We start from the raw sequence: 142,660 nt of genomic DNA on the forward strand, positions 1-142,660 counted from the left end.
TATATAGGTAAAAAAGGGACTTAGGTCCCTGAGGAAAGCAGCTGCTCAATATTCTAAGGGCTAGGTTCCCATACACAGGTCCTTTAAAACTAGGCTACATAGACTCTGTCCTGTCTGCTCTTGTGTACAAAGCAGCCTGTATGTTGGGGGTGGGGAAGGGAAGGAGGTGGGGTTAGTGGTTCTCTCTCCATCACACACAGAGAAGCACTGTGATATAATGGAAAAAAACCCTGAAGAGGGCATTAAGAAGCCTAGTTTGGGATTAGAAACAATGGGTGAATGTTTCAGTTGTAGATTTCAAATTTATATAAGGAAAACATCCCTAAATTTAGAGCTGTGCAAAAATGAAACTAACTGCTTTAAAAGGTGCCTTCTCTGGAGTTCTTGGGGAGACTAGAACAAGGGTTCATGGCACTTGTGTTAAAATATTTTTATAATTATTTCAATATAAATTGGTCTCTTTGAATCCTAAGCACTGTATTTTAGATATTTAAAAATATTTTTCTGTGAAGGCAGACTGCCAAAGAGTAATCTGACACCAAAAAAAAGGTTTAGAATCCCTCTTTTGGAGGATTCTTTTCCAGAAGTGGATTGGACAAAAATGATCTCTTCAAGTCTCTTTTAACTTATAATTTGTTGGGTTTTTTTAAAATTTATTTTAGAATTTGGTTTTTAAAACTGTGAATCTTTTCTCTGCCAAGGGTGACTTGTGTGACCTTGGACATCCAAAGTTGTTGGAGGAAGTGAGTAAATCATATAAGTTAATGGTTATGAGAAGTTTTTATAAATGTAAGGAATTCTTTTCATTATACAATTCTACGACTTCTTATGGTTAGCTTTGGAGCTACATTTCCCCCTGGTCCAGGTCAGAGTTTCAGTTTCTAGCTTGTCCCATCTTCTTTGCCATTTTCTCTCCCAACAATCCCCTCTCTTAGCCTTAAGCTAAATATCCCTCCCTCCCTTTACTGAATCTAACCCTTCTTATTATCTAAACATGCATAGCCAAGCTATGTACTCCTTGGTTTAGTTAAGTCAGGTTCCCCTCTTTGAACAAAAATGCACACACACTATCTGGTTTCTCATCACACATTTATTTATTGTACATTTTCACAATCTGGATTTGCCACAGAATTGGGGGCACTGAAGGGGAGAGTAGGGATAGGGAATGGGGGGGGTCTAGACAAAGCCCCACCCCCACATCTCCACCACCCCCAACCCAGTAGGCAGCTCTCTTTCTCCTCAACCTCCCAGAATGTGGAACAGGGGAACACAGAGATCTAGTGGCAAGTAAAAGGACTATATCCTTCCCTCCATGTTCCCCTCAAATTGTGCCTTTTAAAGAGACTATTTGACCCTCCTTCAACCACCAACTCCCCTCAGCCTAGAGGACCTCACAGGAACCATTCCCTTCTTCCCTTGGGAAGGGGAAGAGATAAAATATCTCCTCCTCCCCAGCAACACATTCTGGCAGTGACTGTTTCCCCCTTCCTTGAATTCAGGGGGGCATCCAAGGGAGGTGGGCAATGACAGGACTTTGCAAACCCTCCCTGGAACTTCAGAGTGGGCTATCAGTTCTGTTCCCCACAAGGAGGTGGCTCAGAGGGGAGGAGGTCCATGGAGGACTTGTGAGGTGTTCCTCAGCCCCCTTACCAGACTCCCCACGGCAGTGACAGCCCCTATTGGCTGGTGACCTCCCCTCCTAGATAAGAATCGGAATGTAGCAGGGTTCCCCAATTCATCCCAGCTGGGGTGGGAGGGGCAGGTGAGGGGGACCCGTTTGAGAATGTCAGTGAGCCCCCCTACCAAATATGGGGAGTAGGAATGTGGAGACCCCCAAGTGGCAGAATTATTGGTCCATCAAAACATTTAACTTAAGACACTTACATACCAGCTGTGGGGTTGAGAGTTGGGGAGGCATTTGTGGAAAGGAGAAATTGGGAAAGTATGATGACAGACAGAGTTAAAAGGAAATGGATGGTAAAAAAAAATGGAATGGGGGAGGCCACAAGCCTCCAAGTATTAAAAGCAAAGAACCCCTCACTTATGTAAATGTCGTGCAAATAAGGGTAAAATTGGAGGAATCATAAGTGTGTTTAGTAGGTAAAAGGAGACCCAATACAGGTCAGGAGGCAGGGAGGACTGAAAAGCAAACAAAAAGGGTGTGGTTATGTAAATGACATGCTAATTTAAATGCTCAAAGCTCCCAGGAGACACTGGGGAGGGAAAGTTGGCTTAGGGAATCTTTATCACAGTCCATAATGATTGGATAGTCCATAAATATAAGGGGGAGCCCCAGGCTCCTGGGAGGAAAGACATGGGTGGGAGAGAGATGAACAGCTAAATCCAGGCAGAAAGGAAGATGGAAGGAGAATAGAGAATGTTGCATAGCAAATGCAGATGAGGGGATTGTGGGTCAAAAGAAAAATAAAGGAATGAAGAGTTAGGGGAAAGAAATGGATGATGGGCAGGGGAGAGAAGTTAAGAACAACCAGAAAAAATCTTCTAGTAATAAAACTACAAACAGACCAAATATATATAATATTATATATGTATAAATAACAGCTGGCTATTTACAAGGGGGGACACACACGCAGACACACTGGAGGTGGGACAGGAGAAGGGGCTGGAAGATATGGCTGAGAGAGGGAGAGCCATGGAGGGGAGGGGGCCCTCTCCCGGGCAGGGGCAGCTCCTGCTGTGGGCTTAGGTGCTGAAATAAACTGTGGAGAGACCCAAAGAGTGTTAGGGTCAGGTTTGGTTCATATATCCCCAGCTCCGGGAATCTCTCACCTACACACTTAGCCCTCCTCCATTCTGCCCAGCCCCGCCCCGCCCCCCCAGATCGAGTTTCATTAGCTTTGGTCAGGAGGATAAGCTCTTGGGATGCTGGTGGGACCAATGATCCTACAAGGGTCTGATGAAAAGATTATTTTTTTTCCCTCCTAGACCATATTATCTAAACCTCCTCCCTCAACTCCCCACTCACCAATGATGAGGATGAGGATGATGGCGCATATCACTCCAAGGATGATCATCATCTGGGAGGGAGGAGAGAGTGATAAAAAGGAAGGGAGGAGAGAAGGGAGGAAAAAAGGTGAGATGAGGAGATGGAGAGAGAATGAGGAAAAGAAGAAAAGGGGAAAGGAAGCAGAAAGAGATGAAAGGGAGAGGAAGTAGAAAAGGAAAAAGGAAGAAGGATTGGGGAGGGTAATAAGTTAGTAGGAGGAAAGATCAGGGCTCTGCCCACTTTCTATCCTCCAAGCCATTTCCTGAAAGAACTAGCTATACCAAGAAACTCTGTGTGTGTGTGTGTGTGTGTGTGTGTGTGTGTGTGTGTGTGTGTGTGTGTGTTGGGGGGGGAGAATCTTAGTGATCACCTAACAATAGCCCCTTAATTTTAGAGACAAAAAACTGAAACCCAGAAAGAAGTGACTTACCCAAGGTCACACAATTTTGATTTCATGTTGATTGGGCCTAGAAAACACTTTACCCCATTCCCTTAGTCTCCTCTCCTGTAGGACCTCCCTCATGCGCTCCTCAAGTCCCTTACTTTGAGGTTTTTCCACCAGTATTTACGCTTGAGCTTAGCAGCACTTGTCTCAAACTGGGAAGCCCCAGCCTGGAGGGCATCTGCACGGTCATCTAGTTCTGATAACTTCTGGTCCCGCTCTAGGACCTTGTCCACATTCACCCGCATGATATCCACTACCTAGACAATAGAGGGGAGAGGGTCGAGATGTTTAACCTCGTGCCATAGATTCACACAAGCAACATACCAAAGAGATGTCACAGACTATGCCAGGCTAAAGCTTCAAGCATCACACAAATAGGACAACCCCCCAAGGACGTACATCTGATATATGGTGGGACACAAATCATGGGTTCACTGTGACCTTATATGCAGGAACTCAAACACACACACACACACACACACACACACACACACACACAGTAATACCAGGGACACATGCTTGAGGCATAATATATATATATATAGATATATATATGCACAGAACCCATCAGGGACATAGAGCAAGGGCATGCCAGCAGTTGATCCAGGTACATATCTTGGACATGCTAGCAGAACTGAATGACACATTGGGTGTAGGTCAAAAACCTGCCCTTTACACAAAAAGGCATAAAATAATGAGACACCCACTACCTACAAATCTCCGACATGCCTAGTGTACAACAGCCCAACACACTAGGCCCAGACCTCGAAGGATAAAGCAAAGGAGCAACACCAACTAACTTACCAGGTGGCCAGGGGCAAGACAACAGTGACACAGGTCGCTGTCCAACACTGCTGACACGAAACATTTATGCCTCTTACTCTAACCTCCCTCCCACCCCAAATGCTAAAGCTGCAAGCACTGGGCAGTGAGCTGTCCCTGGTACTGATCACAAGGCAGGCAGTCCTTCATCCCCACCTTCCCTTTCTTTCACTTCTCTCCTTCCTCTAGGCTCACCTCATCCACCTGGGCCTGGGTTTGCTGCAGCCTCCTGTTGCTAGTGAGATTTGGGGGGGCAGCGGGAGGACCCCCTTCTCCTGCTGGGGCAGCAGGGGGCATGGCAGGAGCAGGAGCAGACCTGAGGGTGCAAGTGGCAAAAGTGTCTTGACACAAGGACATCCAGCCCTTCACAGCAGACTTTGCCGCGCCAACCCTCTCCCGGGTCCCCAACTCTCTCCCCAAAGAGAAGACCTCAGGCGAGCCTTTCCAGACTCATTCTGAGGTCGAGTCTCCTCTCTGGGCCTCAGTTTCCCCCCGAAGAAAGAGGGATTGGACTGGAGCACTGAGTTAGCGAGACCCCTCAGCTCCTCCTCTCGGGGCGCCTGACAGCCTGGGGACTAAGGCAGGCCCCTAAAACTCGGGCAGGGGCCGGAGGGTGCATAGGTGGAAGGTACCAGCACCAGGGCACCTTTCCGGGCCTCTCCGGGGCGGCCGCGGTGGTGACAGGAACTCTCCAGGGGCGGGTCAGGGTGGCCTGAGCTGGGCGCGTGGGCCCGGGGCCCCTAGGCCGGCCCGGGCCCCGGTATTCTGAGCCCCGCGGCCCCCTCCTCCGGAGCCTCAGCCCCGGCCCAGGCCCTCCTTAATAAGCACAAGCGCCGCCCCCGCAGCCCGCAGCGCCGGGGCCCGGGCCGGACCCGCAGGGACGCCGGGGCCCGGGCCGGACCCGCAGGGACGCCGGGGCCCGGGCCGGACCCGCAGGGACGCCGGGGCCCGGGCCGGACCCGCAGGGACGCCGGGGCCCGGGACGGACCCGCAGGGACGCCGGGGCCCGGGCCGGACCCGCAGGGACGCCGGGGCCGGCCGGGCCCGGAGGCCGCGGCGCTGGGCTCCGCCGGGCCCCGAGCGGGCCCAGCTCCCGGAAGGCGCCCGGGCGACGAGGGTGGGGACGGGCGGAGAAGGAAGGAGGACGAGGACGGCACGGAGGAGGAAGGCGCGCCTGCGGGAGGGCGGCTCCGGGCGGTGCACGGGGGTCCGCGGTAGCCCCGGGCCGGCGCCGGGCGGTGCAGACTCACATGGCGGGGGCGGGCGGGCGCGCGGGCGGGCGGGGACAGCGGCGGCGGCGGCTCCGGCTCGCGCTGGCTCCGAATGGTGCTGCCGAGCCTGGGGACGGGAAGATGGCGGCCGCGCGTCACCCACATCCGGGCACCCGCGGGCCGGGCCGGGCGGGGGAGTGGGGAGGGGGAGCTGGGAGCAGGGGTTGAGGTGCGGCCATGTTGGCCGCCCTGCTCCCTCGCCGCCCTCCCCCTGCCTGAGACCCTGACCTGGAAGGAACTCGCGACTCTCCAAAACCTCTCCCCCAGACGCCCAGACACCTGCCTCCAACCCCTACATTTCTTGTACCCCAGATCTCCAACCAAATCCCCCAAGTCCAACATTCCAGCCTCCCAAATTTTGCAATTCCACCCTTCTTCCCAACACTCCAATCCCCAAATCTACAAAACTCCCACACTGCATATCAACACCCCAGCCCCTAAACTACAAAATATCAACAATGCAACCCCTACGATTTTCTCAAGTCTCAAATCTAAGACTCGAATTCCTAACCCTCAGCTTTGATTTCTAACCCTAAAACTCGGATCCCCAGCCTTTCATACTCCTTCAAACTCTTGATATTCCATTACTTCAAACACCAACAGTCCAAAACCAAGACTCTAACATCCCTGATCTTACAAACTTCCAACAACATCCAATATGACCAATCTTTTTAGGTTTTTGCAAGGCAAATGGGGTTAAGTGACTGGCCCAAGGCCACACAGCCAGGTGATTATTAAGTGTCTGAGACCAGATTTGAACCCAGGTACTGCTGACTCCAGGGCCGGTGCTCTATCCACTGTGCCACCTGGCCACTCCCACTATGATCAATCTCAACCCTACCCCCACACTTTAAGCACCTAAACCTGCAATATTCCAACTCAATGTCACCTGAAATATTAACACACTTCCAATATGTCAGGGTTCAGCACCCTAACACATCCAAAACTTCAAACCCTCAGCACTCCAACTCTCTAAAAACCCAATCTTTCATTCCCTTAAACTTCCATACTCAAACTTCAACTCTGACATGTCTAATGTCACTCTAGTGCCAAATAGATAACACCTAAAACCCTGATCTTAACACTAAAACCCTAATATTCCAACTCTCCTAGAATGACAACAGAACTCAACTCCCCAGCTCCTACCTCTGATATTCTCACTATGCACCCTAACTTCAGCATCCCAATTCCAATGTTTATTTCCATATCATTACTCAAATATTACAATTTTCCAAATTAGAGCACTTCTGACCTCTGACCTCCCTAATGCTCCATCCTAGCCACCCAGACATAACATACCCTAACCACACACAGGCCATTCTTCAAAACCCTAACTTTGAACTTTCCTAGATTACAACTCCAACATTCCAACCCCTCCCCACCCCCATCTCCCAGACCTAACATCTAAAACACCACCTTTTTTTGCACAAAGAGGTAGATTGTCTTTAAGGGGGTACAAAAGGAAAAATAAAGCCCAGTTTATCCCTAAATCTGACCACCAAATCACTGTATCCCTTGTGATTGTGACATTGGTCACAAGAGGATATAGAGTTAGAAAAGATTTCAGAGATCATCTCAGAGTGACTACAAGAAATTCATTCATTTTACAGATAAGGAAAAGTGACTTGTCTGAGATTACACCTCTGGCAGCTTCAGGTTTTAGATACATACTTCTGATTCATATACCTAGTCATATAGAAGCCCCAGGAAACTCAGATGAGAAAAGGAAAGGCAGGGGTGGGGGAGAAGATTATTAGAAATGAATGTTTGAGTTTCTTACTGGCCAAAGTATTGAATCAAGGCTGAACTCACAATCACAAGTCTTTAAATGCCATATTGCTGAGAAGAGCAAAGTCTGTCATAGTTGATCATTGCACAATGTTGCTGTTCAAAGTGTTCTGGTTCTGCTCATTTCACTCAGCATCAGTTCATGTCTCAGATTAATGTTTTTAGGCATACAAAATAAAATACATAGATTATAAAAGAAATCATATTGAAATAACTATCAAAATAAGATAAGATAACTATGCATTGACTCCTTGGGAGGTGTGTGTGTGTGTGTGTGTGTGTGTGTGTGTGTGTGTGTGTGTCTATGAACCCCATGTAAAAGAATCCCTAATCAGTCCTACTCAGTCAACTTTACTGATTCATCATATCATGCATGATAAAGGTACCTATTACCTTCAAATCTATTAAAATCTCCCCCATTCTTAAACCTTCCCTAGACTCTATCATCCTCTCTAGCTATCATCTTTTATCTTATCTTCCCTCCTTTACTCAGCAAACTCCTTGAAAAATCTGACTATAAAGAGCACCAGTCCTAGAATCAGAAGAACCTGAGTTCAAACTTGATCTATAACATTTAAAAAAAAATTACCTAGCTGTGTGACCTTGGGCAAGTCACTTAACCCTTGCAAAAATAAACCAAAAAAAAAAAGAAAAGAAAAACCTGACTATACTAGCAGTCTTTAATTCCTCTCAGTTAACTCATTTCTAGACCCTTCACATTCTGGCTTCCAACTTCATCACTGGACTGAAATTATTTTTTAACTATTTTTCCAATTACATGTAAAGATAATTTTCAACATTTTTTTTGACAAGGAAATGGGGTTGTAACTTGCCTAAGGTCACATAGATAAGTAATTATTAGGTGTCTGAGGCAGGATATGAACTCTGGTCCTCCTGAGTCCAGGTCCAGTACTCTATCCACTGTGCCACCTCCTAACATTTATTTTTGTAAAGTTTTCTCCCTCCCACCCTTCCTTTCCTTTCCCTTCCCCCAGACTAGGAAAGCAAGTAATCAGATATAGGTTTTACATGTACAATCATATTACACATATTTCTATATTAGTCATGCTGTGAAAGTATCAAAACAAAAAGGGAAAAGCCACAAGAAGAAAAAAATTTTAAAAAGTGAAAATACGGGGCAGCTAGGTGGCGCAGTGGATAAAGCACCAGCCCTGGAGTCAGGAGTACCTGCGTTCAAATCCGATCTCAGACACTTGATAATTACCTAGCTGGGTAGCCTTGGGCAAGCCACTTAACCCCATTTGCCTTGCAAAAAAAAAAAAAAAACAAAAAAAAGTGAAAATAGTATACCTGATCTATATTGATTCCATAGTTCTTTCTCTGAACATAGGTGGCATTTTCCAGTCCAGGCCTTTTAGTATTTGTTGTATTGTTGAGAAGAGCTATTCCATAATATATCACAACTTGTTCAGCCATTCCCCAATGTATAAACAACTCCTCAATTTCCAATTCTTTGCCATCACAAAAAGAGTTGCTATGAATATTCTCATACATGTGGGTCTTTTCCTCTTTTTTGTGATCTCTTTGGGATAGGGACTTAATAGTGGTATTGCTGGATCAAAGGGTATGCATAATTTTATTGCCCTTTGGGTATGGTTCCAAATTGTTCTCCAGAAAGGTTTTATCAGTGAAACCATTCATTACAAATTACCAATAATATTTTTGTCAAGTATAAGTCTTTTTTCAGTCCTCAAACCTTCTCAACTGATCTGCTCCATTTGACTACCCTCTCTCCTCAATAATCCCTCCTCTTGTGGTTTTTGTGGTATTATCTTCTTTTTCTCTTCCTCTTTAACAAGGCAATTTTACTTTTTTTTGTTCCATGGACTCCTTTGATAGTTTGTGAAGCCTATGCACTCCTAAAATTAATGTTTTTAGGCATACAAAATAAAACACATAGATTACAAAAACAATCATATTGCAATAAGTATCAAAACAAGATAATTTGATATGTATCCATTGACTGCTGGGGGAGGTGTGTGTGTGTCTATGGACCCCATGTAAAAGACTCCCTAATCCATCCTACTCAGTCAACTTTACTAATTCATCATATCATGATAAAGGTACCTATTACCTTCCTGCTCAGTCAGTTTTACTGATTCATCATATTGTGCTAAAAATAATAGCTAACATTCATAAAGAGTTTATTATGTGCCAGGCACTGTGTTAAGCACTTTACAATTATTATCTAATGTGTTCATCACAATAGCCCTAGAAGGTAGATGATATCCCCATTTTACAGCTGAAGAAACTGAGATAAAGATTAAGTGACTTGCCCAGGATTATACCTATAAATATTTGAAGTCAGATGTGATCTCAGGTCTTCTTGATTCCAGATCTGGTGATCTATCCCCATGGTTTGTTCTCAGTTTCTAGTCCTAGGTCCCTTACTCCTTTCTTTACATTCCTGTTCTTAGAGATGTCATCAGTTTCTGTGGGCTTATTTATCTCTGTGCTGATGATTCATAGATTCCCAGTTTCTGCCCTGAGCTACACTTCTATATCACCACTTGAATATTGGACATTTCACCTTGGGTGTGAAATAAAAATCTACATATCAAATCCAATCTATTCAAAACAGAATTCATTATCTTTCTCCCCAAACCCAATCCTCTTCCAAACTTTCCCATTTCTGGGATTGTTCCAGTTTCCAGTAATTTAGCATTAGTGTTATTCTTGATTCCTCATAATTCTTTACCCAATATATGCAAACAATAGTGAAATTTTAGCATTTTTATGTTCCTGAAATCTTTCCTATTTTAAGATTTGTTCTCACAAAGCTACCATCATAGATCAGATCCTCAAAATTGCTCACCTAGAATTAAACAGATTTTATTTTTAGCTTTAATTTTTATATCTCCTAGATTAATCCCATCCTTTCTTCTCCTTTCTTCTACTTCCCAGGGGCCTATCCCTTATAACAATATTTTTTAAAATAAAGAATAATTTTTAAAAAAGAAGTGGAGGGGCAGCTAGGTGGTACAGTGGATAGAGCACCAGCCCTGGAGTCAGGAGTACCCGAGTTGAAATCTGATCTCAGATACTTAATAATTACCTAGCTGTGTGGCCTTGGGCAAGTCATTCAACCCCCATTGCCTTGCAAAAACTAAAAACATAAAAATAAAAAAAATAAGTGGAAGAGAAAAAAATTCAGTAAAACCAATTCACACTTAAGAAAACAAAACAAACCAATAAACCAAAAGAAAAAGTAACCCCAAAACCCTAGCATTATAGGCAATGTTCCATATCTATGGACCAGGAATAGATAGAAGTGTTTCCTCATCATTCTTTTTTTGGACAAACTTGTACGTTTTAATTTCACGTTTATTTTCTATTGTTTTGTAGTTATTGTACATTGTTATGCTCTCTGTGTGTGTGTATATATATATATATATATATATATCAGATATATATATATGTATATATATATATAAGGGAACAAAGGGGAAAATTGTCTGTGCCTTCAAGAAATTTGAATTCTATTGGAAGCAGCAACATGCAAATAACTAGGCACATTAAGAAAAATAAGAATAGATATAAATTGATCTGGGCTGGTAATGTATGAAAATCTAGGTATCTTGGAGACATCTAGTGGGTACTAGGAAAGGTCCCACTGCAGAAGGTGGGATTTATGATGAGTTAAAAAAAAAGAGTAGGGAAAATAAAAAGGAGACAAGGAATAAGATTCAGTAAGTAGGTTCTCCTTGAAAACTCCAAGAGGCCCAAGCAACTTCCAACTTATTCTTCATAGTGGAAAGAAAAGGTCAAATTATACATCAAGGTAAAATAAAGATACATACTTTAAATCTATGATATTTTTATTCGACAAAGAGCAATAATTAATCCCTTTGGCCTAATGTGATGAATAGTGCTGAACTAGGAGTTAGGAAGACCTGGTTTCAAATTCCATCTTACTAGCTATATGACTCTAGGCAAATCAATCTTTTTTTAAGGCAATGGGGTTAAGTGACTTGCTCAAGGCCACACAGCCAGACAATTATTAAGTGTCTGAGGTTGGATTTGAACTCAAATCCTCCTGACATCAGGGCCGGTGCTCTATCCACTGTACCACCTAGCTACCCTCAAATCATTAAACTTCTCTTGGTCCTCATCCACTGTGCCACTCAGTAACCCAGGAGCTAGCATACATATATTAAGATTTGTAAAGCTCTTACATATGTTAGTTTAATTCGATTCTCACAATAAAGCTGAGAGGTAGGTGCTATTATTTACTTCATTTTACAGATGAAGAAACAGAATGACAAAGTTCAAGTGACTTGCACAAAGTCATATAGTGTGTGCTTGAGGTAGAATTCATATTCATCTTCCTAAAACCAAGTCTATAACTCTTATCCACTATGCTACCTAGATGCCTACATTAAGACAAAAATTGTTACCCAAGGCTAAAATTTAATTTTCTGACTGCCAAATTGACTCTTCCTATGATGGTATAGTAGATGTTTTAAGGTTTTCTGTGTTGGGTCATCACCAAGAAATTCGGATTTGTCATCCTATAATCTGAGAGTTGAAGGGATTCAAAGATCCTCCTCTTAAACTGGTTACATTAAACTGTCTGACATTTCTGGCAAATGGTCATCCATTCTCCACTGAGCAGCCTCAGATGATGGGACACTGGACACAGTCTTACTTCTTACTGATGGGAAGTTCTTCTGAGTTGAAGTCACTAGTTTGTATATACATGATTCCTAAATCTTTTATCATATCCCTGTCCTCTTTCCTAATCTTTAGTTTGAAATTCCCAATTATATGTGGGACATAACGACTTGGACATCAGTTTTGTATCTTCCCATCAAAAATTAGATCGTTTGGGGGCATCTAGGTGGTGCAGTGGATAACAGCACTGGGCCTGGAGTCAAGAGTACCTGAGTTTAAATTCGGCCTCAGACAAGAATTACCTAGCTGTGTGGCCTTGGGCAAGCCACTTAACTCCATTTGCCTTGCAAAAAAAGTTAAAAAAAATTAATGGTCTTCATGACATCCCTATTTCTGTTAATATCAGTAATTTTTCTCCTACCTAGGCTAGAAATATTATTGTCCTCTTTCAATTACATGTAACAGTATTAAGTGTCTATGATGTACAAGGTATTATGATAGTTCCTGGGGGATGACAATTATAAGATTATGGGATACTGGAGTTGGAATTGCCTTAGAAATCATTTAATCCAATCCCTTCTTGGGGAAACTATAGGAAACTAATGCCCAGAGAGGCTGTCATTTGCTTAAGAACCCACAAATAGTAACAGGACCAGGATTTTGTTCAGATCTTTTGTTTAAATCCAGTGAAGCTCACATTACCTTAAGCATATATTCAAATAAGGCTAAGAAAAAGGCACACATTCAAATATATTACTTGCCTTGGGTACCTTTCTATGTACTCTGTATATTCCTAATTGCTTACATATTACCTCCCATTAGTCTTTGAATTTCTTGAGGGTTTTTGCCTATCTTTGTATATCCAGGGTTGGCATAGGGCCTTGAATAAAGTCCTGAAGACTCATTGACTTGATTCAAGAATGTAAATGGTACAGTTTCTTATCTGACTCCTGATTCCCAAGTGTTCTACCACAAAGCTTAAATAACTTGTAAGATGAGCAGAAATCAAATGATTGAGACATTATAGAAAACAATTTTTTGGGGGGGTAAAATAACTTAGGTCTTTTGGAGTAGCAAATAGTTTTGACTTGAAGAGGAAAAATTTAATGAGTCTTGATTAGACATCTACTAGCTGAATCACTCTGGATCTCTCATTTCTGAAACAGTCTAATAGCAACATTTCACAGGGTTGTCTTGAGGAGCAAATGAATAATGTGCAGAGAAGTGCTATGTAGACACAAGGACATTAAGATTATAGAAACAATTAGAATAGGATTGCTATATTAATCTTAGAATTTTTATCAGAATTCCTACTCTGCCACATAGTAGACTTCTAATGCTTATCGATGACTATCAGCAAGTTTTTATTACTGTTTTAACATTATTTATATATCCCTCCCTGCTCCACTTTTAGACAGGACTCTAAGGAATGACTGATGTTTGTTCTTCATTCTTGAAGACCATGACATCAAGAGTGATGCCCTAACAAGCACATGAATTGGATCAGAATGAGGGTGGTGCTGTGCTAAGTCATCAACCTCACTTTTTCCTAAAAGTGGAATAGCCTTCCTAATGGCCAGATAAGGAATGACTATTCCTTTTAACAAAGGGGAGGGTTAAAAAGATCAGCAGAAAAAGTTCCAAACTCATAGTTCCCAAGCTCTTTTTGCCTTTATTTTAAAAGATATCTGTAACGTTCAGGGATAGAATGGTGCCATGTTTTAACTTTCTTCATATTTATTCTCATTTCAAACCAAGATTCAACAATTTAAAACTGTTAAGTAACCTTAGACTCAACTATGCCAATGCCTTCCTTCTGCAAATCAGGAAACTATGACCATGGTACTAAGATGATTTATCCCAAATCCAGATGGTAACACAGAACACACACAAATTCAGACTTCTGATGTTTCTTGGATATCTCTTATTGGCTCAAGGTGCTAAATTCCTTCCCATCTTTTTTTCAGTCACTATTAACACGCAAAGTGTCACTCTTACCTTTAAAGTGGTATGTCTCACTCCAATCCAGTTCAAAAGAGTGAAGATTTGGTGTATACTATAAAAATGAACTCTTGACTCAACTCCCTGGTGGAGACAGGATACCATTTGCCCATTTCCTCACAATAACTTCCTTTTACAGATAAGGAGACTGAGGCTGAAAAAAAGGTTTAAGTGATTTTTCCAAGGGCTCACCTCTAAGTTAAAGTGTTCAAGAGTCCCTGGTTTGTCCACCATGACACAGTACTCTGGTGGCATTAAATATTGCCCATTTTACAGAAGGAAAAAAGTTACATTCACTTAAGAAAGACTTTATTAACAACAACAAAAAAATTTTCCGGGAGCCAAATTTAGGACAGCCTCACCCTGATCTACCTGTTGGGGTGATACTCTTTACTGCCTTTCCCTAAAGCCAGCCCCCAAATAATGAAAGGCTGTTCAATCCATTTTCAACAAACAGAATCTAAAGAAACCAGTCTTAGCTTCTTTATTTAGAGTTCCAAAGGGTAAGAAACCTCAAGATCCTTATTTGCATATTGTCCCCTAGGTAATGTTGCCATTTGTATAAATAAGCCCTGCCCCTTCTTGGGATTTGGACTGAAATCATTAAAAAATAAGGCAATCAGTGACTTTAAAGTTCTGTAGTAGATGGGAAAGCATCAGGCCTGCTCTTCCAGCATACTCTGCTCTCCAAGTTCTTCACTTTTCTTGTGCATGGCCAATGCCCAGTGTTCCCTGTACCTGGTTTCACCAGCTGTAATTATGGTACAAAAGTTGGGTTTTATTACAAAGTACTATATACAATATTGTGACAAAATTCGGAGGAATAAGAACACTGACAATTGTCCCCCAAACCCATCGAGGGCAAGTCTTCCCATTTCTCCCGAGCGTCAACTACAAAATCTTCCGGGGTCTTTTGATCCACATTTATGGAAAGAGGTTCAGAAAGATTTTTTCTTTAACACGAAGACATCGATGAACATTATTACTTCAGTGCAAGCCGGAAGGACACTGCGAAAGGAAGGAGGCGTCATCAAGGACTTCTTGAACCAAAGATTTCCCCAATCCCAAACCCACAGCCCACTTAAATTGGGAGATGGGGAAAGCCTTGTCCCTGCTGGGGCAGCCTCTAGGGAACCTGCGGTAGGAGCCACACCTGCAGAAAGTGAAGATGTACCAGTAGGTGAAGCACTCCCAGGCCTCGAAGACGAAGAAGGCCAGAGTCACGGCCGCGCAGCAGTGGGCCGCGATAGCTTAGCCGGAGTCAGGGAAAAAAACACTTGGACTACATTTCCCAGCATGCTCGGCGGAGGTGAGCCGTGACGAAGCCGCACCTGGGCCGGCGGGCAGGGAAGAGAACCTGGCTTTCCCTGCAAGCAAATTAACCCACGTTAGGGTACAGGGATGCTAAGGTCTCTTTCCTTACGTCACCACCATCTTAGAAAGGGCTCCATCTTGGGCCACGTCCCGGTTAAACTACCGAGATCCGTACCGTGCCCCGCCACCCCTAGATGTAGTGAGCCACGCTACGGGCTACCTGGCGGGAAAAGTAGGCCGAAAGGATACAGAAAAGGCTCTGGGTGCTGTTGAACATGGACACGCCTGAAAAGAAACCCGCCAGTTCTACCAGGAAGAGGCCCAGTGTGACGGAGAGGGCGGTGACCAGCCTAGTGGAGATAGCGGTCCTGAGAGCAGACCCTCCCCAGCCAGGGGCCCGCCCCGTCCTCCAGGGTCTTCCTCCCGGACTGTGGGCCCCCCCACCCCGCGCCCGCCGGGGGCCGCGGCCTTCCCCACCGGCCCGCCCCTCCACGCTGGGTGGCTCACTTCAAGTCCTCACTATCATAATCCTCGCGGGAGTAGTAGCGGGGCAGGCTGGCCAAAACGTTGTCCTCCTGGGGAGGGAACAACAACAACAGCAATCAAACACCACTTTTAAGCCACTCAGCCACGCGGTGCCCTTGCGAAAGCCGAGCTCGTCGGCGGGGGGCGAAGCCGCGGGAGCCAGACAACGTCAATGCTAAACCCCGAAGCCGGGTGCCCTGGCTTCCCGGGGCGCCTCCTCCGAACCGCGCTTGGGCAGGGCACAGAGAGCAACAAGTGAAAGCGGCGAGGGGTGGGGGAGGCGGCTAAGGGCTGCAGGCGCAGGCGCACAAGCTGCGGGGTGGGACTGGCGCAGGCGCAGGCGCAGGGCCCGGGAGATGGGGCGGCTTCTCCACCCGCTCAAACTCTGGGCGAGAGAACGGGGGCGGGACGGAGTGGGGTGGCCCCGAAAAAGTGAACGGAAAGGTCTGTGAGAGGGGTTATGTTACCCGCGTCCAGAAGATGATGACGACGATCACAAGATGAGCTAGCAACGTCAGAAAACGAGAGGGCACTAACCCAGAAATCCGCCCCATTCTTTCCGGGTCGGACTCAGTGGATCGACTGTTTCTGCTCCTCGAAGCCTCCCGGTTGCCCAGGGTAACTGCGGGATTTCCCCCCCCCCCCCCCCCCCGCCTTTCCGTTGGCCAAACTACCCGAGAGATCTCGCGAGAAGTAGCAGTAGCTGCGAGACAGTGAATTCCCGAGGGCCCTTCTGTAGTCCGCAGCAATCCGATCCTGGCTTTAAGAAGAGAAGGACCCCCGCCACATCTTCCTTTTAGAATTTACCCTGGTCTCTATAAATCAGCCCAGTTCTATGGCGGCCACCTAGAATTCCTCAGAATCAACCCCTGGCACCGCTGAGTCCTTTTCGAGCCCGTCTGGCCAAGCTTCTCCCGCTCTTTCTCCTTTTACACCCTTATTACTGATTCATTTACAAGTCTGGTGCTGTCACCTTCCCAGCTGCACGAAGTTCCCGCAGCACTAGCGATACACACACACACACACACACACACACACGGATTAATTTAATAACTGCCGAACGAATGACTACTAACCTTTCTTCAATAAGCAATATGGGAATGTGAAATCAAAACACTCGACCCCCCCCCCCTTAAAAGAATTTGCATTCTCATGGGGGACGACATTCCGTTTTGAATGTATGAAAGAAAAAACCCTAAATGCTAAAAGTGCGAAACGCTGACTGGCAAAGATGATAATCCCAGATCTTGAGTTTACAATTTTTTAAAAATTGCTTTTTTTATTTTTCAAAAACTATCTCTGTTGTTCTTTTATTAATCCCACTACTTCCCACTTGAGCAACTTTAAAAAATCATTCCATCGTTTCAAAAAACAAATCGCTCAATATATATCTCTACATGATATAGCAAAACAAATTTCCCCATTGATCACGCCTTAAAATGTATTTTCTATAATGTCATTTTATGTTCATCATCTTGTTTTAATCTTCATTTTTTTGGTCCAGTTGTTTATCCTGTGCTGTTCAGAGTTCTAAAGTTTTTCAATATTATTTTCCCTTAATGGCGTTAGCAATGTATAAATTGTTCTCTAGTTCTTCTCACTTCACTCTTCATCTGTTTTGAAAGGTCTTCCTGCTTGATCCGAAATTGTTTACTTCACTATTTCTTATAACACAATAATATTCCAAACATTTTCCCATACATATCATAATTTGTCTGGCCACTTCTCAATAGGAGGACCTTGCAGGTTCAAATTTTTATTTTCCATAATAAACTGCTACAAATATGTTTGCATATATAGATCCTTCTTCGTTGTTTTCCTTGGAATAGTCTAGTATTTATATGTGTGTCAAAAGTAATGCACAGTTTGATAGCTTTCTGACTAGAATTCCCAATTTTCAGAATGATGGATAAATTTACTCTTCCATCAGTCTTACTTTAGTGTGCTTATTTTCCCTGAAACTTTTTCAACATTTTTCATTTTCCCTTTTTGGGAATTTTTGTCAGTTTCATTAGATAAGAGGTTGAACCTCAAAATTGCTTTGTCATTTCTCTAAAAATTAGTAATTTAAGGCATTTTTATAATGATTGTTGATAGCTTGGATTTCTTCCTTTTAAACCTGTCTTTTCATATCCTTTGGTCATTTATTTTTAGGAAATAGCTTTTACTCAAAATTTAAATCAGTTCCATATATGTCTGGAAAATGAAGCCTTTATCAAAGAAACTTGTTGCAAAGATTTCCCCCAGATACCTGATTGCCCTCTAATATTACTCTTGTTAACATAATTATAACATAATGTTAAATAATCTATGTTAAATTTGTGCAAAGTTTTAATTTTATGTAAAAAATTGTCCATTTTATCTCACTTGATCTTCTCTATCACTTGTTTAATCATGAACTCTTCCCCATCCATAGATCTGAAAATTTATTTCTTCTTTACACCTCTTATTTATTATGTGACTTTTTAATGTCTATGCCATGTATCCATTTGTAACTTGGCTTATGTGTGAAGCGTTAAAATTTCTGATAAACTGTTGTCCAGTTTTCCCAAGAATTTTTATTAAATAATGAGTTCTTCACCAGTACCTGGGGTGTTTGAGTTTATCAAAGACTGCTTCTGTGTTTGTTTGCTTCAATATGTTGTTTATCTATTCTATTGATCTCTCTCTTCCACCCCATTCCTTCCCATTTTTTTCAAAATTATCCTTATAATTTTGTTATAATTTTTTGTCTTTTTTCCTTCAAAAGAATGTTATTTTCTCTAATTCTAAAGAAACAAAGTACCCTGAGAATGTGGAAGCATTTGCCAGGCAAACCAAAACATCACCACAAACCTTTATTATAATAATCCCCTCATTCTTCTGTGAAGATAGCCTAGAACTCCTGCCCCAAGAAGGTCCTTGGGAATAGCAGTACCCCCAAACTACCTGACCTGGTTCCAGTATAGCCACCATCCCAGAGGAGAGAAATCATGTAGAGAAGGTGCTTACCTGCTTTATCACTAAAACAACTGTTGGTAACAGGTAAACTAGGGAGTAGTAGCAACTAACAGACCAGTCCCATATTCCATCAGAGATATGTATGTATTATTGCTCATTGTATGGATATTGATGGCTCTTCAGTGAACCCTGACCTGGGATAATCTGTGACTCCGGAGGTGGTTGTAAAAGGCTCTTCTGATAGAGAAGTAAGCAGATTTCTAAAAACAAAGATTGTAAATTTAACCAGGAAATTGTGAAACTGGTTTTCCTTTAACTGGTAATTCCTGAGATAAGTTTTTGTTATAAAAAAGTCTGAGTTTCCAAAAATAAATTTAGTAGATTATTGCATCACAATCTTGCTTGTGTGAGTACGTTTCTAATTGACCTGACTCTCCTTTAATGTCCAGACCCACTTCAGAGTTAGCACTGACGGTAATAGTGTGATTACTGGTTGAAATAGCCATTTTAGGCTATTGAGAATTTTTCTATACTCCTACACTTGATTTTTCTCTAGCCTCCCATTTAACACTGCCCATCTGAAAGATCTGCCCAACTCCATTGGTGCTGAAGAACTATTTATCACCTCTCTGTACTGCCCCCCAACTTCTGAGGGTAGTTGTCACTCTTTGCCAATTCCTTCTCTTCAGCATACCCCACTTCTATAGTCATTGCCTTAGTCTCCATCTCTCAGGAGGAATCTCCTTAAACCTCCTTCTGAAAATATGACAGTAGGAAAAAGATATGCTGGAGGTCAACAAAGCACTTATTTCTGAGAGAAAGCATTCAGCTCCCAAGTACGGAGCCAATCCTTCATACACAATACTAAATTTAATACTAGGTCCTTTATAACCTCTTTGGCTTTGTGATCTGGAGTCAGAATATGTATGCATTGTACATTTACATCATAATTTGTTCAGTCATTCCCTAACTGCTGGCCACCCCCTTAGCTTTCAATTCTTTGCCACCACAAAAAAAATGTGATACATATTTTTGATTATATGAGTCCCTTCTATTTTATTTAGTATTGATATTTGTTTATTTAGTATAAAAGTTTTGTGAGCACTGTAACAAATACAGTTTTTACAAATCCATTTTGAAAAATATGTGCTGGCTGTTTATTTTGATTTCACACTATCAATTACTTCATCAGTTTCTTTGCTTCTTTGTGTCTTGTAATTGCCCAACTCATACAGTCTTGAAGTTTAGCTCCAGTTAGCCCACTTCCACCTGGTTTGTGCAGACAACACAGCTTGCCTTCCTCATCCATTACAACAGTTAAAGTTCCTGTTGCCAGCTATTCCTCTTCTGCAGTAGGGTCAACTATGAGTAAAGTGTCATCAAATATAGCAAATGATGTGGCGATCGGATGTGTCCTAATATTCAAATGACTCTTCTTTTTAAAATTAACTTCAGCTAGGCCAGTTTCTTCATTTATAGTAACTATTGGCAATTGGACATTTTTTAAGGCTGCTAACAAAACAAATGTGCAGGCATCCAAGAGGTCCCTGTCATAGTCAAGGCAAATGAGATTACAATATAGAACCCATGCAAGCTTTCCATGAGAAATGCACAAATCTTCCTTCTGTATTATCTGTGAATTTTCAATCACATCTGCAATGAACTGACTAGCCACTTGGGCCTCTTCTCCAGGAGGTCCAGAACGAAATCTTGATGAACACAGAGGTGGTAGATCCACATTTGGAACAATATAACCTTTATTGAGCGAATCTACTGGGGGTACTGCAAACTCCGCTTTAACTCCACAAATTACTGTTGTATTTCCCAACTTCACTAAAGCAGAACCTTCTGCAGTAGTAATTGAACCTATGTTAACAGTAGTGGTCCTGTATTCCCCAAGCTCCCTCCCATCTGGACGGCAGTTCTCTTTCAAAAATCTCCTGTAATACTCCAATGGTTCCACTGTCTTGAATCCAGCCGCCATGTTCAACGTGCGAGTCCCTTCTATTTTAGTTTAATCTTTTTAGGATATAAATCTAGAGGTACTGCTGGTCAAAAGATAGTCACCTCTTGGTAACTTTTAGGGACATAGTTCCAAATTAGACCCCAGTGATCACTTAATTGCCAAATTTCATGGTCTTTTAAAAATTCTCATCCTTCTAGACCTTTGCATCATTTAACATTAGTGACTCTTCCCCCCATGCCCCCTTTTCTTCTGGATACTTAATATCTCTTTGTTACATGAAGATTCTATATATTGCCTATAAAAGCTTTCCTATCTGTATACTTTAAAAACTCAAAATCAGAATTTTCTTAACCTGATTAAAAATCTTTCTGATAGAAATGAAACTTCTTAAATACATATTTATTAGTACAGGAATCTACTATTTGTATATTATGTACATTATGTACATTTGTACATCAACCTAAATAAGTAAATATATAAGTATTCTACCTAATTTTAACTGATAGCAGTTTGAGATCAAAAGTTTGTTGATCATTGCTTGATAGGATTGCCCTTCTAAATCACCAAATCCAGTTTTTTTTTCAGTCTTGATTTCATCCCTTCCTGTCACCTTCAGCAGATATCCCTGTCAACACTTTTCTCTAATCTTCAGGCACTCCCTATCTAATTGTTCCTCACTGCTGTCAAGAGAGTTATGATTTTCATATTGATTGATATGATATGATATATACATATATATGTATATGTATAACTTAATAATAATATTTAGTTTCTAGAAATCCTTTTCAAAAGCCCACTCTGGTTCTGGGAACCAGTGAGAACAAGGCAGTTCAAGTCATTTGTTTTAATCTTGACAAATCCTGCAATCTTTTGCCTTTGTTAAATGAAGTGAATCAGAGAATTGTGTACTATACTCAAGCAAAAATGATATGTTCCCTCAAGGTTATACAATCAACTTAACCATTCCCACAGGATTCAAGGACACCTATATTGTCCTACATCTCTATCATGGCTCTTTAGACTTAGAATTTTTTGTATTGTCCTGCACCTTGTGAGCTTGTCCTAGGAAGGTCACTCAAGCCCCCAAACCAATTGTTCTATGATCCATGGTCCCTTCCTGATTATTATTACATAAGTATGATTATGTATATAATATCTGCCTGAACTACAGCAAGGTGGAGTTCCAATAAGGAGAAATTCCATGATTTGCAAATTGATTTCTTACAATGATTAATTAATTAGTTACTTGATTACTGGCCATTGGTCTCTGTCCTGTTCTTTCACAACTAGTTTAGAGACTGGCTTCGTAAAAATTTGTTACAATAATAATAATAACAATAACTAGCATTTATATTGCACTTATGTGCCAGACACTGTTCTGAGTACTTTACAATTTTCATCTCATTTGATTCTCATAATAACCCAGGCAATTCATGGAAGTTATTTTTATCCCCATGTTACAGATCAAGAAACTGAAGCAAACAGAGGTTAATTGACTTATCCAGGATCACACAGCTAGCTAAGTGTTTCATGTCAAATTGGAATTCAGGGGTGGCTAGGTGGCATAGTGAATAAAGCACCACCAGGAGTACCTAGGTTCAAATCCGACCTCAGACACTTAATAATTACCTCGCTGTTGTTGCCTTGGGCAAGCCACTTAACCCCATTGCCTTGAAAAATCTAAAAAAAAAAAAATTGGAATTCAGATTCTTGATTCTATGCCTGACATCCAATTCACAAAACCCCCTAGCTGTCTGCCACCATTGTAAATTCTTTTTTTTTTTTTTGCAAGGCTATGGGGTTAAGTGACTTGCCCAAGGTCACACAGCCAAGCAATTATTAAGTGTCTGAGGTTGAATTTGAACTCAGGTACTCCTGAGTCCAGGGCCAGTGCTCTATCCACTGTGCCACCTAGCCACCTCTATGTAAAGTGCTTCTGATGTTATCTCCTTAAGTGGAGATACTGGGAAACCTGTTTATGGCAGAATTATGACATGGAATGAAAGGATCAGAGAGAGTCTATGGAACATTTGTAGTTACCCTATTACTGGTTCTGGCCTATTAACCAAATAGTTGAGAAGAAACTTATTGTATAGCTAAAACTGGTGGCATCTTCAAAAGGACTTGAGTCAACTTTGCCCTAGTCTAGAGAGGAATTAGGGCCTCTTTCCATTGAGGTCATATGCCTTGGCCTAATAATGCCTAATAAATTATTGATTTGACCAAATGTTAATTTCATTCTCCAAAAGATGGAAGAACCAACAAAAGAAATTTACGTTCTTGATTTGATTTTCACTAACAATGAGAAGGGGTTGCTATGGGGGTGGAAATGATGGGGAATCTTGCAAGAAACTATCTGACTGGAAAAATCAAGCATAGCTCATGAAAAGATATGCATAGCTATGAATCCTAGATTTGGGGAGGACATATTTTAAAGAGTTCAGAGGAAAGTTAAATCCTAATGGGAAAATCAACCCTGAAGAGATAGGTAAGAAACTCAAGAAAGCAAAACTGAAACATTTCTGCTGAAGAAGAAAACCTAAGTTGTTACAAATCTAGATGTTGATGAATTGAAGACTCAACAACCCACCCAGATTAGTATATATATGTATCTCCACAGGATGGAAACAAGGGCAGATGAAATAAATACAAAATTGTATCATGCCCAGTAAAAGTGTCAAGCTGGGCCAATGTCCTGAAAAAAAGCTAAGAATCATAAAAAGGAGTTTTTAAAAACTTATTTGGGGTTCTTTTTGTAGTAGCTAAGAACTGGTAACAAAGTACATGACAATTGAAAAATAACCAAGCAATTTGTGCTGCATGAGTGCAATGGAATGTTATTGTGCTTTAAGAAACAGTATGATGAGGCATAGGAACTGATGTGAAATGAAGTGAGTCAAACCGAGAAAACAATATAACAATGTCAGTGTAAAACTATCACATTTGAAAGTTATGAAATTGTGATAACTAAACTTGGTCCCAAAGAAGAAATACAAGAAATCACCTCCCCATGTTCTTTGCAGAGGTAGAGGACTGTGGGTTTGGAACACTACATGTCATGTTGGACTTTTCTGATATGTTGATTGTTTTTTCTTCAATTGTACCTCCCCCTTTTTTTATTCTTCCTTATTATTGTTGAGTCTAGGAAGGAAAGGGAAAAGAGACCTATTAGAATCATATATAGGTGGTTTAAAAATAAATCAGAAAAATATGGTTTTTTTAAAGCTATAGTAACAAAAACTATACAGTTAAAAAACTTCAGAAAGCTTTAAGTGGTTATATGATTAATACCATGACCATTCATAATTCTAGAAAATCAATGATATATCTCACTTGTCCATTCATCATTTATCTACCACCACAGTATTTGTCTTTGTACTGGCAGAAGTATTAAAAGCATAGGTATAGAAATATTTTTCCTTAAAATGATGAGAAATATCTAAAACTCTCAGCATGTATTATTTGTGTTACAAATATAAACTAGAAGCCTTCCCAATATGATCTAGAGTAAAACAAGTGTGCCTATTATCACCAGTATCATTCAGTTTTGTCTTAGAAATGCTGGCAATAGCCATAGAAGAAGAAAAAGAAATCAAAGGAGTAAGAATGGCAATGTGGTTATAATACTTTCTTTTGTTTTGCAGACAATATGATGTACTTGGAAAATCCTAGAGATTCAATTGAAAATAATTTAGCAAAGGTTTAGTAATTCAGTAAGAAATCATGAGCATGCAGATTTAAAAAAAAAAACTGTATAGGCTTACATGAATTGATGATAAAGTAAAGTGAGCAGAACCAGAACATTGTACTCATTAACAGTAATGTTAGGAATGTTAGCAGTATGATGATTAACTATGATAGACTTTGTTGGGAGCCAGCTGTTTGACACAGTCTGGGCAAGAAGACTCAAGGCGGCCACACCACCTGATGGAACAACATTTCCTTCTTCAATATATATAGGGATTCCATGGATACCCATATTTATAGGTCTATTATTGATTGCAAAACTTACTCATCCTAATAGCCAACTACATTTAGACACAACCCCATCATTTTACTGTTTGTCTTTGAAGCTGTTATGATCTAATATTGACAATAAACCTGGTTTTTTTTGTTTGATAAACAATCTATTTTAGATAACCCAACCATAGCATCTATGTTGTCACATAAGAGGTGATTAATAAATCTTTGTTTCTTGATTTTTGATGAGAGAGGACCACTAAGGATGAACTTTTGAGCAATGCACTTAACATCTCTAGTTTTTGTTTTCCTCAACTGTAAAAGGAGGAATTTGAATTAGGTCCTTTCCAGAATATTATTTATTTAAATCTAATTTATGATCCAGCCTTCTAGGGGGACAGTGTTTATTCAACTGATACATGGATTAGATAATATTATGTAACTCTCTAGGGAAAATTATTTGTCACACATTCTGGAAAGTAAAAAAGATCGAAGAAACTTTCTCCATTTTAACTGACTCAATATCTCTGTTCCTTCTCCCCATCCCCCACCCCAACCAACCCCAGAAGAGAAGAGACAAGAGAGAACTATTCAGGATTTGCTGTATCTTCTCCAGTGTCGACCTTTTAACCAGTTTCAGAGGAGCTCAGTGCACAATGAAATGCTCTCCATAGACTCATTTCCATACATGAGCAGCCATGTTAAAGAAAAATTACAAAAAATTCGAGGTTAAGTTGGGGCTTTTTTCTTAGGGGGCGGGGCTGACTAGAAGTGAATTAGTACCATCAACCTGCAGGATTATGTTACTATGAATCTCCTAAGGATTACACAGACAATAATTGATGTGCATTCAGTGGAAAGAGAGATCAAAGTGGGCCTGAGTGGTCAGGGAAATCTTCCATAATTCTGTCTCCTTTTCCATCTATCTACATCTACACAAAAATTAATTTAGAATCATGTAGTCACATTTTGTTCACGGTTCTGGGATCTCAATTTTGGTAAAATCTGTGACAGGGGTTCCTATTTTACAGTCCCTGTATATTCTTTTTTTATTTCTTTCTCTATCACTATTTCTGTACTTAAAATCATTCGACATCCCCCTTTCCTATCCCTTCTTTCCTAGGCTCCAATCTCTAAAGAAGAGGTGGTCCTTGTTGTAAATGCCAATTTTTGGCGTGGCTCCTCGCCTGGATCCCTTGCTCTAAGCTTCCTTCCATTTCCCCCTACTCCCCACCCCCCATCTTTCTATTTTTCAATCTCTATCCATGGATTCCTTTCCTAAATTAAGGTGATTTAAAGTACAGAACTGGGGAGGGCGGGGCGGCAGATGGGCCACAAACCTTGGAATAAGGACCCTGCAGGTCAGGGAGCGAGAGAAAGAAGAGCTTCCTCCCTCCTAGCAAATTCCTCCAAGATCTCTTTTTGAGGACCTCGCAGCCCCTCTTTTAAAACACACTGTCCTAGCGTTCTTTGTTATTACCAGGCCGATCTAAACTGTTAGATGGGAAGAGACAGACATTATCTCCTGGGAACCCACTCTAAGTTCTGTGGACGAGTAAATGTAGATGAAGGGTAGATAAAACCACCAGATTGATTAGAAGAACAGCTGGAGGGAGGGGTGTGTGTGTGTGTGTGTGTGTGTGTGTGTGTGTGTGTGTGTGTGTGTGTGTGTCCGCGCGCGCGCCCCGGATTATTTATCAGTGCTTCCACATCTACTTGATCCACCAATCTCAATCTCCCTCCTCTTCCTCTATTTACATCTCAGAGAACCAAACCAGTCTGTCCGCGTAGTCCTCATAAACTGACACTACGAGAGAAATATTCGGACGACCTCGTGGCGCAACGGTAGCGCGTCTGACTCCAGATCAGAAGGTTGCGTGTTCAAATCACGTCGGGGTCACGCTGTAATGGAGTACTTAGTACTTTTTCCTCACTCGCCTTCATACGTATCTCCACAGATAATCCTTTTTTTCAAGTTACTGAAGGGATAGAAAGGGGAGGAGGGTCTCTGAATTCTTGGGATCTTCAAGGACTGACAGATTGGTCGGCACTGAAATGACTCACAAGCAAAAAGAAGTCCCAATACTGGTTCTGGAGTCAGACTTTAGGGTGAAATACAACTTTGTGATCTTGAACAAATCGTTTCATCTGTAAACCTCAGTTTCCTCATTTGTAAAACGGGTCGAGGGGCGGCTAGGTGGTGCAGTGGATAGAGCCCCAGCCCTGGAGTCAGGAGTACCTGAGTTCAAATTCGGCCTCAGACACTTAATATAATTAACCTTTAGCTGTGTGGCCTTGGGCAAGCCACTTAACCTCATTACCTTGCAAAAAGACGAAAATAAAATGGGTTGAACTAGATGGCCTCTGAGGTCTCTTTCAGTTCCAGTTTCTGATCCTCTGACTGGCATAGGAGAGGAAAAGGGGAAATGTGATATTTTTATGCACTTTATCTTCTGAAGAGTACAGACTAGGAAAAGTTAATGGATCAAAAGAATTGCTCCCTCGATGAATCATTCCCACCCCTGAACCTTCCTACCTTAATGGGAGCTAGTCTAAGAATTACCATTCCCACTTAACTCCTTTTTTTGCGGGCACACCGTCTTCAGAGAAGCTTTGAAATTATAAAAAGAAAAACATCTCTCTCGTTCCTTTTTCTAGATAGGACTTTTCAGGCTCCAGAGAGCAAAAATTGCTTCTCAGACTTAAGGACGAGGTGGCCGAGTGGTTAAGGCGATGGACTGCTAATCCATTGTGCTATGCACGCGTGGGTTCGAATCCCATCCTCGTCGGTAGTGGTGGGAAGTGGAGTGTATTTTTAGAAAGGCGAGTAATTGCAAGCACTAGTTTTCACACCTATTTCAAGCATCCGGGCTATGTAGCCTATCATTCCTCTTTGTGACCCGCTACTATCAAACAAGCCTTGTTTCTTGACTAGACAAATATCTTGTCACCCCACTTAATAGTCACGATGTTCTAGATCCAAGAAGGGTCACAAAACTTTTATTCTAACCAGTGGCGCCGTGGCTTAGTTGGTTAAAGCGCCTGTCTAGTAAACAGGAGATCCTGGGTTCGACTCCCAGCGGTGCCTCAAGGGCTTCTTTTCCTTTCTTTAAGTTTTACCCTCATTTCTTTTTCCTAGGGGAGAAAAGAACCCAGGTGTCTAAACTCCCATCCCCTCCACCCTGCTGTTAACTCCTGGTCATTCTCTCGGGGGGTCGAAAAAGTCGAAAAAGCACAGGAGATTCGAGGGAAAGCAGAAAGGGAGAAGGTTTGGGAACCTGAAAGGGATAGCCGGAAATTAGGAGAAAGAATTATCTTCTCCCTCTAGACTAGCGGGCATCGGGGTTCCCAGCCCCATTCTGTCTGTTTAGTCATTCCCTAAATTCCTGTAATCTGATCCTCCCAACCTGGGCCTTCCGCCCCAGCTTTCATTTTCTTCTAGAATCTGAGTCCCACCCTTTTTAGGAGGCTCATGAAGCCCAATTTTACTACTTTAAAAAATCCAGGAGGATTTCAATACTCCCAAATTTTCTGTAAACTGATATAGTTGATTAGTGCATGGTTTAAAATTTATGACTCATTAGGTCTGGTTCCAAGAATTGGGAAGTTTCTGGCTTTAAATATTGTCACCTTACTTAAATATTCCCCACTTTTTGTTGGGATCCATCCTTTATCTTCATTCAAGGATATGTATTCACATCAAGGATCCAAGCCCCTTGGATCAGTTTAGCTCCTTTCGGAGGATAGCAATGTTTCCCAGCTTCCTCCCAGGAGTAAGTGGAGAGCCCAGAATTCCTCCAGGTGCTCTATCATAGGTTAAGGATTTACATGATTGAGGGGAATTAAGATACCTATCAGAAAGTAGATGACGCTGCTTTTGACTAGAAAATCGTGGAAAACTGAGCCTAGGTGTAATGCCTCCTTTACTGCCCTTCTCACATGAGGTCCAGATATCCAGTCCTCCCACTACTTGCTTCTCTAGAGTCCAGTGGTTCAATTCCCCCATCCCCAAACTAAAGCGATTCCTTCCCTTTTGCTCCTGGCGGGTGTACTTATTTCTAATTTTCTCTTGTTCTATTATCCCCCATCACAGAAATCCACATTTTACTCTCCCACAACACCCTAAAGAGATACAGTTTCATTGTTAATAGCAGCAGCATTTTAATTCCACACAACTCAAGGTCAAAAATGTTGGCTCATAGGCCAAGATAGAGAACTCAATAACAGGTTCAAAACTATCAACAATTTTCATATGAATCCTAGAAAGGAATGAATCTAGCTCTTACTCCCTTCAAGAACCCAAATATGGAGGACTTATTATGTGATAAGCTTCTTCTCTCTTCACCCTTGTTGAAAGTACACCTTAAATAGTGAAGATAAAGCTTGGGGGAACAGTGGAAAGACCAATACAAGTTCATTTGAAGATACTAGTTTCACCAGCTGTCAGTCTGTCCCGAAGCAGTTGCCACAATATGGTAGTCACAGCTGAAGATGAAATCCCTTTTTTGTTCCCTTTCTTAAGACCATAGCTTTTTACCTTCAAACCTCGACCCCAAGAACTCTAGGTAGACGGTGCCTCAACCAGAGATTCAGTAGGAGCAGCACTCAGTTACAGGACCCGGCAGGGCAGAGCTGACCTATCACTCTTAAAGGACTTGGGTCTCATATGGAAGGTATTTCTTCCCCAACATACAAGAAAGCTTCCTGTGCATATCTGTAAGAGGCTCTTATCTGAACCAAGAAATCTCTGGATAATGTGAGAAGGAATGCTTTCTCTCCTTTTCCGGGCAATCGTCATCTAAGTATTTGAGACTGCGGGTAGTCTCAGCCCCTCATCATACACCCCTTCCCCGAGTGTGGGGGTGCGCCCAGCCCCCTCCAGTCTGTCATTTGCAGAGAGCCTCCAGCACTTCTAGGGTGCGGCGGATGTCCCGGACCTGGCGGGCCAGTCCCTGCACGGGCTGCAGGGCCCGCTCCAGCTCCTCGCACCGAGCCAGCAGCGTGTACATGCCCTTGATGCTCATGTCCACCGCCTCTCCCAGAGAGTCCACGGCGTCCCGATAGGTCTGGATGCAGCCCACGCTCAGCGCGGTCAGCTCCTGCACTGCGCCGCCGAGTCCGCGAAGCAGCCGTTCCACGCGGGCACCCAGCTCCCGGCTCAGCCGCTCCAGGTCCCGCAGCACCTCTGGGTCTATGGGCGGGATGGACGGGGCCGGGGCCGGGGCCGGCCGGGCCGTGGGAGGCGGCGGGGGCTGCGGATTCCCGCTCAGGCGGATCTTGAGCTGCAGGTTGTTAGCCACGAAGTGGGTGAGATCTCCGTGTCGGCTGACCGTACCCTCCAGTTCCAGGGCGCTGGAGATGGTGGCCCGGCGGCCCCCGCCAGCCCCCTGCTCTGGGCCACCGAGCAGGGCCGCCCCGCCGCCGCACGCTCCGCTCAGCCCGTCCAAGCTTCGGCTGTCTTGGAGGCGCCCCGCGAACGGGCGGGCCCCTTTCTCGGGTTCGCGCTCCTCCTCCTCCTCCTCCTCCTCCTCCTCCTCCCCCTCCCCCTCCCCCTCCCCCCTCCTCTTCCTCCTCCTGCTCCTCCGGGTTCATCCCACGGTTGTTTCCCGAGGAGCCGCGGGGGGCGATGCCTCCCGGCATCTGCTTCGTTCCTAGGGGACCAGAGGCTGGTGGAGCCCAGGTCCGAGGGCCCGGACAGGCTGGTCCACAAGGGCTCCAGCCCACAACCCCGGCGGCGGGTGGAGCTCCACAGGCTCCGGGTGTTGCATAGGCTGGCGGGCTCGAAGCCCTCCGGGGGCCGCTCACTCCGGGTTCCCCCTCTGGTTCACACTGGATGCCAGGCCCGGGGAGGAAGAGGAGGCTGCTTTCCGGGTCTGGAGCCGGGAGGACAGTTCCGGGAGCACCCGGAAAATGGAACTCCGGCCTCCACCCCAGGTTGCCCAGGGGGCGGGGCTACTGGCCACAGAGCCAATGAAATTGTCCTTCCGGCGGGCAGGAGCTAAGGCAACCCGAGCCTTTTAGAGGGAGCTGGGAGGTGCCTATTGGTAAGGGACGACATTGATTGGATGCGGGGAAAGAGACTCCACGAGGAGGCGGCTTTGATTGGGCAGCGCCGTGCACGTGGACGCCGTAGGCGAAGGAGACGCGCAGGAGCGGGCCGGGCTGGGCGACAGGCCGCAAGGATCGCGTTTCTGCTGTGATTTCGGCTGAAAGCCAAGGTTTTTAGAGCTCGCCAGCCCTACACCCCTGAACTACAGCTTCCCCCCCGCTTCTGTGCCGTGTCCTCTCAGGAACCCTAGCTTCCGGATCCTCCTCTGCTTTTCCGTGCTGACCTAGGCGTTTCGCAGGCAACTTGTGACATTGCAGAATGTGACGGCAGAATTTCAGCTCGGGGGTGCGGGGTGGTGGGGGAGATACAGAAAGCGCGCACTTTCTGCAGAAAGGCGAAAGGACTTTGGAAACAAAGTCAGAAATTTACCACACGATGACGATTGTACCATTTATAACCTCTTTTATGACTTGTTTAGCCTAGGTTCCTCAAGAATGCCTTTCCAGCTTCAACATTTGTTGGGCAAGAAGTTTTAGTGTGCATCCAGGGGATGAAGGGTGACTGCTGCCAGGGTGCCTCTAGCACCTCCCTTATCTCTTTCCTACTGCTTGATTATTTGTCCCGACCATCCTATTTCACTTTGCCTCTGACAATGTTTGTCTGGCATTACCCTTTCTGTCTTCTTGCAAATCAAATAAATGGTTTTTTAAAAAAAGCCTCTTCTAGCTCTACATTTTATAATAACGTTATCCTTGTTTCCAATGAAACTCCAATAGAGGCTGTAGAAACTTACTCTAAGATCTAAGGATAGAAAGAAAAACTGTTTTGAATTCACAGGATTTAAAGTCAGTTGAGAAAAATGGATTGATATGGTGTATACATGTGGATTCAGAAAGAAGATATGTTCTTTCATCTTCCAGATCCATGAGGATCTATGAAAAGCAGTTTTGAATTTACAGTTTTTAAAAGTCATTTGAGAAAAGAGTTTGATCTGAAGTATAGTCAAGGAGATGCACGTGTTATACTTCTGATCCAAAGAATCTATGAAGAAGATCAAAAGTCTTCTTGGGGGAACAATTTTAATTGTGATAGAAACACAAATAAAAACTTTATAAAACAAATTCTATGTAGAGTCTGGGGAATTTATGTACAGTAAATTTTGGAAAGATTATTTCCTGTGAGGAGTGAAGAGAAGACAAAGATAAAGGCCTATTTTTTCAAAGAAATATAAATATGTTTTAAGAAACTTTAATCATTATCTGAAATCTTATGAATGAATTGAGGCTGCTTTCCCAGACACAGAAAGTCAGTTATTGATATTTTGAGGTTTGTGACAGTGGTAACTACCAAAATAGTATAAATATTCTTTAAGCATGCTAATTTTATTACTGATTCTGTATGTTTATACATGCAGTAATTTTTAAAAAGAATTTTCATGCAATAATTTTTAATGTTTATTGAATTTTTTAAAAATGAGTATTATTGAGAAATGAAACTTTTCTAGTTCATTAAATAGTTAAGATTTGATAAAGTAAAGGTTATTTTATAATAATTCTAAGACTTTTTCCCCTAAGATATTAATTCTTAGTCTTTTTTCACTCTCATTCTTTTAGTAGTATACAGTAGATTTTTCTAATGACTACATTATATGTGAATTAAAGCTATGACTGCAAATATAAAGACTGAGTTAACATCTTGTTTGCAGAATTGTCCTTTTGCTTTACAAATGATCCATTCTATAGACTGTTAGAACTTACTGTTTTGCTCATATTTTTCTGGTATCAGCAATGATTGAAGATCTTTTAGGCTTGGCAATAAACACAAATAGTGTTGAAATATCCCAAATCTTGAATAACTTTTTTGATGGTCATTGTCCATCCCTGAATGACTATATTGATATATGCAACTGTGGGGCAAAAGCAATTTGCAATTTATGTTAACAGTTAATGTGATTATTAATTTTTAAGTGAATCGAAAACTTTTAAAATTTATTGGTTTTAATTTCTAATATGATATTGACATATAACACATAAACAAATGCTCTTTAAGGTCTTCAATAATTTTTAAATGTATAAAATAAAAAATTGAGAACCACTGTCCCAGATCAATGTTAGAACTCTGGAGAAGAAATGTAACTATGTAGCAACTAGTCAATGGCAGGCTAAGGATTGGGTGACCTATAAGTGAGTGTGACTAGAGCCTAAAACCTTGCTATATATGTTTGGATCTTCTTTCCAACTTTTTCCATTTAAGGATGCATTCTTTTCTTTTAACCTTATAATAAATAATCATTACTGATAATTGTTTGATGTTTATAAAGTCAAACATATATTTTATACATGAAATGCCTATTTCTTTTTATTTTTTTTGACAATTTTTAAGTTCCAAGCTGTCACCCTCCAATCCTCCCCACACTATTATTACAGAAAATCACCATTTGACATAGATATATATATATATAATATATATATATATATAAAATACATAAATTCACAAATATGTGTATATCTATATGTGAAACTATATTATGCATCTTTCTATCAGTTCTTTTTTGGGGGTGGATAGCATTTTTCTTCATAGATCTTTTGTAGATGATTTAAGTATTTATATAATTCAAAGAATAGCTTAGTCATTCAGTTTCTTCAAACAGCATTGCTGTAACTGCATACAAGTTCTCTTGATTTTGCTTTTTTGCTCTTCATTATTTCATGCATATCTTTACACGTTTTTCTAAAACCAATTGGCTCATCATTTTTTACAGCAGACTAGTATTCCCAGGGTAATTAGGAAGTGCAGAAAGAACACTGGTCTTGGAGTCAGAAGGACCCAAGTTCAAATCTAGTGTCAGACAATAATTATCTAGCTGTGTGACTTTGGGCAAGTCATTTAGCCCCATTGCCTTGCAAAAAGTAAGAAAAAAATAGTATTCCATCACATTCTTGTTTAGCCATTCCCCAATTGCTGATCAATTTCCAGTTTTTTTTTTGCCACCAAAAAGAGAACTGCTAAAAATATTTTAAACAAATAGATTCTTTTCCTTTTTCTCTCATCATTTTAGGAAACAGACCTAATAATAGTATGCACAGTTTTGTAAACTCTCCAAAGATGCTGGATTGGTTCATTCTTCTACCAACAGTATATTAGTGTCCCAAATTTTCCACATCACCTCCAACCTTTGTAATTTCTCTTCTCTCATTTTTGCCAGTATGATGGGTGTGAAGTGATATCTCAAAGTTATTTTAATTTATATTTCTCTAATCAATAATGATTGAGAGCAATATATATTATATATATATATATATATAGAGAGAGAGAGAGAGAGAGAGAGAGAGAGAGAGAGCTTTGATTTATTTATCCCAAAACTGTCTGTTCATATCATTTGACCAGTTGGGGAATGATTCATGTTCTCATATATTTGACAAAATTCTCTACAAATTTGAAATATAAGACCTTTATCTGAGAAAATCTATACAATTTTCCCCCAAATTTTCTGCTCTTCTAATCTTGACTATATTGGTTTTATTTGTTCAAAACTTTTTAATTTAATGTAATCAAAATTATTTTTTTTTACATTTTACAATTTACATTTTACAACTCAATGCTCTCTATCTCTTGTTTCTTTATAAATTTTTCTATCCATAAGTCTAGGTTATATGTTTCATGTTCTAATTTACTCATCTATCTCCCTTTATATCTGTCATGTATCCATTTTGACCTTATCTTGGTAAATGGTTTAAGAGGGTATTCTATACCAAATTTCTGCTAAACTGTTTTCCAGTTTTGCAATAATTTTTTTTATGAATTCTTATTCAAAAAAGCCTAAATCTTTACACTGTGAAGCACTGACTTATATATATATATATATATATATATATATATATATATATGTCAGTAATACCTGTTTGAGAAACCTTTCCTATAGGAGATATAGGGACTGTTACTTTTTCTTTAGGAACACAAACACCAAGAATTATTATACCAGTCAGCATTACATGAGATTCTTGATCCAACCATTCTGGAGAGCAATATGGAACTATGCCAAAAGAACAATAAAACTGATCATACCCTTTGCTCCAGCAATACCAATACTAGGCCCATATCCAGAAGAAATCATAAAAACTGGAAAAAATCCCGCATGTTCCAAAATATTCATAGTAGCTCTTTTAGAAGTGACAAAGAATTAGAAATTGAGGGATGGCATCAATTGGGGAAAGGCTGAACAAGTTAGGGTATATGAATGTACTATTGTTCTATAAGAAACCATGAATGATCAAACTCTAAAGAACCAGGGAACAAATTACAGAAATTGATGCTGAGTGAAGGGAGCAGAACCAAGAGAGCATTGTACACATTAACAACAACATTGTAAGTTGGTCAACCTTGATAAATGCATTTCCTCTCAGCATTTGGAGAGCTGGGACCACCTTAGGAGATGGGCTATGGACAAATGCTATCCCCATCTAGAGGAAGAAAAACAAAGCAAAACAAAAAAACCTACAGAATATGAATGAATACTACATTTACTTTTTTAAAAAAATTCTCTTCTGTATTTCTTTCCTATCTCATGGTTTTCTTTCTTTTTCCTTAATCCTAATCCCTCATACAGAAAATGACTAATTTGTAAACATGTTAAACACAAATGTGTATGTACAATATTCACCAGATTGTGTGTCACTGAGGGGAGGGGGGTGGGAAGAGTGGGGAAGGAAATTATATAACGTAAAAATATGCATATGCATGTGGATATATATTGAAAAATTTTCATAACATGTAATTAGAAAAATAAAATATCAATTGGAAAGAAAAAAGATGTAAGTTCTTCTAGAAGAGGTCCAGTGTGTTTCTATTGTTGGTCTGTGAGGATCTATGAGATTAAACTATGGAGAAGATAGAAAATAGAAAGTTAAGTGAAATTTCTCTTCTGTCAGAACTGTCTTAATTGTGTAGTAAAGTTTAGAAACTTGACCACAATTACTTCTGGGTCACCCCTTGGCCTTCTCCTTGATTTATTTCCATATTTATTCTTTATCAACTGTATTCTAGGGCAATTGGGGAGTATTTCTCTTCTTATTTAATACAAAATTGCAACTTCAACCAGAGTTTCAACATCAGTTTAATAAACTAAGAAATTTCCCTTCCCTAAAAGCAATTACTTATCTCTCTATGTTAGATCCCTTAATTTTAAAGCTAGGTGATACACTATATAGGGAACTGGACCTGTAAATCAGAAGAACCTGATTCTAATCCAGCTGTAGACATTTACTAACTATATGACCCTGGGGAAATCACTTAACCTTTATCTTCTTCAATTTCTTCTTCCCCCTTCTTATGATTATGATTATGATTGTGGTAGGTGCTGGTGCAGTGGATAAAGCACTAATGGTGGAGTCAGCAGGACAGGAGTTCAAGTCCAGCCTCAGACAATTGACACTAGCTGTGTGACCTTGAGCAAGTCACTTTACTCTGATTGCCTCTTCTCCAGAGCATCTCCATTTTCCCCAATTCCTATCTGGCCAATAGATCCACACATCTCTGGGGGGAAAAGTGAGGCTGATGACTTAGATTTGTCATGGCATCACCTCCCTGAGATTATGGTCTTTGAGAATGAAGGACAAACATCATCATCAGTATTATTATCACGGTCCTAGTAAAATGAGAGTAATAATAATAATAACAATAATAATAATAATAATAATAATAACAATAGCAGCTATCCCAGGGTTGTAAGGATGAGTTAAGATTTGTAAAGCATGTTGCATATATAAAGCAAATTAATATACAAAGATTATTATTGATTATTAAATCAATATTAAAATGCCAGACATGCAGTTTATTAATAAATGAAATATAGAATATACATACATAATTATTTATAATATTTAAGCTGTGAGAAAATCACAGCAACACCTTAAACTTTCACTGTAATAACAGATAACTTCCTTTCCCTTGTGTTCAGGAAACATATGCCATTAATATACTGTTTACAAATGTTTCAAAAATTTTCTTCATATTTCTTCTTTACAAGTTTCTGGGGGGAAACAGTTGATAGCTCGCTCTCTCTTTTTTAGTTTTTTTGCAAGACAATGGGGTTAAGTGACTTGCCCAAGATCACATAGCTAGGTAATTAGTAAGTGTCTGAGGCAGGATTTGAACTCAGGTCCTCCAGACTTCAGGGTGGGTGTGCTACTCATTTCCCACCTAGCTGCCCTCAGTTGATAGTTCCTAAATGAAAAAAAACACTTCCATAATTTATCTAATAGGTCTTCATAGAGCCAAATAAATCTTCCTGATTCCATTATATGAAACACTCATTAAGTGATATTTTCAAATGTAAACCCCAAACTGCCTTTTCCCTAGACATTCCATTTGCTTCTTAGAGCTAAATAACTATTGGGACAAAAACTTGTTCAGTGATTAATTTATACATACTTTTGTCAATTATACAATCAAGAGTGCAGGAATCCATGAACTAAACAATCAGTGAGCCCAGAACTTTGATTACAGCAAACTTTACATGGGTTTTGATTTCATAAGTAGGATAGGTACAATGGAATTTTAAGGAAAGTAATGACTTGCATATCAAAAAACAGGAGAAAGAAAAGATATCAGGAAAGATAAGAAAATCTCAAGCTTTAAGTTGCAGATAAGTGGAATAGCAAATAATTGTTTAAACCTAGGGCTATAGATGTTTCAGCTTAAGTAAATTATGGTGAAAAAAGTTAAACCAGAAATTATCTCAAGACACTGTTTAAGTCTTTGTAGGAGTCAGTTAAGAACATCAAATTCACATTAATACTTATAAAATACTACATTAAATGAAATGTAAATGAATTCAAAAGAATATAATTGACACATATGACCTTTAAGAAATTGATTGTTGTTTTAAGTAATGAGAAAACAACAATCAATAATAATAAAAGTGAAATAGAATAAAAGTAGGCCTAGATAGTCTAAGCAGATAAATTGTATATGAAAACATTTAAGAATCCATGCATTTATGAATCAAAAAATACATGGTAACAACAAAAATAATTCATTAACAGGAATGATGAGTAACTATTTCTTCAGTTTTCTGTGGGACATCTTGTTAATATTATTGCTGACCTAGTTCTCACCTGATCTATTAACCTGTAGGCCTCTATCCCTTAGCTTCTTGGTGGTACAGGCCATCATAATTCTCATTAGACCTATAGTTCTGGCTTCTTATACCTGAACTTTTAAGATAGCCATGTAGCTAGCAGTGTTATTGCTCTAACTCCATGGAAGATAATTATACCCTAAAAATGCAGCTGAAATATGAGGTAAGTTTTAATTCTTCCACTACCACTACCTTCTTATTTGAACTAAGGTCATCATCAGCACTAAGCAAAATTACTGGGTTTCTATGCATAGTGTCTTCTTTACTCTCAGAAACATCTTTAGCAATTCTCTTTACTGACTAAGGAAAATGCTAGATTTCCTTGTGCAACTGCTTCCTCTTTACTAAATAATTCTTCTCATAATTGCAACTAATATATTTATACTACTCCATGGTTGTAATAGAATATTTCTACCTCCCTGATCATATATTGATGATGTTATTCTTATATCAAGTTTCTGTCATCTAACTGATGATGAGTTCCTTCTTACTTTTTTCAGGGTCTAGGGAAATCTCCTTCAGTAATTCTTTGTTTCTAAATGTTAATTCTTTAGATCTCGATGTCCATAGTGGTATTTTCTTTGTGAGAGCATTCTATCTGCATGTGACCCTCTACTCTGCAATTGTGTCAGAAAGTAGTTTTATGGTTTTTAAAATCATCTTCTTATGAATATATATATATATATATATATGTATATATATATATATATATATCCTGTATTTCATAGTCTCCATTTCCATTCCAGGTATATATACTTTTTGGGGGGGTTGGGTTTTTTTTGAATAGCATCTTTATTTTTTTTTCATCCATATACACATGTATATTTTTAAGTTACAAAATTTCTTTCCACCCCCCCCCTTCCCACCCCCATCCCTTCAGTGACAACAGTCAGGTTAGCATTGTACATATATATTTTTGACAAACACATTTACAGATTAGTCATTTTCGGTATGAGGAATTAGGATTAAGGGAAAGAGATACATAAGAGATAATTTTTATAAAGTGTTCATCAGATTCTGAAAGGTTGTTTTTGTTTTGTTTTGTTTTGTTTTTCTTTTTCTGGATGGGGATAACATTGTCCATAGCCCATCTAAGTCCTAGCTGAGAACTGCTAGGAGGAGCTGCTTCCATCAAGGTTGCTCATCTCACGATGTTGTTAATGTATACAGTGTTCTCTCGGTTCTGCTCTCTTCCCTCAGCATCAGATCCTGTAACTAACTCATTCCATGCTTCTCTGGAGTCTGACCATTTATGGTTTCTTATAGAACAATAATGTTCTGAAGTTCTGAAGACTATAACTTATTTAGCCATTCCCCAATTGATGGGTATCCCCTCAATTTCCAATTCTTTGCCACTATAAAAATAGCTGCTATGAATACTTTGGAACATGTGGGACTTTTCTAATTTTTTATGAGTTCTTCTGGCTATAGACCTAGAATTGGAATTGCAGGTCAAAGGGGATGAACAGTTTTATTGTTCTTTCGACATAGTTCCATATTTCTCTCCAGAATTGTTAGATCCATTCACAACTCCACCAGCAATGCTTCAGTGTCCCAATACTCCCATTCTCTCCAACTTTGATCATTGTCCCTTTTTCTCATCTTGGCCAATCTGATAGGTGTGAGATGATACCTCAGAGTTGTTTTAATTGGCATTTCTCTTATCAATAATGTTGTGAAGCATTTTTTCATATGATTATATGCAATTTTAATTTCTTCATTTGAAAACTGTTTATTCATACCCTCTGACAATTTACCAATTGGGGAATGACTTGTAACCATATAAATTTGATGCAATTCTCTATATATTTTAGAAATGAGACCTTTAACAGAACTCCTAGTTGTGAAGATTGTTTCCTAGCTTCCTGCTTTCCTTCTAATTTTGGCAGCATTGATTTTATTACTGCAAAAACTTTTTAATTTAATATAGTCAAAATCATTCATTTTGCAATTTATAATGTATTCTATTTCTTGTTTGGTCATAAATTTATCTCCTTTCCATAGATCAGATACATAGAGTATTTCTTGGTCTATTACTTTATCTTGGTGTTGCCCTTTATGTACCCAATTTGACCTTATTTTGGTATAGGGTGTGAGATGTGGGTCTATGCCTAGTTTTTGCTATATTATTTTCCAGTTTTCCCAATAATCTTTGTCAAATACTGAGTTCTTTATCCCAGAGGCTGATGTCTTTGGGTTTGTCAAATAGTAGATTGCTTTAGTCACTTACTGCAGTTTCTTTTGAACCTGTCCTAATCCACTGATACATTACTCTATTTCTAAACCAGAACCAGACAGATTTGGTGACTGTCTTTTTATATTATAATAAAGTTTTAGATCTGGTAGAGCTAGGCCACCTTCCTTTACATTTTTTTTATCAGTTCCACTATTCTTGTTGCTTTTGTTGCTCCAGGTGAATTTTGTTACTATTTTTTCCTAACTCAGAAAAATAGTTATTTGGTGGTTTGATCAGTATGGCACTGAATAAGTAATTTAACTTGGGTAGAATTGTCATTGACTTTATTTGGGTAAGAAGTACTTTATAATTGTGTTCAGACAGTTTCTAGGTTTGGCTTGGGAGATAGATTCATAAGTATATGGAATTTCTCTTTCTATCTCTTGCTCTTGGACTTTGTTGTTCATGTATAGAAATGTTGATGATTTATGTGGGTTTATTTTATATCATGCTACTTGGTTGAATTTTTTAATTGTTTCAAGAAGTTTTTTTAGATGATTTTCTCTGGTTCTCTAAGAATACCATCATATCATCTGCAAAGAATTAAAGCTTTGCTTCCTCATTGCCAATTCTGATTCCTTCAATTTTTTTTCTTTTCATTGTGTACGTCTAGTATTTCTAATCCTATATTGAATAGTAATGGTGATAATGGACATCCTTGTTTCACCCCTGATTTTATTGTAAATGCTCTGAGTTTATTCCCATTACATATATTTGTTGATGGTTTTAGATAGATATTATTTATTATTTTAAGAAAAACTCCCTTTATTCCTAAACTTTCTAGCATTTTTAATAGGAATGAATGTTGTATTTTATCAAAAAGCTTTTTCAGCATCTATTGAGATCATCATATGATTTCTGTGGGTTTTGCTATTGATATGTTCAATTATGTTGAATGTTTTCCTAATATTGAACCATCCCTGCCTACCTGGTATGAATTCTACCTGATCATTATTATCCTAGTAATCACTTGCTGTAGTTTCATTACTAAAATTTTATTTAAGATTTTTGCATCAATATTCTTTAAGGTGATTGGTCTGTAATTTTCTTAGTCTGTTTTGGTTCTTCCTGGTTTAAGGTATCAGCACCATGTTGGTGTCATAAAAGGAATTTGGCAGAACTCCTCGTACTCTTATTTTTTTAAAATAGTTTATGTGGAATAGGAATTAATTGTTCCTTTTATGACACCAACATGATCAATTTTGAAATAGGTGCCATGTACTGCTGATGAAAAAGTATATTATTTTCTATCCCCATTAATTTTTCTCCAGAGGTCTATCATATCTAAGTTTTCTAAGATTTCATTCACCTTTTTAACTTCCTTCTTGTTTATTTTGTTGTTAGATTTATCTAGTTCTGAGAGAGGGAAATTGAGGTCTTCTTTTAATAAAGTTTTGCTGTCCATGTCTTCTTGTAATTCACTCAGCTTTTCCTCTAGGAATTTGAGATTCTATACCACTAGGTGCATACATATTTAGTAATGATATAGTTTCATTACCAATGTTGCCTTTTAAGAAGATAAAATTTCCTTCCTTTTCCCTTTTAATGAGATCGATTTTTGCTTTTTATTTGAGATTAGAATCACTACGCCTGATTTTTTTACTTCAGCTGAGATACAGTATATTTTGCTACAATCTTTTACCTTTGCCCTGTGTGCATATTCAAATATATTTCTTGTAAACAACACATAATAGGATTCTAGTTTTTAATCCATTCTGCTCTCCAACTCCATTTTATGTAACAACTCATCCCATTCACATTTACAGTAAAGATTATTAATGCTGTATTTCCCTCCATGCTATCTTTCTCCATTTACATGTTTCTCTTTCCTTTCCTTGTCAACAAAATTTTACTCCCTTTCCCTTTTGACTTTTCTTTTAAAAATTTAACTTTCAGCTTATTTTCACTTATATCTTCACTTTCCCTTTTATCAGTTCCTTCTTCCCTTATCTTTCCCTTTCTATGTCCCCCCTTCCCTGTAGATTAGGATAAATTTTTAAACCCAAGTGAAAATGTATCTTATTCCCTCTCTGGGCTAAATCTATTGAATAGAATTTACTCATGGTTCACACTCTCCCCTCTTTTCCTCTAAAATTATAAATCTTTGTGCCTCTTCACTTGGTGTTATTTATGACTTTAGTACTATTAATCAGGCATCATCAATCATAGTTTGATTATTTGATTGCTTGATAAGCTCATATTGTTATCAAAGTATTATCACAGATTGTAATTATAATCATTTTTTTAACCTTTCCCCCTTTTCAAGTACCCTCCAAGGACACACAATCCTGCTCATGAGTCAAAGTATCATCCAAAACCAAATCATTTCTTGAATTTTTTGTGCCCCTCCCCTCCAGGTCTATTTTCTCTCACACTTTAACCCCCCTCCCCCACCCAGGGTACTTAAATTAAGTGAAGCAGGGATTAAGTCAAATCCTGATTTAATTAACCTTGAGAATCTTAAATTTGGGGGGGTTGCTTTTTGGGGGAGGGGTTGTGAGGCAATGGGTAATTTGCTCAGAGATCACACAGCTAGTAAATATCAAGTGAATATCTGAGGCCAGATTTGACTCCAGGATGGGTGATCTAAAGAATCAACTTTTGAAAACAAAGACAAAGCCACTGAAGGAGATTTCCCTAGACCCTGAAAAAAGTAAGAATGAACTCATCATCAGTTAGATGACAGCAACTTGATATAAGAATAACTGCATCACTAGCTGCCCCCTAGAATCCTGTTTCTACTGTCTTTCAACAGATTATAAACTTTTGTCTTTGAATCTCTGCTATGAGATTCTGACCCCTTTGCACACAAGGCTTCCCAGTAGGAATCATTTTTAGCAGTTCGTAATTACTTTTTGAAATGTTTCTAATAACTCTTCAAAAATCTGGGATCAAAAAGTCCTTGATTGTGACAGTATAGAATTGATAAGAACCTAAAAGAGACACAATTTGAAGAGTTTTGAAAGATCAATCTGTGGACTTGTGAGGTGCCTAAGAAGTCTCACATCACATCTCATGCTCCTGAGTTCTAGTACAATTCCATTTGAGTTTTTAAAAATTCAGTAATAAAACTCTTGATTTACTAATTAGCTTCTTCCCCATCTGTGTTCTTAGAATTGAAAAGAAGTAATCTTGATCATCCTGTAACTAAAATATTTCAAATAATATTTTCTATGTCTTTATTTCATTATTGATTTCTTTCCTAATGTTGTGAGGGCTCTCTTCCATGCATAATATGAAGGTGTCATTGTTTGACTTGAAGTGAGACAGAATAGCTGTCTCTAGCCTCCTTTCCTTCTATTCTTTTCCAAGAGAGACTTTATTTCCTCCAGAAGGGAAAGCAGGAAGTTCAAACTAGAGACCATCAATCTTTTCTCTGCAGAGAAAATAGGTACCAGGTTAGAAAATATCTATATGCTTTCTCCTATATTGAGTCTAGGGCAGGACTCTTCAACCTTACTTTTAAAAGTTTTTATTGAAACAATGGACCATATCTTTTGATTTACCATTTTAGTGAGAGTTCTGTGGTGGCTTTGTTTATCAAAGCATAAAATCACCCTGCAGGCCACATTTTGTACAGACCCTAGTCTAGGGGATATTATCTACAGATTCAAGTTAACTTCTTATCACTGTTTCATTATTTGGGAGAAATGAGGTATTCAACTTCATATTTAAGTCTTGACCCTTTTCCTATTAAATACCAGTTCCACAATGAACATAAGAAAAGAACATAAAAAAAAAGAAACCTATTTATCCAATTTGATAGCAAAACAGAAGTCAGAGAAAGGATGCATATGAGAAAATATACAAGACAATATAGAGTGAAGGAGCTTTCCCAAAGGAAGCGAGGCATTTCATCTCAATCAAGAGGAGAGATAGTACTAGATCTTACCCAAGAGGAAGCTCCCTGAAATCTCCAGCCAACTTGGGATAGGGACATGATAGAGACTGACACCTCTCTTGTTGGCTTCTTCCCAGTATCTTTTCTTTTAGCTACTTGAAGTGGTATTGACATCTTGCATGTTCTCTCCTGAAGGTGAAAGACAGAAGCACCCAAAGTGACTGCAGAATCTGAAGAGATTTTCAAATCCCAAGAGAGTCCCAAAATATTTAAAACCTCTCTTCTCTGCTGTTCTTATCAACTCCACCCTGACCCTGATGCAGGCCTTGATTTCCACCATTAAGAAGAGAGTCCCATATCTATGGGTTCTGGGACTGGAGTTTTATTAATATTATATATATATATATATATATATATATATATATATATATATTCAGTAAATTCATATTTAAACCTAGGAGATAAAGGGATTTAATATATGAGATATGAATGCTACTATCACTGGAATGATTTTTTTTGTTTTAAATAAATAACATTTGATGGAGGTTCAACTTAGTTTATTGAGAAACATATTGAAATTATATTATATTAATTTTAAATTCTATGTCTTCATTAACAAGAAAATATAAAAGTAAATACCTAGATTATATTGGAGTTAAAACAATAACATTAAGTTTGGGGAATCAGTCAGGGAGCAGCAACCTGAAGGTTGAAGGTAAAATGTAATTCTTTGTAATCATGTTATATATTGGATGTTGCCCCTCCTATTTGTTGGGGAAATGGGGTTAAATGACTTTCCCAAGGATACACAGCTAGTAAGGCTCAAGTGCCTGAAGCCAGTTTTGACTCAGGACCTCCTGACTCCAGGGCTGATGCTCTATCTACTGTAGCACCTGTCCTCACTACAGGTATGTTCCCCTGATTATAGACCCGGGGTTCAACCAGTCTCAAGCCCTCAAATGCCTTCATTTTAAAAACAAAATCCCATTATATTTAGTTCATTTAAGATAATAAATAAATTCTCTTCAAAAATCTTCATTGTCTTCTCAAGATCAAAGTTACAATAATTTGATAAGAAAAGATATCTGCACCTCTCCCTTCTCCAATTTTCTCACAACATGATAGGAAAATACTGTTGTCTTAAGGTATCACTTTTATAAATTAAATATGTTTTTCTCTTGTCTCATCTTCCCCATAATTGGGGGGGGGGAAGAAAAGAAAAGAAAACCCTTGGGACAAGTAAACTTAGTCCAGCAAAATAATGTCCAAAAATATGTCTCATTCTGCACCACTGCTAGGAGGTGGAGAGTCTTCACTGTCCCTCATTTATTGTCATGATTATAGAGAGATATAGTCAGAGAGTTTATTAATGAGAGACAGAGTTAGAGTGAGAGACAGGAAAAGACATAGAATGTGAGGATGGATGAATAAAGTATTAAACACATATGTGTTAGGTACTATGCTAAGGTCTGAGGATATAAAACAACAAAAATTCCTCAAAATTATGGTCCATACTCTCAAGGATCTTACATTCTAATGCCAGAGTGCTATAGGGTAAAGAGGAGATGGGGAGGTGGGGAGAGGGAAGCAAGTATCCAAACTAGACTAGACAGTGGGTACAAATGAACACTGGAGAGAAACAGGTTGACTGAAATTCTGGTGATATGGCTATTCTGAGCAAGACTTTATAAATCATCACCAGGGTAGTGTCATCCTCAGCAGACAAAGCAGCTGATATGGAGGTGGCACAGATTGAAGGGTGAGCTGGGAAGAAAGAGTCAACAAAGTGAACCAGTAACAGGGAGGAGCAGGGCAGATGTGGCTGTTTTCAGTGCAGAACATAGCATAGAATTTTATGTAGAAGTCCTCTGGAATTTTTTCTTGTATTTTTTTATTCTTTTTTGGATTTTATCTCTTTCATAATGAACTAATTGTATTTCTTAGGACCAAGCATTCTATGTTCTGTCACTGATGTGTTTGATAAGATGGTGTTTATGTCCATGAATGAATTATGTAGATTTAGTGGATGTTGTTTCCCTATTAATATACTAATTGTTAGTATATGTAACACAGGACCTTCAAATGATTCTGTGCATTTGCTTTCCTAAGCCATTCTTTTGTATATTTTTCTTACTCTTTTGTTTCCTGTATGTTAAGTACATATGACTCTAGCTTCCTTTTTATTATTATCTAATGCTGTATATTCTAATGGTTACTTTAACATTACTGGTTTGTGGAATACAATATTAATTTTGTAATTACTTAAAAATAACAGACTGAATTATTTGATAAGTATTGTGATAGAAACCTAGAACTGAGTGAATGGAGCCAGAGTTAAAAATAATGACATTATAAGATCATTGAAAATAGCTGGAAAAGAATTGGGGATGGGGTTATTGTGATTTTTAAGTAAATCAGACCAGGGGAAACCAGACTGCATTAATCATTCAAAAATTCCTGATCCAGTAACTCCTCCAAGGATGAAAAGTTAATTAGAAAACAGGAAGCCTTAATGGACAGAAGAAAAAACAAACAAACAAGAAGTACATCTAAATCGGGAAAATATGTCTCACCTCCTGGTTAGTACAGAGTGTAGATTTCCTACATCCAAAAATATCTTGGTTCTCACTTAGGAATTCTCTCTCAGGACAAGAGTATTCCTCCTGAGTAAGAACCAGAATTACTAAAGGACTGGCAAACATCTGAACTAGATCAATTGCATAATTTGGTTAAAAGTATGGAAGACCTACTTTTAAATTTGTGCTGACTATAGGAGTAGAAAAAATTGAAATCACATGCTTGAAAAAGGAGAGAGTGGGGAAACAGACTTGGCCTAAATACTGATATAACACCAGTTTCAATAATCTCTTTTACTCCATGTAATTTTTTTCCAAATAAATGTTTTCTGTTTTCCTTTTTTAAAATTATACCTACATTTTCAATGTACCCCTCACCCATCCTCTTCCAGAGAATAATCCCTTAAATCAAAAAGAAAAAAAATGACATTTAACAAAATTACTCAACATATTGAAAAAAGCCTGATATTATATGCAAGGTTGCACATCCTGAATCCCATTATTCTGCAAAGAAATGGGAGGTAGTATCTTTCTTTGGGACCAAACTTGGCCATTATAATTGTGTGGCATTTAATTTTAATTTTTAAACTATAGGTATTGCTAATGTATCCTTGAGAAAGAATGGAATCTTAGGAAATTATTTATTATATTAAATTTGTGAGAAAATTGAGTCTTTTTTTAAATAGGAAAAGATTTATTGTTTTTTCATTTGACCAGTACAAAACTAATTATATTACTTATCTCACCCTTGTGAATAGCTTTCTTCATTCCCCAATCACTATATCACACACTCAGTAATTCAATTTAATTCACTTGGACAAACATATATTAAGTATCTCTATCTCTAATATCTTATTTTCTCCTTGGGGATATGATTTCTTTACCAACACATTCAATTTCGATCAATGTGTAGCATGGAAACAATGTAAAGATTACTAGATTGTCTTCTATGGGGGGATGGGAGAGAGAGGGGAGAGTGGAGGAAAGATTGTTAAATTCAAAACTTTACAGAAAATGATGGGTAGAAACTACTATTGTATGGAATTGGAAAACAAATATTAATTAAAAAAAATAAAGTGTGTGACTTCTATTGGCAGAGTGGTAAAGTGATCCAACCATTCTGGAGAGCAATTTGTAACTATACTCAAAGGCTATAAAATGTTGTATAACCTTTGATCCAAAAATACCACTACTAGGTCTGTATCCCAAAAGGATTTTTTTAAAAAGGAAGGGAAAGGACCTATTTATACAAAAATATTCATAGTAGCTCTTTCTATGTTGTCAAAGAATTGCAAATTGAGGGGATGCCCATCATCTGGGAAGTAGTTGAACAAGTTGTAGTACACAATTGTAATTGTATTGTGCTAAAAGAGATGACAAGCAGAATGGTTTCAGAAAACCTTGGAAAGATTTACATAAAATGATGCAAAATGAAGTGAACAGAACCAGGAGTGCATTGTACACAATAACAGCAATATTGTACAATGTTCAACTGTGAATGACTTAACCATGCTCAACAATATGATGATCTAAAATAGTCCAAAGGGTTCATGATGGAAAATGCTGTCTCCATCCAGAGAAAGAACAGATGGAATCTGAATACAAATGGAAGCAGTTTCTCTTTCTTTTTTCTTTCTTCTTTCTTTTTCTTTCTTTCTTTCTTCCTTTCTTTTCTTTCTTTCCTTCTTTCCTTCCTTCCTTCCTACTTTCTCTTTTTTCCTTACTCCCTTCCTTTTTGAGTTTTTTTCCACAAAATAACTAATATGGACACATGTTTTACATGATTGCACATATATAATGTACATCTGGTTATTTACCATCTTGGAGGGGAGATACAGAGTTTGAAACTCAAAAATTTTATAAATGAATATTAAAAATTATTTTTACATATAATTGGGGGAGGGATCCATTAAAAAAAATAAAGTGTGTTACCTTTGTTTTCCTTCTCTCTGAGAAACTCTGCTATTCTCCTTTCCAAAGCCTCTTAATGAACCAGAACTCATGTTTCCCTACAAATACATAGGTGGTAGCTTCATAGGGCTATCCTTTGGAAGAGCACCAAAACTTACCTCAATAGAGATGCTTCATTTATATGTTTTTTTACATGTTTTTTCTTTCATTAGACTGTCTCCTTCAGGATGGAGGTATTCTTTAATTTGTTTGTAACACTTAGCATAGTACCTGGCACATAAAAAATACTTAATAAGCGTTTATTGAATGTCTCTTGTTTTTCCTCCCTTATAGCTTATTTCCAAAATGACTTTCCTAGTTTCTTAGCTTCTAATGTCTCAAATGTTTTAGGCTCCTTATGGTTAATGACCCATCCTTATCTTATGAGTTAAAACTCAAAAGAATTTTCTGTCATGTATGACACAAACACTATTTAGTTTGTAATTTTGTCAGTTATAAACCTTTAAAACTGAAAAAAGTCACATTCCAATGAGCTGAAGAACCACAGTGTCCTGAAGCTATTGTTAATCTCAGACATTTCTCTGCTTTTAAAAAGGTAGTATAAGAACATTTGAGGAGCAGTTTTCTAATTGGTTCTAAGTTATTAAAATTTTGTAAGAAACTTGTTTCTCTATAAATTGATTTGATCAGTTTTCTTACCCCAATGTTCTTTTTCTGCCTTTTCAGTCACCAAACTGTTCACATATGAAAGAGATAGTATTTTACATAATGCAAATAAGTACAAGGTAATTTATGGGAGAGGTGAGGCAGTATCAATGTACAGCTAGAGATCTCAAGAAAGGCCTCATGTAGGAGGCAGTCTGAGCTGAGCTTTGATGGAATTTAGGGATTCAAAGAGGTAGAGGTAATAGTTAATTATAAGAAAAACTAGTATTCATGTAATGGTTTTTAAGATTCAGAATGCATTTTTCATTTCTTATTTCATTTCATCCTTCACTACCCCATGAGGGAGGTGCTATTATATTGCCTACTTTACTTAGGAGGAAACCCAGACATTGGGTAGCTTATTCAGTAGCTTGCCTAGAATCACACAGCTCAGAATTTGAATTTAAATCTTACATTCTCCACACATCTAGCACTCCATCCACGAAAAGCATTCTAAGCATAGACAGACTATGCAAAGGCACAGAGACCAGAGATGGAAATGTCTTGGTAGGAGGAACAACAAAGCCAACTTAGCAGAACCATTGAGTGCATACTGGTAGGTTACTTCAGATCTAGAACACTCAACCAGGAGGTACTCTCTGCTCCAGAGTCCCTTCCCTCTTTTGGGGGGTTGGAGTGCTCTTCTCCAAACTCCATTTAAAGAGATCCTCTGGCCAGCCATCTCTTCATGACTTGGATACCTCTTTCTCTCCTCCCTTTCTAGCTTCCTTTTGATTATTTTCTTCCACATTTAGAATGTAAACCTCCTGGAAAGCAAAGTGTGTCTTTTTTCTTATATAGGTGCTTAGTTCTATGTCAGGTTTAAAATAAATGGTTGTGGACTGCTGGCCTAAAGGAAAGTAATGCATATGCAAAGTAATGTCTTTTTAATGTCATTTCATAGGGAGAGTGTTCTGCTTTGGCAATTATTTGTCTGGGACTTAAGTCTGTTCAGAGTTCTAGGAAAAAACAGTTGCTAGTTTTGTATAACCAAGGTTACAAAAATTGTTTAGCAAAACTACTAAAGTGTTGCAAGGGATTATGTTCTCCCCCAAACATTTTTTTTAAATCTTTCCTTTTAAAAATTCTAAACTTACATCCAACAACAAATAATACAGTTGTGTAATCGAAAATAAAATATAATACATGGGGAAAAAAGAAAAACAGTTGCTAGTTCTGACACAGCTGTTGCTAATTTTAAATGTGACAAGTTGTAGAATACTGCAGTGACAGGAAAATGTTCTCAGATTTTGGGGCAAATGCAATTTATCTGATTCTTTATTGGAGATGAGAATTAGTGTTCTCATTGTAAGTTAAGGTGAGATCATTCACAGAGATGACAGTCTCTGAAATGAATAAGATAGGAGAGACAGAGAGAAAAAAAAAGATTGATTTCAAATAAGCTTGAAGTTGGAAATGATAGGACTGAGCAGAGGCTCTACTTAAAAGTACAGAATAAGAGAAGTCATCCAATGAAGCAACTAGTTTGGATGAGATTCATGCCCAGATAGATCAACAGAGAAGCTACATACATCACAACATTTTTATGAACAGTTTCCAAACAAAAAGAAGACATTTAAGATTATATTTCCAGAGTTCTGAGTTAGTCTCAGCATATGAATTTTCTTCATTTTTTGGCAAGTTGTCCACTCTCCCTTACAGATATGGAATGCCACTATTAAGAAGAATGTGACTGAAGCTTATGTATGCATTATGATATATTTGTTATTCTTGCATTTGTTCTGAGTACCAGCACATTATTTCTTTTGCAGTATTATTATTAAATATAATCCAAACATCAAAACCCAATGGTATGGGAGTGGAGTAGAGGTGATGAAAATGAGAGAGAAAAGAGAGTTTCTTCAGTCTCTTTATTATGTACCAGATAAAATACTAAAAGCTTTGTAATTTTTATATCAGTTTATCATCACAGCAATTCTTGAGGTAGGTGCTATCCTCATTTTATAGATGAGGAAATTGAAGCAAATAGAATTTAAGTGATTTTTCTACAGCTAGTAAGCCTCTGAGGTAGGTCTTCCCAGCTCTAGAACTAATGGTCTCTCCTCTGCATAACCTCTGCTTCAGACTTGATATATATTATATATGAGGTAAAATGAGTGAAGAGTTGAAGACAAAGGGGAATTTGGGGGGAGGATGATGGCATCCTGAAGAGAAATAGGAAAAGTTAAGGGAATTGGACTTGTTGAATTTGAGACCCCCATGAAATCAGTTTGGAATGTCCAATATGCAGTCTAGGGCTAAGGAGAGAGATTAGGTCTGGATAAACAGATCTGGTAGTCATCTGCATAATGATTCTATTTGGAACTCTTGAAGTCACAAAAAAGGAAAGAATATAAGGGTAAATTAAAAGAGGGCTCCAGAAAAACCTTTGTGATAAATGTGGTTTATAAGTTGTTTGTCCTTTCTTCTTAGAAAGTTGTCACAAGGATAATGTCGTGACTTGCTATGATGTTTTTTTTTAATTTAAATATTTTATGTTTTTTCCAAATGCATGCAACTGTAATTTTCAACAATCATTTTTTGTAGTTTTGAGTATTACACTTTTTCTCCCCTCTCTCTCTTCCCTCCCCTGTCCTCCCTGACAGAAAGCAATCTAATATAGGTTCTCTAAATATAACCATGCTAAACATAGATCCATAATAATGTTGTGAAAGATGAATCAAATCCAATCAGAAGAAAAATATTAGGGGGGGGGGAAACGACATAATACATAAGACAACTTTAAAAATTGAAGACTTGTGGTCTTCCATTTAAACTTCACAGGTGTTTTCTATCACAAGTGTTTTAGAATTGTCTTTGATTATTGTATTGTTGAATAAGTCCATCATAACTGATCATCATCTCATGTTGTTAGGGGACATAATATTCTTCTGTCTCTGCTCAGTTCACTCAGCATCAATTCATGCAAGTCTTTCCATTGCCTGTGAATTTAAGTGAAGCGGAACCGTCCAATATGATCAGCCTCACTCTCTCCTCTGGAGTCATCAAAGGCCAGTGAGACAACAAGAGGTCGCCCGATGGCCCAGGGTGCAGTGGGCGACTTTGGCTTTTGTAAATTGGATCTTTCCTAGGTTTTAGTTGTTGAGGCATCACCCATTCAGTGACTACGGGCTAGTTAAGAATTCAGACAAAGATGGCTCAATTTACCATCACAGAACTAGCAATTGGATAGAATATGAGTGAAGATCCAGCAAAGGAGATAGAAAAGGAGTCGAGAGAGGTAGGAGGTGAACCATGGCAGAGGAAAATCTGGAAAACCCAGAGAGGGGAGACATCCAGGGTTTCTTTCTGAACTGTTTTGCTTGGATAAAAGGGATAGTTCGGTAGGAAGTATAGCCACAATGCCTTGAAAAGTCATTTCTGGCAAGCAGTTGGGACTTAATAAATGCTGATTGATCGATTGAATCTGAAAAGATTTGAGGGGGAAGAAATGGACTCAGAAGAATAAAAAGTGGGAACCGGTAAGCCCCTTTACATCTCATAGGCAGCATAAGTCATTAGTACGAGTAGGAGGTAATTTGAAAGCGCTTAGGATCCGTAAGGTTTTTCTTCACGATTTATGGTGGATAGTAAAGAAACCTCGTTCGGGGAGAAACAAGTCTGGCCAAAAGGTTTGACCCCGACGTGATTTGAACACGCAACCTTCTGATCTGGAGTCAGACGCGCTACCGTTGCGCCACGAGGCCACGGGAAGTTTTTTTTCTCATTCCAGTATAGGAAGGAGAGGCAGGCACGGCGAGGGGCGGGACTCTCCGGGTCTCCGCCTCGCTTCCCCGGCCTCCTTCCCGATCCCAGCCCCGGGGGAGCCGCGGCCCCGCCGCCTCCGGGGCCAAGGCTCACCCCCGGCGGGCCTCTCCCCTCGGGGGCCGCTCCGCCTCGGGAAAAGAAAGAACCGCGCTCTCGGGCGCTCGGCGCAGGCACAGCCGCCCACCGCCCTGTTTACCCTTTTCGGCCGAGTCACTTGGAGGAGTGGGCCAGGCAGTCCCCCTTCTCCCCCGTCCCTCTGCTTCCCCTTAGCGAATACGAGATCCTGCTCGTCCCCGGCGGTTTCCACTTTGGACTTCAGTGCCAGGGGGTGAGAGGGGTGGAAGCAGAGAAACTAGCAAAGTTACTGAGGGGGAAATGAAGGGGCCGGGGGGCAGCGAGGAAAGAAGAGGTCGGGCGGGCGCCAGCCCCCCACGAAGAGCCCACCTATCCCTAGCGCCTCGGAGCCGAGCCTGGGAGCACAAAGACACGCAAAACAGATGGACAAAAACCAGTTTTTGCTCTCTAGGAGAAAGGCGCCTCGTCCAGGGGAGGAGATATTTCAAACCTCTTCGTGGCACAAATAAGCTCTATTAGACACTGTAAATTGAGGCTCGTTGCAGAGGCTAGAGGGCACTAGAGAAAGACTTTCTTATAGAAGGTTTAAGAGATTATTATTATGCATAGTAAACAACAATGTTGCAAACTCTGAAAGAGCCATACGGCGATCCAAGACAATTCCAAAGGACTCAGGATAAAACGATTTTAGTCACCTTTCGAGGGAGAACTGAGGAACTGATGGAGTGCAAATGGAAGTGCTTTTAAAAAATATGGCTAATATAAAAATGATTTGCATGATTTTACTTGTATTAATATCATTACTTGCTTTCTCATAAGGTGGGGGAAGAGGTGGAAAAGAGGGAAGAGAATCTGGAACTCAAAATTTAAAAAGAATATAATGTTTAAAACAAATGATAAATTAGAATGGGGATTTTCGTAGCTGGGAGGTAAATGAAACCAGGGGGAAGACAAGAGGCAGAAGAAAGGAGGGTTTCACTGTAGCTCCACTGGAAACATTACAGGTCACAGAACCAAAAAATCCAGGCTCAAATCCCACCGGTGTAGCTCTAGGGACCCAGTTCCAGTCCTCCACCCCACATATTTGTGAGACTGAGCAGAGTCAGAAGACCTCAACTCCAAATCAGAGAAATGTCAGGAAAGTACTCCGAGGATTACCAGCTTCCTCCCAAACTTCACTTAGGTCCATTCCTACCCTCCTTTCTTTTACTTTCTTTTACTGCACTTTCTATGGCTCCTGATTCCTTCCAGTTCTGATATTCCACCATTCTAAAGGACGTATATCTGTGTATATCTTTCCTGGAGGTTTCTAATTTGGAGAAACAGAATGCCTAGAGCTCTAAATTCTAAATCTGGAAAAGAATCTTTTGACTGTCACTGCATCTTGAGGAAGGGCATAGCCAGAGCGAGCTAATACTTGTAGAGCTCTTTTCTCCTTGAATGCTGATGAAAGGCAATGACAAGCTCTATCTATTTCCCCCCATCCCCTTTCCCCCTTACTACCTAAGAGAGCTAAGGGTAAATCCAAAACTTCCTCTTTTTTTTTTTGCTTTTTTTAAAATTTATTTTGAATTTTACAATTTTTCCCCTAATCTTGCTACCCCCCCCCGCAGTCTGTTAGTCTTTACATTGTTTCCATGGTATACATTGATTAAGTTGAATGTGATGAGAGAGAAATCATATCTTTAAGAAAGAAAAATAGAGTATAAGAGATAGCAAAATTACATAGTAAGATAAAGGGTGTTGTTTTTTTTTAATATTAAAGGTGATAGTCTTTGGTCTTTGTTCAAACTTCACAATTCTTTCTCTGGATACAGATGGTATTTTCCATCACAGATATCCCAAAATTGTACCTGATTGTTGCACTAATGGAATGAGCAAATGCATTAAGGTCAATCATTATTCCTATGTTGCTGTTAGGTTGTACAATGTTCTTCTAGTTCTGCTCATCTCGCTCAGCATCAGTTCATGCAAATCCCTCCAGGCTTCCCTGAATTCCCATCCCTCCCATCCCTAGAACAATAGTGTTCTATCACATACATATACTACAGTTTATTAAGCCATTCCCCAATTGATGGACATTCACTCAATTTCTAATTCTTTGCTACCACAAACAGGGCTGCTATGAATATTTTTGTACAAGTGATGTTTTTACCCTTTTTCACAATCTCTTCAGGGTATAGACCCAGTAGTGGTATTGATGGATCAAAGGGTATGCACATTTTTGTTGTCCTTTGGGCATAATTCCAAATTGCTCTCCAAAAAGTTGAGTTCACAGCTTCACCAACAATGTATTAGTGTCCCAAATTTCCCACATCCCTTCCAACATTGATCATTGTCCTTTCTGGTCATATTGGCCAATCTGGGAGGTGTGAGATGATGCCTCAGAAATGCTTTAATTAGAATTTCTCTAATAATTAGTGATTTAGAGCAATTTTTCATGTAACTATGGATCACTTCGATTTCCTCATTGTAAATTGCCTTTGCATATCCTTTGATCATTTGTCAGTTGGGGAAACTTGGCTTGCAAAACTTCCTTTCTTTAAACTGATGTATGTTCTTTTAAAATTATCATCTAGGTTATTCAGTGGGTGGAACTCTGGACCTAGAGTCAGGAAGACCAGGGTTCAAATCCTGCTTTCAATTTTACAGGACACTGTGCACCCCCAACCCTGACTTTTGTCTGCCTCAGTTTTCTGGAAATGAAGATAATAATAGCACTTATCTCTCAGGGTTGTTGTGAGGATCAAATGAGAGATGTCTATAAAGTACAGTTCTTATTACCACTGATTTAGAAAAAGAATTTACTTTATTGTTTGTGAAGGGAAGGGCAATGAGAAATTCGGTAGTGCCTGGCAGGTTATGAACACAGAGATAAAAGGGCAGAGTTTCTATACTGGTTGGGGGCTCCTGAAGTAAAGAGAGAATTGATATTTACTATTTTTATAAATCCTTAAGCAAAAGTGAAGTGAACCCCAACTTTATGATTCCTCCTGGGCACACTAAAGTTTTTGCAAGGCAATGAGGTTAAGTGGCTTGCCCAATGCCACACAGCTAGGTAATTATTAAGTGTCTGAGGTTGGATTTGAACTCCTGACTCCAGGGGCATTGCTCTATCCACTGTACCACCTAGCCGCCCCCTGGACTTTTTATTTCTCCCATAGATCTTTAATCTGTAAGTCTCTACCTTTTCTACTTTGCCTCCTGACTTACTTCAACTACTTTCAGCAAGAAGTCTTTCCCAATCTTTTAGATCTTCCCTCTGAGATTATCCCTGGTTTATTCCATATATATATTTATGTATACATTGTGGGATCCTTATTGGTGAAAGACATGATGTAGACTTCTTAATAAAAGACTATAGCAGTAAAGATCATGAATAACATGTTTCCTAGCAAAAGTTTCTCTCAGAGAAAGTAATAATGATGATGAAGATGATGATAATAATAATAATAATGATATCCTATAATGAAAGCTATGAATAATATAAACCAAGATTAATGTAAGCCAAAAGAAAGTATATAGACCAGAGCATGGCCTGGGCATAACTAAATATTCCCTGTCTTTAACCTTGTAAATCTGGGACTCTAATAAAAAAAAACACCCAAGTATCTGGGTATGAGGCCAGATCTGAACTGGCCAAAAGTATCAGCCAATCCTCATTAACATACTCTACAGCAACTCCTTTGTCTGTTTTCTGTAATTACAGTGGGGGTTCTATCCAGATCTTTGTGGGAATTCCAATATGTTGTCTAGAAAGTCTCATGTGAGTATTCCACTTTGATTATGAAATTATTCATGTAATCAACCCAGAGCTTCCCCACCTCTTTCTTGTGAATCGGATTGGACTCCCAGGTCTGGGAAATTCTTGAATGTCCTTCTGTGGGGGGTGGCGGAGACTTTTCTGGCAAGACATACAACAATATCTTGATTTTCAAGAGTTGTTTGCAAAGTCTCCCTTATTAGATTTTGAACTCCTTGAAGACAGGAACTGTCTTTTGCCTTTCTTTGTATTCCCCATAAAGGCTTGTTGACTTCTGTAGCTAGAGTTCTGCTTACCTAAGCACCTTCAATCCTAGACTCTGTTTCAAATATAATACACTGGAAACAAAAGGTTCAAAGGAAGATAATTTTTTTTAACTACCTTACTACATATTTCTTAAAAACCACATAATAGGGGCAGCTAGGTGGTGTAGTGGATAAAGCACCGGCCTTGGAGTCAGGAGTACCTGGGTTCAAAATCTGGTCTCAGACACTTAACAATTACCTAGCTGTGTGGCCTTGGGCAAGACACTTAACCCCATTTGTCTTTCAAAAAAAAAAAAAGAACCTTAAAAAACCATATAATGGAAGTTCACATTTTCATATCCAAACCTCTTTTTTTTTTTTGTCTTAGAAAAGACTTAATAGAAATTTGCTCTCTCATCTAGGGAGGCATTCCCTCCATAGAATAGAAAATATAGAACACAGATATGGCCCAAATACTGAAAAGGAGTAGAGGAGATTTCTTTCCCCATGTCTTCTTTAGTACTACACTTGTTCCTTATAATTTCACAATACTCAGTTCATTTTGTGTGTGCGTTTTTAGGTTTTTGCAAGGCAATGGGGTTAAGCGGCTTGCCCAAGGCCACACAGCTAGGTAATTGTTAAGTGTCTGAGGTTGGATTTGAACTCAGATACTCCTGATTCCAGGACCTGCGTTCTATCCACTGTACCACCTAGCCACCCCTCAGTTCATTTTTAAAAATAAATTTTTATTAATGGCTTTCTTTTTTTTACTTCATCAAAACTTTCTCCAGTATCCTACTTGAGAGCCATCCCATAAAAGAAATATAAATGGAAAGAAATATAAATGGAAAGAAAAATAATGGAAAAAAAAAGACAAAAAAATCTCAAAACTTAACAATACATAAAAAAGTTTTCAATATATGTAATAAAGTTCTGGGAACAATACAGTGAATTAGAATGACTTTCAAGATCTCTGTTCCCCAGAACATCATGTTCTGGCCTTTGGGCAACAGATTACTAGACTGGTATTCTGATTGCCTGGAAATTTGTGAAGAGAAGCAGAATTAACATGTTGGGTGCCCAGAGATGATAGAAAAAAGGGAGTTAATATACAAACGATTTTGAAGGTGACTTGAATTACAGAAATCCCAGTAGAATCTTAATGATTACAGACATGAGCAAGTCTTCTATTGATTCCTGACTCTTCTAGAAGAATCATTTTTTGTTATTTTATTTTTTCCAATTACATGCAAACTTAATTTTCAGCATTCATCCTTTTGCAAATTTTTTTCCTGCCTTCCTCCCTTCCTTCCCCACCCCAAGGCAACACGCAATTTGATATAGGTTGTGCATGTATAATTATGTTTAGCATATTTCTATATTAGTCACATTGTAAAAGAAAAAATAGAACTAAAAAGGAAAAAAACATAAGAAAGGAAAAAACATAAAAGTAGTTTAAAATATAAACATATTAGTGCTTTGCCCTGCACTTAGACTCTATAGTTTTTATCTCTGTATGTCAATGGCATTTTCCATCACAGGTCCTTTAGGATTGTCCTAGCTGAGAGGAGGTGAGTCTGTGTTGTTGTTAATGTGTACAGCGTTCTCCTGGTTCTGCTTACTTCACTCAGCCTCAGTTCATGCAACTCTTTCCAGGCTTTTCTTAAGCCCAGTCGATCATGATTTCTTACAGAACAATAGTCTAACACATTCATATACCATGATTTATTCATCCATTCTCCAATTGATGAGCATCCCCCTCAATTTTCAATATTTTGCCACCATGAAAAGGATACTATAAATATTTTTGAATTCGTCCTTTCCCCTTTTTAATGATCACTTTGGGATACTAACCTAGTAGTGGTATTGCTGGATCAAAGGGTATGCACAGTTTGATTGCTCTTTGGAGATTGTACTAAATTGCTCATCAGAATGGCTGGATCAGTTCACAACTCTACCAAAAGTCCATCGGTGTTCCAGTTTTCCCACATCCTCCTCAACTTGATTATTTTCCTTTTTTTTTTTGCCATCTTAGTCAATCAGATAGTGTGAGGTGGTACCTCAGTTGTTTTCATTTGTATTTCACTAATCAATAATGATTTAGAGCATATACATATATATTTAGAGAGAGAGAGAGAGAGAGAGAGAGAGAGAGAGAGATAGCTTTAATTTCTTCATCTGAAAATTACCTGCTCATATCCTTTGACTATCAATTGGGAAATGTTGTGTATTCTTATGAAATTGACCCAGTTCTCTCTATATTTTAGAAATGAGGCCTTTATCAGAAACAGTAGCTGTGAAAATTATTTCCCAGCCTTCTGTTTTCCTTATAATCTTGGTTGCATTGGTTTTATTTGTGCAAAAACTTTTAAATTTAATGTAACTAAAATTATTCATTTTGCAATTTACAATGTTCCTCTATCTCTTGTTTGGTTGTAAACTTTTCCCCTCTCCATAGATCTCTTTCAGATAAGCTATCTGCCTAAAAGAATCTTAAGAGAACTCTTCCCACAATTTGTCTTCAATGAAGCAAAGGACAATAAACCCTAAATATTTTCAGAGTTCATCTGCTGGAGGAATTAGGTTAGAATCTTTCTGGAGTTATACAAGAAGTTATAAACACTTGCATATGGAGAACAGATCTGCATTTAATAATTATTACCTTGTTTTTTGACTTAATTAATGATTTTGCTATTAGATTTGTGATGAGAGTATTTTCATTGATGAGGAACTGACAGGATTTATTTGCGTTTTGTCTCCCCCATTATATTGTAAACTCTTTGTATGTGGTAACCATTTTTTGCTTTTTTTTTTATTGCCTATACTTCACACAATGAAGGCATATAGTGGCACATAGTGGGCATTTAATAAATATTTATTTATAGATTGATTTGTATAAATGTTATCTGAAATTCTTTACACTGAATTTAGGAAAAGTAGCAAAGTTTTAGAGCTAGGGCATGGGGGGATGAGAGGGAGAAAGAGAAGGGAGGCAATGTTGAAAGATATAACATTCCTAAAAATATACCATTTTTGCAAATGTCAAATTACCTTCCACCCTTCTTTGTACTGTTTACATGTTGTCTTTCCTCTCCCACCCCCATTGAAATGTGAACTCTGAGGGCAAAAACCAAGTTTTTGGTCTTTCTTTGTAGCTTCTTTAAGCACAATATCTGACATAAAGCCAGGGCAGTAATGTGTATCAAAGAGAATACTGTGAGATTTTGAGCACCCACATCAATCTTCCTAAAATAATGATTTCATTATGTTATCCTTCGGGGTAAAACCGTCTAACTGGTTCTCACGACCTAGAGAATAAAGTATGATGTCCTTAGTCTGACATTTAAGACTTCAGAACAATCTGACTTCATGCCACCTAAGCCGAACTTACATTTTACTATTCCACCTCAGGAATTCTCTGCCCCTCACTATCTCTGAGTCCCATCCCTATGCAACCCCCGCCCCCATTCCTACTTATTCTTCAGGGACCAATAAGTGCGCACTAAAGCAGTGTCATTTACCTGCCCACTGTTTTTTCCTCTAGCACTCATATAACAATACTACATTTCTAAGTTTTCTGAAGTGTCGTGTCATTTACCTCCCCACTTGCTTTTATTCTATAACACTCAGACAACAATAAAACAATTTCAGGTTCTCTAGAATATATTAAAAAGCTGAACATCAAAAGTGGGCTCGTCCGGGATTTGAACCCGGGACCTCTCGCACCCGAAGCGAGAATCATACCCCTAGACCAACGAGCCGACAAAATAATACGGCTAGAGAGAAACTTCTGAGGCTGTGTGTGTACTATGCAGGGATATGTGCGGAGGAAGTGAATTCCTGGGGTCTTTGGCTAAGGATGAGATTATAGCAATATTAAACTTGAAATTGGGACGCCAGATACCGAGCTCAGACTTCGGGCCACAGATCCTCCCAGGAAATAGCGCGTTTAGGTTGGAAGAAGGGGAAGGTCCTCAACTCCGCCCCAACCCCTCTCAATCCCCTAAGACAGACACGCAGACACACAGACACAGACACAGACACGTACACAAGCACAAGCACAAGTACAAGCACAAGCACAAGCACAAGCACAAGCACAAGCACAAGCACAAGCACAAGCACAAGCACAAGCACAAGCACAAGCACAAGCACACCACCCCTCCCTGGGGATCTGGACGGAAGTCTTCCTACCAACCCTACCCCCTCCTTCCCTTCTGACCGCCCCGATGCTGGCTTGGGGTGCCAAATCCTGCCCGGGTTTCCACACATGATTTGAGAACATCTATTTCTTCCCAGAACAATGGGGACTACTTATTGTAGCACAAAAGACCCTTTTTCTGGGCTTCTCCAATAAAAATTATCGGGTTCTCTAATTCTTAAGTCACTAAGAGTCCCTCGTACCTCTCTTCCTAAACCCTGTTCTGGTCCTAGGAACTCACAGGAGGAATGTAGGATTGCCGAGGAAACAGCAGAAAAGAGGGCAGACACAGAGTGGGAGACAAAGAGGCCCTAATCAACACCCATTCTGAAAGGGGGCTTCTTTCATTCCTACACATAGTTGTTCGGTGTCAGCGAGCCATGCAAAGATGCCTGAAGACACCCCCCCCCCCCTTATAGGGTCGACAGTCTGATTGGTAGAGAAGAGATGCCTATGTTATATGGTCAGAATTACAAGATTAATACTTATTTGGAGGGAGGAGGAATCAGAGTATTTTGTACTGAGGCAATTAGGGAAGGTTTAGGGGTCAGGGGTGACTTTCGAGCAGAGAACTGGTACAATTCTGATAGGCAAAAATGGGCTGGGAAAGGGCATTCCATTCTGTTGAATACCTGCCTCTCTATCTTTTGCCCACACTCGTAGATCTTTCAGTTCTTGACCTTAAGTGAAATGCATTGAGAAAGTCCTTGGACTTGCCTCATCCTGTATCCCAAATCCAAGCTTTCCCCACTTTCCTTCTACTGAGAGGAATACTAAAACTGTTTCTTCCTATTTGCTAAAGAATCTTTATTCAATGGTCAATCATACACCCCCCCCCACCCCCCCACCCCGACAGTGAGACCCACCTTGAGACTAGGCTCACTAGGTTTCCATTACATTAGAAGTTCATATTTTCATTCTGTCTTTTTTCTAGGTCTTTGCTCTTGTTTCTGCTCAGCATAATACTTCTCTTGAAATTTGCCAACATCTCCAATTTCCTCTATTTTTCCTGTCTTCAGAGAGGTAGTATGTATGCTTCAATAAGTGAATAAGTTCAAACTAAAGCATTTATTAAGCGCTTAATGGCAACCACTGTGCTGAATACTGAAGGTACAAATAAAGCAAAGCTAATTCCTGGTCTCCAGGAGTTTGGAGAAAAACAAATATAGAAGTCAGAAGTTAAGATTTGAACTCAGGTCCTTCTATTTCCAGGAGTTGTACACTAAATACTGTGCCACCCAGGGATGTAACATTACATTGATTACTAAACCAATCCAAGGCCATCTCTAGTCCTTCTGAAAGGTATCTGGCCACTGGACCCAGAAAGTTAGGAAGGAGAAAGTGAGACTGGTAACTTAGCACATCATCTCTCTCATTCAAATCCCATTCATTTGCTTGTTGGTGGCATCACCTCCCTGATGTCATGGTCTTCTAAAAATTAAGAACAAACCAGGTGACCAGAGAAGGAGTACTTTGATACTGAAAATTTCAGGGAAAGTTATGGCAGAACCATAGAAAGTAAAATGATATACTCTTTCTAGGAAAAATGGCAGAGACGATCTTATTTTGATCTCAGAATTAAAGGGGGTGAGGGGAAGGGGAGAGGGAAAAGTGTAAGGGTTATGATTACAATGTCAATAAGCTAAGGGAAGTTTTAAAAAACATAGAAAGAGAATAGGGAGAAAAGTGAAGTGTGATTGAGGATTTTCTGAAATAGTAGGCCAGGAAAGGCAGTTACTAATCAAGACAGTGGAACCCTAAAGTAGAAATCCTGGAGAGTAAAGTACAGAAACGATTAGGATCTGGATTCAGTTTTAGCACTGTGTAATTGTAGGCAAGCAATTTTATATCTCAGAACCTCAGTTTCTTCACCTGTAAAATGGGAATAATAACATTTTGCTTAGTAATATGTTACAGTTAATAGAGAATCAGCCTTGGAGTCAAGGGAACCTAGGTTTTAAATCCCATCTATGACCAATACTAATTATATAAGCAGGCACAAGTCTTTACCCAGTAACCCTATATGAGAGTTGAAAAATTTCACGAGTGTTACCTTAGAACTATGGAATCAGGAGAGGTCTTTTTACAAAACTTAAAGCCCCCTAACTCCCAATTCTAATCCTTATTGGAGATATAATGAAAATTCATTTATAGAGCCCAAGTTAGTCAACCCCAAGTTTTCTCTTGCTTTACTGAAATGCCGATTGAATATGCTTGGGGAGGAGAAAAGAAGTTATATATTTCAACTAAGGCAGTACAATTAGGTGGTGCTGTGGATAGGGTGTCTTGCCTTTAGGTGGATCCAAGCTTAACTAAGGCTCAGACACTTATCAGCTGTGTGATCCACTTAACAACTATTTGTTACACTTTCCCCATCTTAAAAATGGTGATATTGATAGTACTAGGTCCTAGGGATTTTGTGAGCATCAAATGGCATAATAATTGTATTAGTAGTCCCAGGTGCTATATAAATGTTTAGCTATTATGTATTATTAGATTAGTCCTGCCTTGAGAAAGAATACAATTTTGAGTTTTTACACTTGACTTTTGAGTTTTATAATCTGAGTAACTATATATTCATATCCTATCTTCTACACAAGTTATGCAATTCACTTAACCTTGTCTATTTCTTTATATCTGCATAATGAAGATAATAATACCTTCCTTACAAGATTATTGTAAGGATCAAATGAAAATAGTGGGTAGCCTTTGCTTCAAATGTCTATATCTAGGCATTAGAACTGTTGTTATTGTAGCTTCAAGAGATACAATGTTGGATGAAGACAGCTTGTTTTGATGGTTGAAGATGGTTGAGAAATGACTTCTTGTGTAGTACTTCTGTCTATGGAGTCAAAGAGAAGATATATGTTTTCTCTGTGATCTCTGAAAATTTTATGAAGAATTTGTACTACAGTATATAGTGGAGTCAGGGCTTATGCTTATCTGTGGCTATAAGGTTACAAAGCAGAATCTGTTCAATACATTTGTTATAAGAATTTTGCCCTTTTTTTCAATTAGAGTTGCAAGAAATGAGATGAAGATAGGGATATCATTGTTAAAAAAGATTATTGAATCATTTTTTAAAAACACAAGAGAAAGATCAGACAAACAGAACTGCTTAGAAAGTTATATGTGGAAATTATTATACACTTAAAAGAAAGCCATATATAATAGAGATTCAAAATTTCATGTAAAAAAAATCAATAAGATGGGTAAATAAAACTTTTGCTATCTTCTCCCTCTTCCCCCCAATTAATTTTAAAAATGAAAACTGATAAGTATTAAATGAGGAAATCCTATAAAGAAGTGTATATAAAGCACACAATAGGGCACCATGATACTTCTGTGGTGCCCAATCCTGTCTATGGAAGAACCAGACCCATCCAAACTTCCTAGGAATATCTAATCACTAAAGACTAGTTCTCATATTGAGGAGATTTGGCAATGGGATAAACAGAAGCTCCATCTCCAGAAAACGATGTGCTTTGCTAAGATTTCCCCACTTCCATCACTCTGCTGGCACCAGAGAAGTCCTTGAATATTCTAGATTCTCTTTTCTCTCTCTCTCTCTCTCTCTCTCTCTCTCAAAGTTTTTGCAAGGCAGTGGGGTTAAGTGGCTTGCCGAAGGCCATACAGCTAGGTAATTATTGTCTGAGTCCACATTTGAACTCAGGTACTCCTGACTCCAGGGCGGGTGCTCTATCCACTACGCCACCTAGCTGCCCCTCTCTTTTCTTTAAGATTGTGTCTTCCAATATGACCCAGGTTGAAAGTGCATTTGCCACTCCTTATTCATTCTCTATGCTACTGAATCAGCCTAATAGCTTCTCCTCTAGGGGCTCCCTATATTCATGCCCATCCTATTGTAGATAAAGAGCAGCTAGACGGTGTGGTGGGTAGAGTGCTGGCCCTGAAGTCAGGAGGACCTCAGATACTTAACTAATTGTGAGACCTTGTCTAAGTCATTTAACCCTGTCAAATCTGACCTCAGATACTTAACTGTGTGACCTTGTGCAAGTCACTTAACCCTGTCATCTAAGGCTATCTCCAGGCATACTGGTTCATATCTGACTCAGAGGAGTCTGGAGGAGAAGGTGAGACTATTGACTATTAACCCTCACTCTGTCATGTTATCACCTGCTCTTACAAAAGGACAAAAAGGACAAAACATTTGAGCAAATGTTTTTAAAGCCAGTTGGCTTTAATCTTCTGTAACTTAGAAGTCTCAAGCTCAAGCAAGCCATTTCCAAGAATTAAGAACTACAAATGTTTTTCTACCATCCCAAAATTTATCATCATCATCATCATCATAATTTTATAGTTCTTTATTTCTGGAAAGAGGAAAAAGGAAATAAGAGAAAAGGAAAGAAAGGGGAAAGGGGAAAGAAATAACAATATAGTGCATTTTGCTAAAGATTGTTTATTGAAGTGAAATTTGAATGTGCACAGATTTTTTTTTCCCTTGAACAGATTGACCCATGATGTCTTCAAGGCTTCCTTTTTAGTAGACAGATTACAGGGACAGTTTTATTAATATTTCATTTATTTATTTTACCAACTACATGCAAAGGTAGTTTTCAACAATCATTTTTTACAAGGTTTTGAGTTTTATATTTTTCTTTTTCCCTCCCCTCACCCCTTACCTTAACAGAAAGCAGTCTAATATAAGCTATATATATATAACCATGCTGAATAGATACATACTAATCATGTTGTAAAAGAAGAATCAAATCTAAATGAAAAAAATATTAGAGAGGGAAAAAAGACATAATCTATGATACAACTTTTAAAAACTGAAGATTGTAAGCTTTTGGCTACATTTACATTCCATTGTTCTTACTCTGGATATGGGTGGTATTTTCTATCAGAAGTCTTTTAGAATTGTCTTTGATTGTTATACTGCTGAAATGTGCAAGTCCCTTCATAGTTGATCACCACCCAATGTTGCTGTGAGTAGGTATAATATTTTTCTGTTCACTTCATTCTCCATCAGTTCATGCAAAGTCTTTCCAGTCTATTCTGAAGTTCCATACCTCATGATTTCTTATAGAACTATAGTGTTCCATTACGTTTATATACACAATTTGTTCAGTCATTCCCCAATTGATGGGTATTTCCAATTCTTTGTCCAGAAACAGAGCTACTATGAAGAAAAATGGAATATTCCTTACCCCTTTTCATATACTAAGTATAGAACAGTAGGCACTTTAGTCTTCAAAGATAAAAAAAAAATCAACAAAGCTGAAAATATATGCAATGTACCCTACCCTTAGACCTTTCACCTCTTTAAAAATCCAAGTCTTTATTTAGTTTAACTCTCATTTTACTAGGGAAGTTGCCTTTACCAGAACGAGAACAATCCCTTCACCTCTATGGACCTCAATTTCTTCCTCTGTAAATGAATGAACAGGAGTGGAAAGAGAGGAGAAGGGAGAGGAAAGAAAGGAATTTCCATAGATAAATTCCGAATGGATGTATACCTGTTTTCTAGACAGGAATTACTCTCTCTCTCTCTCTCTCTCTCTCTCTCTCTCTCTCTCTCTCTCTCTCTCTCTCTCTCTTTCTCTCTCTCTCTTTCTTTCTCTCTCTTTCTCTCTCTGTGTGTGTCCAGTTAAAGAACCTGAACTAAATGACCTTAAAGGTGCCTTTTAGCTCTTGAATTCTATGATTATTAACTGGAAGAGACCATTTAGTCCAAGCATTCACTTTTTACAGTAAACAGCATCCCCAGTCTCTCTTTTAAGATCTTCAATAATGGGAAACTCAGCATCTTCTGAGACAACCCATTGAAATTTTGGTTAGCACTATTAGAATGTTCCATTTTATCATGAGTCAAAATTGTTTCTTTCTGACTTGAAGATTTACAAACCTATAACTAAAATTTGTCTTACCTGTCTTCCCATGATATTTAGAGTTTTATATTCTATATATAATGGATATATGTTATATTAACTGCCTTCAATGAGCTTACATTCTGGTGGGCAAAGATGTGGAAGCACATATATTAGCACAATACAATCTAACCACATGCGCACAATTGTTTGCTATATTAGAAATGTGTCTTATTTGACCCATTTTATGATGAAGAGAGAGATATACATTATATGCAATGGTTAAACTGATTTCCAAATTCTCAGGAGCATTGACTGTCCTTCCCTTCAGTTTCCATAGATATTGCTATTCAAGGGAACACCTAACTTCTAGAAGTAAGTAACTGTTTCCTTTATCTGCTTCTTTACAGCAGTTTTGAAGATGCCCTTATCTCATCTGGGGAGTTGAATTAAATAATCTACTCCCAAATTTCTCTCTTGCTTAATGACAGTTCCCAGATTGTGATCACAATGTTTTTGAAGCCTCCTACCTTCTCCCTGCTTCTGACCTAATTAGTGTCACTTGCTTCCCATACTTAATGTGGCTTCTCATTTATCTATAATTATATAGACAAGCAATTCTAATCACTAAATCTTTGAGATGTATTTCTCTGAAAAGAGAATCCACCAGTTGTTGTTCATAATAATCTATTGCCTGCAATAGTTCTAGTGTGGGTCTGGACATGAATTTCTGAGAGTCAGGTCAGGTAGACAAACATATCCAAACACAAAAGGTTGGGAAGTGAAAAATCTACTAACTTTATTTTTGGAAACTCAGACTTTTTATAGCAAAAACTTATCTCTGGAATGACAGGTTAAAGGAGACCAAGTTTTACAATTTCCTGGGTAAATTTACAATATTTGTTCTTAGAAATATGCATACTTTTCTATTAAAGAAATCTTTTACAACCACTTCTGGAGCCACAGATTATCTATCCTAGGGATCCATACAATGAGCAATAATCCACACATATCTTTGATGGAAAAAGTCACCAATATTACTTCCTGGGGCTGGCCCTCTACAATAATCTATGATTAATTTGCCATTTAAGCAGATTTGTTATCTATGACATCTATAACTTCTATTCTATGCTTTTGCCTAGTTCTTTGGGATCATAGAATCATGGATTTAAAACTGGAGAGAATATTTGAAGTTTTCAAGTCTCACACCATTTTACAATGGAGAAAATGAGACACAGGTGTTAAATCTGTCTTTCACTTAACAGTTCATCCATGTGACTGTCATGTTCTCTATCTCTTGATTGTGTCTCTAACTAGTTGAAGTCACCCTCCTGAACTTCATATTCAAGTTTGGGTCCTCATCAAAGCTGTTCCATAAAGGCTGGAGAATTTGTCCTCCTTCTGGATCTACTACCCTTCCTTCTACCTTTAGTGCCTACAATTACTGCAGGGGAGTCTTAGTGTTTGTGGAAAGTTTGTTACTTTTATTGTGTCTGTGTGTGTGTGTGTGTGTGTATAAAAGTAACTTTGATTTGATAAATCTGTGGCAATAAGACCATGTAAACCCATCCCCTTGTTGGCATAGCCCACGTCAGATGAATTTAGAGCTTGGAGGGACCTTGGAGTCCAACCCTTTCATTTTGAAGTTGAAGAAAGATCATTGCCCAATGTCACAAACACATGAAATTTCTAGATTAGGATTCAACTAAGTCCTGACTCTGTGTTCATAGCCAGGAAGAGAACTTAGTATATTTCTCATTACTAATCTTCAGATCCCCTGATAGAATTTTAAATAATAGCTTAGCTTTCAATTAAACAGTTAGATCTTCAAATCTCATTCAACAATCAATCTTTAGCAAAATGTACTATATTGCTAGTTCTTTTTCCCCCTTTCCTTTCCCTTTCCTCATATTTTGTCGTTCTCTTCTTAGAAGTAAATACTGAGTTATTTACAAAACACTTTAAAGTTAATATATCATATATCCATTATATGTATATGCATTATAAATGGGGGATAATGTATTGTGCTAATATATGTGCTTCCGCATCTTTGCCCACCAGAATGTAAGCTCATTGAAGGCAGTTAATATAACATATATCCATTATATATATATATATATATATATATATATTCAGTTTTTGTTATATTTTGTTATATATAGGAGTCCCATTCTGAATTTCTCCCTGAAAAAAAAAGCAGTTTTTGCTATTGATAGCTCGCATGTATTTATCCCTTTAAGATTTGCAAAGTTCTTTATGTATATTGTTTTAGCTTATCCTCACAACAACCTTGTAAGGTAGGTACTATTTTATATCTGTTTTATAGATGAGAAAACTGAAATTTAGTGAGATTATTTGAATTGTCCAAGATCACATAGCTAAAAAGTGTCTGAGGCAAATTTCAAACAGGACTTCCTGATTCTGCCACTATAGGTGATATAGTAGGTCTACCTACGATACTACCCAGTTATCTATGACATGAAAAATTCATTATAGTTAAAACAAGAATACCTTCCTTAAAATATCAGGTTTAACACTGAGATGTCAGTGCTTCTCAAATATACTCAGAGGTAATCATGCAAACACCAAACCCTCTCTTTTACTTGTTTATCTCTATTAATTTTCTCCTTATTTCAATGACTTGAATAGTCTCCTCCACTCACTACCAAATTTGGAGAAATTCTCTAAAAGGATTGCCCTAATGTTGGCAGTCTCCCACAGGTATCTTCTACCCTGCCATTCTCAAATTTATTAGCAAGAATGAGTAATATCATGTGGATAAATGTTTAAAAAAAGATACAGAAGTTTGTATTGGGGTCACCTTCCCCCCCATCACCCTTTTCAGAATATGAGGGGGAGAGAGAGTTACAACCAAGGGGGCAAAGATCTGAATTTTAGTTTTCCTAGCACTATGCTCTGAGAAAACTAAAGGAAAGAAAGGTAATATTGAGTAGACTTCACTAGAATCCATTGCTTGGTTGGCATCAGCCACACCCTCCAATGAGAAGGTGACAAAGTGAATAAGAGTGCTGGTCAAGAGAAACTGAGTTCAAATACTCCCTCACTTACTAGTTGTGTGACTCATGAGCTGGAGAAAGAAAAAATGGCAAAAACACTCCACTATCTTTGCTAAGAAAATCCCAAATGGGCAAGATCTCATTTCTCATTTTCTGGGTATCTTGCTCTGTCCACAACCTCTAATATCCACCCCCCAACAGTAGCAGATGTCCCTTCCTCTAGGCCATAAGGAATCCTTAAAACAAATGGAGCTCTCCTGAATGAACCCAGGCAGTTTGACTCCCTCCTCATTCCCCTGCCTCACAGTTTTCAAGACAAGGATTAGATCAAGTCACTCAGGGAAAACGGTTAAGAATTTAGCTGCTATACTTGGACTTTGTGGATGATTTTGGTCCTGGAAAATCTTAGCCAATCCTTTGGTTGCTTCTGCACTGCTGGGTTTGTTCCCTGCCCATCCTTACTTTTATCAAGTATGTCACTTTGGAATCAGCTGCCTGCTCTAGGTAAATATCCAATTTCTGCAAACCAGAATGGGAAAATGGTCCAAGGAGAAGTCCTTACAGGGACCGTATCTTTTGATTCTCTTCTGCCATCTCTGCCTTGCCACCTTATTCCACGCCCCCTCTCCACTCTACCCCCTCCCCATTGTCGGGGTTTCTCCTCCCCTACTTAGCCTTCTCCCAGATGAGGTAGACTCTCCAGTCCCAAAGCATCATGGGACATGTAATTCAAACATTTTGCCTTCTCCCTTAAATTGTAAAGTATTGAGAAAATATGGTAGGTACATTCCTTAAGAGGTTGCTTATATTTTCATGATCGCCTGGGCGGGGGGGGTGCAGAAATAATCGGGGTGGGAAGAAACTTTTTTTTAAGATAAAAATAAATTTGAAATGCAAATTCTTAAAATTTATTTTATTTTCAGTCCTAAATTCTTTCCCACCGACCCTGGAGTCAGGAGTCCCTGAGTTCAAATCTAACCTCAGACACTTAATAATCACCTCGCTGTGTGGCCTTGGGCAAGCCACTTCGCCCCACTTGCCTTGCAAAATCTTACAAAAAAAAAACCAAGGTGTGCAATTTCTTAACAGTCACGGATTGTTGGATTGGTCAGAGATGCTAAACGTTTCACGATTATCGCCGCGATTTGGCTGTTACTATGTACGACAAGAAACGCGGGCCGACCAACACCGTCTAGTTCTAATTGGCTGACGTCTCCGTCACTCAGTGCAACCTCGAACGCCTTCCTCCTCCGCCTCTTCCACCGGAGGCGGCTTCCTCTTCCTGTTTTCGGGTCTGGTATGAGCCAGCCAATGAGAGCGAAGTAGAGGGCGCAGGCTCAGCCAATACCGCCGGGGCGGGCTATTCGAACGAGCTGCGCTGCGCCGCGCCGCGCCTCCGCTTCCACTCCCGCCGCGGCGGCGCGTCCTCTGAGGAGCGGTGGCGGGGCCCGGGCCAGGTAATCCTGCGGTGCGGCGTGCGGGCGGGCGCGGACCTGGCGGTTAGCGGGCACCGGAGCTGGGGTGGGGCGAAGCGGGGCGCGGCGGCGCGCGGAGCTTCCAAGCTGTTGACGGGGATGCGCGCGCACTCCGAGCGGGAGCCGTTGGCCCAACCCCGGACTGGCGCCTCGCCTTCCGGGGGTCTCGAGGAGGAAGGGGCCGTGGCAGCCCCGGACAGAGGGGCTCTCCCTTTGGGGAGCACCACGGCCCCGCCCTGGGAGAGCCCGCCCTGGGCGCGCCCCGCCCCTCCTCTGCCACTCTTCTCTCCGACTCCCTCTGCACCCCTTCCCCACCCCCTCCCGGGCTGCCCTTGACCTCTAGCTCTTGGGCAGTCAGGGGCTGCTTGGGCCATTTCCTCCCGAGGTCGGGGTCGGGACTTGCTGTTCCGGGCTGGTTTGTCCCAAGAAGAGCCCCCTCTTACCCCCCGGCCGCTGGCGATGTAAATTTGCCTCCATCCCAGGTGGGTGGAGGGCATAGCTGCGAGGGAGAGAGCTCTCCCCTCCCCCGCCCGCCCCTGCCAGCTGGATGGGATAAGCAGAACCGGAGCCAGGAAGACCTGAGCTCAAATGTGGCTTCAGTCACTAGCTTGTATGATCCTGGCAAGTCACTTAGTCTCTGTTGGCCTCAACTTTAAAATAAAATAAAACTTTAAAAAAATACATTTCCTATTAGCATCTTCCATAGCAGGTGCTTAATAAATACTTAGTTTTCTCTGGCACATCACACATGGCCCGCCTATCCTTGGGAACGATGGATAATGCATTAATCCTGGGCTTTTCTCAGCCCCAGGGAACAGAAGAGAGGGAGTGGCGGAGACTGTGTGGCATAGTGGAGAAATGGAGGTATTTTGTGTGATAGTAGGCTTTGAATTGCACGGGGAAGATTTAAATCTGCTCTGCTCTTGAGTTTACTGATCTGTAAAATAGAGACGACGATAAATCTGTAGTATTTATTCCATAAAGTTGTTATATGAATTAGAGAACTACAAGGTGCTTTTCTAATTCTTAAAATGCTATGTAAACGTCATTTTTGTTAAGGCTAGATGACTTAAGTTTATAGAGCATAGAATGACACAATAATCTAGAAATTAATAGAGTTTTTCCTGCCCCAGTCTCAAACCTGGGTGAAATGGAGCAAACCAGAGAGACAGAATGCCAGTAATCAAGTAATGGTTAAATTAATTTACTTTCATTGCAAGAAATAGATTTGCAAATCAGCACTGCCCTACCTTGCTGTAATGGATTTAGAGATTATATTCATGCTCATAAAGGGAAAGGTGGATCATAAAACAATTCGGGGTGGGGGGGCTTGAGTGATTTTTCTCAGGATAAACCAAATCCTGTTAGGGAATGGTTACGTTGACTAGTCTTGACAATACTTTATTATTTTACTTGGATGCAGAACAAGTTATATGTATTTTTCTGATTCACTTCAAGAAGCAAACACAGATCAGGGAAGGAATGCAAGTTTGTCAGGAATGAGTTAGTCCATGCTGCTTGAGTCTCTTTGATTCCTAGATCAGTCTACCTGTGAAAAAGATCTTTAGAAGCTAAATTATTAACAAATTAGTTACACATATCATCGATCAATACAAAAATCAATTTTCTTTTTTAAAAAAAGTCATTATTGGGGGCGGCTAGGTGGCACGATGGATAGACCACTGGCCCTGGAGTCAGGAGTCCCTGCGTTCAAATGCAGCCTCAGACACTTAATTACCTAGCTGTGTGGCCTTGGGCAAGCCTTGTATCCATTTAAATGGATATAATAAAGCCTTTGCCTTGTAAAAATCCTAAAAAAAAGTCATTATTCCAGTTTCCTCTTTTGGTGGATGAGAAAATTAAGACCCAGAAAGTGGAAATGACTTTAACAACTAGTTAGAATCAGTCAGAGATGGAACCAAGATTTCCTGAATTCTTGGTGTCCAGTATGTTTTCTGTTGTTCCATTATGCTTCTCATCTTTCTGCTCTGTTTCTTTGTCCTTCCCAGAATTCCCTCCACCCCCTTTCCTTTGCAAGATGTCAGAGAAGGAGAATGCCCATCTAGGAACTTTCAGCACATCCTTGGTAAGGGGAACTTGTGGGAAGGAAGGTAATATATGACATCTCAGGGAACATATCTAGAGTAGTATCTTTCAAGGTCCTCTGAGTAATTTTATTTCATTTGATTTTTTAAAATAAATGTGGTTTAAAAATTTTGAGAGACAGTATCATACCAGCAATAATTGATAAAAGAGGTCAGTTAAACTCTCAAATGCCAAAGGCCCTTCATGGACCTATACAAGGTTCATATGCCCTTGGAAGAGTAAGTATTCCAAAGGTGGCAATTAACTGATTAGTTAATAAGTAATGACAATATCATAATGAAATTGGACTTCATCTAATGAGGGACTGGAAGATTTTTATCTTGTCATTTACTTACAATCCCTCCCCAGTCTTGATCAGTCTAATCAAATAATTTATCTGCACTCACCCAAACCTGAGTGGAATACTCAGTGGCTTTCCCATCTGGGTAGTATATGCCAGAACCAGATTGAGGAGAAAATTAATCAAATCTTATCAGCAGTGTCTTTGAGATGCTGGCTTGATCTAGTAGAAAATAAGGTTTCTTTTGGTAGTCTTGTGAACCCTGTGGACCCCTTTTGGATACAATAAAATATATATAGAATTATAAAGAAAACCAATTGAAATACAGTTTTCAGAATTTTTAACACTAGGTATAGAACCTCTACTCTAAATTCTTCACAAGGGGTCCATTCAAGATCTCTCCATTGGTGAATGTCAGTACAACATGACTGGTCTACCTTCTTCTCTAGTTAATATACTTCTTTCATATCCTTTACCCCTCCTTTTTTTGCATAAGTCTTCACTGTTGTGTTCACATTGCACATTTCCATGGCTCAACAGTCCTACAGCATGGCATGACTGAAAGAATATTAATAGTTTTTTTCCCCTACAAATAAGTTTAATATCATTAATACGTCATTACAGTTTCTCAAAGACTATCAAGTCTACTTTTTTTCCTTCTCTTCCTCTTCAGTCTGGGGGCAGTTCTTTGTACACCTGCCAATACAAGTGGGCTGATAGTCTTCTGTTGCCAGGAAATTACCCTTTTCTTTGTTGGTTTTCCCTTTTCCCAAAGGCCCTACCAGACCTTTATATTCATCTTTCAACTGACTCTCCTGTATGTATTGTCTCCACCAATTAATTTGTGAGCTCCTTGGGATCAAGGATTGTCTTTTTTTATTTGTATGCTAGTTCTTGCTTATATTATTAATGGACAATAGCCATTCTTCATTCACCTAGTGAATTCACTGTGTGAATAATTCAACTGAACTCTTAAGTGATCTCATTTAAGGACAATGCAGTATTCCAGATCTTGATTCAAGTGGCAAAAATAAGTATCTGGATGACCTTACCATCTGTGAAAATCTGTCTTCCATTTCAATTCTTCAGTGAATGTCCTCCATGTCAGTAGCAAACGTCTTTGTTGAAAGTTTCTCTGTTTACTGCCTTGTTCAATTATTAATCATCAAAAGGTAAAATAAAATGCTATTACATCTTTGAAAGAATTTCATGATTTTGAAAAATAGATGACTCATTGTTGGAAGGCAACCTTTAAGGCTACATTTTGCTTTATTGAATCACAATTTTTTATGGTAAGGAAACTAACAACTAGCATCTTGTATGCTGTAGAATCTGCAAACCTGATTTAATTGGACCTCTTGCCAAACTTTCTATGATTTTCCTCCTTTTAACTGTCCCTTTTTTCTTTAAATGAGGCAAATCTCAAGGTATTCCACCATTTTCCTTACAAAGATATACAGTGGCTGCAATGTGATTTCTAGCTTCTTTTTATCTCCTGGTAAAATTTATTTTACATTAGTTAAACTATCTTGTTTAAATGCTCCTGTGGCAAATTTATATGAGCACATGGATGATTAATGATATACATCAAAGAAGGACATACCTTCATTGATGAAATCAAAGATTTATTAGTGTAGAAACTTCCCTTTTATTCATTTTCCAATAGTTGATTTGAATAGATCTGAGTTGAAACTGTTATAATTAATGATATGCCACATCTTTCTATTCTTTTGATACTGATTTAGATTTTTGTTCTGACCCAGTAGATTATGTCTTGTATTAGCAGCTATTCCTTTCCTTTCTGTTAACAAAAAAGCTTTTCATGTTTCTGATGTTGTTTGGTGTTTGCTCTGTTCAATACCTACCTACTTACTATCTTCTTGAAGACAGTACCCATGTTGTAGAGATGTGCCACCTTTGGGGCATCTTGTGTCATATTCTTTTTTCTTTTTTTTTTTTTTTTTAGATTTTTCAAAGCAATGGGGTTAAGTGGCTTGCCTAAGGCCGCACGGCTAGGTAATTATTAAGTGTCTGAGGCCAGATTTGAACTCAGGTACTCCTGACTCCAAGGCCAGTGCTCTATCCACTGCGCCACCTAGCTGCTCCTTGTGTCATATTCTTGAACGTTTTTAACATTATTTTCTGCCATCTTATATGATATTTTTGCATTAATGTCATTAAATATTTTAGTACATATTAAGTATTATAGTATAAATTGAAACTGAAATTCTTTGTAGAAATTCTTTACCTTCTCATTCTCAGCCTCAAATGTTGGCACATAAGCTATAGTTTTTTCATGGTCATTTTGTGGATACTTTTCGAAAGCACAGCAACATGAAATGAACTGGTATTTCTTTATTGCCTTTGGACACAAGATAAAATGAACTTAGTCAGTTTCTTTATTTGCCCTCCGCTGGGACTTCTTTTTGTCTTTAAGTAATATAGGGTAAAAATAGTATCTGACTCATGTTATCTAGATAAATATAAATGTTAAAAAAAAAACAGCAGCTTTGAATCCTTTTTACATAATTATAGTATTGAAGGAGGTCTTGAAGGTCATCTGGTTCAGCCCCTATCCAAAGCATAAATCCTGTAACATCCTTGAAGATTGATTATCCAGTTATAACTCTAAAGACTCTTAGTGATAAAGAGAAAAGTTGCCATAGGATCCCTTAAGAAAGGGGGGGGGGCTAGGTGGCGCAGTGAATAGAGCACGGGCCTTGGAGTCAGGAGTGCCTGGGTTCAAATCTGATCTCCGACACTTAATAATTACCTAGCTGTGTGGCCTTGGGCAAGCCACTTAACCCCATTGCCTTGAAAAATCTTAAAAAAAAAAAAGGAAGGGGGGAACACACAGAAGCTGTAACAACTGGATTTCTACCTTTTTTTCTATATTTTTACTTGGTAATGAGGAATGAACTGACATCTCTGCCTTCACCCAAACACACAGCTCACCCATAACCCATTCCCCAAACTCATGCTAATTTGCTTTTCCCCTAGCCTCAGTCCAGCCTGAATACTTTGCCCCTGAGGATACTCCGGAAAGAGATAGCCACTCCATTTTCAACTCTGCTCATGAATCGTTCCAGAGCTGTTCCAGATCCTTCAAACACCCAGCCAGCAGGTACCTTGTAGTATGGGGGTGAAAGGTGACATAAGTTGGGGGATGGCTTCCCCCCTCCCCTCCCAAATAAAAGCTATTAACCTTTGATCTTTACAGCTCTACCTGGCAGAATAGGAGTGGATATCAGCAATGTGAAATTGAATCTCCCAGTGTGAGTATGTCAGGCCTAAAAATTGAATCCTTAAGTATGGATGAATTCATAAAGGAGGCTGTGGGAGATACACATATGTGAGGGGAATACAGAAAACCTTGGAGGTGGCTAGGGATGGTGTATCTTGAATGCTGGGAATATAGTTGCCTGAATCTGTAATGAGAGGGAAACGTGATTATAGTAGGGAAGAGTGATGAAGATTGATTTGAAAAGTTAGACTTGTCCCTCCCCTTAAGTTGGTTTTTACTCTTCTCTATCAGGCATCATTTCAAAATTGATGACTTTGAAATTGGGCGGCCACTGGGTAAGGGCAAGTTTGGGAATGTGTACCTGGCTCGAGAAAAGAACAGTCAGTTTATTGTGGCACTGAAGGTTCTCTTCAAGTCTCAGATGGAGAAGGAGGGTGTAGAACACCAGCTTCGAAGAGAGATTGAGATCCAGTCTCATCTACGGTATGGATGGATTCTTACTGAAACTCCTTTGCTTTTCTCTCTTACAGCTACTCCTTTAGCAGCTCTCTTTTCTGAACTTGTTTCTCCCTTTTACTTCCTGTCATCCCCACTCTTATGACCTGAATCCCATTTTATCCAGCCATTCCATGTGTATCTAGATGTTACCATTTCCCACCCCAGTATTTCTCTTTTTAAGAAACTATCTTTGTCTCTATTGGGACAAGAGCCTCTTGGTCCTGCTGTGTTCCTTGCTCTTTCATACAAGTTTGTGGACTGACTTGTTATCACTTTGTCCCAGTTCTGAGTTTTCCCAATATGGGATTTATCATTGGAAAATTGCTTTTATCCCAATACCCAAATGATTTGTTCCCTATGTCAGGCACCTTGTTTCCTGGTATCCAGTGTGATATAGTAAAATTAAAAAAGAAAAGGAGATAATGGATTAAAGCATTATATAGGTTTAGAGCTGGAAAGGACCTTGTAGATCATGTTTTATGGATGAGGAAACTGAAAGAAAGAAAACATTAAGCATTTACTGCAGGCCAGGCTTTGTACTAAGCGTGAATACAAGCATAAAAGAACAATCCATGCCCTCAAGGAGCTTACTTTCTAGTAGGAAAAGAGAGCTAAAAAGTGGGGCTGAAGAGGGAGAAGAGAATATACCCAAGAATGAGGGCAAGGTGAAAAGATAGGCCATTATAAGTGGGTCCCAGTTTGAAGAGGGCATACTTGGACTCATCCCTCTTCCCTTGGACTTGGCCCAAGACCAAATAGGTTATAGATGATAGTGCCAGGATTGACACCCAGACCTTCTGACTCCTTATCATCCCTCCACCACCACCCCAACTTCAAGGTGTATGTTTGGGTAACAGGATCTTGGTGTCTCTTGAGTCTTACATGTAGAATGAGGATGACATCCCTACTCTGCCTTATATCACAGTGTTGTCAGGAATCTTTAAACACTACATAAATATTAGTTGTTATTACCCAATTATCCTATCTCCTTTTTCCAGGCACCCCAATATCCTTCGCCTCTACAATTACTTCCATGACCGTCGTCGGGTTTACCTGATTCTGGAATATGCACCTCGGGGTGAACTCTACAAGGAGCTGCAGAAGAGCCATACATTTGACCAGCAACGCACAGCCACGGTCCAGGGGTGCTGGGGGGCAGGATGTGGTTATTCCTGACAGGCAATAGGGCATGGCTGATGATAGGGTGGGGATGTGAGTTAGATTTCTTGTCTAATCTATTATCTCTTCTCCTAGATCATGGAGGAACTGGCAGATGCCTTGATCTATTGCCATAGGAAGAAGGTGATTCACAGAGACATTAAACCTGAGAATCTACTCATGGGACTTCGAGGAGAGCTTAAGATTGCTGACTTTGGCTGGTCTGTCCATGCCCCCTCCCTTAGGTATGACCATACTGGGACAGGGATGTATGTCTTGCTGGGAAGCAGATTTTTACAGAGAAATCTAGACAATTCTTCCTTGTAACCCTCTCTTGGGAATCTGCCTTTTGGTGTTGTGCCTGTTCTTCTCTCATCACCTTGCTTTTAGCCAAGAACTAGGAGAATGGAGAACCTCTCTGTTTCTGTTGTTACCACTGCACCACATCTACCTCGATTTAGGAGGAAGACAATGTGTGGCACCCTAGACTATCTTCCTCCTGAGATGATTGAAGGACGTACACATGATGAAAAGGTGGATCTTTGGTGCATTGGAGTGCTGTGCTATGAGCTACTAGTGGGAAATCCTCCCTTTGAAAGTTCTTCTCACAGTGAGACCTATAGACGGATCACCAAGGTATGGGTAAATATGGGATGAGGGTTAGAGGTGGGAGTGGGGGCATGGGAAAGATTCCATAAGATCCTTATTATAGTTGTATAGTTTTGGATAGGGACTGAGTGGCTTCAGAGTAAGCAAAATCTGTCTGACATTTCATTTAATCCCTCCAAATGTTAGGGGTACCTGATAAAGATCTGTTGGTTTGACTAATGTCTCATTTTGCCTTCCTTTCTCCATTTAAAAGGTGGACCTGAAATTCCCTTCATCTATACCTTCTGGAGCCCAGGACCTGATCTCTAAATTGCTCAGGCATAACCCCTCAGAACGACTTCCCCTCACTCAGGTCTTGGAGCACCCCTGGGTGCAGGCTCATTCCCGAAGAGTGCTTCCTCCTTGTTCCCCCCGTCCTGCCCACTGAATTCTCTCTTCTCTATAAATTTATGTGTTTTTTATACATTTGTGGGAAATGAAGTGAGAGAAGGTAGATCCCTGACTTCTTTCTCTTTCATCATTATTTCCTCTAATCTCAAAGACTATTTAATAAACACTTAAATGTTTTTGTATAAATGGAAATTGGTGACTGTTTAATGAACACCCCACCCTTTCAGTTTGTACAAGCCAGGATCAAGGACTTGATTGCTGCCCTCAAAACTTCTTTGCCAGTTCTAACCTTGAGTCACTGGCACCATTCATTTTCTTTTTTTCTCATGCTTAGAATGTTTAGGGAAAGTCATAAAACTATATAAATCTGTCATTCTGTATAATCATATTAATTTTACATAGATCCTCAATACTATTTGAGAATCATTTTATGATTTGATTATCTAGCATGTTCCCATAGTAGCTCTGCCACTCTACCTTTATTCAAGCCTCTAGGAAACCCAGTTTTTCAGAGATGAATAATAACCCTGCCTCTTAAACTAAAGAAAGAAGGGCACCCAGTTTTAATCCCTTTCATGGTCTCATCCAGCCTTCCATCCTTTCAACTCATTACCTATTTCTTTTCTAGGCCTAAAATCACCTCACACTTTCTCATATTTAAGATTATATCAACTGCCTCTCTTAACTCCAGTCCTTTCTCACTGAAACCAATCAGTTATGGAAATGAATTAATCATGCTTAAAACTGACAAGTGCTTTGGGCAATAGAAAAGTTGTGATCCCAACTCACGGAACTAGTAGAGGAGGGAAGAGCTTGACACACGATATAAGATAAAATGTGTTAAGTATCAAGAGGTGAGATCAAGTCTGAGGCAGAGCTGGAGTCTTACTGAAATGGTAGTGGTGAGGAGCACTTTACAATGGCCCTTGGAGCAAGATTCCAGGGAAAGTTTTTGTTAGGGAACCTTCATGGGGACCAGCCCACTTGGTTGAATGGAATGGCAGACATTCTCTAGTTCTCTAATCAAGAGATTGCATCAGTGTATGGAAAATTTGTTAAGCTAATCTCCAATAGGTGAGCACCCCCTAAGTTTCTGTTATTACAAAGAAAGTTACTATAAATCTTTTTTACAAATAGATTGTTTTATTTGTTCTTTGATATAGAAAAGAAAAAAGTATAGAAGGTTGGCTGAAATTTATGTAATACCATGTATTTTGCTAAATGCTTTACACACAGTCTCATTAGATGGATGGAGCCAAATCACAATTAATACTCATAACCATGAACATTTTGGGGATGAATTCATATATAAAATGGAAGAAAATAAGAAAATGGATTACAAAGCAAAATCCAACTTTTTTTTTACAAGAAACTCACTTGGAACAGGTTAATCAAAAGTAGAAATTATGATTTTAAGATAAGGCAATAATTGTAGATTTGATTAATGTTAATGGGGAAACTGTACAATGTTTAAAGGCACCACAGAAAGTGAATCAATAGCAATATAATCTTTTCAGCCCTAAATAAAGAAAAAGACAAGAAAAACATTAAAGATACAAACTCTTTAGAAGTTTGTGTGATAAATCTCTGGCAACTATTGGGGAATATAGATATGTGTGTATATAAGTGGGTATGATGCCTTTTAAATTTTCATAAACAATTACAGAAAAGTGACAATATTAAACATCATTTACTAACTACACTTAAGTAAAAATATTTTCAACAAAGGCTTTTGAGAAAAGGATTAAAATTAACAATTGAAATGTTAATCTTAAAGAACTGGTGTTCAAAGAATGAATTATACATATAATAGATAATTCCACATCTGCACAAAAATCGAAATTGAATGTTACAAATATAGAGAGAATAAACATGACTCAAAAGAAGAGGTGGGAGAAGACATAGAAGGGCCTTTTCCAGAGGTAGGAGGTCCACAAAGGAACATTTCACATATTTTCAAATTTTTTCTTTTTGGGGGGTACATTGCGTTAATCTAAGTTGAATGTGATAAGAGAGAAATCTTTTTTTTTTTAAGGTTTTTGCAAGACAAACAGGGTTAAGTGGCTTCCTCAAGGCCACACAGCTAGGTAATTATTAAGTGTCTGAGGCTGGAAACTCAGGTACTCCTGACTCCAGGGCCAGTGAGTGCTCTATCCACTGTGCCACCTAGCTGCTCCTGAGAAATCATATCCTTAAGGAAGAAACATAAAATATGAGATATAGCAGAATCACTTAACAAGATAACATTTTTAAAAAAAATTAAAGGTAATAGTCTTTGGTCTTTGTTCAAATTCCACAATTCTTTCTAAGGATACAGATGGCATTCTCCGTTGCAGATATCCCAAATTTGTGCCCGATTGTTGCCCTGTTGGTATGAGCAAGTCCATTAAGGTTGATCATCACTCCCATGTTGCTGTTAGGGTGTACAATGTTTTTCTGCTCTCGCTCAGCATCAGTTCATGCAAATCCTTCCAGGCTTCCCTGAATTCCCATCCCTCTTGGTTTTTAATTGAACCAACAGTGTTGTATCACATACATATACCACAGTTTATTAAATCCTTCCCCAATTGGTGGACATTCACTCAATTTCCAATTCTTTGCCACCACAAACAGCTGCTATGAATATTTTTTGTACAGTTGATTTTTTACCCTTTTTCTTCATCTCTTCAGGGTATAGATGCAGTAGTGGTATTGCTGAATCAAAGGGTATGTACATTTTTGTTGCCTTTTGGACATAATTCCAAATTGCTCTCCAGAAAGGTTGGATGAATTCACAGCTTCACCAACAATGTATTAGTGTCCCAGATTTCCCACATCCCTTCCAACACTGATCATTGTCCTTTCTAGTCATATCGGCCAGTCTGAGAAGTGTGAGGTGGTACTTCAGAAATGCTTTAATTTGAATTTCTCTAATAATTAGTGATTTAGAGCAATTTTCATGACTTTGGATCACTTTGATTTTCTCATCTGTAGATTGTCTTTGTATATCCTTTGACCATTTTCAACTGGAGAATAGCTTGTCTTTTTTTAAAAAAAATTTGATTCAGTTCTCTATATTTTAGAAATGAGTCCTTTGTCAGAAATACGAGTTGTAAAAATTGTTTCCCAATTTACTACATTTCTTTTGATCTTCATTAAAGTGGTTTTGTCTGTGCAACAGCTTTTTAACTAAATGTAATTAAAATTGTCTAGTTTGTTTTTAATGATGTCCTCCATCTCTTCCTTGGTTATAAACTGCTTCCCTTTCCATAGATCCATAGACAGGTAAACTATTCCTTGATCTCCTAGCTTGCTTATATTGTTTTTTATGTCTAGATCCTGTATCCATTTTGATCTTATCTTGGTATAGAGTGTGAGGTGTTGGTCCAATCCAAGTTTATGTCAACTAACTTCCAATTTCCCCAACAGTTTTTATGGAAGAGTGAGTTTTTATCCCAATAGCTGGACTCTTTGGGTTTATCAAATCACAGATTACTATAATCAATTCCTGCTATTGTACCTAGTCTATTCCATGGATTCCCCCCACTCTGTTTCTTAGCCAATACTAGATAGTCTTGATGACTGATGCTTTATAATATAATTTTAGATCTGGTAGGGCTAAGCCACCTTCTTTTGCACTTTTTTTCATTAAATCCTTGGGAGATTCTCAACTTTTTATTTCTCCATATGAATTTACTTACAATTTTTTCTAACTCATTAAAATAATTTTTTTTCTTTTAGTTTTTTGCAAGGTAAGTGGCTTTCCCAAGACCACACAGCTAGGTAATTATTAAGTGTCTGAGGTCGGATTTGAACCCAGGTACTCCTGACTCAAGGGCTGGTTGCTCTATCCACCGCGCCACCTAGCCACCCCTCATTAAAGTAATTTTTTGGAATTTGGATTGGTAGGGCACTAAACAAATAGTTTAGTTTTGGTAGAATTGTCATTTTTATTATATTTGCTCAGTCTATTCATGAGCAGTTGATGTTTGCCCAGTTATTTAAATTTGATTTTATTTGTGTGAGAAGTGTTTTTAATTGTTTCAAAAAGTTTCTGAGTCTGCCTTGACAAGTAGACTCCCAGGTATTTTATATTGTCTGAGGTTACTTTGAATGGGATTTCTCTTTCTAACTCTTTCTGCTGCATCTTGCTAGTCATATATAGAAATGTTGAGGATTTATGAAAATTTATTTTATATCCTGTGACCTTGCTGAAGTTGCTAATTATTTCTAGTAGGTTTTTTAGATGATTTTTTGGGATTCTCTGGGTATACCATCATGTTATCTGCAAAGAGTGAGAGTTTTGTCTCTTCCTTCCCTATTCTAATTCCTTTGATTTCTTTTTCTTCTCTTATTGCTAAGGGTAACATTTCTAACACGATATAATAGTGGTGATAATGGGCATCCTTGTTTCACCCCTGATCTTATTGGGAATTCCTCTAGCCTATCCCCAATGCACATAATGCTTGTTGATGGTTTCAGATAGATACTGCTTATTATTCTGAGGAACAATCCACTTATTCCTATGCTCTCTCTAGTGTTTTTATTAGGAATGGGTGCTGTATTTTGTCAAAAGCTTTTTCAGCATCTATTGATATGATCATATGAATTCTGATTATGTTTGTTGTTGATATAATTAATTATACTGATAATTTTCCTAATATTGAATCAACCCTGCATTCCTGGGATAAATCCTACTTAGTCATAATGTATTATCAATGACTTGTAGTTGTTTTGCTTAGATTTTATTTAAGATTTTTGCATCTATATTCATTAGGGATATAGGTCTATAGTTTTCTTTCTCTGTTTTAACTCTTCCTGGTTGAGGTATCAGCACCATATTGGTGTCATAGAAAGAGTTAGGCAGAATTCCATTTTCACCTATTTTTTCAAAGAGTTTATATAGAATTGGAACCAGTTAATCTTTAAATATTTGATAGAATTTACTTGTGAATCCATCTGATCCTAGAAATTTTTTCTTAGGGAGTTCAATAATGGCTTGTTGAATTTCTTTTTTTCTGAGATAGTTATTTAGGTATTTAATTTCCTCGTCATTTACCTGGGCAACTTATATTTTTGTAAATATTCATCCATTTCATTTAGATTATCAAATTTATTGGCATAGAGTTGGGCAAAATAATTCCAAATTATTACTTTAATTTCCTCCTCATTGATGGTAAGCTCACCTTTTTCATTTATGATACTAGCAATTTAGTTTTCTTCTTTTTTTAAAATCATATTGACCAGAGGTTTATCAATTTTATTGTTTTTTTCATAAAATCAGCTCTTGGTTTTATTTATTCGTTCAATAATTTTCTTCATTTTAATTTTATTAATTACTCTAATTTTTAGAATTTCTAATTTGGTATTTAACTGGGGGGTTTTAATTTGTTCTTTCTCTAATTTATTTAGTTGCATATTTAGTTCATTGATTTCCTCTTTCTCTAATTTATTCATATAAGCATTTAAAGATATATCGCCTGACAGCTGCCTTGAGTGTATCCCATAGGTTTTGGTATGTTGTTTCATTATTGTCATTATCTAGGATAATCTTTCTATAATTTGTTGTTTGAGCCACTCATTCTTTAAAATGAGGTTATTTAGTTTCCAATTAGTTTTGGCCTAATATTGCATGTGATTTTTATTGTATTATGATCCGAGAAAGATGTATTCGCTATTTCTGCCTTTCTGCAACTGATTATTAGGTTTTTATGCCCTAGTACAAGGTCAGTTTTTGTGCCATGTACTGCAGAAAAGAAAGTATATTCCTTTCTGTCCCCATTCAATTGTAAATATAATTTTTTTTTTTAGGTTTTTTGCTAGGCAATGGGGTTAAGTGGCTTACCAAAGGCCACACAGCTAGGTAATTATAAAGTGTCTGAGGCCGGGTTTGAATTCAGGTACTCCTGACTCCAGGACTGGTGCTCTAATTTTTTTTTTATTTGTCAAATGTTTATTGGGTAAATGGGGAAGGCAGGCAGGGACCAGGTTTAATCCTTCTTGGCAGCAGCCTTCCTCATGGCAGCTAGGACATTGCTGAGCTCCTCTCTCTTCCTCTTGGCACGGATGTGAGTTCCCACCCTTTTTTTGATGAACTTAAGGGCTCCCTTATGCTTGGAGACTTTTAACAATTCCATGGCCCGCCCCTCATAAGGGGCAAACCCACACACCCCCCGGATCATGTCTCTCACAAATCTGATGTGTTTGGTCAAACGCCCACGGCGGCAGTGTTGCGGCTTTGCCACGTTTTTGGTAACTTTGTGGCCCTTCTTGAGGCCCACGGCCATGGGGTATCGGATGGCCATGGCTGCAGCACCAGCTTAGCCCCAGCGGCAGCCACAGAAGAAGGGAGGAGGGGGCGTTTCTATCCAATTTTCAACATTAATTTTTGTAAATTTTTTCCCTCCCACTCTTCCCCACCCTAGTTTAGCAAATAGTCTGATATAGGTTACATATGCACAATCATGTTACATATAATTCCATATTAATCAGGCAGCTACATGGTACAGTGGATAGAACACTGAATCCAGCCTCAGATACTTAGCTGCGTGACTTTGGGCGAGTCACTTAACCCTGCTTGCCTCACATCCAGGGCCATTTCCAGTCATCCTGATTCATATTTGGTCACAGGACCCAGATGACCCTAGAGGAGAAAGTGAGGTCCCTGACTTAGCACAGCACCCCCTCACTCAAATCCAACTCAAGTGCTTGACATGGCATCACCTCCCTAATGTAGTGGTCTTCTTCGGGAACAAAAGGACAAAACATTTCCATATTCTATTTTATTTTCAAAATTTTCTAATGTGTTGGTCAGCTATTTTGATTTTTTTCCTCTTATTTTTCTCTTTTGGTTTCTTTTTTAAAAGCACTGTTATATAGGATGACTCTCCAGGAAAGAGGAGAATATTGAAAGAAAAGTATGGAAATTAAAGACTTATTTTCAGTAATAAAATAGAAAAAGTTAGCTACTTTTCTTTTTAAATGACAGAAAAAACAAGTTACCAATATTCAAAAGAAAAAAGATAGAATTCACAACAAATTAAAATGAAATAAAGGGAATTATCAGAAATTATTTTGATTGATTATATGCCAACAAATCAGATAATTTATTGAAATAAATGCTTACAAAAATTTTAAATACTTAGATTCACAGAACAAGGAAAAGAATTTAAATAACCTAATTTCAGGAAAAGAAATTTAACTCACCACAAATGAACTCTCCCTCATTAAAGAAAAACTCAGTTCTCAGTACTCTTACAACATTGTCTCAGTATCTTTTTCAAGGTTTGTGGGGGTAATTGAGATGATCTTATTGAATTCCCCAGTTGTCAGTAAGTATGACTTCATTAGGGAAGTCAGGGAATAGCTTGGGCTAATCATTTCCCGAAGCATTCCTTAGAGATAATGAGGGGGGTGGTTCTCATGACCTATGGGAATTATGCCCACTTTCTTCGATGCAACCAATAATGATCTTTCATCTTTTATGCTGATCTATTAAATATTTCTGTTCTTTGTTCTTTTCTTTTAAAAATATACTGCACCCTCAATTAGGGGGTCTCTTGACCAGAAGCAGAACTATTAGAACTGTTCTTTTTTTATCATGTCACTTAAAATAAATTATATTTAAGCCAAAGATTTGCTTCCATTTATCTTGGAAAGTCTCCCTCTCAGAACCTATTTAGAGCCTCCTTCATTCTATTGGGTTCAAGTGGATAATTCTCCACAAGGGGAGACTTTCTTCCAGACTCTATGTGCCTATATGGATAGACCCTCCATAGGAATCCTGAACAAGTCAGATCTTCTCCAGCAAAAAAGATTGAACGAATAATTTTATGCATTTTGTTTTGTATTTGTTTTGTGTCCTAGTTTGTATTAGAAGGTTGCAGCCAGTAGAATTTGTAATATCTGGAAATATTTAAAATCCAAGTGCATTTCCTGGTCCATTCTTTGCACGGAATTAATTACCTCAAAGAATATCTCTCCAAACAGGAGAAAATTGTATTTATTCTACTTTCTAGAAAAGTGTCATATTTTATAGAAATTTATATTTTCTAACAGAGGAGCTTTAGAAGGTTGTACTCATAGTGTTCATGCATACAAGAACTGAGGAACCTAATACAGGAAATAGCTCAGTTGTCAGGACTCTTAAAATGCTTCAGGGGCTATGACACAAGCAATGGGGCAGGCAAGGTCTACAACACAAGATCCACTTAGGTGCTTTCACTGCGGGGGAGGAAGGATTAGACCCATATTGCCAAAAATTGTAATAAGAAAAAATGGGGTCCCCAAAATAAGAAAGGAAACAGCAGCAGATTATTCCTGGAGTAGTAATGTTTCTTTCCAGATGCTCCCATCACCCTCCTTTTTCCCACCAATTTTAGAAGATGAATAGCTACTCTTTCTGTTGATAAGTAACAATAAATACTAATTGACTAACTGGAGTTCTGTACAGAAAGATATATTGTCTTAATTCAAAGAAGCAGCAGCTAAGCTAAGTTTTCTTGCTTTTAAGACTAAACTTTAATTGGAAACTGATCTTGACTACTTAAAGTTTATAAATCCAGTTTTAATAGGACTTCCAAAACAAAATCCACAGATTATGTTGAGTTCAAATCTTGGGAATTATCTGACTTTTTGGCCACCAAACAGAATTTTAAATGTTAACCTATTCCTGAATAGGAAAACCTTTCATTGAAACATTGAAACATTCAAGAACAGGGAAAAGCTTATTTAAAGAATTGACTTGAAGATATGAAATTTATTGGTTTTGTTTCCCTAGAAGCTTAACTCCTATTATTATGGGGTTTCAGGGTCTCAGAATCTTCCTAGATTATTCCTTAGCATGACTTCCCTGAGTCCCCTTTTTGGAGAATATTCCTTTCTCCATATGCCTAAATACCCTTATGAACTTGTCCTATTGCATAGGATAAGACCTCCTATGCAAATCTAGGGCTATCCCTGCAATTACCCAAAGCAAAACTAAATTTTTTGTCCTTTCAAGTCTACGTTGATTAAGTTTCTCTATAGTGGCCTTAAAAGACACAAGGAAGGAAAAGGCCCCATAGATAATGAAGTAATATTAATACTAAATGTATAGGCACCAAATAGTACATGCATTCAAATTTCTAAAGGAGAAGTTAAATGAATTACAAAAAGAAATAGTAATACTATACTATACTAGTGAGAGATCTCAACTTTGCCCTTTAAGAACTGAATCTAACCACAGAACAAACAGTAAACAGAATTTTAGTTGTTAGATATGATAGATTTTTGGAGATGGGGATAGAAAGGAATAAACCTTTTTTCTTAGAAGAACATGACACTACACAAAAATTGACCATAGATTAGGGCATAAAACCCTCTCACATTCAAAAATAGAAAAAACAGAAATATTAAATACATCCTTTTCAGATCCTGATGCAATGAAAATGACATTTAATAAAGGGCCAAGCACAGATAGATTAAAAATTAATTGGAAATAAAATAATCTAATTCTAAAGAATGAATGGATTCCAGGCAGCTAGGTGGCACAGTGGATAGAGTGACAGAATAGATACCTTAGCTATGTGACTTTGGGCAAGTCACTTAACCCTATTGCCTTGCCAAAAAAAAAAGGATGAATGGATCAAACAACAAATTATAGAAACAATCCATAATTTCTTCAATGAGAATGACAACAATGAGACAAGATACTAAAATTTATGTGATGCAACCAAAGATGTCTAAAATGCTTCATACACAAAATAGAGAATGAAGAGAACAATGTTTTGGGCACATAACTATAAAAGCTAGAAAAAGAAAAATTAAATATCCCCAAATTAAATACCAAATTGGAAATCCTGGAATTCAAAGGAGAGATTAATAAACTTGAAAGTAAGGAAACCATTGAACTAATAAATAAAACCAAGAGTTGCTTTTTATGTATAAATCAATAAAATACATAAGCCTTTGGTTAATTAGATTTTTGAAAAGAGAGAGAAGAAAACCAAATTAACCTATGTCAAAAATGAAAAGGATGAATTTGCCACCAATGAAGAGGAAGAAATTAAAGCAATAATTCAGGGTTATTTTGCCTAATTATATGCCAATAAATCTGACAATCTAAATGAGGTGAATATTTATAAAAATATAAATTGTACAGATTTATAGAAGAAGAAATAGAATATTTTAAAAAGCTCATCTTAAAAAGAAAAATTAAACGAGCCATCAGTGGAATTCCCTAAGAAAAAATCCCCAGGGTCAGAAGGTTTCTCAAGTGAATTCTATCAAACATTTAAAAAACAATTAGGGGTGGCTAGGTTGCAATGGATAAAGCACAGGCCCTGGAGTCAGGAGTACCTGAGTTCAAATCCAGTCTCAGAGCTTAATAATTACCTAGCTGTGTGGCCTTGGGCAAGCCACTTAACCCCATTTGCCTTGCAAAAACCTAAAGATAAATAAATAAAATAAAAAACAATTCATTCCATTACTATATAAACTAATTTGGGAAAATAGGTAAAGAAGGAATCCTACCAAATTCCTCTTATGATACAAGCATGGTGCTAATCCCTATACCAGGAAGATCTAAAACAGAAAGAAAACTAGTTTCCAATTTTCCTAATGAATATCAATGCAAAAGTTAAAAAAAAATAATACTAGAAAGGAGATTTATGCAATATATCACCACAATCATACCCTGTGACTTAAATGGTATTGATGCCAGTAATACAAGGTTGGTTCAATATTAGAAAAACTATCAGCACAATTGATATAACAAAAATCATACATAACAAATAAACCAAAAATAACAAAACCAACAGAAATCATGTGATTATCTCGATATAGAAAAAGTTTTTTCACAAAATATGGTATCAATTCTTATTAAAAATACTAGGGAGCATCAGAAAAAGTGGAGCTTTCCTTAAAATGATAAATAGTATATATCTAAAACTAATAGCAAGCATTATCTGTAACAGGGATAAGTGTTCCCAATACTATCATGATGAAACATGACTGACTATCACCACTACTGTTATTCAATATTGTACTAGATTATGTTAACTTTGGTAGTAAGGGAAGAAAAAGAAATTGAAGGAATTAGAATAGGTAATTAGGAAACAAAACCAGCCCTCCTTGTATATGATATGCTGCTATGTTGGGAACCATTGTGTATGGGAGCATTGTGAATTATATTCACCTGGTGTCCTTGAACACCAGAGTCTTATCTTACTAAGTGCCAGGGGAATGGGAGTGGATTAGAGACTGGAAAGGTATTTAGGCACTGGTGTTTTGTTGAATAAATGGAGCATTTGGAAATCTTGATGGAGTACTTCTCTTCCTTGTCTCCCGCCCCTCCAACATTCTCCTGGGGAAGATTAAGGGAGTCCAGAAAGGGACTCAATACTGTTATACTTAGAAAATCCTAGAGAATCAACTAAAAAAAATTACTTGAAATAATTAACAATTATAACAAAATTGCATGTTTTAAAATAAACCCACCTAAATCATCACCCTTTCTATAATGCCAGCAAAGTCAAGAAGCAAGAGGTAGAAAGAGAAATTTCATTTAAAATAATTGTAGACAGTATAAAATACTTGGTAGAATATCTGCCAAGACAAACCCAGGAACTATCTGCACATAAATATAAAACATTTTTCACACAAATAAAAGAACATCAATTACTTGTGGGTAGGCTGAGCAAATATAATAAAAAGGACAATTATGTCTAAATTAATTTACTTATTCAGTGTCTTAACAATAAAACTATCATAAAGCTAGAAAAATAAGAAAAATTTATCTGGAAGAACAAAATTCAAGATTATCAAGGGAATTAATGAAAATTTTAAAAAGCAAAAGAAGGTGACCAGATCTCTATATTATAAAGTGACAATCATCAAAACTATTTGGTACTGGCTAAGAAATAGAGTGGGAATAAATTAGGTACACAAGGCACAGTAATAATGTAGTGTTTGATAAAAGACCCTGGCTTTCGAGAGAAGAATTCACTATTTGACAAAAAACTTCTGGAAAAACTAGAAAACAAACAGTATGAAACTAGGAATATATATAATATCTTGTACCATACACCAAGATAAGATCAAAATATGATTTTTGATTTATATTTAATAAATAGCAATGTTCCTTAACATATATGTAACACAATTTGTTAAGCCATTCCCCAATTGATGAACATCCTCTTGATTTCCAATTCTTTACCACCATAAACAGGGCTGCTATAAATATTTTTGTAGAAGTGATGTTTTTACCCTTTTTCATGATATCTTCAGGGTATAGACCCAGTAGTGGTATTGCTGGATCAAAGGGCATGCACATTTTTGTTGTCCTTTGGGCATAATTAGGATATATATTTTTAAAAGGATAAAAATAGGGGAAAGAGTGGGGTTCACATGAATTTCAATTTCACATGAACAGGAAAAAGAAAGATTGAAAATATACAAACAAATGGAGAGTTAAGTGTAGAATTAACATTAAATTCAACAGGAATAGCAAAAATGAATGGTGGTGGTGACAGCAGAAAAGTGGGCCCTTTTCCTCCATATTCTTTAAGGACGGCTTCAAGGACCCTGAGGTAAGGAATGTTCATGCTCCAGAATTAGGGCTGCCCCTCCGACCCTTGAAATTTTGGACCATCCCATTACAAATTATCATGACATAATAAAGGGTACCTTATCCCTTAAACTTCCTTATCCATAGATATCCATCTTATCACTTTGGTCAATTCTTGACTTCAAAGCCATCCACAATATGGTTTTCCTCTACTTTAATGACATCATCTGATCTCTTTCCACATTATTCTGCTTCTCTCTAGTCAAAATGGTCCACTTTGTTTCCAGAACACTGGTTTTAATTTTTGACTCTGAGATTTTACTCAGTCTGGTTCCTTCAATAACCCTCTCTCTCCCTTTCTATTTGTTGAATTGCTGTCCCACTCAATGAACATTTTTTCCTCATGAAATCTTTTTCAATTTTCCATCCATTGAATAACTTCTTCCCTTGAACTTCACTTAGAATTTTTGCACCTCTTTTATATATAAGGTCTTCTCTAGAATGATAGGAGATAGGATAATAAGAAATATGAAAACTGGCTTTCAGAGAAAAATAGCTCTCTTTTTGCTTTAAAAGTTTATTACCTTAAAGATTAATTCATTTAACGTTTGAGGCTTTCATCTGTAAAATAAGATTTCATCCTTTCTGGATTTATGATTCTTCAGGTGCTAATATTACCTTTGATATTACAATTTCTATATTATTTCTGAAACATATTCTGGCTTATCTAGTTTGGTTTTTATGCCCAAACATATAAAACCATGCATACCCCTTAACCTAGCAATACCACCACTAGGTCTGTATCCAAAAAGAGATTAAAAAACCCCCAAAATATGTACAAAAATATTTGTAATAGCTCTTTTCTGATAGCAAAGAATTGCACATTGAGGGGATGCCCATTAATTGGGAAATAGCTAAACAAATTGTGGCATGTGATTATGATGGAATTCTATTCTGCAATAAGAAATGATGAGTTTTTAGAAAAACCTGGAAAGATTTACATGAATTGACTCAAAGTGAAATGTCCTGTGTACAAAGTTACAATAATATTATAATTAGCTGTGAATGACTTAGCCATCCTCAGCAACATGAGCCAAAACAACTCTGAAGGACTTATGATGAAAAATGCTACCCATCCTCAGATGGTGTCTGAATACAGATTGATATATACTTTTTTAAACTTCATTTTTCTTGAGGGTTCTTTCCCCCTCTATATTTTCCTTCATAACATGAATATTGTGGAAGTGTTCTGTATGACTACACACATATATAACCTATATTGAATTACTTGTCTTCTTAATGGGGAAAGGGAGATGAAAGAAACTGGAACTCAAAGTTTTAAAAATGAATTTTAAAAAATGGTTTTTACATGAAAGTGGGAGAAAATACTAAAAAAATCTTGAAAAAGTTAAAGTTTGCATCTCTCCCTGTAGACACATCCTTAACTTCTTTTTACTAAATTAAAATCTCCAACTGGATATCTGATTCAGTATGTTACAAAACTGAACTCATTATCCTTTCCTCAAAACTTCTACTTTCCCTACTACTGTCCAAGATACCAGCATCCTCCAAGAGAGCCAGACTTGAAACTTAAATGTTTGTTATTCTAGCCCTTTGCAACCTGTGTCAGGTCCTGTTAGTCTAGCTTGCCAACATCTCTCATATACACACCCTCTTCTCTATGACACTAACTCAACATCCCCGGATCAAATCCAATTCATATGCTTGTCATGACATCACCTCTCTGATGTCATGGTCTTCTTCGAAAATGTAGACATACATCACCACCTCCCATTTAGACTATTCCAATAACCTACTAATTGGCTTCCCTTGCAGGGTAACCATGTCACTCCCCTGTTTAACAAAACCCAATGGCTCCTTAAGATCAAATATGAAAGCATTTCTTTTTACAGTGACAAAGAATTGGAAATTGAGGGGATGCCTATCAATTGGGGAATGGCTAAACAAGTTATGGTACGTGAACACTTTGGAATATTATTGTTTGATAAGAAACCATAAATGGTTGGACTCTAGGGAAACATGGAATGAGTTATAGGATCTGATGCTGAGGAAAGGGAGTAGAATCAAGAGAACAATGCACACGTCAACAACATTATGAGATGATCATCCTTGATGGAAGCAGCTCCTCTCAGCAGTGCAGAGAGCTAGGACAACTGTATCTGGCTGGTTATGGACTGTATTATCCCCAACCAGAGGAAGAAAAACAAAACAAAACACATAGAAAAAAAAAACTCCCTTACCAAATCTGAGAACACCTTAAAAAAATGATTTCTTATGTAACTCTTTCCCTTAATCTTAATTCCTGAGAAAAATTACTAATGTGTAAATATGTTTAACAAAATATGTATGCAAAGTGCCAACCTGACCATTCTCAACTGAGAGGAGGGGGGTGGGGGTGGGAAGGGAGGGTGGAGGGAAATTTTGTAACTTGGAAATATGAATGTACAAATGGATGAAAATTTTTAAAAATGAATTTTTTAAAAAGATCAAATATGAATTCCTCCATTTGACATTGAATTGCTTTATAACCCAATCCCTTCCTTCCAGTTTTCTTACACTTTACTCCTCTCCACATACTTTTCAGTCCAGCGACCCTGGCCTCCTCTAACATATTCTATCTTCCTTAGTTCTTTCACCAGACTGTCCCCCTCCTCTGTCTCAGTCTCTCTGGCTTTGTTTAGGTCTCAGATCCTCTTCCACCAGGGAGATCCTCCTTAGTCTTCGCGCCTCCCTTCGAGATTGTCCTCAATTTATACGGCCTCTATCCTGCTTGTGAAGTTATCGTTATTTTAGTAGGAAAGTTCTCGAAGGGGTGGGAGAAGCAAAAGATAACAGACTAAGGAAGGAAAAGAACAGACAGAGGAAAGCCTGAAGTCGTTTAGTTGGTACAGCGGATAAAACCCTGGACCCAAAATGCAGACGAGCTGAGTTCGGGTCCCATCCCCTGCCTGTGACTCTTGGTTTGCAAGAAGAGGAGGGTGTACCTGTTGTTAAGTGCATTCCAAACCTTCGAAGGTTCGATTGTTGACTTTTTTGCAGAAAATGAATGCTGAAAATTATATTTTAATGTAATTGGGGAAAAGAGAGAGTTACCCATATGTAGTCATACTGGAATAAAAACAACTTAGCCATGTTGGAAAAAAAATAAATGGTGGTGACTATTCTTTTATTTAGAGTCAAGACAGGGGAGAGGGGGACGCACAGATGGAACGAGAGAAACCCGGGGTCGCCGAGACAATCGGCCAGGCCCAGGCCCAAGCCCGGACCCAGACCCAGATCCACGGCCGGGCCCCGACCTAGGCCCGGACCCAGGCCCCGGTCCAGGTCCAGTCCCGCACGCACAGGTTGCTTCCCCTCCTCGCCATTGCCATTGATTGAATCTGTTGAGCCGGGACAGTTTGTGGTGGGCTTGTGGGTTTGGGAATAACTCTAGGTTAAAAAGAGAAGGAGAGAGGGAAGGATAACGGAGATAATTAATAAAGAACAGAAATTAGATACACTGAGACAAAAACCTCACCTCCGGCAAAGGCACCGCTGGGATTCGAACCCAGGATCTCCTGTTTACTAGACAGGCGCTTTAACCAACTAAGCCACGGCGCCAGGTACTGAAAAATGTTTTCTAGAAATTCCCTACAAAGGATTGGGGTTTGCTAACCAGTTGTTGCTTTTCCACGGGTCCTGACGCGCGGAGACCCCGGGGCGCCTGCGGCCCGGGCCCTCGCCCTTCGCTGCCCGGGCCCTCGCCGTTCGCGGCCCTGGCCCGCGCTTCCGCTCCCCTTCACCCCTCCAAAACGGCGGTTTAACCCTTCCCGGTCCTCCAGGGTGACAACAGGAAGGGGGCTCTGCCCGAGGCCTGGCATCCCGGGGCCCAAGGGTCACGGGGGGAGGCTGGGGGCAGACTTCTGGTTCCAGGGGCCAGCAGCGCCGGGAAAAGAAAAACGCGTAGTCGGCAGGATTCGAACCTGCGCGGGGAGACCCCAATGGATTTCTAGTCCATCGCCTTAACCACTCGGCCACGACTACCATAGCCTCGCCGTCCTCTCCCCTGCCTTTCTGAGGCTTCTCCGTTAGCCCGCCGCCGACGAGTCCGGGGCCGCCCGGCCCCCGCCGCCCACCCGCGGCCCCCTTCTTCCCAGCCGCGGGCTGCGTGCGCATTTCGCGAGCTCTCCGTTCCACGGCCCTCCCCGCCACGCGGAGCCTGTCCGGGTCGGAAACCACGCAGGGTCGGTGGGGTGAATGCTTCCTTGCTGGGGGCGAGGAGGAGCTTTTGGAAAAGAGACGCAGTTTGACCAAACTCGAGACAAACGTTCTGTGGACAAAAGTCCAACTTGACACCGTAAAAGAAACGGAATGGCCCGTACGGGGATCGAACCCGCGACCTTGGCGTTATTAGCACCACGCTCTAACCAACTGAGCTAACCGGCCCACGGAGAGACGCCGTGCCGAATACTGTATTTGATACCATCGCAGCGTGATGCAATCTGAGAGCCAGCGCTCGGGCCGGCCGCTCGGGACTCCCTGCGGCGCGAAGACTAGAGACCACGGGGCTCCTGGCCGCGGAGCCCGAGGGGCGGCCGGTGACTGCCCGGCCCCGGCCCGGCCCCGGCCCCGGCCCCGGCCCCGGCCCCGGCCCGCCCGGCCCGCCTGCGCGCCCGTCTGCCTTCTCCCGGGCCCCTGGCAGGCGGCGCCACGGACGCCTCGGGTCACGCGCGGCGGGGCGCGGCCCGGCTCGGCGGCCCTCTCCTCCCACTGGTGTCTTTGTCTCCCGTTACCCGGGCTCCGGGTGCGCATCCGCCATCACACGAGGGCCCCCTCCCCTCCCCTCCCCTCCCCCTCCTGCCTCTTCAGCATCTGCACGCGGCGGAAAGCCCGGGAGAGGGTCGTGGCACACCGACGGGGATGGCACGGGGGCAGGCGGTCCTCAGTGCGCCGCGGGGGGCCCTTCTGTCCTCTCCCCCATTCCCAACACCCACATTGCGGAGGGAAATGAAGTCACGGCGACTAATTGTCAACAGACGGTTTCCTGGAAACAGAACCAGCCAAAACATTCTATGTCACGGATCGGGGGAAATGAGACCCCCTTCGTGGGAAAGAAAAAGGCAAAGAAACACATTGCACCGAATCATCTGAGAGGGGCTCGGCCAGCACCTGGATGTGAACCTTTCGTTCCGTTTCCTCTATTTCTTCTGCACATTGGCCTCCTAATCAAACCCTCTAATTTCAGACCTTTCTGTGAGTTTCTTTCCTACACACAGCTGCTGTCTTCCCCTCATTCTTTGAAATCGCCTATCTTTGCTAGAGTTTGCCATGCCCTTCAAGCTGGCATGCTCTCCTCCCTTTCACGGCCAAACACCTTTTTTAAAAATGCCGTATATATCTGTACTTGCCTCACTTCCTCCTCAATCCTTTGCAATCTGGCTTTTCAAGTCATCTCTTAAATGCAATTTCTCTCTTCCAAGCAAAGATCTAGTTTAGTTCTCACATTTTATGACACTTTCAGTCTTCATATTTTCTCCACAGCCTTTGACTCTACTCCTGAACACCTATCTGATAGTTCCTTCTCAATGTCTTTTGCTGGTTCCCTTTCCATTATCACTCTTCTAAGTAGGTCTCCCTATCTCAACACTCCCCATTCCTCACATTAGAAGCTGTGATATTTCTAAATAGGTATGTGTCCCTTAACCATCTAATTCACCCCCCTCCCCCCAGTAGTTCACAATTGCCTCAAGGTTACAGATTAACTCTTACCTTTCTAGGCCTCTTCCTATAGCTCCCCAGTAACTGGGGAACCAGTATCTTTGGTTCCCCAAGTTTGTAAGACTTACTCAAACACCATCCTCTCCACAAGCTGCCTTTCTTAATATTATGAAGACCAAAACCTCCTATTTTCACTTTTTAAAACTTTCCCCCCCCCTCAATATTTGTTTCCCCTCTTTAGTTGATTCTTCCACAACATAACTAAGCTGGAAATGTGTTGAACATGATTGCACATGTATAACCTAAATCAGATTACTGGAGCCATGGAAAGGGGGGAAAGAGAAGGGAGGGAAGTAGAAAAATGTAGAACTCAAAAGCATACAAAAAGATGTTGAAAACTATTTTTGCATGTAATTGGAAAAATAACATTCCAGAAGCCTTTCCTAATGACCCAGCTCCTAGTATCCATCCTTTCCAAATAACTGCTTTGCACACAACCTTAATATGCTATTTTAAAATTTATTTTTAATTTACGGATTAAGACAAGAATCTCCATAATTAATGATTGCATGGGAAACTGTAAATTCATTATGTACAACTTGCTATTCCTTTTAAATGTCATGTAAATTTTCTCCCTTTCTTCCCTTCTATTCTACAAATGGCTACCATTAGACATAAACGTATATATATATATATGGATATGTATAATATGTATATTATATATAATGTCCCTTATAGTCAATTTGGCTATAATAGTTTATGATTTACTCAAAGTAGTTCTTAAAAGAGTATTGCTGTTACTATATACAATGTCCTTGGTTCTGCTCATTTAGATCATTTCATGCAAGTCTATCCATGTTTTCTAATGTCAAGCTCATTTCTTATAATAGCACATCACAATCATATACAACTTATTCAGTCATTCCCCAATTAAGGGACCTCTCACCACAATGAGAGCTGCTATATTTTACAATATATGGTTCATAATATTGCTTTATGTACCTGCTGCTGAGGTGAGGAGGAAGTTTCATTTTTATGTTTCGCACTGAGCAAAGATACACAGACACAATATCTGTCATTCAGACCAATCCCTAAACATGAAGGCTCAGCTCTGAGGCATGTCCTCTGTGTTTTCTCTCCTAACTTTCCTAGAGGGGCATTTTGCTAGGTGCTTTACTATTATCACTCTAGCTAGCATTAGACTTCTTTGTGAACAAGCCTTTCCTCCATAGTATAGATTTAAGTTCTTCATCTGTCTCATACTTGTATTCTCCATACCAAGCACAGTGAGTTTTGAAGTCACTTAAAAGTTGGCTGACTGAATTGATGTGAGCAGAACTAGCTGTGCTGGAGGTACGAAGGCCTCCTTCCCAGCCTGGTCTTACATCCAAGCATTGCCCCACCCCACCCCAGTACATGCTCAGAAACAACACCATGAGTCTCAAATGAGGCAACTTTGAGCTTTATTCAAGAGAAAGTGCTTGCTGTGCTCTCCTAGTCACCACAAGAAGATATGTGCTGCTCTTCCCATCCCAGACACAGAGCAGAAGAATAAGGCAGCAAAATGAGGTAAGGATGATAAATTAGAAGAGACCTGTGTGCTTTCTCTTCTTCAACAAATCTGGAGTCAAATTGGAATCTGGTTGAAGTAAATGAGATAGATTCATGGAGAACCAGGGATCTAAAAGCCTACATTCAAGTTAAGAAGAGTGGGGTACACTTAAGCCTGTCAGGTGGCAGGAGGAAGTGGTATTCAGTATGGTTAGAGAGAGCAGTCCCAGTTATCCAGGGAAATAATAAATGCTTGTTGATTGATAGAAAGCCATCCACTGAATTACAATAGAGTTGCTCTCTGTACTGTTTAAGTCTTCTCACTGAATGAAATCAGATCCTGAAGTACTGCTGTGAGGAATGATCCCTGGTGTCTCAGGAACTTAAATTCTGGAGAGGTTCAGGGTCTCTCAGAGAAAGGCAGGAAAGATTGAGTCTGGGAACCATATGAGTCAAGATAGGAATCTCACCAAACTGGAACCGATGTAACTGAGGAGGTTCTAAGAAGAGAAGGGGGGGGTTAATTCTCATACTTCAATCCCCCTTTTTGTCTTTTATATCCCAGATCATCCCCTTCTATCCCTTGGGACTCCAGCATATAGCCCCCTGATCACTTTCCATTCCCCTTTTTGTTAGGGACCTTAGTGTCTGAATCATCTTCTGCCCTTACCTAATGGCATGACTCTGGTAGGTTTCCTTACAAGTTCAAAAGAAAGAACAATAGGTCGGAGGACAGCAGAGCTGGCACAGAGCATACGAAGATAGAGCATCAAGGAATCATCTGTTGTTCCAGTGAACTACAGGAAGACATAAGCTGGTCATTCAGTTCCAGGACATTAAAATTCCAGGTTACTTCATTGCCACCAAACCCCCACCCTGCTCTAAAATGCTCCCCTTCCACTGGGATCCAGATTCTCCAGAAGTCTGACCTCAGGCTGGGCCCCAGCTCTGGTAAAGTGCAGGGCAACTCTTCCAGGTACCCTGACCAGCTCCATCAGGGAAAACCACTCAGTAGGACCCAGGCCCAGGGCTACTGCCACCTGCTGGTTGGTGCAGGTCACTACAGCTTCTGCAGTTCCATCTTCAACCAGGAGTCTGGGGGAATCGGGGTTTCCAGTTAGAAAGGATCTTAAAGATCAAATGGTTCAATCTCTTACAGGAAAAGAAAGTGAGGCCAAATGAGGTGAAGTGACTGGCCAAAGGTTCCCCGGCTGCTAAAGAGAAAAGTCGAGATTCAAAAGTGGCTTTTGGCAGTGATTGTGTGTTAAAAGTGGGAGTGGTATAGGGTTAGGGGATGGGGATGGGAGGAGAAGAGAGTAGTATTAATGGTATGATGTGGAGTTATTAAAGAAGAAAAAGGGTTATCATGAAATGACAAACATTTACTCTCAGGGACTTAAGCTACTTCTGTAGCCCAAGTCCCCTTCTCTTTGTCCAAATGCTCAACCTTGGGGCAGCTAGGCCCTGGAGTCAGCACTGCCTGAGTTCAAATCTGACCTCAGATACTTAATTACCTAGCTGTGTGGCCTTGGGCAAGCCACTTAACCCCATTGCCTAGCAAAAAATAAAAAAAAAATAAAAAAAAATTGACTAATTCAAATGCTCAACTTTCTTCTTACCTGATGTTAGCTTGGCTCACAGATGCCTTTGTAGGACAAGGAGGGCCCTGTCGATTACACTGTCCCTAAGAGGAAGAAAATGGATCAAAAATTCTTGTTTCACCATGTTTACCCCAATGCCTAATATTTTCCACCTACCTAGGTCAATATCCCAACCCTTTTTCTCCTTGTATTCCCTTCCCATAGTGAATGTACTGTACTGTGTTTCTTCCACTTTCAGTACAGGCTTGCCAGAAAGAACAGGGAAGTACTGAGTCTTGACTCAAGAACAGATATTACCAATCTCACAACCCACAATTGTTATTACCACTTAGCCCTAGGATCTCGGGCAACATGCAGAACACTCTTTCTTGGACAGGAGCACCCACAAACAAGCAAATTCACCCAGTTCACTACACTCTGCAAAAGACCCATCTAGACAGCTCTGTCCTTAAGGGGTCTCACTCACTCTCCTGTCAACCCATCCCACTCCTTGATTTTATAGGATACTTTACAGAAAACTACAGAATGAGAGCCTATTTGCTTTCTTAGAGCTACTGATTGGAACTGCTCCCTTCCCACCCACAACATAAACATCCTACCTCTCCAGTTGTAGTGAAAGTCCCTTCTAGCTCTGCATTTCTATTTTATAACTGGTTTTACCTGCATACAGATACTGGTACAGTGTGCACAGATCCAAAGGAGCTGAATACTAAGGACAGATACTACATGACAGGAAGCACTGGCCCGAGTCGTTTCTGGGGAATTCCCCTGTAGTTCTGCCAGGTAGATGTGGGGCAAGTTAGAGCTAAGGAGGAAACATAGTAAAGTTAAAGAAGATAAGAACAACAGAGTAGGGGTAGAAGGAAAGAGGAAGGGAGCAGGAGAAATAAGGTGGGGAACAGATTGGTAGGGAAGTGGGAACCTGGCTAAGGCAGGTCAAAGAAAATACAAGGGGAATACAGAGTCATTTGTTGGGATATAGTAGAAAGCTGTGCATAGGGAAAAAGCCAGTTCTAAGGGTAATTATTCTCCAAGAAATGTCTTTCTACTCACTCTTACAGGACCTTGGTCTTGAGTAGCTGTCAAATAATCCTTTGTCTTCCTAAAATTTCACTTCCAACTTCAGTGAATGTTAACTTAAGAAGGGAAGCAGGGGGACAAGCTAGGTGGTGCAGTGGTAGAGCACTGGCCCTAGAGCCAGGAGGATCTCAGTTCAAATCTGGCCTGAGACATTTAATAATTACCTAGTTATGTGACTCTGGACAAGTCACTTAACTTTACTGCCTTGCCAAAAAAAAAAAAAGAGAAGCAGGAAGTTTGATCTAAATTTATATGATTGTGGAGAAAGTTGGAGATTTAATTTAATAGGAGTAATTTGCATAAAAGAATAAAAGAGTATGAAGGATTCAAGAAGAGGTGGAAGAAGTTGATAAATATAGGGAAAGAACAAGTGGCCTGAAGAATGACTCTTCCCTTCTCCAAGTTTATCAGGGTGAATGAAGTACTTGGTCCTTAAGAAAACAAAAGGGCTTCAATGTAAAAATAAAGAAAAGATATTTAAAGGATCTGAAAAGGCAAAGGTGAACCCTGGTCATCGACAGGAGAGAGAACATGGAGGAATGTGATGAAGAAAATAAAAGGAAGAACACCTGGAACAATTAGGAGGTTCCTTCAGAAGAAGAGAGGACTAAACCCTCAGAAGAAATGGCAACTGCTTGTTCTCCAGAGGCATGACAACATAAATCTAAGAGAAAATCAAGCAAGATGGCAACCTAATGCAACCTTAGGTTGCACTGAAGCAGAAGGTCTAGAACTGCTGTACTTTGATCTGGTCAGACCTGAAAGTCTGAAAAAGGTCTAGAGCAGGGAAAACCAGATAGTGGAGGATTTCAAAATCATGTTATATAAGGACTGGCTAAAGGAAATAGGGATATTAATCTGGAAAAGACAGAGCTGTTAAATATAGAAGTGTTAATATGGAAAAATGGCTGTCACAGAGAAGAGAGAGTAAATGTGACTTGGTTCCCAAGGATATAATCAGGAGTAATTGGGGGGGGTGTTACAAAAGGGTCTCTTTAGGCTTAATGTAAGGAAAAACTTCCTAATAATAAAGGTTAGTCACACAAAAGAAGATCATACCATCATTAGGGACATTGTCAAGCAGAAGTTAGACTAGGTAACTTTAAGAATCTCAGATTCTTTAATCACTAACATCTAACCATGTTACCTCAGAAAAACATGTCAGTGATAATTCAAGAATATATCTATTTTAGAACCAGAAGCTTCTCCAAATGAAAAGGAATGGTAGAATGTTATTTCATAATGCTTCATAATGCATGGATCCTTAAGGATTTACAAAGTTATTTCTTCACTCACCTGAGTAGGTCCAATATTACAATAATTCCCATCTTGCAGAAGAAACAGAGATACAAAGGATAACTAACTTGCCTAGGGCTTCAAATGACTCACAATGCTCTTTTCTTTGGTCTTAGGGAAATCCTGAGACCTGAGCTGAGGCTGTACAGGGCTAGGCCTAGAGCAGGAGTACTGGGGAAAGGAAAGACCAGTCACTAACCTGACTGGAGCCTCAGCAGGGAAACAAAGGATTCTGAGGTAGCTGGAGGGCAGGAATCGACAATAAACATTTTGGAACCTGCATGTAAAGAAAGGGGATAGAAAGTGAGGGATCTGGAGGAGTAACCTTAGAACTTCCCACCACCCAGGAGAGACTGGGTTGACCCCAAGAGGAGAGTGGTTCAAAACATTGAGGTGGATGCAGGTATTATAACTAACCATCATCTCCTGGGGAAGAGGGAAAGAATAGGGACTGGCAGGACAACCTTCTGGACTCCAACACATTTAGCAGATTAGGGGCGGGGGGGGGGGGGGAAGTAAAATGTATCATACCAAGAGGGAATGGGAAAAGGGAAGGAGACTGGATCAAAATCCCCACCTGGAGACCTTTCTTTCTAACTGCTGGAAATAGACTCGGGTCCCTGGAAGCAGCCCCAGTGGTAAGGGTGGGTGTGGAGTCTCTATATAAACATCTATGGGAATTCGAGAAGCTAAATCAGCAGCATCCAAGGCCACGGTCAACTTCACCCCACGTTGAGGCATCAGGGAATTTCCTAGAGAAGTGAGGATATGGGGTCAGCACCCTGCCAGAACCTCATGCCCTCCCTGCCCCCAAATCTCCACCACCAGATGGGTTTTTCTCACCTTGCTGAGTTGTGCCTGAAAGTGGTACACACAGTGTCCTGGACAAAATTTCAGCAGAGAAGGACACAAATGAACCTGGAGAACTAAAGAGTTAGAAATATGAATTTAGAAGGGGGGCCTTCAAGGAGGCAGAAGAGACAGGATCAGGGGGCAGGAGAACCATCCAAGAATTCAGGCTGATCTGACTTACTGACCAAGGGGAAAGAAGAAGAAATTGGGCCCACCCAAGGAGGACAGGGATATAATGCTTACCTGCCACTGAGAATCTCTGTCAGGGAGGATTCAGAGAGTCCTGGGCCTATGCCCAAAACCCCTGGAATTCCCTGGGAGTTCCCAGGTTCCAGGATCCAGTCATCCTGGACAATGAGGCAGGATGTGTAGCCAGTCAACTCCAGGATCCGCTGGGAAAGAGGGGAGGAATCCCCCTCCTTTAACAGACTTGGGGACTGCTGGGAAATCAGGAGTTCAGAAAGGAAAAGGAATCAGAGTCTTTAGAATCTTGTGAAAAACTTAAAATAAACCAATTTGTTGGCTCCCATCTAGGGAGAGGACTAACATGTCCCCCTAGGTCTAGTCCCAATCCCTTTTGACAGTAGTACCCTTGTGTCAGATGTCTAAGTCACTCTGATCTATATGCCTGAGTCAGTTACTCATAGTTGCAGAATCACAGAAAGTAATCCCCCTTATTCCATCAATGAAGAAACAAACTCCTAAAGGTCAAATGATATGCTCAAGGCAACGAAGTCAGTAAAAGATAGGTCTAGGACTCAAACTTAGGTTTCCTGACTTTCAATATAGGGTATTTTCTGCAATATCATGACTGTCTTCTTTTCTTCCAACTTCACAAAGGCAAAATGTATGATAGGATGAGTAACTCACAGAGGGATCAGGGATGATGAGCCTATACTGCTGCCCCGGGTGCAGGAACTCAAACCATCGAATAGATGGGCCCAAGAAGAGGAGAAAAACCTAAGAAAAACAAGTTCAAGAAGCTTGAGTCCTTGTGAGAGTAAAGGAAAACAGGAAGCTTAAGGATGTTTTGAGAACTTTATCTTACCTTCTGATCCTGGCTCTCATCCCCAAGGGGCTCTGGAAAACTCCAGCCATCCCCATCTTTTCTCTGGACCCCACCTAGCCAGGTACCTGATACATGGAAGCTAAGAGTGTGCTTAGAAGGTAAAGGACAAGCTCCCTGAGAAGACTGATAGTTCCGCTTCATCAGACACTCCTTATGGGTCACTAGCAATAGCCGACTCTGCCCTTTAGGGAGTGCTTTGGGGAATTTTGCCTGAGGAGGTCCCTGGGTGGAAGGATGACCACTGCATGGACCGGGAATGGGCAGGATTAAAGCATCATCCAGGGAAAAGATAACATAGATGCTAGAGGGAGAAAAGGGATGACAATGTTTCTTAGATCCCTGGTTCCCTCCCCTGCCTCCTCTCCAGCTTGCTTCTGAAGCTGAACTTGGAAGGAGGTACTGACTTGGTGCGACGCTCCTGGATGAACTCTGGCATTCCCAGCTCCTTCCAGGAAGGAAAATTACTCTTCACTTCTCGCTCTACCACCAGTTGGAATTGTTCCACCCGCACCAGGGAGCCTGTGTGAACAAGTACAAGTTAAATATACTCATATTTAACAACAAAATCAATGGAATAAGGAATTATCCTAACAGCTCAATTGAACAATGACAAAGACCTTAACAGGCATTTTTTTTAGTTTGTTTTTTTTTTTTGCAAGGCAATGAGGTTAAGAGGCCACACAGCTAGGTAATTATTAAGTGTCTAAGGCCAGATTTGAACTTAGGTAAGACCTGTTTAATTTTGGTTATTGTATCACTACATAAGCACATAGAAAATGATCATTTACTGATATTTTTAATGACAATTCCCCTGTAAAATTCTTTACTGATAATGTGATAATTAAAGGCATCTTCAATTATTAGGATTTGCAGCTATAACAAAAGAATAATAGTGTAATAATAATGTAATTCACTGTGAAAGTGAATGCCAATAACTGAAGAATGAACAAGATGTCATAATTTGGTGTAATGATATATTACTATACTATAAGAAACAATCAGTATTAGGAATTCAGGGAAGCTTGGGAAGATTTTAATGACCTGATACAAGGATGTAAAAACCAGGAAAATAATTTATCCGATATCTATAATTTAAATTAAAAGAACACCACACTGACATTTGAAGGTCAACATTGTGAAATTAAAATTTTCTTTGTAAAAGTGAAGAATATAGGGGTGTAGATCATTACAGATATCAGATTTTTTCAATGTGTTAGTTTTGTATTATAAAGGGATGATTCTTTGGGATAAGACTAGGAGAAAGATATTGGAAAATAAAGAATATAAACATAAAAGATATTAATATAGGTTTTTTAAAAGATGCATTTGTTAGTCAAGGAGCAGTATGGGGTCATTGTAAGTACATACAGGAGCAGCTAGGTGGCATAGTGGACAGAACACTGGTCTTGGAATCAGGAGGCCCCAAGTTCAAATCCAACCTCAGATACTTAATTACCTAGCTGTGTGACTTTGGGCAAATCACCTAACCCCAAATTGCCTTGCCAAAAAAAAAAAGTACATACAAGGATAAATGATCAAAGGATATTAACAGGCAGTCTTCAGATGAAGAAATCAAAGCTATCTATAGGTATAAGAGTTCCAAATCCCTTTTGATTAGAGAAGTGCAGATTTAAACAATTCCTACATATCACATCATATACCTATCAGATTGGCTAATATGACAAAAAAGAAAAATGATTGCTATTGGGAGAAGATGAGAGGAAAATTAGATCATTAATGCACTGTAGGTAGAACTATTAATTGATCCAACCAGTCATTTGCAAACAAGCATCTGGAGGACAAACTACCATAGAAGGAATCCTAACCTTCTTTCACTGGAACATTGCAATGCACATCTTCTAATGACTATAGCAAATACATCTGGCAATCTTCTCTCATTTATAGAGGGTCAAATTGTATATCTCAAGGAAATTTTCTATGATTTTATAATCTGTTTGGGAGGCTCCAGTTGGAGGAGAGCCTTTAAATGTTTTTATAAATGAAAAAAAGTCAAGAAATAAGCATATTCTCTGCCTTTGTCAGCCAACTTTATTACTGTCTAAATATGATGGCTGATGGAGGAAAATGGTTGTACACATATTTGTAAATCTTTTCTATTTGCTTTCCATACTCCAGTTTCATTCTTAAACATTTCTGAGTTAAATTCTTGGGAAGCAAAATTCTATTTGAGTGCTTGGGGAGTCAAGAAAACCTGGGTACCTTCAAGTACTATTGACACTAGCTCTGTGGTCATAGACAAGTTTAGGAGGGGATTGAACTAAATGACCTTCCAATCTATTTGTCATTTCTTCTAGTTCTAAATCTATGATAGCTATTTCAGCAATTTCTATTAACTTGTTTTTTCATTTAAGGTTTCTTGCTATTTTTTGAGACAATACTATTTGTAAGTTTTCCTCATTATCCTCCTTTTCATCATTCTTTTTTTTATAAACCAGTATTTCCTCCTTCAGTTAGTTCTCCGTATGGCAATGAAAGCAAGTTTTGCTTTTTAACATTACCATTTTTGGTCTTGTGCAACTGATTTACATCAATTGAACTTCTTTAGGAAGTGGTAATACTCTGCGAATGTATGTCCTTTTACACATTTCCAACTTTTTGGTATCAAGTTTATTTAAATAGACCATGTTGGAATTCTTAATTATAAAACCTTATTTTTTCACTTTTGACATTTTCCCTAATTTAGCATTGATCTTAATCTTTGCTCTAACAAACTGATTATCTGGAAATAACTTTTACATTAATAATCAGTCATTGCAGTTGATTAATTCATTTTGGGTGGTATTATCAAGGTGCTTGCAATGCCTACTGACTTAAGTACTTATGATCTGTATAGTCTATACATCTATATATCTATGTAAACCTTTGGATGTCTTTGCTGCTTTATTTTCTTATTCTGAACTCAAATTTCTAAGAAAGAGCATTTCCATATATAGATGTAGCAGAACCCAAAAAAATGATTCTGAAAAAAAACTGGGAATCTTCCTTCATAATGTTTTTTAAAATTCTACATGTTACTTTCAATGTCCTGCATTTGCTTCTAGACTCTTCTATACATTAAAAAAAATGTCATGACCATCATTGTTGGAATATCCCTAATGGCTTAATAACTCTCCCAAGACATCCCCACCCCATAAACTAAAATCCCAAGAGAAAAAACTCATAATGAATATACATAATCAAAGAAAACAAATTCACAGATTAAATGGCTGTGTATGTGTGGATAGAGAGATGAGAAGAATGAGAATCTACATCTTGTCAAGTATCATACTTTATCAGAGGTCCTCTGAAGATGGTTTTTCAATATCTTGATCAGTTTTTAAGTCTTTTAGAGTTTTCGTTATAATGATGATGTCCTTGTATAAAATGTTCTGCTCACTTCACACTACCTAGGATTCTCTGAAATCTCCTTTCATAATTTCTATATTTCTTTTTTGTGCTTTGTTTTAAGGCAATGAGGTTAAGTGACTTGCCCAAGGTCACATAGCTAGGTAATTATTAAGCATCTGAGACTGGATTTGGATTTGAACTCAGGTCCTCCTGACTCCAGGGCTGGTGCTCTATCTACTTTGCCACCTAGCTGCCCCTCATAATTTCTTAAGATGAAGATTCCATTACATTCATCTATCATAATTTGTTCAATCATTCCCCAAATGCCTAAGAGGCAATGTTGGGCATCTCATGCAGTTGAATTCTTTTGTTTTTTCCCTTTCTCCCAATTTCAGGATCAAGAAGTTTGTTTTGCCTGTGACTATTTCTTCTCAGTATTTCATTAACTGCACCCTTTATTCTGCTTTATTCTCAATTGTTTCCATTAAATATGATGTAAGGGATGTATGTAATCTAAGAGATGTATGTAATCTCTTCTCACTCTTCTTTCTAAAATGAGTCTTTTCCTGCTTTTACCTTTCCTTAGCTTTCTCCTATTAAAACCTTCAGGCAAGAACCAATCCTTACCCAGGACATGTTTTTCTCCTTCAGTATCTTTTGAAGACATTAAGGTTTTGGAAGCACACATACATCTTATTCTCCCCTTAAAATGTTGGCATTGGAGGATCTTGCACCCTTAAATTGCTTAATAAGTATCTTTCAAGGTTTTTCTAGATTATTCTACTATATGTCAAAGTTACTACCCAGTTCTGGTCTTTTTTGTCAGAAATGCTTGAAAGTCCTCATTAGATGGAAGATTCTTTTTTCTTTCTCCTAAAGGATTCATACTCAGTTTTTCAGGGTAAAGCTTTTATCTTTTGAATTTTAGCATATCTTATTCCAAGATCTTTCATTTACAATAAAAGCTGCCAGGTCTTGTGTGCCTATAGAGCCTTAGTACATGAACAATTTTTTTTTCTAGAAGCTTGTTAATATTTTTTAATTTAATGTAGCAATTTTGTATTTTTGGATACGACATTGATGGGGTTTTTCCTTTTGGGGTTTTTCTTTCTGGAGGTGACCTGAGGATTCTTTCTACTTTCAGCTCATTCTCTGGTTTTAATAGCTAAAACTTTTATGATTTTTTTGAAATCGAGCACTTGGGCATTTTTTATAACTCATGGTTTTCAAGGATTTCATCAATTCACTCTTATCTTGGTTACCATGTCAGTTTTTTTGTTTTGTTTTTTAAATATCAGATTTCTTACTTTTTTTTTTCTCAATTTCTTTAGTTTGTCCTGATATTTTTTGCTATCTCATAAAAGTCCCTGATTCTTGTTTGGTCTAATCTAGTTTTAAAAAGTTCATTTCTTGGATAAGGTTTACCAATTTCTCTTTAGACTAACAATTTTCTTTCTAATTCTTTCTTCTAAGGTCTTTATTTCATTTTTTTTAAATGTCCTATTTAATTTCGTCAAGGTATTCATGTAGTCCTTGCAAAAAATCTTTTCCCTTTGGTTTCTAATTGACCTCTTGTAAAATTTTGGTTAAAAGTAGTTAGTGGGGGTGGCTAGGTGGCATAGTGGATAAAGCACCAGCCTTGGAGTACCTGGGTTCAAATCCGATCTCAGACACTTAATAATTACCTAGCTGTGTGGCCTGGAGCAAGCCACTTAACCCCATTTGCCTTGCAAAAAATAAAAAAACACAGTGTCATTTCTCAATGGATTTCTTGAACCCTATTAGGTCTGGCATAAATTTCGTGGGGTTTTTGTATTAAATCTGTGCAGGATGCCTAACCGGGCAAGTGCTTCTTTTGCTCTTAGTCTTGAGCCATCTTTTCCAATTTTTTTTCTTGCTTCTCTACTTCCAATTTTTGTATTGAAATACCAAAGAATTAAAGAGCATGTCAATTTGATTTGAAAAACCTTACCTAGTTATCTGTAGAATGTCTCTACCTTTTCAAATCATTTCAACAAAATGGCACATAACCTGCAATTATTTTTGTGGTAGTCTTTTTGTAATGTTCATCATGACTAACAACTAAATGTCTCGTTGCCTTTTAACACTTCAACTTAATTTGCTTGTCCAAGGAAGACTGGTAAGCCTAGCTCCTTTGCATTTGGGTTCCACTTCTAACACAAAATCAAGAGTGATATGAGTCAGCCATGCCAGTAGCTAATTCTGGATATAGAGTAATGTTAAATTATGCTACTTCTGGCAGATTTGAGATGAAAATGCAAAGTGAATTATTAGTATTAATAATTTTCTCTGACATTACCTACTGACAGAGGTAATGAACTCAAGTTGCAGAATGAGATATACATTCTCAGACACATTCAATGTGGCAATTCATTTTGCTCAATTATGCATATTTCTTACAAAGATTTTATTTTTCTTTTTTTCTCAGCTGGGAGCAATAGGATAAAGAAGGAGAGAACAAGAGATAGAGGGTTGATGGTGGGTCATTAAAACATGTTTTTGAAACAATAGGAGAGAAAAGCTCAGGGACCAATAAAATGTACATAAGGATCCCGGTGAGTCAGATATTGACTTAGAAAAATCACATATTAACATAATCTGTATTGTGCTGTCTTTTTGTATATTTTGTTAAGTATTTCCCAAATTAAATTTTAATCAAGTTTGGGCTACATTTGAGTGCTGCCAGCTATAATACAGTCTAAAAGCATGTCTTTTGATCCTTCTCCTATATGTAATATTCAGTTTCATATACCTCTTTCTATTCTATTATCTTTATGTATGTGTGCATATAATACAAATGTGCATACATGCATGTATAGATATCTTTACATATATAGATAGTATATTACATAAAACAGCTAAATTATACTTGTATTATATATAATATAATTTGTACATTTATATAGGGCTATATTATATTAATATGTATTATAATACAATTCAATTAGTAATTATATTTATAAATATGCAGTAGAAATGTTCATTTTAGTTGTTATCTGTTAAGTTCAGGTTTTGAATGGGAAAAAAATTAAAGTTTATAAAAAATATAAACACTGTATAATTCTTAACTGTCTCCTATCCCCTTTTATACCAACGTGTTACCATAACTGCAAAGGCAGAAACAAGTCACATAACACTAAAGGTCAGTTTTTGTTCTCTGCTTCATGTGGTGTCCCTGCCAATCATTACCAACTGGTTATCATGCTCTTGGAAGAGTCTCTCTCTAAAGGAGCTGTGGAGTTTGAACAAAGTGAAAGGACTATTCCCTTTAATTTAGAAAAAAACATATCTTATTGTCTGATCTTGTCACCTCTTAGACTTCTCTTTATGATTTCTCTCTCATCACACCCAATTTGGATCAAGGTACAACATGGAAAAAAAGTAATGACTGACAGAGTGCTTTCTGTGGGGGGGGGGGAAGCAAGATGGGGGAAAATTGTAAAACTCAAATAATATCTTTAATAAAAATTAATTTAAAAAAAAAGTCTCTCTCTCTCTACACCTAGATTAGCTGGCCCTCAGAAAGCAAATAATTTGTCACTGGGACCATATTAGAAGTCTTCCCAGCTCAGTCAAACCTACCAGAGTTTTTACACTTTATTTATATTTTATTTTATGCTTTATTGAGAACCTAGGGTTCAAAGTTGTTGTTCAGTTGTTTTCCAGTTATGTCTAACTCTTTGTGATCCCATTTGGGGTTTTCTTGACAAAGATACTAAAATGGTTTGCCATTTCCTTTTCCAATGCACTTTATAGATGAGGCATTGAGTCAAACAGAGTGAACTGACTTGTACAGGGTTACATAGCTAGAAATAGCTAACACCCACCATTGCCCCATTTTACAGTAAATGGGGCCCAAAAAGGTAACACACAGCTGGTTAAGTGGTGGAGTACAACAGGAAATCAAATCTTATGACCTCCCAGTCTAACAACACCACTACACCAACTTTGTGTTTCTGTTCATTCTAAATTCAAATCAAAAAGACTCCAGATCCTCTATACTCCTGAAGATTAATAATTATGATAATGATGATGATAATAATAATAATAGCAGTTAATATTTATACAACACTATTTCAGGCATTTTACAGATATTTCATTTGATCCTTACAATAATCTTGGGAAGTAGGGTTTATTATCTCCATTTTATAGATGAGAAAACTGAGGCAAACAAGTTAAGTAACTTGCCCAGGATCACACAGGGTTTGAAGCAGGATTTGAATTAAGGTCGAATATCCAAATAAAGATTCTACTAACATATCAAATCTAGCCTTTTCTTCCCAATCCTTGCGCCTATTACTCTCCTCCTATATATAAGTTCTTCCCCAATCTAATATGTTCATATTCTAATTCCTTTCTATCTCCTAACATTGTCTTACAATCACCAAATCAAAAAATTCATACTTTAGGACTCTCCACTTGTCTCTAAACCCCAAGAGGTTTAGGAAAAGAAAATGGTTTCCTCTTCTTATTAATGAGTAATGTGGCATGCTTGAAGTTGCAATTTAGGCCAGAAACATCATTTTTTTCACTACCTGATATATTAGCCCTCCCATCCTAGTGAATCCCAGGTGCTGCTACTTCTCAACACACTGAATCTGAACACATCAACCTCCAGGTTTTATCTTAGCTCCTGTACCTATAAGCTGGGGGTCAATAAAAGCCTGAGAAGGCTTAGGCAAGAGCAGACAGGGTAGGGAACCACTTTGATCTCGAAGCTGCAGCCATCCCCGATGAGAAGAAGCCACCAGGACCCCCAGGAGTACCTGGGGGAGAAAAAGACAAAGCTGACCAAAGATAATAGGACTCTCTCCTCAATAGTAAAGAAAATAGACAAATGATGAGAGAACAAGGGCAGGGATAGAGCTCTCAGAAGGAATAATCTCACTTACCGGAAGTGGTTGGAAAACAGATGGTGATAAGCAGACCCAGGACCAGGCCAGACGGGAATTGAGCACACAACTTGTTAAGAAGGTAGCCTCAGGCAAAGGTAACAGAGTCACAGGGTCAAAAATAGCCCAGGCTCTATGCTGCCCATCCTCCTTGAGGGCAGCCAAAGCAGGAAAGGAGCATGGAGGTTGTAGCAGTGTGTACTGGATTGGAGAAAAAAGAGACAAGACTTTACTTCTCAAGAAACCCAGTCACCTAGACCTTAGATCTCAGCATTTTAACCCACCTATCCTGTATATCCTCATACCTCCTGGAGGGGACAGTAATGTGGATCCTCTAGGATTTCTTGATAAACATTTCGGATGGGTCTCCCAGGTGGGGCTAGAGCATCTAATGTGGGAGCCAGGAGCAACTCTCCGACTCCAGCAGTCCCAGAAGCTGAGCTTTGTTGCAGCTGACGGTGCCTCAGCAAATGAGGACATAGCCTTGGGCCAAGGAAGGAAGATTAGTTCCCTAACCCTCAAGTCACAGATATTCATCCCTCTTAGTGCCTGGCTTTCCCAGATTTCCTTTCTCTCCTCTTCCCCCCAACTATCCCTACCATTTCAAAACCCAGGCCTTGTCAGAGTCAAAAGCTTGTCCATGTCCCAAGGAAGGGGAGGCAGGGATGAAAGGAGAGGGAGAACTCGCATCATTTCTTTAACCCTCCCCCCTTCTTTCCTCTCACTTGCTAGTTATCTCCTCAAGAGCCTTGGCTGTCCACAGATAGAGGGGAAGTCCCAGACAACGTTCTAATAACAGCCGCAGATGCATGACAACCCCACAGAATGAGTGGGGAGACTGCTTTGGAGATTCCTGCTGAGAAAAGCCCCGAAGCCAAACAGTCCCTCGGAGGCAGGGGGCAAGCATGGGAGCTCTACCCACTGACTGGAAGAAGTGAACATCTTGGAGCTGGTGGAAAGAAATGAAGACAGTTATATAGTTCTTAACCTCCCAAACTCAATGGGAAAAAAATCTCCTGAAAGGAGATATATATCACATAAGGCTATTCCAACTGTCACTCTACAATATATCTAAATATCAAACTCCACCATAAAATTATGAAACAGTGGAAATAATATTCTAGTTAGGAGTCAGAGAATTTGCGTTCAAATCCTGGTTCTGCCACTTACAACCTGGGTAATAACTCTGCAAGTCACTTAATAACCTGGGCCTCAGTTTCCTTGGATGTAAATTGAGGGAATTGATCTATGGTTATCTAAAACTATAATCTATGAAACCCCACTATAAATTGTTATGCCAAAATGTTCTACCATATGAATATGATGGAATAATATTGTGCTCTAAGAAATGATGAATATGCTAATATAGGGAAACATGAGAAGACATATAAACAGATTTTAAATAAAGAACTAGGAAAACAGTATATACAAAGACTATGAAAAATGTTAAAAAAAAAATTCAAGAACAAATCCTATACAGCATGGTCCTAAAAAAGAGATGTGAGAATATATCCCCTTCCTTTCTTTGTGGAGGGGGAAAGTTGTAAATGTGGGGCTTGGCATACAATGTTCAAAATCAAAGGACCACTGGGTTTACCAAGCAATGTTTACCTTTTCTTCTTTGTGATTTTAAAAAATGGTATTCTATATATGGGTATCCCTTCTAAGAGGGATATTGAAAAGGGAGATGATGCATAAAAACAAGATTAACAATAAAAATTTAAAATAAATTGTTCAATTACCCAATTTTTGTTTTTTGTTTTGTTTTTGCAAGGCAATGGGGTTAAATGGCTTGCCCAAGATCACACAACTAAGGGGCAGCTAGGTGGCACAGTGGATAAAGGTACTCCTGGAGTCAGGAGTACCTGGGTTCAAAACCGATCTCAGACACTTAATAATTACCTGTGTGGCCTTGGGCAAGCCACTTAACCCCATTTGCCTTACAAAAACCTAAAAAAAAAAAAACAAGATCACACAACTAGATAATTATTAAGTGTCTGAACTCAGGTACTCACTGCACCACCTAACTGCCCCAATTACCCAGTTTTTAAAAAGCCATCATGGAACCTTTGAGATCATCTAGTTCAACCAACTACATTTTTAATAAAGAGACTGTGCCCAGAGAGGAGGAACCCAGATTGGGGTTAAAGAACAGACCATTCTTAGACCCCTGTAGCATCATTTAAACTCATGTCCTATTAGCAATATTAAGCAAGGTAGGTTTCATCTCTTTACTTCATAGCTGTCATTCCTTGAATTTGAAATGTCATCTAGGACACCCAGGTATCAGGAAGTTGATAAGGTAAAGTAGAGGAAAGAGATTAAAACAGATTTGAAACCTCCCTCCTGGAAATTTCGTTCTGGGGGTTAATCTAAATCATCATTTTTTTTTTTATTAAAATGGCTTATATTAAGATATCTTAACAAAAGGACACCTCTCTTAAGGGGAGAGGGGTGTGGAATCCCAGAAATGCTAGGTCTTATATGCAATTTTTCCCAAATTCTTTTAAAAAAATTTTTAAATTTGTTTTATTACAATACTCTTTTTGTAAGAGTAATCGTAAACACCCCCCCAAAAAAAGACAAGAAACCACAAGAATAGTGAGAGAGAAAAAAAGTGTATTTTAGTCTGTGTTCAGATTCCAATATCTCTCTCTCTGGGATGAGTTGCCTTCCCCACCATAGCCACCAGAGAAGTTGCTTCAATATTTTTCCCACAGTTACTATCACTAGCTGTATTTCCCTCCACTCTATTCCTTTCCACTCTCATCTATTCCATTCTCTCTCTCCTTTTCATCCTGTCCCTGTTCAGAAGTGTGTTGTATATCTGAATACGAGCTCTCGCAATCTTCCCTCTCTTCTATCACCTACTCCCCCCTTCTCTCTCCCCATTCCCCTTTATGCCATCCCTTTCCTCTCATTTTTCTCCAGGGTAAGATAGATTTCCTTACCCTATTAAGTATGTATGTTATTTCTTCTCTGAGCCATTTCTGATGAGAATGAAGGCTCACTCATTCCCCATCGCCTTACCCCATTCCACTCTGTTGAAAAAGCTTTTTTCTTGACTCTTATGTGAAATATCTTAGCTCCTTCTTCCTCTCCTTTCTCTTCTTCCCAGTGCTTTCCTTTATCACCCACTGACTCCATCTTTTTACTGTATTATACCATTACATTCAGCTCCTTCCTGTACCTTGTCTATATATGCTCCTTCTAACTGCTCTTATGAATGAGAAAGTTCATATGAGTTTTCAATAATCCCATGCAGGAATACAAACAGCTCAACATCATTAAATTCCTCATAATTAGTCCTTCTCATCCATCCCCTCTATGGTTCCCCAGAGTCCTGTATTTGGAAACCAAACTTTCTGTTCAGTTCTGGTTGTTTCAATAGTAAAGTTTCAAAGGCCCATCTTTCATTGAAAATCCATCTTTTTGGGGCAGCTAGGTGGTACAATGGATACAGCACTGGCCCTGGAGTCAGGAGGACCTAAGTTCAAATCTGGTCTCAGACACTTAATAATTACTTAATAATTACTTTCCTTGGGCAAGCCATTTAACCCTATTGCCTTGCAAAAAACCTAAAAAACAAATCCACCTTTCCCCCTGAAAAAGGATGTTGTTGTTTTTTTGGGTAGTTGATTCTCAGTTGCAAACCAAGACCTTTTGCCTTCTAGAATATCATATTCCAAGCCCTACAAGCTCTTAATGTAGATACTGTCAGATCCTGTGTAATCCTGACTATAGAGCCACAGTAGTTGAATTGTTTATTTCTGGCAGCTTTTAGTATTTTCTCTTTGACTTGGGAGTTTTGGAGTTTGGTTATATTCCTGGAAGTTTTTCTTTTGGGATCTCTTTCAGGAGGTGATTGGTGAATTTCCCCCAATTTCCATTTTATCCTCTGCTTCCAGTATCTCAGGGCAATTTTGCTGTATTATTTCTTGAAAAATGACATCTAGGCTCTTTTCCTAGTCATGACTTCCAGGTAGCCCACTAATTTTTAAATTCTCTTTCCTGGATCTGTTTTCAAGGTCAGTTGTTTTTCCAATGAGATTATTTCACATTTTCTTCTAATTTTGGGGGATTTTTTTGGTACAATTTTATTTCTTCCTGAGTTCTCTCAAAGTCATCATCTTCCTTTAGTTCCATTCTGTATTTGAAGGAGTTACTTTCTTCAGTTTTTTTTATCTCCTTTTCCAGCTGTCCAATTCTGCTTTTTTAAAGCATTCTTCTTTTGTGTTGCTTTTTCCATTTGGCCTAAACTGGTTTTTAATATGTTATTTTCTTCAGTATTCTTTTGTATTTCTTTCATCAAGTTGCTGACTTGGTTTCATGATCTGCTAAATCATTCTTAATAGGAACCCACTTTCCTTAGGACTGGTTCCATTGAAAATAAAGCCAGCTCCTCAGGGTCAAGAAACAAATTGAAACAAGCCTAGAATGCCCAGTGGCCCAGAGAAATGTCCCTGTTTACTCCTCCCTTTATTTCATTACCACCAATTCCCCCTCTCCTCCCTCCTCCCCTCCCCCCCCCTTACACAGGAATACTCCTACCTCTAATTGGACTCCTGGTCTGATTGCCCGTCCATTATTAGGGAGTTGCTGATAAGCAAGACAGAGACACAGCTGTCCATCTAGTTCATATAGGCCAGCAGGACCATTCAGCACTTTGGTAACTGTCCCCTGAAGAAAGGGCAGGTAGTTAATTAAGATTTCTTTCATTTCTCCTACTCCCTGCTTTCCTAAGGAACTCCCCTCCCCCTGGAGACACAAGCATCTTGCCTTCCTGGATTCCCCAATTTTCTGGTTTTCCATCCTCTGCCTCCTTTCCCACCTTATATGACAACATCCTGACTTGTCTGATAGAATTACATTGCTGCCGGGAACTGCTAGATACAGGGAGTGGGTTATGGACAGCTTCTGAAGTAAGTTCTTCCACATTAAATTCTAATATGTGCTCAGGATCTAGGGACATCAATTCAGAAGAGGCACTAGTTGCCCAGACACGATGAGAAAAACCACGGATTGTGGATATCTGCATATTTGTCAGCACATACGAACAGCTGGGTCGAAGAGCGTGGTGCCACACCAAATGGCCAGGGATCTGGGAAAGAGAGGACAGGGTAGAGAGCTCTCAATGGAATCCCCCACTTTCCAGCAGCACCTCCTCCCCCTCTAGCCAAAACCATCTTATCACCTATTATATCAATTTCTTCTTCCATACTTACTGGACCAGTTCTATTGTCTCTATTCACCATGACATTCTAGTCACTCTAGTGTCTCTAGTCACACATGACATTCTATTTAAATGTCATGAGAGACTCCAGCTCTCACCAAAATACTGACCCTGCACTGTCTCTGCCACCCCACTTTCCAACCCTATTAATACTCTAATCAACTACTTTTTCAGCCCCTATTCCCAATAACTAAGACAGAACCAAGTAATGCCATCTAATTTATCTCTGCTATATACTACAAAGTTATTTTGAGGCTTAAATGAGGTAAAGTTTTTTAGGGAACTGCTGATAAGTTAGGTTGAAGTTTTTTAAATTTTAAAGTTTTATAGTTATATCTAACTTTTAAAGTTATATAAATGTCACCTGTTGCTATTACTACCTGTGTAACTTATTTAATCTTTCTGGATTCCAATTTCCTAACTTACAAAATGAAGGGGTTGGACTAAGCTCTGGAGTAAAGACAACATTATAGTCCTTCCAGTTTAAAACTCAATGACACTATGATCTGCTCTCTAACAATCTATCCATTACATTCTTTCCCATTAATTTTAGGATCTTCCTGTACCTGCACAATGATGGGCACAGAAGTGATGACTGAAGAGGGGCCTCCCAAGAACAAGACAAAGTAGGTTTTTCCATGAGTCTTTACCAATGTACTTAATCGTACAAGTTGCCCTGTTAAGTTTAACTGCTGCCTTCGAATCTTTCTTCTGAAAGGGGGAAGAAAAGGAGAAGGGAATCATAATTTTATTGCCTCCACTCTTACCTTCAGTAGAGTAGTCTCTACTCAGGTCCTGTTCCGTGATAAAAATACATTCCTTATTGCCAAAGTGTCTACATTTCCTAAATCATTCTCCCCAACCCCTTTTAAGGTACATGATCTCAACCTAAACAGCACTTATATTCCCTCTTCCCTCAGAAAAGTACATTTCATCTTCTCCCCTAGCCCCACACCTTTCAGAATGATATAGACCTCATCCTTCCCCCCCCCCACTTCTGTTGTAGAGTCTCTTGCTCCTCACACTGGGGGTTTCGCTGCCAAGTGGGGAAGACCTACCTGCACTGGAGCAGTTGGGAAGCAATCTCTGGAAAAAGAACTTTTATGGGGGTTTCAGGGCCATGTTTGGGAATCAGAGGCAACACAGGCACTGGAGGGCACCATAGCTCCAAATGCCCACTTCCTGAAGATCTCTGTTGCCAGGCAGGGGGCATATAACTCCAACTAGGGAAAAGGAAGAGGTGACCCAGCCATGAAAGGTCAAGGTCCAAGAGCTAGGGAAGTCAAAGCAAAATTAGAAGTCAATTGAGACCTAGACATTTCTCCTCTCCACCAGAGATCCAAATATTCCACCATCCAATCCTTATGAATCTTATAGGTTCTTCCCAGATGTCCGGCTCACCTCACAGTCCAATGTACCACTGTTGTCCTTCACATAGAGGCTTCCATCCCTGCACTCTGGGTCCAAATTTCCTGGCTGGTCAGTCAGTGTCCCTAGGAGTAGTAGCCTCTCCTTTGGCAGGGGACTCGTACCTGGATCAGTTTTGTTAGCCCAAGCCTGGTATTCAGTACTTCTCCGAGGCAGATGGCTACAGCATGGGAGGTGCTGATGGGACTTAAGTTCCTGAACTGAGACAAAACTGTGAAGAAAGTGGGTCAGGGATTCCTCCTTCCAAAACCAGCACTTAAGACAGCACTTAAGATTACCACAAAGTTTTCCTTTCCCACCACAAGCCTTAAAATGAGACTGAAGAACTAGACTGGTTTACTTAATAGAAGGGATAGCTAGGTGGTGTAGACATTTACTAGCTGTGTGACCCTGGGCAAGTCACTTTAACCCTATTTGCCATAGTACCTCATCTGTAAAATGAGCTGGAGAAGGAAATGGCAAACCACTTCAATATCTTTGCTAAGAAAACCCCAAATGGGGTTATGAAGAGTCAAACACAAACAACAACTTGACTAGAGTCAGAATGATCAGAGCTGACAGAAAGTAGGGGGATACTAAAGATAAAAAGAAACAAAAGAAGTAAAAGATCAAGAAGTTCTATGCACTGAACTCTTTTCCTGCTTTGCTTCCAAATAGGGTAAAACTTCAACATAAACTGAACTAACTGGGGGAAGGGAGGGAAAGCTAACTTCTACCTTCTACCCTTAGATACCCCACGACCCTGAAAAATAGACTTGAGATGTTTGTTTTGTTCCATTTCATTTGTTATTCTCGGTTTCAGGTGCTGAGGGTCAGGAGATGGGTGAAGGAATGCCCAATGAACCTGGAATCAAGTTATGGAGATCTTAGAGCCAAGATTCCAGACTGATGTTGCAGCTAACCAACTTGGCAGGAAAGTCCTGAGAAGGCACTAGAGCTCAAGAAGTTCCCAGATTTGGAAGCATTTAAAGAAAAATCTTTTATTTGCACTATTATATACTCTACTGTGCATTATACTTATGTGCACACCATTTTTTTCTAATCTGAATTATGCTTTATAAAGGAACTGAGCTAAGCTATAAATATCCTCTCCTCTTCTCTTCCCCTTCCCAGGGTTAAGAGGGATATATGGATGGGTGCATATGCATGCATGCTCCACATATTAAAGAGTGTGTGTGTGTGTGTGTGTGTGTGTGTAATACTTTGAAGAAAAAATTCCTTTGTAAAAAGCTAAAAAACAAAAAAAATGCCAAGTTGAACCAGAGAAAAAACAGATAAATTAAGAGTCACAAATATGAGAGATAAAGGAATGCAGACTTATGTGTGCAAAGAGAAGAAAACAACAACTAAAGATCATTATACACGAAAGAAAAATTTATACACAAACAGGGCAGCTAGGTGGCGTACAAGAATAGAGCCCTGGACTTAAGAGTTAGGAGTTAAGTTTGAAACCCATCTCAGACATTAGTTATGGAGCCCTAAACTCTCCCAGTCTGAATTTCCTTATCTGTGAATTAGGACTAATAATATCAAATCTTGAAAGTGTGGTCCTGAAAATCAAATGAATCAATATATATAAAATACTTTGCAGACCTTAAAGTACTTAAATGATTTATAATAACAATAATAAAGAAATGAAAAAACAAGGATAAAGAAAAGGAACACAAAAGGATGGAGCAACTGGAAAATTAACATGTTCTTTACAAATTGCTCAGTTGTGTCTATGACCCCATTTGGGGTTTTCTTGGTAAAGATATTGAAGTGATTTACTATTTCCTTCTCCAGTTCATTTTTCAGATGAGGAACTGAGGCAAACAGGGTTAAGTGACTTTTGCCCAGCATCACATAGCTACAAAAAAAAGTAGTCATCTTTAGTGAGGGTTCCATAGAAAGCTCCTATTACATAACATTTTAGTTATATTCCACATATTTATTTTCCTGTGTAGTCACAAAGTTAAGAGCCATTCTTTCTGGAAACTCCAGTTTCTCCCACACTGCTTCCTTTACAAGTAGATATTATGATATTTCATTAAACTCTGCAGAGAGCTGGTGGAACACACATTAAATTTGTTATTTTACTCTCCCTTGAAGTGTATTCTCTTAAAATATAAGCTTCATCAGCCTCATGGTAAAATCTTGTGTCATTTATCCTGCTGAATACAATACTACTACTACTACTACTACTACTAGTAGTCCTTCAGTGTCAAAGGGCAGTACAGTGACCAGCGAATGACTGGAGGAATGAGCTGCACAATTAGGTTTATTATAGTGAGGGGTGTACTGTGGAAAGCAAATTTCCCACTTGCTTTTACCAGAACCATTCTACCCCATGGTCTGACTGATAGGACACAGGACTATTGGAGATGATCTGGCTGCTCAGGAAGTCTCTTGGCCTTGAAATGTTTTACTTCCTTCTGTGAGGCATCATAGCACACCATCAGCTCCAGGAACCAGTATATGATATCTAGTGAAAGAATCTGACAACACAACCTGTCCTAAACCTGTCTCTCGATGGACTAATCAATTGGTCTTTCCTCTCAAACAAGTACTTTGAAGGCTGAAGTGAAGAGTTCCACGTAAACAGCAGTTGAACATAGGTCAATCAATCCTGAGATAGGTGAGTGCCTATCCAAAGGGAAAGAGATAACCTCCATCAAGTTCAGATCCCTGAATCCAAAGTGTCAGAGATGGGTGCTTCATTAACAAGACAGGTGCTGGAGAAGTCAGCAGGAGACCCTAGAGTTGTTCTTTTTTTTTTTAAGGTTTTTTTTGCAAGGCAAATGGGGTTAAGTGGCTTGACCGAGGCAACACAGCTAGGTAATTATTAAGTGTCTGAGACTGGATTTGAACCCAGGTACTCCTGACTCCAAGGCCAGTGCTTTATCCACTACGCCACCTAGCTGCCCTGGAATGGGCTTGACCCAAGAGAGGGGTCCATGCCTTGGAGAAAATGTCATGATTCTGGGAAATGTACTAACAGAGCAGAGTGGCATAGCTCTATGAGTAGCAAACTGACACTGCCCTAGAGCCAATCGTGCCATACTGATGAGCAGCTCAAAAGTGGAATGTCTGAGAGGAATGGCCATACTGATAATTAGTCCATTGAGAAACAAGTTAGGATGTATCAGTTATCACATTCTATTGCCAGATATCACGTTTGTGCTTATCCAGCCTTGGTGGTGCAATGTGGTGCCTCTGAGCATATCATCAATTCTTTTTTTTTTTTTTTTTTTTTAGAAATTTTTGTTGTCTATTAGAAGCCTAGAAGAACAAAATAATACAGCCAAATTTATGGAAAAATCCCAAAAGTATCCTCAAAAATAAAATGTACTGGAAAAGACAACCTTTGGAGACAGAAACGTTACATGTGGTCTCTGGGTCTTTATGTCTATAAAATTGTAGATACAACTTTTTTTTTAAGGTTTTTGCAAGGCAAATGGGGTTAAGTGGCTTGCCCAAGGCCACACAGCTAGGTAGTTATTAGGTGTCTGAGACTGGATTTGAACCCAGGTACTCCTGACTCCAAGGCCGGTGCTTTATCCACTACGCCACCTAGCCACCCCTACAACCTTTAACTTAAATGCTTCACCAGGCAATATTCCTTTGTAACCTGCTATATATACATCTAATCATGTAGTCTAATAATCTCTTTGAAGGGCTCACCCTCCATCTTGCTGTTTCCATTCCTTAGCACTGCCACCTTAAACACTCCTCGGTAAATGTTTACACATTTTAAAGCATTAGTCCCATTGAATTTAATTCCAAACCCAGAAACACATTGGAGTCTTAAAATCATTTATCCAAACATCATTTGAGGAAGAGATGACATGTGGTAGTTCATCAGTTAATTTTTCCATGTCAGCTTACTTCAGCCTTGGCCTCTTGCAGTTTTCAAGGCCCAAAGAATTCCTGGTGACTGCTCTGTAAACCATGGATCATCTTGGGCACAGTGACAGTGACCAGATCTCTCTCTTCTTCTATTTCTACCCCCCTCTCCTCCCCAAGCCACTACCATCCCTAGTGCTGCCCTACCTTTTTAAAAGTATAAATCAGAAGCAGTGCAGATCAGTAGAAGGAAAAATGGATCTGGGCTAAGAGCAGCTCAGTATGACATTGGATGAGAAAGCTGGACTGGGAGTCTAGAGTTCAAATCCTGCCTCAAACAATTACTACCTATTACTTGCTATAGGCAAGTTCTCTGGACCTCAGTTTTCTCCTAGTAAAATTAGGAAATTGAACTTGGTCATCTCTAAGGAGTTTTTCAGTTGTAAATCCATGATTCATGACTTATACAATCTTGGTCTCTAGCTCTGCTTTATGGGCCAGGATTATTCCAATTTACATTTCTCTCATTATTTACATGATTTCATATGATCTGGAGCTTTCTTGTACATGTGTAACAGCTTGAGATTCTTCTTTCATATCTTTTTGACCTCTTATCTTATTGTATAATGGCTTAAATGTATAATTGTGAAACTCGATAAAAGGATTTTTTCCCATATACATTAATTTTGTTTGTAAAAGGCTTTTCAGTTTTATATTATCAAAATTATCTTTTATCTTTTGCAATCGCCTGTATCCTTTGCTTATTTAAGAACAGATCTCCTGCTGAACAAGTTATGGTATATTAATATGATGAAATACTACTTTGCTGTAAGAAATAGTTAATGAGATAGTAACAGAAAAACCTGAAACCTATATGAACTGATACACAGCAAAGTGAACAGAACCAGGAGAACAATTTACATGTAATTTCAATACCATATAGTCAACTGTGAGACTTGGTAACCCTAATTAATACAATGACCCATAACAATCCTAAAGAACTAAGGATAAAAAATGTTTTACACCTCTAGATAAAGAACTAATGGACTCGAGAGTGCTGCTTAAAGCCTATTTTCCCCCTTTTTCTTATTTTTCTTTCTTTTTTTCTGTAATATGACTAATGTGAAAATGTTTTTCATGACTTCATCTGTCTAACAGTTCATAGCATCTCTTGCCTTCTCAATGACTGAGGGAGGAGTTGGAGGGAAGGAAAGAACTTGGAATTGAAAATAAAAATAAAATTGAATTAAGAGGAAAAAATATATCTCCTACCCACAGATGTGAGCAATATATGATCTGCTTCTTTTCTATTTTCTTTTTATTGTATGATCTTTCTCTTCCCACTAGAATAGAAGCCACTTAGAGATTAGAGACATCTTGCCTTTGAATAACAATTTATTCATGAAGGCAGGACCCATCTTTATCTCCCCAGCTCTTGTTTCTACAACATGATGTATCACATATAGTAGTAACCAGTTAAGGTTTAGCCATCAAAGGAATTCATTTAGCCCTGTTTCCTACTACAAAAGAAGGTGGGCAAGAGATAGAAATGAAACAAGTGGGGGAAAGGAAGAGGAAAAACAGCTCAAAGGAGTAAAAAAGGAAATTAAAATTGGGGAAATGAAAGAAAAAGGTTCCAGAGCAAATACTACTGAGTTTCTAAAGCAGTCAATTTGGATACTCATCAATATTTTGTCTAAGAATCAAATCAAACATTTCAGGTTTTTAATAAAGTGTAACATTATACAACCCAAACAAAAATCTCTCTGAGTCTTAAATAAGAAGTCTAAACATATTTCAACAAATGTTTATTAAGCACTGCCGAAATATGCCAGACACTGTTAGGAGCTAGAAATACAAAGACAAAAAACAACAACAGTTCCTCCCCTCAAGAAATTCTGATTGGGGGGGGGGGGCTGCTAGGTGGCATAGTGGATACAGCACTGGCCTTGGAGTCAGGAGTACCTGGGTTCAAATTTGACCTCAGACACTTAATAATTACCTAGCCATGTGGCCTTGGGCAAGCCACTTAACCCCATTGCCTTGAAAAATCTTAAAAAAAAAAGTTCTGATCACCCCATATCAGAAAGAGACAGGAAAGAACCATGGGAGAGCAAACTATTTATGGGTGAAATTAAGAGTAAAGAATTAGGCTCTTCAACTAAAATAATGAAGGAAATCAAAATATGAAACAAGTTCATAGAGAATGAATACAAAGCTTTCTAATAAATCCCAGAATACTAAAAATAGTGGTAAAGGGTGTTATGCTTCTTAATGGACTAATAAAAATTAACTACGATAAAATTAACACGATAAAAATTTAAAAAAATTAACACGATAAAGTCAATTTATGAAAATCCTATTCAAGGCAATATAAACAGGATTTGAATATTGCAGATATGTTACAGACTCATCATTTTAAAGATATATTTTACTTTATTTTATTTTATGTCAATTAAAAAAAAACTATTGCATTAAGGAAACCAAACTTTCATGAACAGGCAATCACAGTATTGGATTTTTGTTTTTGTTTTTTTAAAGTTCAGTTTCAAATTTTCTTTTCTTCCACCCCTTTTTTTCACCCATTGAGAAGGCAAGAAAAACAATATCCATTATACATATAAAGTCATACAAATCATATTTTCTCATTAGCCACATTGCAAAAAAAGAGCAAGAAAAATAAAGAGGAAAAAATGCTTCAATGCACCAGTATTGGTTTGAAATTACAGTCGTATATATAGGCTCATAGCAATGAAGAACTAGCCTATTTCTCCCTCAGAAGGGAGAATTTAAAAGAAACATTTGAATAATTGAAAAATAATCAGATTCCAATAAATGAATATTTCTACTGTCATTAAAAAAATTAGGAAGCATAAAGAATTAAGACAAAAGTTTCTCTACTCATCTTAAAAGAAAAAAATATTAAAAAGTACATAAATGGCAAGGTCATATGGAATTTCTGAACTGTGTACTAAGCCTAACACTTAACTTGTGTATCAAATATCACCAACAAGCACTAAAGGTGCAGCAACAGGTGCTGCTAATAGCCCTTTCCCAGAACCCTCTCTGCCCCTTCCATGACTCTTGGATCCTCTTCAGTCTCCTTTGCTACTTCAACATCCATACTATCTCCTCTGACTGTGGGTGTCCGGGTGTCCCAAGACTATCCTGGCTCCTCTTCTCACTTATCAATTCCTATGGATTTAAATAATATCTCTGTGCAAATAATAGCCCTAGATCTATCCAGAGACACAAATTAGATGTCCTACAGTCACCTGGAACTCAACATTTCTCAAACGAAATATTTTCCCCAAAATCTCCCCTCTTCTAAACTTCCTTATTCCTGTCAGAGCACCACCATCTTTTTTTTTTTTTTGCAAGGCAAATGGGGTTAAGAGGCTTGCCCAAGGCCACATGGCTAGGTAATTATTAAGTGTCTGAGACCGGATTTGAACCCAGGTACTCCTGACTCCAAGGCCGGTGCTTTATTCACTACGCCACCTAACTGCCCCTACCATCTTTCAAGGTTTACAAGTTGTTATTATCCATCTACACCTTAATTCTACAAATCCCATCTATTGTCAAATCTTTTTTTTCATTTTTTAAAGATTTTATTTATTTTGAGTTTTATAATTTTCCCCCCTAATCTTACTTCCCTCCCCACAACCCCACAGAAGGCAATTTGCCAGTCTTTACATTGTTTCCATGGTATACGTGGATCCAAATTGAATGTGATGAGAGAGACATCATATCCTTAAGGAAGAAACATAAAAGTAAAAGAGATAGCAAGATCAGACAAAAAGATATCAGGGTTTTTTCCTAAATTAAAGGTAATAGTCCTTTGAATGTTATTTTATTTTTCAATTATAAATAAATATAGTTTTCAATATTCATTCATCTTTCTGTTAGCTTTTGAGTAGCACATTTTTTTGCCTCCCTCCTTTCCCTCCCCCCTCCTATGACAGCAAGTAATCTGATATAGGTTATACATGTTTAATCATACAATGTGATTTTTTTTGTAATTTAATATTTATTTATTCTCATTTTGTACAATTTTTTATACATTAATAAAATATTCTTGTTTAAGAGTAAACAAAGTACCCCCTCCCCCCAAAAAATATAGACTCACTTGAGCGATAAAGTAAAGGGGAGAGAAAAAAATTAAAATTAAAAAAAAATAATAGTAATAATTGTAGGTATGACCAGGTAGTGCAGTGAACAGAGCACCAGTCCTGGAGCCAGGAGCACCCAAGCTCATATCCAGCCCCGTACACCCAACAATCACCCATCTGTGTGACATGCAAGCCACCCCAACCCCACTGCCCTGCATAAACCAAAAAAAGCAAAAAAAAGACCAAAAATAAAATAAAATAGTAATAATAGTAGGGGTGGCTGGGTGGCGGACAGAGCACTGGCCCTTAAGCCAGGAGCACCTGGGTCTGAATCTGGCCTCAGACACCCAACGATCACCCTGCTATGTGGCCCCAGGCAGGCCACCCAGCCCCATTTGCCCTGAACCGCCCCCCCCAAAATAATAATAATAAAATGTGCTTCAGTCTGCGTTCCAGCGCCACCAACTCTGTCGTGGGTGGATCACATTCCTTATAAGTCCATCACAAAAGTTACTTCCATATTTTTCCACCATTGCCATTGTTGATCACAACTCCCTCCTTTCGCATTTCTCCACTACCATGTACTATATTTTCTCTCTCCTTTCACTCTGACTCTGCTGTAGGGTAGCTGAGTGGCGCAGCAGCCAGATTCCTGGCTCTGGGGCCAAGAGGTCTGGAGCCGCCATACCACCCCTTAGGCCCAGCATCCACCTGGCCCTATGGTCCCAGACAGGCCAGGTAATAGTCCTTTGAACTAAGATATTTCTTAAATGGATTAATCAATAAACATTTATGAAGGGCCTGTTGCCTGTCAAAGTATTCATGGTGCTTGTCTTCTGGGATCTTACAATCCACCTAAGAGAGACAGCATGGATATATAACAAGTACATAAGCAGTTGAATAACAGAGAGTTCACAGCTAAAGAGAGGAAGACTTATGATCACATCCAGCCTCAGGCAGCTATGTGTTCCTAGACAAGTCACTTAACCTGCATGAACTTACTTTCCTCATCTGTAAAAAGGGGATAATAACACCTATACCTCCTTCTTAGGACTGTTGTGAAGATAAAATGAGATAATATTAAAGTGCTCACCATTACACAAAACCACACAACTGACATAATGTTACAGAGATGGAGTGGGGGTGGGGAGTGTCAAGAAAGGTTTCATGTGGAAAGTGGTGCTTAAACCAAACCTTGAAGGCAACCATAATTCAAAGAGATAGGGATGAGAAGGAAAGCTATTTCAGGCACCAAGATGAGAGATAAACAGTTGGGCTGCTAATCTGACTGACTTGAATGAGAAGTTGTGAACAATGAAGCTGCAAAAGCAGAACAGGTTCAAATTATAGAGAGTTTTTTTTCATTTGTCCAGTTTTGTTTCTTTGTTAAAAACTTCAAATGTCATCCCACTGGATTCTAAAGTTATCAGTGACTTAGTATAAATGACCGTCTGAATATCCACCATTTACTAAGCCATGGGACCTTGGTCATATCTCTAAACCTCTTTGAGCCTCCTCAATTTCTTCACATGTAAAACAATATCAGTAATAGGTATTCTTATGAGGATACAAGAGCATGGACGTAAAAGCACTATGAAAATTATATAGCAGAATGCGAAGTGGAGGTATTATTAGTAGGTGGTTCTAGGTCTTGTGTCAGGCCTGGAGGTAACAATTAGAGACACTTATCAGCTGGGTGACTCTGGGTTAGACACAACCTCTGTTTGCCTGAATTTCCCAGTGCCCAGCACAGAGTAAATGCTCTATAAATGTGTGACCCTGGGTAAATCATCTTACCCTCTTGTTTCTTCATCTGTAAAATGAGTTGGAGAAGGAAATGACGAACCACTTTGCCAAGTATCTTGGGCAAGAAAACGCCAATGGGGTCCCAAAGATACTTTTGAAGAACAAAAACAACAAATGTTAGCTAGTGATAATAACTAATAGTAGTGAGAGAGACCCAGAAAGAGTGAGAGTGAGGGTGTGTATGTGTATAAAACTCAGCTATCCTTTTTCTTCTCTTCATCTGAGGGCAGCTGGGTGGTAAAGCACTGGCACTGGAGTCAGAGGACCTGAGTTCAAATGCAGTCTCACTTAATTGTCTAGCTGTGTGTCCTTGAGCAAGTCACTTAACCCCACTGCCTTAAATAAATTACAAATCAACAAACTTACACTCCTTTCCTCCCAAAACAGTATCTTTTCCTCAAGGGTATAGAAATTCCTGGGGGAAAGCAACTGTTCTTTGATCTGCCCCCCCCAGTTCATCACTCACCAACCTTCTACTACTTCCTCCTGACTCAACTCTGGTTCCCTCTCTTAAATTTTCCCTCTAGCCTTACCTGTAGCTGAGAGGCAGGTTGAGACCCCCAGTTCCTCCTGAGGATGCCCAGGTAGCCTTCACACACTCAATCACTGCCTCCACTAACTTGCTACAAGAGTCTTTGCTGGTTGGACACAGGTTCTTCTGGATGAAGGAATGGACAACTTGCAACCAAGCTTGCTCCTAAGAGAAGTGAAAATGGCAAGAACTTAGGTTAACCACACTTCCTTCAACCAAGGAATCTTGAGGAGTTTAGGAGTCAGTGGAGAACAGAAGGTCCCAAAGTCACTAAATTGTGAATATCTTTAAATTCAACAATATCCCTACTAGGTCTATATCCCAAAGAGATTGAAAAGATAAATAAATAAAGGGAAAAGGACTTATGAACAAAAACATTTACAGCATCTTTTTGGTAGTACAAAGAACAAGAATCTAGCTTAGTTAATAAATACTTAATAAATTGTGTGGCCCTGGCTAAATCCTTTATTACCTCCAGGATCAAATGTACAATTTTTTCTTTGGCTTTTAAAAGCCTTTTACAATCTGAGCCCTTCTTATATTTTTTTCTTATATATTTTCTTATATTTTACTCCCTTCCTATCAATAGTCCAAGATCCAGGAACATTGGCCCTTACTGGATCTGCCAGCTCCAGTCTTAAACCCACACTTCATCTACTGACTGTCCCCCAAATCTGGAATACTCTCCTCCCTCATCTCTGCCTCTTTTCTTCCTTTAAAACTTAATTCACATGTTGCTAATAATCACCTTCTATAGAAGGGCTTTCCCAGGCCTTTCCCCTCCATGCTTTCTCCCAAATGACCTTTCACTTACATTGCATATATCCTGTATGTATATGGTTGTATGTATATGGTTGGTTGTTTCTTTCATTAGAATGTGAGCTTCTTGAGGGCAGGAACCCGGTTTCTGCCTTTCTTTGTACCCTCCCGCATACTCCATTGTTCAATGTGGTGCCAAGTACTTACTAAACTACCTGGTGATTGATTTCCTTGTTTATTTCTATCAGAAAATCTGGAGAGCTGGGGTCCTTCACTAAAGTCCCTTCCATGGGGGGGGGGGGGTGACATCACATAATCCACTACCTCCAGAATATACTGACAAATGCTTATTGAATTGAATTCAAGTGGAAGGCCACATTCGAAGAGAATTTTTAAATAGTTTATTTTCACCCAATTACATGTAAAAAACAATTGTTAAAATTTTAAAGTTTTGAATTCCAAATTCTATACTTCCTTTTTTTCCCTCCCTGTGAGAGTCAGCAATCTGACACAGATTATACATAAGCAGAAATCTTTCATAACAGTGGATACGCCTGTATGATTTTAAATTCGCAAATCTCTTTACAAATAATATATCATTTGATCCACACAGTAACTGAGAAAGGAGGTGCTAGCATTAGATTATAAACATTGGTCTTTTGCCAGAGCCTGTTTTACGGGTGGGGAAGGACTCGGACAGAGATTAAGCGCTCGGGGTCACACAGCTAGTAGCTGAGTTAGGGTCTGAACCCGGGGCAGCAGCGCCCTACTCGGGCCTCCTTAACCTAGGGCGCCTCTGCAGGGGCGGGGAAGAGGACAAATGGGAAGAGCCAGGAAAAGAAAGCAGTGAGCAAGCCAAAGGGCGGGGGAGCACTCACTGGGCCCGAAGACGCGAGCTCCTCCGCGGCCATCCCAGCCCGCTCCACTGAGCGCTCGGGGAAAGAAGTTGCCCTCGAGAGAAGGCCAGTGCGCACGCGTCCAGCCCGGCCCCAAGCACGCTCAAGGGAAGGGGCGGGGCGTCTGCGAATAATGCGGGGGCGGGGTGCAATTCGAAGGTGGGCTTCCCGGCCGCGCCGCCCTTGTGACGTCACCGTTGGAGCCGCCGCGTCTGCGCGGGCTGCGTCTGCGCATGTCTGAGTCTCCTGGTACTTCTTTCCCCTCATCCCCACAAACCCTTACCACGTTTCCTGCCGCTATTCTCACGCACCATATATATCACCTGCTTTCCAACAAAATACGGGTGTCTGTGTGTGTGTGAGTATATATATATATCATATATATGTATGTATATATATTATATATATGTATGTATATATATATATATATATATATTTAGCACCTGCCTTCCAGGATTGTACTGAGGATAAAACAAGATAATTGTAAAACGTGTCAGTCTTAATTTTAATGAAAACTGTCTATACAACAAAATAGGCTAGGGATACACTGCTAGTGAAAATGAAAAGAATCACCTGGGAGGAGTAGGGAACTGGGTTTACACTGGATAAGAGACAAAAGAAAGAATGGCTAGGCTGAGGGTGGGAGAGGTTAGGTGTATTCACCAGAAAAGTTGTTTTGCATAACAAGCAAAAGTCCAGAAAGAAAGTTTGGGGAATCTCTGGAGGGGAGATAACAAAATAATCAGAGACTAGAGAACCAAGTCTGGGTCACCTCAGTTTGATTCAAAGGTGTTAAGAGCTTTCCAAACCTTAGAATGATAAATAAATGCTGGCTCTTATTATTATCCCCCCATAACTCAACTCATCCAGTTCCATGGATTTAACAACTTTGCCTACTCAGATCCAGCACAGTCTCTTACCTCCAAGATTCAATCTCTAAACAATTGCTTGCTTCCAAGGCTTTTTAAATTAGATGTCCAGGAGATATCCTAAACATGTCTAAGATGGAACTCCTCTTTTCCCCAAATCCTACCTTTTTCTGACTGTTGCTGAAAAAATGTAGCCAGCTAAAGTTTTCACAGCTTTGAGCAAATCTGAAAGAAGTCACTTAAAGATTTGTTTAGGTATTGCTATGGTTACAAGAAGCTAAAGGAGAGAGAAATTAGCAGCAACAACCTCCAAGAGAAGGTAAGCAGTAAGGAAAGATGCAGAAACATAAGAGTTAATTTAGTGGATGGCTCTCCCAAAGATTGAGCAGTCTTCCCAAAGGAAGACAGTTCAGCTGAAAGATGAGCTTTTAGAGTCAGAAAGATGAAGTAATTAGGGATGCCTAGAAGGGAGAGAGTTAAACTAAGAGGGGGGAGGAGGTAATTAGGTAAAGAGAGGATGGGGACAGTAACTCAAAGACTTAATCCTTTCAAGTCAGGTCTGGGATCTCTTGTTTTGTTGATAAAGGCTTATCTTGTGCTTGGGGAGAGGGATTTACCAAGTGCTTGACTGGTAGATGCAAGGTACTTTACTAAAAAGTTTTCTGACTTCTCTTTAGTTTAGACTATGGGATGGGGTTCAATGATAAAGTAAGGCCAGCTCAAAGGTTAACTATTTGACCTGGGCAGTGAAGAGAGAACAGATGAGTTACATAATATAGTTCCCTACCACAGGATCTTTCCTATTATTACCAAAGGCACCACCATTCTATCAGTGTCTCCCTCCTGCACTCCTCATTCTTTCTTATTTGATATATCCAAGCAGAAATCTTACCAATTTATAGCTTCACATTTCTCTCCACTCATAGATAAGACCTTACTTTATAGTTTCTCGACCAGTTAAGAGTAAGAGCCTCCTAATAGGTCTTGTGACAAGCCTATTGCTACTCCAAGCCCTTCTTAACAATGTAAGAAACATCTTTTTCCTACACAAATGAATTTCCCTTAAATACAGATCTGATCTAGTGACTTTCCTACTCAATCTCTTCAATGATTTTTCCATCACCTCTAGCATAAAATTAAACTCTTTTGTTTATTTTTAAAAACCCTACACAGATTTGCCATGCCCTTTCACTTAACTCTCAAATGGTGTTCTAAGAAGCTATGGCATAAAATATTTCAGCTTAACCAAAAGAAAGAATCCCAGATCTTACCTAAGGGAAAATTGGGCAAAGTCTCTACTGAAGGAAACTACATGATCAATGTCAGCTCCTCTATATTTTAGCTTCTCAATCTTTCTCTTCAGGTGATGCAGGGAATTAAATGGGCATGGGAAATAACTGTAATTGGAAACAAATTTTGCAATCTTTTTGCACTGTTGAAATCCTGTAATCTTACTGATCCTTTTAGCCTCTACACTGTTAGAACACTTTCTCTTGACATTTACTTGACCTTGATGCTGGGATTTTGGGGTAACCGAGAATGAGGGTTACTGAAAGATGAAGGAATTCACAACTCTCAGGTTTTAAAACTGCTCAGGATTTTATTATAAAATTATTACTAAGCAAACAGGTTAAAACTTTTTCCTCCTCCAGAAGGATCAACAAGCACTTTAGGACAGAGTGAATAACAAAAGGCTAGGCTTAGTTCTTGGTAGACAGAGAGCCCCAGTCAGGTGGCATGGAGGCTCATGGTGAACCACCAAGGCCTAGCAAGGGAGCACATGGCCTAGGAAGGAAAGAAATGCAGACATCCTAGAGAGTCAAAGACAGTCAAGAAGAAGCAAAAAGGGGCAATGCTTCCCCTTAAATACACTTTTGTAGTAGGTTAGACAAGGTAGGGTGCTTAGGGGAAGTGGTTTAGTACCTGGGCCAGGTAATCTCCAGTGGAAAGCAATATACTGGTCCTCCTGTTTCAAAGTGACCTCTAAGTTCAACATATCATTTTCTGTCACACTAGCTTCAGTGGGCACTGAGGGCAAAGGGGGGAATTTTGATGATAAATCCCAGAGAATAAAACTTCATGTCTTATCTATATTTTTTCTGTTGTTATTTTAACCCTATATTTTTAAGGTTCTTTTCATTTTAGGGTCCACAATTTTTGGTGCCACAGATACTTCTAGACACATGATTCAGAAGGAAATAAACTTTTCCTTCTGACACCACCACCACAAGAAAGGATCCCTAGGAAGCCACGACAGATTAAGAGTTAATATTCCTAGTGAAGTCCTCTCAGGGTTAAAAATCGTTAAAACAAAGACAGACTATTACCCTTAGACTATTCTTAGAAGAGGGTGAGAGGCTTTGCATTCCCAGTCAGACACCCTCCAGAACAGTGTATTATTTCCAGAAAGATCTTGCATTAATTCTGTTAGGGAGGGAAACAGTGGAATACTTCCAGAGAAGAGACCTTGCAGTCTTAGCCACCTATTTGATAATGGACTGTGAGAACAGTAGCCTGCCTTCTCTTTGTTTGATAAGTGCTAAACTAAGAAGACCTTGCATACTCAGATATTAACAGAAGGTCATTAGAAATCTTCTGATACCCTTGCCATCTGGATGGTGAGGTGATATTTTATGAAAACCTTTTATTCTTCTCTTTGTTGCTGGGTAGATTTTTCGAGTAAAGATTGTAACTCTGAAAACCTTGACCAATCAGGTTGGACGAGAGGGGGGGAATCATGCTAGGCCATATAATCTTGCTTGACTGGCACCTTGGGGCAGCTCCTTGATCTTCACTACTTTTGGGAGACTTGGGGGTGCCCTTTTCTCCAGGGAAGTCAAAATAAACTTTCCTTTTTGCACAGAGGAGTCTCTATATTTTTTAAATTTATTTTTATTAAAGATATCCCACACACTTTCAAGTGGCAAAGCACCTGGTGCTGATTCTATCCCAGCCGAGATCTACAAGGGGGGGTGGGGGGGTGTCCATGGCTCATCCAAAAGGTGATTATATACATGAAGAGGTCATCTCCCAAGAATTCAAGGATGCCTCCATTGTCCATCTCTATAAAAATAAAGGGAATAGATTGTCCTGTGACAATCGCAGGGGTATTTCTCTTTTAGGACTGGGTAGGGAAGATAGTTGTGAGGAATGTAGGGTGTTGGTCTTCACGGGGTGTGGAGGGGGACCTCTTTGAAATATATTACAAAGGGGGAATGGCCCCAGTCAATCACAAAACTGGGAGTTCTAATCCCATTCCAAAAATGACAAACTCTATTAGAATAACCAAGTCTTGACCTTTTCCTTTGCATATGCTCAAAGACATCTATCTATTCTTGCTCATTAGGGTGGAAATATATAGGAACCATTGTATCAATTTAGATTTGTGACCCCAGCCTATGGTTGGCATGAAGGAGCAGGAACAAAGTCTTTCCAAGTGCATGAAAGCGCTTGTATGTTGGCATTTCCCCGCCCCTCTCTCCTGCCATGAAAGAGGTGTGCCATTTTTTTAAAGACATTTTAAAAACCATTTTTATCACTCCAAAGGCAAATTCAAATTCTTAGACTAGCTGTGTGAGATTAGGCGAGTCACTTAAATGCTGCCTGCCTCAGTTTCCCCATCGGTACAATGGGGATAATAAATAGCACCTTCAGAGTTGCCGTGAGAATAAAAATGAGATGTTTTAAGCGCTTTCGTTATATAAACGCTTAATATGATTATGAAAAGTTGGAAAAAATACTCAAATAATGACGGGATGAAAAAGCCCCACTTTCCCGGCGGTCTAAGCCTCCGGGTGGGGGCGGGGTGGGGGCGCAGCGCGCTAGGGAAGCTGTCGCGAGACGAGACCTCCGGGCTCAGCCTTCCCGCCCTTGGGAGCCCGCCCCCGAGTTTCCGCAGCCGGCTCCCGCGGAGGACCCGCATCTCCTGTTGGCGTGAGTAAACGCTCCCTGTCTTTCCGCCGCCCTCGTCTCCGTCCGGAGGGGCGCCCGGCGCCGACACTGATGGCGCCCCACAGCCTCGGGGGCCCCCGCGTTCACTCTGCCCAGCCCCCACGTGCGCCGCCACGCTGCTTCTGCTCAGTGCGCGGGCGCAGCCCCCTCGGCCACGGATGCGCTTCCAACTTCCGCCCGAATCTGGCGCCAAAGGACTGGGAGCATCCCGGGCGAGACCTTTGTACCTCGGAGGCCTCGGCCTGGTAAAAGATGACAAGCCCGAGGGAGGGCGCGGGCGCAGCCGGGCCCGGGGAGGCTCCTGCAACAGGCGGCCTAACAGGCCCTCCCACAGTGTTTGGGGAAGGCCCGAGAGTGACATGCACAGTTTGGGCTGCAGATGTAGTGCCCAACGGTGATGGCACCGAAAAGATAGTGATGTAAGGAGAGAATAGCACCTTCCTGCCCAGGGTGGGTGGTGGCAGTAAACTGAGGGAGCATTCAGAAAAGCTCTTTGCAAATGTTAAAAGCCTATGAATGGGGGGGGGCAGCTAGGTGGCACAGTGGATGGGGCACCGACCCTGGAGTCAGAAGGACCTGACTTCAAATGTGACCTCAGGCACTTAAAAAATGACTTAGCTGTGTGGCCTTGGTTAAGTCACTCAACCCCACTGCCTTGCAGAAAACAAAAAAAAAGTATGAATTTCAACAATTACCATGAACTAGTTTTAGGTATTAAAAAAGGCACAGAAAACTTTTAAGTGGAAGAGTGATTATGAGCTCCAATTGGGCTTTGTGAAAAATCAGAAATGATCTGTTGAAATGAGATCATTCTTCCCTAGATTCCCAGCAGTGGGCTGTTGTCCCAGAACCAATCTATCCTAAATTTGGAAGTTAGTTTCTATATAGTTAGCTATATAGCAAATTCACTCCTCAGACCTAGAGAGAATATGTTGTTTCTCAAGAGAGGGAATACTACCACTAGAGGATAGATAACAAATTTAGCCTTGGAAGCATTTTTCATGGGTCATGGGGTCCAACCTCTCAAATTGGAGCATATTGGTGGATTAAGTGGCTTGCCCAAGATCACAATGGTAGAAAATTATACACCTAAGATTCAAATCCTTGTCTTCTAACTCCAAATCCTGTGTTCTTATCATCACATTCCTATAGTATCTCTTCTAGCACTAAAAAAAAACAAAACAGTGGGAGATGCAAACTATTACAAGACAAAGTTTATTGATCTTTTGTTTAATGACACTAATTGCCAAAAAGTAATCTTTCTCTACCATTCTCCCTTCAGAACCAATTTTTTCTTTTTAGGTTTTTGCAAGGCAAACCAGGTTAAGTGGCTTGCCCAAGGCCACACAGCTAGGTGATTATTAAGTGTCTGAGGCCAGTTTTGAACTCAGGTACTCCTGACTCCAGGGCCAGTGCTCTATCCACTGCACCACCTAGCCTCCCCCAGAACCAATTCTTGAAACAAAAAAGGGAGGAAAAATGTCAGGAAAATTAACTATCTTAGTAGCCAATTCTGAAAGGGTATGCAGTGTTCCACATTGACAGTTTTCTTCTGTCCTCTAAGAGCTTAGTTTTATTGAAGAAGTGAAAAACACATGAAAAGTTACTGTAGTGGAAAGAACCTTGGTTTGGAGTTTAAATCTTGACTTTGCCACCTAACTACTAGTGGGATCTTTCACAAGTGATTTCCTTATTATTAAAATGGAGTGAGTGGGGAGATAGCTTAGTTGCCCTCTTAAGTAGATTCCTTCTAGTTCAAGGTCTTTGATCCAAAAAAGTAGTGTTAATGATGTTTGTCCTTCATTCTTTTTTTTTTTTTTTTTTTTTTTTTTAGGTTTTTGCCAGGCAGTGGGGTTAAGTGGCTTGCCCAAGGCCACACAGCTAGGTAATTATTAAGTGTCTGAGACTGGATTTGAATTCAGGTACTCCTGACTCCAGGGCCAGTGCTCTATCCACTGTGCCACTTAGCTGCCCTAATAAATGCTTAATAAGTGTTACAGGCATTTGATGCTATTCAAGTTCATAAAATGAAGATATTCAATGACTGGTTTTGGGGTGATCAGCAGAAGATGGTATTGAAACTGGGACTTTGAAGGATAGAATAGGATTTGGGGAGAAGATGCCCTTCTACATGGGAACAACTGTACCAAAAAGGAGTGGGAAACAACAGGCAAGCAGAAATTGGAGAGCCGGTGAAAGTCTTTGAGCCAGACTTCAGTCTTGAAAGCATGGAAGCTTTACCCCTAGCAGCTCTGTTTTTCAAGTTGTTTCTCCCTTGCCTTTCTCTTTTCCCAAAAGCATTTAATAGGATGGACTTAAGTTGGAGATGGGTGGAAAAGGGATCTTGCTCCTCAAACCTTAAAAGTCTAAAATAGCTACTCCTACTCTGTCCCCTGAGCATCTATTGTTTTTTGTTGTTGTTGTTTTTGTTTTTTAGGTTTTTGCAAGGCAAATGGGGTTAAGTGGCTTGCCCAAGGCCACACAGCTAGGTGATTATTAAGTGTCTGAGGTCAGATTTGAACTCAGGTACTCCTGACTCCAGGACTGGTGTTTTATCCACTATGCCACCTAACCACCCTTGAGCATCTATTGTAATGCTCTTTCAACCTGTCTCTCTTGAAACTTTTTCTTGAGGAACTTGATGTTCAGTTTTTAAAAGAAGTCATTGGGGGGGGGGGGGCTGGATGGCCCAGTGGAGATCGCACCAGTCTCGGAGTCAGGAGGACCTAAGTTCAACTTCAACCTCAGACACTTAATACTTACATAGCTGTGTAACCCTGAGCAAGTCACTTAGCCCCATTACCTTGCAAAAAACAAACAAACAAAAAGTTATAATGGAGGGAAATACGTTTTGTACAATTTTTGCTTTGTTACAGATTTTCAGGTATATCTATGCAGCTGTCCCAGGTGCTTCGATTCTATGTCCATTCTTCTGGTCATGAGGGAGCAGCCTCCGGGCACACCAAGAGGAAACTCAAGGAGAAGCTGACCACCCTACAGGATATAGAGACAGAGCTATGTTATAATGTGAACTGGACAGGTAAAGGATCTAGATGCTTGCCTGGATTGTTAGGGAGGAGGATCTGAGTCAGGATGAGAACCATAGATTTAGAATCTGAAGAAATCTTAAAGATCATCTAATCCACCCCTCTCATTTTACAGATAAAAAACCAGAGAGTGATTCAAGACAAACAGGGAGAAAGTTGTAGAACTGAGACTTGAACCTAAATACACAGATGGTTGAAAAGAAATCATCCTATGACTGTTAAAAGCATCATACATATATATATATATATATATATATTCTTGCTCTGATTCTGAAGAGATCCAACCATACCAATACACAGTCCAGTTAAAAACAGATTCTGTGGCTTTTAAAAAAACATTTTGGGGTGGCTAGGTGGCGTAGTGGATAAAACACCAGCCCGGGAGTCAGGAGTACCTGAGTTCAAACCGGGTCTCAGACACTTAATAATCACCTAGCTGTGTGGCCTTGGGCAAGCCACTTAACCCCATTTGCCTTGCAAAAACCTAAAAAAAAAAAATACACACACACACACACACACACACACACACACACACACACACACACATTTTTGCAAGCATTTATTATCTCTCCCTTCTTGACTCCTTCTATTGAACAACAATTCATTTGGAAGAATAGCAAAAGAATTAAAGAAAAAAATGTAAAGAGAAGAAGTTTCAAAATACCAGATCTTGAACTTATATTATATGGCAGTAATTATCAAAACTATCTGGTTCTGACTTAGAAATGGGAAAGTGAATGAGTGAAATGGAATAGACATACAGTATACAGTAGAAATGATTATAGTAACTTTGTATTGGACAAATATAAAGATTTAAGCTTTTGGGATAAGAATTCACAATAGAGTAAAAATTGTTGGGAAAACTGGGAAGCAGAATAGCACAAATTGAGTATAAACCAATCTTCTACACCACTAACCAAGATAAGGTCAGGATGGATACATGACCTGGACATAAAGGGAGATATCTTAACTAAATTAGAAAAATATGGAGCATATTACCTATTAGACTTATGGATAGGAGAACTTATGAACAAACAAGATAGCATTTGTGAGATGTAAAACGGATAATTTTGATTACATTAAATTTAAAAGGGTTTGCACAAATAAAACCTTTGTAACAAGATTAGAAGCTAAGAAGAAAATTTGGGGAAAAATTTTATAGTCAGTTTCTCAGATAAAGTTCTCCTAGTTCCAATATAAAGAGAACTTTATCAGATTTATAAGAATATGAACATTCCCCTATTGATAAATGGTCAAGGGGCGGCTAGGTGGCACAGTGGATAAAGCACTGGCCCTGGAGTCAGGAGTACCTGGGTTCAAATCCGATCTCAGACACTTAATAATTACCTAGCTGTGTGGCCTTGGGCAAGCCACTTAACCCCATTTGCCTTGCAAAAACCTAAAAAAAAAATGAGAATAAGGATAAATGGTCAAAAACAGGCAGTTTTTGGATGAATATATAGTCATATGAAACTAAAAAAAAATGAAAATAAAAAAGCTCTAAATCATAGTGATTAGAGAAATGCAAATTAAAATAACTTTGAGATATTACATACCTATCAGATTAGCTAAAATGATAGAAGGGGAAAATGAGATGTTGGATGGAATGTCACTGAAATTGTGTACATTGTTCTCTTGGCACTGTTCACTTCACTCAGCATCAGTTCATGCAAGTCTTTCTAGAGCTCTCTAAAGTTCAGCCACTCATAATTTCTTACAGAACAATAGTACTCTATAACGTATACCATATCTTCTTCAGCCATTCCCAAACTGATGGGGTATCACCTCAGTTTCCAATTGTTTGTTACTATAAAAAGCTGCTAAAAATATTTTTGAACATGTGGAAGTTTCCACATTTTTTATGGTATCTTTGGGATATAGACCTAGTACTGGTATTGCTGAATCAAAGGATATGCACAGTTTTATTGTCTGGGACATAGTTCCAAATTATTCTCCAGAATGGTTGGATCAGTTCACAACTCCATCATTAGTGTTTCAGTTTTCCCATATCCTCTCCAACATTGATCATCATTTTTTTCCATCTTAGCCAATCTGAAAGGTGTGAGGTGGTACCTCAGAGTTGATTTAATTTCCTTTTTTCTAATCAAAAGAGCATCTTTTCATGTGACTACAAATAGCTTAAATTTCTTCATTTGAAACCTGCCTGTCCACTTCCTTTGGTCATTTATCAATTGGAGAATGACTTGCAATCTTATAAATTTGATTCAGTTCTCTATTTTTAGAAATGTGTCCTTTACCAGAAATACTAGCTGTGGGGGTGGCTAGGTGGCATGGTGGATAGAGCACCAGCCCCGGAGTCAGGAGTACCTGAGTTCAAATTCGCTCTCAGACACTTAATAATTACCTAGCTGTGTGGCCTTGGGCAAGCCACTTATCCCCATTTGCCTTGCAAAAACCTAAAAAAAAAAATACTAGCTGTGAAGATTGTTTTCTAGCGTTT

The 142,660-nt window shown here is 39.3% G+C and overlaps 7 protein-coding genes, 1 long non-coding RNA gene, 8 other non-coding genes and 1 pseudogene across 29 annotated transcripts in view; 5 read left to right on the forward strand and 12 right to left on the reverse strand.

Annotated features, from left to right (window-relative positions):
- Positions 1-1,030: 1,030 nt before the first annotated feature.
- Positions 1,031-5,621, reverse strand: VAMP2 (vesicle associated membrane protein 2). Of its 2 annotated transcripts, XM_074225560.1 has the most exons (5): positions 5,525-5,621; positions 4,470-4,590; positions 3,551-3,709; positions 2,987-3,038; positions 1,031-2,720 (listed from the first exon to the last, which is right to left on the reverse strand). In XM_074225560.1, coding segments are annotated over exons 1-5 (351 nt in total). In that variant the 5' UTR covers positions 5,527-5,621; the 3' UTR covers positions 1,031-2,703. The 2 variants fall into 2 exon arrangements, with proteins under 2 accessions (XP_074081661.1, XP_074081660.1); XM_074225559.1 differs by lacking the exon at positions 5,525-5,621 and having other exon boundaries at positions 4,470-5,015.
- Positions 5,622-14,428: 8,807 nt separating this feature from the next.
- Positions 14,429-16,449, reverse strand: TMEM107 (transmembrane protein 107). Of its 5 annotated transcripts, none has more exons than XR_012476066.1 (5): positions 16,276-16,448; positions 15,791-15,858; positions 15,504-15,633; positions 15,123-15,336; positions 14,429-14,977 (listed from the first exon to the last, which is right to left on the reverse strand). XR_012476066.1 is itself a non-coding variant. In XM_074225561.1 (5 exons), the coding sequence occupies exons 1-4, from the start codon at positions 16,360-16,362 to the stop codon at positions 15,190-15,192; spliced, it is 432 nt and encodes a 143-aa protein (XP_074081662.1). In that variant the 5' UTR covers positions 16,363-16,449; the 3' UTR covers positions 14,429-14,977; positions 15,144-15,189. The 5 variants fall into 5 exon arrangements, 4 of the variants coding, with proteins under 4 accessions (XP_074081662.1, XP_074081664.1, XP_074081663.1 ...); XM_074225561.1 differs by having other exon boundaries at positions 15,144-15,336; positions 16,276-16,449; XM_074225563.1 differs by having other exon boundaries at positions 15,144-15,219; positions 15,533-15,633; positions 16,276-16,444.
- A 3,464-nt stretch (positions 16,450-19,913) lies between these two features.
- On the reverse strand, positions 19,914-20,734 carry LOC141511528 (exosome complex component RRP43 pseudogene; annotated as a pseudogene).
- A 5,768-nt stretch (positions 20,735-26,502) lies between these two features.
- Positions 26,503-26,574, forward strand: TRNAW-CCA (transfer RNA tryptophan (anticodon CCA)). The gene has a single exon. It is a non-coding gene; the product is annotated as a tRNA-Trp (tRNA).
- Positions 26,575-27,381: 807 nt separating this feature from the next.
- On the forward strand, positions 27,382-27,463 carry TRNAS-GCU (transfer RNA serine (anticodon GCU)). The gene has a single exon. It is a non-coding gene; the product is annotated as a tRNA-Ser (tRNA).
- Positions 27,464-27,688: 225 nt separating this feature from the next.
- Positions 27,689-27,762, forward strand: TRNAT-AGU (transfer RNA threonine (anticodon AGU)). Its single transcript has one exon. It is a non-coding gene; the product is annotated as a tRNA-Thr (tRNA).
- Positions 27,763-28,810: 1,048 nt separating this feature from the next.
- On the reverse strand, positions 28,811-52,649 carry BORCS6 (BLOC-1 related complex subunit 6). Its single transcript, XM_074221012.1, is given in 6 exon segments — positions 28,811-30,206; positions 30,259-30,513; positions 30,515-30,672; positions 30,756-30,880; positions 31,007-31,107; positions 52,627-52,649. Coding segments are annotated over 6 exon segments (1,308 nt in total). The 3' UTR covers positions 28,811-29,560.
- A 116-nt stretch (positions 52,650-52,765) lies between these two features.
- On the reverse strand, positions 52,766-52,837 carry TRNAW-CCA (transfer RNA tryptophan (anticodon CCA)). The gene has a single exon. It is a non-coding gene; the product is annotated as a tRNA-Trp (tRNA).
- A 7,833-nt stretch (positions 52,838-60,670) lies between these two features.
- TRNAP-CGG (transfer RNA proline (anticodon CGG)) lies at positions 60,671-60,742 on the reverse strand. The gene has a single exon. It is a non-coding gene; the product is annotated as a tRNA-Pro (tRNA).
- Positions 60,743-71,399: 10,657 nt separating this feature from the next.
- Positions 71,400-80,012, forward strand: AURKB (aurora kinase B). Of its 3 annotated transcripts, XM_074225567.1 has the most exons (10): positions 71,622-71,984; positions 72,308-72,366; positions 73,512-73,588; positions 76,889-77,012; positions 77,109-77,163; positions 77,424-77,615; positions 78,629-78,767; positions 78,885-79,033; positions 79,250-79,424; positions 79,651-80,012. In XM_074225567.1, exons 3-10 carry the CDS (start codon positions 73,541-73,543, stop codon positions 79,822-79,824), a joined length of 1,056 nt encoding a protein of 351 aa, XP_074081668.1. In that variant the 5' UTR covers positions 71,622-71,984; positions 72,308-72,366; positions 73,512-73,540; the 3' UTR covers positions 79,825-80,012. The 3 variants fall into 3 exon arrangements, with proteins under 3 accessions (XP_074081666.1, XP_074081668.1, XP_074081667.1); XM_074225565.1 differs by lacking the exons at positions 71,622-71,984; positions 72,308-72,366 and adding an exon at positions 71,400-71,484 and having other exon boundaries at positions 79,651-80,011; XM_074225566.1 differs by lacking the exon at positions 72,308-72,366.
- A 5,684-nt stretch (positions 80,013-85,696) lies between these two features.
- LOC141511529 (large ribosomal subunit protein eL36-like) lies at positions 85,697-86,108 on the reverse strand. The gene has a single exon (XM_074220677.1). The coding sequence runs from the start codon at positions 86,069-86,071 to the stop codon at positions 85,757-85,759; it is 315 nt and encodes a 104-aa protein (XP_074076778.1). The 5' UTR covers positions 86,072-86,108; the 3' UTR covers positions 85,697-85,756.
- Positions 86,109-95,479: 9,371 nt separating this feature from the next.
- On the reverse strand, positions 95,480-96,972 carry LOC141514609 (uncharacterized). Its single transcript, XR_012476067.1, has 2 exons — positions 96,297-96,972; positions 95,480-95,763 (listed from the first exon to the last, which is right to left on the reverse strand). It is a non-coding gene; the product is annotated as an uncharacterized LOC141514609 (long non-coding RNA).
- Positions 95,861-95,934, reverse strand: TRNAT-AGU (transfer RNA threonine (anticodon AGU)). Its single transcript has one exon. It is a non-coding gene; the product is annotated as a tRNA-Thr (tRNA).
- Positions 96,276-96,357, reverse strand: TRNAS-AGA (transfer RNA serine (anticodon AGA)). Its single transcript has one exon. It is a non-coding gene; the product is annotated as a tRNA-Ser (tRNA).
- Positions 96,686-96,759, reverse strand: TRNAI-AAU (transfer RNA isoleucine (anticodon AAU)). Its single transcript has one exon. It is a non-coding gene; the product is annotated as a tRNA-Ile (tRNA).
- Positions 96,973-99,477: 2,505 nt separating the features above from the next.
- On the reverse strand, positions 99,478-132,446 carry CTC1 (CST telomere replication complex component 1). Of its 5 annotated transcripts, none has more exons than XM_074225569.1 (23): positions 132,315-132,446; positions 130,679-130,842; positions 120,376-120,613; positions 120,033-120,247; positions 119,541-119,685; positions 118,573-118,842; positions 118,293-118,421; positions 114,467-114,690; positions 114,047-114,224; positions 113,742-113,942; positions 113,489-113,615; positions 105,885-105,999; positions 105,460-105,781; positions 105,282-105,371; positions 104,655-104,848; positions 104,403-104,485; positions 104,137-104,311; positions 103,759-103,836; positions 101,844-101,988; positions 101,202-101,266; positions 100,512-100,677; positions 100,253-100,379; positions 99,478-100,082 (listed from the first exon to the last, which is right to left on the reverse strand). In XM_074225569.1, exons 1-23 carry the CDS (start codon positions 132,345-132,347, stop codon positions 99,958-99,960), a joined length of 3,609 nt encoding a protein of 1,202 aa, XP_074081670.1. In that variant the 5' UTR covers positions 132,348-132,446; the 3' UTR covers positions 99,478-99,957. The 5 variants fall into 5 exon arrangements, with proteins under 5 accessions (XP_074081670.1, XP_074081669.1, XP_074081672.1 ...); XM_074225568.1 differs by having other exon boundaries at positions 104,655-104,851; positions 132,315-132,436; XM_074225571.1 differs by lacking the exons at positions 130,679-130,842; positions 132,315-132,446 and having other exon boundaries at positions 104,655-104,851; positions 120,033-120,197; positions 120,376-120,465.
- Positions 132,447-137,053: 4,607 nt separating this feature from the next.
- PFAS (phosphoribosylformylglycinamidine synthase) overlaps positions 137,054-142,660 on the forward strand; it is a 29,678-nt gene continuing 24,071 nt past the window's right edge. The window contains exons 1-2 of one of the 3 annotated variants that reach the window (XM_074225573.1): positions 137,054-137,134; positions 140,029-140,192. In XM_074225573.1, coding sequence (XP_074081674.1) covers positions 140,045-140,192 — 148 coding nt within the window. In that variant the 5' untranslated portion in view covers positions 137,054-137,134; positions 140,029-140,044. The other 2 variants (XM_074225574.1, XM_074225575.1) reach the window with 2 other exon arrangements.

This window comes from Macrotis lagotis, chromosome 2 (genome assembly GCF_037893015.1).
Source record: "Macrotis lagotis isolate mMagLag1 chromosome 2, bilby.v1.9.chrom.fasta, whole genome shotgun sequence".
Lineage (NCBI taxonomy): Eukaryota > Metazoa > Chordata > Mammalia > Peramelemorphia > Peramelidae > Macrotis > Macrotis lagotis.

Bases quoted from the DNA above. Each gene is read 5' to 3' on its own strand.
- VAMP2 (XM_074225559.1), bottom strand. From the start codon at position 4,631: ATGTCCTTGTGTCAAGACACTTTTGCCACTTGCACCCTCAGGTCTGCT. The intron at 3,710-4,469 runs GTGAGCCTAGAG...TCTATTGTCTAG, and splicing joins CCCAGGCCCAGGTGGATGAG to GTAGTGGATATCATGCGGGT. The intron at 3,039-3,550 runs GTAAGGGACTTG...CCTCCCTCCCAG, and splicing joins ACTGGTGGAAAAACCTCAAA to ATGATGATCATCCTTGGAGT.
- TMEM107 (XM_074225561.1), bottom strand. From the start codon at position 16,362: ATGGGGCGGATTTCTGGGTTAGTGCCCTCTCGTTTTCTGACGTTGCTA. The intron at 15,859-16,275 runs GTAACATAACCC...TTCCCTCCCCAG, and splicing joins TCATCATCTTCTGGACGCGG to GAGGACAACGTTTTGGCCAG. The intron at 15,337-15,503 runs GTAGCCCGTAGC...ATTTGCTTGCAG, and splicing joins CGGCCTACTTTTCCCGCCAG to GGAAAGCCAGGTTCTCTTCC.
- AURKB (XM_074225565.1), top strand. From the start codon at position 73,541: ATGTCAGAGAAGGAGAATGCCCATCTAGGAACTTTCAGCACATCCTTG. The intron at 77,013-77,108 runs GTACCTTGTAGT...TGATCTTTACAG, and splicing joins TTCAAACACCCAGCCAGCAG to CTCTACCTGGCAGAATAGGA. The intron at 77,164-77,423 runs GTGAGTATGTCA...CTTCTCTATCAG, and splicing joins GTGAAATTGAATCTCCCAGT to GCATCATTTCAAAATTGATG.
- LOC141511529 (XM_074220677.1), bottom strand. From the start codon at position 86,071: ATGGCCATCCGATACCCCATGGCCGTGGGCCTCAAGAAGGGCCACAAA.
- CTC1 (XM_074225568.1), bottom strand. From the start codon at position 132,347: ATGGCCGCGGAGGAGCTCGCGTCTTCGGGCCCA. The intron at 113,616-113,741 runs GTAAGTGAGATT...TTTCTCCCCCAG, and splicing joins CTGTTTTCCAACCACTTCCG to GTACTCCTGGGGGTCCTGGT. The intron at 103,837-104,136 runs GTGGGGATTTTG...CTTTACATGCAG, and splicing joins TTAGAAAGAAAGGTCTCCAG to GTTCCAAAATGTTTATTGTC.